This window comes from Paramacrobiotus metropolitanus, unplaced genomic scaffold (assembly GCF_019649055.1).
Source record: "Paramacrobiotus metropolitanus isolate TYO unplaced genomic scaffold, Prichtersi_v1.0 Parri_scaffold0000098, whole genome shotgun sequence".
Taxonomy (NCBI): domain Eukaryota; kingdom Metazoa; phylum Tardigrada; class Eutardigrada; order Parachela; family Macrobiotidae; genus Paramacrobiotus; species Paramacrobiotus metropolitanus.
The window spans coordinates 102,200-236,582 of NW_026570318.1; the positions used below are offsets into that span (position 1 = coordinate 102,200).

Below are 134,383 nucleotides of genomic sequence, written 5' to 3' on the forward strand. Positions count from 1 at the left end.
TAATTCGGGCGAAAATTAATAAGTCGGATGAGGAAATTGCAGATTGGGTAAGTAAAGGCTTAGTTGAACATGATTTCGAATATGAAGGTAGACGAGTCGGTCAACTTTTACTGTTTGACGGTGTTATTGACATAAGTGAAAAAGGCTATTGCCGTATACCTGTTATGAATATGTCAGATGAACGTATAGAATTTGATCAACATTTTAACTTGGGAAATTTATCGCTTGTTGAAGAAGTTTATAATGTTGACTCGAAAGAATTTAAGGAAAATTATCACGATGCAGTATGTAGTGTAGCTACCACTTGTGAGTGTATGGCTATGAATATTCATAAAATGCCCGATAATAATATGACTGATGAGGAAACTGAAGAAACTTTCAGTAAAATTAAATTTGGAAATTTAGCGAATGAGGAAGATAAAGCAGATTTTAAGCGGTCAGTGTATAAGGCTAAAGGTGTGTTACCGACTAAGGATAGGCCAGTTGGCTGTTGTACTATATATGAGCATCAGGTAAATACGGGAGATAGTTCGCCTGTTAGGTCTCTACCGTATCGCACATCATTGGAAGACCGTAAGTGGTTAAGATCTAAGACTGAAGAGATGATTAAGGATGGAACAATTGAACCTACGAATTCTCCGTGGGGAAGTCCGATTTGTATTGTGAAAAAGAAAGATGGGTCACGTAGGTTGACGGTTGATTTTCGTAAATTAAATACTAAATTATTGGGAAGTAGCTATCCGTTACCGAGAGTCGATGATATTTTGAACGCACTTCGAGGAGCGACAGTTTTCAGTAAAATTGATTTAAAAAGCGGCTTTTGGCAAATTAAGCTAAAGGATGAAGATAAGCAAAAAGCTACAATGGTAGGTGAAGATTTTCAGTATCAGTATGCAGTACTACCTTTCGGAATGAAAGATGCTCCAGCGGCTTTTCAGCGCGCTATGGACCTTTCACTTGTTGGTATTAAATGGAAGAATGTGTTAGTTTTTATCGACGATATTATTTGTTATAGTAAAAATAAAGCACAGCATAAGAAAGATATTGAAGAATTACTGTTACGACTAGAAGAGTGCGGCTGGACTATTAATCCTGAAAAATGCGAATTTTTTGTTGATAAAATTAGTTTTCTTGGTCATGTTGTTGATAAGGATGGAATTTCGTGTGATCCGGAGAAAACGGAAGCGGTGCAGAAGTTTGGTCCTTTCAAGGACAGGAAAGATATTATGCGGTTTTTGGGTATGGTCGGTTATTACCGACAGTTTATTGACCACTTTCAGGAGAAGGCAGAACCGTTACAACGGTTGATTCCTAAGAAAGCGCAATTTAAATGGGGTCAGGAACAGGATGGAGCAGTAAAAGCCCTAAAGAAGGCGTTAATGGAAGCCCCGGTGTTAGCACGGTTTGATCCAGAAGCTAGGACGAAAATTCATGTTGATGCGAGTAGAATAGCAGTCGGTGCAGTATTGCAGCAAGAAATTAATGGTGAGTGGAAACCGGTAGCATTCTTAAGCAAGGTAATATCAGGTTCGCAGAAGAAAAATTATTTTCCGACAGAACTTAAAGCTTTTGGTTTGGTTTCGGCTTTTAAGAAATGGAAACACTACATTGGTGATAAGTACGTTGAAGTCCATACGGACCATCAAGCGTTAACGTTTTTGCATAATTTAAAAGATATGGGTAGTCGTATCGGCCGATGGGCACTATATCTTCAGCAGTTTAATATTAAGCCAGAGTATGTAAAAGGCAAAGATAACGTTATAGCAGATGCATTATCGCGTAATCCGGGCGATCAGCCGGAACCGGCATCTAATGAGTCGGATGTAGAAGTTGATTATAGAGAAGGTGAACCGTTTAATGGTGATGAGAATTTGCAAAGGCAGTGCGAGAAAGTTAGGTTACGCGAAGCTAAAATTGAGTCTAGTAGATTGCAGTGTATGACTATGGAAGTCAGAGCATTTACTCCCAATGACCAGAATGGTCCGGCAGGAATTAAGCAGTATATGTTCGTACCACAGGATAAGGCACAGTTTTGGGCGAATGAGCAGTCTAAGGATCCTGCTGTTCAGAGATGGCGTTTAGCAGCTAAAAAGGAAGCTGATGGTGTTAAATTAGCACCGTTCGAAATTAAGCAGTTGAAAAAACTAGTTTTAAGACAGGGAGTATTGTATTACCGATATACCATGGAAGGTAAAGAATATTTTATGTTTTATGTACCTTCTCAGTGGCGATTGAAATTTCTTCAGGAAAATCACGATAAAGTACACAGTGCACATTTAGGTGTCACTCCGACATATTTGAGAATGGGACATTTTTGATTGGCACTGATGTATGAGAATTGATATTGGAAGTACTGTAATGCATGTGTACAGCCGGACATCAGCAAGGCAACGGCCTTGTGGAGAAACGTGTTGGAGAAGCTAAGAAAGCTATCGCTAAGTATATTAATGATAAGCAAACAGATTGGGATTCATTTTTACCCGGTCTGTGTGCAGCTTTTAATAGCAAGGTAGTAAATCGTACTGGATTTTCACCCTTTGAAATAATGTATGGTACTAAGATGCGTCTTCCTATTCATAATTTTATTCCGGAGGTAGATCTCGAAAAGTATCCTATTCCAGCACACGTGTATGTGCAGAAGCTACAGCAGACCTTAGCGGAGTGTTTGGACCTTGTACATACTAATGAATTGCAGCATAAATTCAGGGATAAAATCAGGTATGATGAAAATAAAATTGCTGTTGAATATAAAGTTGGTGATCAGGTAATGATGCATAAGATTGGTCAAACTAAGGGAAAGAATAATTCGTTATTACCGAAATGGACGGCAGGATATACTATTGAAAAGAAAGTGGATGATGCACATTATATTGTGACCTCGAATGCGCGTGGTAATGTAAAACGTGACAGAGCGCATGTGTCGAGATTGAAGCCCTTTACTTTTCGTGAATTTGCGTCAGAAAATGAGCCCGAGGATAGGGTTGCTAAACCGTTAAAATGTAAAGAAGGTATGGAAGTACAAAGTGAGAGAGTTCTGTTACCAGAACCGACGTTTCCTGAACTTAAGGAAAATGACTTAACACCTGAACAAATTCAGATGTTAGTGCCTAATCCAGTCGTAATTAATCGTACTAAGAGCGGTAGAATTATTAAGCCTGTTGAAAAATTTGGTATGCAGCCGAAAGCGGCAAAGCCGGCTAAAATGAAGAAGGAAACGTAAAGTTTTTAAGAAATATACTTCGGTAGATTATTGCGACAAATTGCTTGTTGAAATTATGAATCTGTGGACTCGAATATTGAAATTGTATTTTGTGTTGGAAATTACGATAAAAAAAGAATAATTGGTTAAGTCGGAAATTAACATAATTATTATGGTGAGAGGCAGGCTTCAGTAATGATCAAGGGATCAAAATTTTTAAATTATTATGAAAATAAGTTAAATCGTAGTGTAGTGGATCGGAGCAATAAGTGTTCCTTATCTATTGCTCCAGAATATTAAGCATAATTGAAAGGTAGCAGGGTCCAACGAAAAATTTTTGCAGATGTGCAGTTGTAGTGTGGCAAACTTTAGCACACTTTGAGATTGAAATTATATTTACAGTTATTCAGTACTTGTGTTCTAAGTTAGTGAAACTTCATGAAACCGAATTAAAACTTTTGAAGTGGTCTTCGTTGAGAATTTTCTGGAGAATAGGAGCATATTGTTGAGAAGTACAAAATGCGAGTTATTTTATGAACTCAGTGGACGTATGTATCTTTGCAGTACAAAATTTGAAATTTTGGTTAGTACGATGAATTGTAGTGTAATGGCTACAGCAGTAGAAATCCGTCCATACGGTGTATGCTGTTGTTAGATTTCGCGAAAACGTAAACCGACATTCTGGCGACGGTGAAATAAATTTTTGCTGTTTAACGCGAAATTAGGCTCATATCAAAATAGCCCGTGAAAGTTTTAAGTGTCGGTCAATTATTGTTTTGATTTCGGATATCAGTGTAATGATGAACGTTTTAATTGTTTTTGAATTTCGGAAAGTTCAGTGTCTGACATTAAGCAATGGTAAAATCTATGACATAATACTGCGGGATAACGTTCCGAAAAGTAGTATAGTATCAGTCATCATATGAAGTAATTGTTACCACAGTAAAATTTGTTGATTTTGAGCTTGCAAAGTACATTGAATAATTTGAATTACTTAAACGGCATTTGTGAAATATTCAGTAATATGGATAATGTTAGAAGAGATTAATTTTCCCAGACAATGGTATGTCGGTATCTTATTGTGTGACCGTCAGTATCGATTATGACGACGCGAGAATTTTCAAATATAAGATAGCACGAGTTTTATTTCACGTCATGGCATCTGATCTTTATTTCACGTCATGCGCCCAAACGATGGATTTGAGTATAATACTTGGCTAAGAGAATTGTTGGGTATTAATCTATTTTTATCGAGCTACAACTGTGAGCGGAAAATATCTACTGTGAATTCTGAAATATCTTTGAAGTTGGAGAAATGCAGTAATTTTCAGCGAATAGAAGATAGGTCATTATTATGAAGATAACATATGTACAGCACAACTTGATGCAAAACTCGGAATTCTGTATAAGATGAAGTTTTTCGTAATGTAAGTGAACTATGCGGAATCGATTAATGATTTACGGTTCTAACCTCTTAAGTAAAGGAAATCAGTTTGTTAGTACGAAATGACCTTTCGAATGACAGAAATCTCAGAACCAATAATATAGGCATTATTTTGTTGTATGAACTTGGGAAGTGGACAATTAGTCCCACCCACCCTTGAACCCTTTTAATTTGGAACAGCAGACCCAGCAGTATAATTTTTAATAATTTTCGAAGAAGAATAACCGTTGAACAGAATGAAATATAATTTCCTGAGCGTTTGATCGGTTCAAAGTGCTGACTAATCACGAGTGTTACCTTTATGATTTGGTAACTGTGCGCACAATTCGAAGTTCACTATTTTTATTTCTCCACTTTAAACATGTGTATTTAATTTTTACCTTAAACTGAATTTACGGACGTAATACGAAGAATGCAGGAAGCTTTGGCTTGAAATTTTGAGAAAACAGAATTGTAGTGACTGTGTGAGGAAGTTACTAATTGTGAAAACCTGAGTCTGTGAAAGATAAAATGTAATTAAGGGAAAACGGCAGTTGTTTCGAAAGATATTGCGCAGTAATGGTGTTAGTGACCCCCGCTGTCATCTCTCCACACCATTCACAAGCCACAATTTCAGCTGTCGACATTGCGTGATAATTTATGTTACGGAGAGATTTATATCAAATTACTAACATACGATGAGCAGATTCTCTGAAATATTTAGCCTATGTGAATTGCAAGGTTTTGTTGGTAGTAGAATTCAGAATTTCGAAAATAAGACAAACTCGGTCGGTATAGGATAAAAGGTTCTGAAATAATTATATCACGTCATGGTACTCCACCATGGTTCCTATTATTAATTATTCGGAATTTTTATGAATCTTTTTGCTGAGAAATGAAAACTTGGTTTTGGCACGGTGAATTATTGACTAAGCGGTGTAACAGACTTGTACATAATTATGGCGGAAATTGGAAGTTGTACCGATGTACTTCTATGGTATTTATTGTAATAATTATAACTCGGTGCTTTCTGATTGTAACGAAGTTTTCCTACGCACAGTACGTGTTTATTTCACGTCATGGCATACCACTATGGTTCTAAATTGTACAACTGAATCTCTTGGAAATTTATGAAATTTACCTTCCTTTAGAAATATGAAACCTGATTACTTCACGTCATGGCATACCACCATGGTTCGCAACTGTTTGTTAAAATAGCTGTCATAACTGAATACTGTAATTGGAAAAGGCTAGTATTTTTGTATTTTTGCGTAGAGTGAAAATTACGATTGTACTGTTTATTCGGAATGGTATACGGGTTAAAGGCCATGAATATGGGGTAATTGGAAATTTAACGGATAAATACGTATTTTCAATCTTGAGCAGTCATTATGAGAAATCGTAGTGGCGCTATCAGTGCGAATTTCAGAATACTTTCGCAACATTTACTGGATAAACTGGTATCAACCCTTTAAGTAAATTTTCGGTGTGTAGTACTTTTACTTGCTAGAGTGTGCAGTAGTAAGGATGCAAAACAGGAAAGTGTAAAATTACTTATAATTAAGTATAATTATGGAGTTCGGTATTTAGTTGCAGAATTTGTAAATTCGGATAATAGTATGGTGTGAATCGTAGTGCAGTGGCTCTGGTTAAACTGAGCAGCAGAGCTATAGATTTTGTATAAGTTGAGAAACGGAATTTAGCAGTCCAGACAAATTAGCTTTGTGTGAAATCCAGGGAAGAAAGTGTTTTGAGCAGCGAAACGAATAAAAGCCTGTAAAAAGAGCGGCAGTGCTGATGTTGGCGCCCCCCGGTGTCATCTTTCCACATCAGTCACTTGTCAGCTCAGTTACCTTACAACGAATGTTTTAGGCATTTTCGAATTTCAGTAAGCATGTCACGATTTTTCTCGGCCCTAATATTACTATATCCTAGGAATAATTTGTGTAAGATTCTGGTAAGGAATATGTTATCGGAAGTAGGTACAAACGGTAATGGCGGTAGCGAGCTGAAGTACTGTACTTCTTGTTGAACAGATAATAATTTGATTAGGTGAAACTAACGGGAGTTATCAGCTCCTCTGTACTTAGTAATTGAGGAAAATATGGATCAGTAATTAAATGTAAAATTTTACAAGAAATGTCGCTAACAAATAAAACCTATCGTAGTAAAGTAAGAAAATTTGTGTGTAGAACTTTCAGTGTGTAGCGTGGTGAGCCGAAGGCTCTGAAATCAGCTGTGTGAGTATGACTTGCAAATTTTGTCAATGTTGTGGTTTTTAATTCCTTAAATTTACACTTTCTGCTTGTTACACGGCGATTGGTACCTTCATGGTTATTGGATATTCTTCTCTGAAAATGGCTGACGATTCTTTTGATTCCTTCGTGTCGGTTGAGTTTGTTGGAACTAAATCTCCTCCTAAGACGTCAGAAGTTATTTCTACTGTTATGAAACGCACTGTGGTGAAAGAGAGCGTGGTGATGAAGAAAAGTCCTTGGGTGATTGTGGATGGAAAGTTGTCCCATGTTGATACTGTCAAACCTGTTGTTCGTAAGGCACCAGTGACGCGGAAGAAGAGGACAGTTCGTCGCAAAGCAGGATCGGGTGCGGCAGTCAAGAATGTTGTTACGAAAAGACGCGTGGGGCGCCCAGCGAGAGTTGTCTCTGTTGAACCCGATGAGAAGGAAAATCAGGTATTTAAAACTTCAGTGGCGAAAGTTGATGTGGCTACGCAGGTTGATGGATGGCAAATTGCGAGTGTATCGTCTCGGCTATCCTTACCTCCGAAATCACCCGCGGTATCCTCTGATGAAGAAGAGAGGAACTCTGTTGTCGCAAGCGAATGGATTGTCAATGATCGGAAGTTAACCCGTAAGCGAGGCCGTGTGAGTCCGTTAAACGTGAAGGAAAAACGAGTTGAACAGAAGAGTATTCGCTCAAAAGTTAATGAAGGTGTGGAGCAAATATTTGAGCGTCTTAAGGCCATTTCAGCGGCAGAAGTCGAACGTCAAAAAGTGATTCCACGAAGACAGTCTGTGTTATCAGGAGTTGGCAGTGTGCTCAGTAAGGATGCGTTAAAGAGTCCGTAGAAGCAGCAGAAAGTCATCAAAACGCGACCTGGAATGCGTGAGTTGAGAAGCCTTAATAGTGGCGGTGGTTGGGCTATTCGTACTGGTGGTAGGCCCAAGAAGGAAACTCCCGAAGATATTCCGAAACGTTCGTACGGTTTTGCCCGTCGCGGAGGCACTAAAGACTGACGTAGTCAGTGGTACAGTATTAGCTAAATTATTCGATTTTTACTTATGAGATAACCTGACGGCAATCCTTCTGTCTGGTCATTATTTTCAATATTTTTACTGTTTTAATCTTTTAAATTCCTACAGTATAGCATGAACAGATTTTATTGCCAAATTCGTCTGCATGCTTTTTATCCTATTGGAAATTGACGATGACGAATGCAAGAAGATTTTGTGATTGGATTGTGAAGTCATAAGAGCACCTGTTTACGGAGCAGTAGGCAAAATTGCCGCATATGCAGGAAGCGCTATACGAGATATGGAGATGATTAATTCTACGGCGGAAATACGAGGCAATTTTAACGGAGTAATATGACGTACAGTTGTCCTGTGAGTAGGAAGTGCGGTATAAGGTAAAGTAATTTCTCGACGTTTTATTTCACGTCATGGCAAACCACGATGGTTCTAACGGCAAATATATGAGACATTTAATCATGTTTTTGATAACTCGTAATAGGTACTTGTCTAGCAATTAAACCATAAATGATAGTTTGGCACAATGGGACTAACGGCCGAATTTGAAACTATAAATAACAGGAAAATTATCTAAACTTTAACTTGCTTAAAATTGAACTGACAATGTTGTGAAACTAGTGCTAGCTCATGAACCTGAAGTAATCAATTTAAATTGTTGTAAGCTGGGAATTGCTCGTGAATGATTTTGCCTTGGTTGTTTTCTGTTTTTGAGCGAAGTGGAATAGGTCTCTCGTAGCAGCTCATCATTTTCCATTGGAGAACGTGCGGTATCGTAATTCTAGTTGAGATTACTGGTCACTGTGAATTGTGATTTTATCTTTTGTTGTTTATGTGGATATTCTTTTGTGTACAGAATTTTTCCAGTTTTAGCGAGTCTACATGTGATGATACGTGTTACGGCACAGCGGATACTCGTGCTCTCTTATTTTAAGAAGATTGTAGCAGTGAAAAACTCCAGCAATGGTAGAACTATACAGATGCAGATGTAGCCGTATGATGCTCCTGATGACTGGAATCTAATACGGAATAAGCCAGGAAAATGGACGTATAGTATTGAGCTAAGTTTGAGTTATAAGAAACGTGTATATAATAACCTAAGGTGTGTGATTTAGCATAAATGATGCTTTTAGAGATTGCAGGTAACAATTCAGGAATGCCCGGTATAACCAGTAAAGCTGTAAGAATGTCGAATAATTGTAGTACAGTGGCATGCGTATCGTCCGTATAATGAAGTTATGCGTGGTTTAGCATAGTGTCTTCCAAATTTAAGCTAATCCTAGAAAACAACTTTTTATTTTGGAAAACTATAACAATATTTTAATGAGTAGTACTGTTTATGAAATACAGTAGTAATAACTTCGGTTCTATGAAATTTAATTCTACGCATAAAAGCAATGCGAATTGTGTTCGAATAAATGCGCGATAATAATTATAAATCTGAGTGTAACTAAATACACAATCAGTAGAAGTGTTTTCGATGACTACTATTTAATGCAGTTTCATATGTTCCCACCCGCCCGAACCCGTTTCAGAAACTATTATGAACGAAAGTAAAACACGGATGTTTTGAGCATACTATGTTGGACCCTTGTTGAATTTTGTGGGTATTGTTTGAGCAATCTTGTACAGTGTATTCCAATATGATACATGCAGTTAATTTGTAAATTCAGTATTTGTCAGACTTCGTAATATAAGGTCTTCTAGTCCGTCTACCAATTCCGCAGTTAGATGTTATGGACTTAACTAATAAGCTTTAACTCTATGTTTCGAAGTAGCAGTATTTTTGTTAATTACGGCCAATTACAACCACAGCAGATTTATTATTTATTTTTAAATAGTACAGTATTTGTCAAAACATTTACTATTGCATAAAGTCTGAGTATTGTTAAATCTTGTTTGTTGCAGTTAGCTTTTTAATCCTTTAATTTTTACTAGTTGATCGTAGTACAGTGGCTCCAATCGACTAATACTTTCGTGCTGTTGCCAGTTAGAGAAATACGAAATAACTTCAAATGATTAGTTTAAAGCATTTAATGCTTAAAACAAGAACTTTTTGTCGTTTATACGCTTGGATCTCATGGACGTTCCTGCTCTCCGCCTTTCCACTTCCTTGGACTTCCGGATTGCCAGTTACGCTCCAGGATCCGATGACCTTTTAACTCTAACTCACTAACAACTTACTGGATCGAGCGATGTTACTAACTTTGATGGCACCGGATAGCCGGGATGGAATTTGGCGATAGCGCTAGATGTTGCACGCACTATGCGGATGGAGCAGATGTTACGATTTCCTATGTCCCTATGTTCGCTTCCTCTACGTTCCACGTCGTTACACGATGTTCCACATTTGTTCCACTACGATGCAGCGAAATCTCGTTTGCGGGGGTGACGTGTACGGGCGTACCAGCCTCGTCCACATCGTACTACTCTACTACTTCTACCCCTACTACTAAGGCTTAGGCTTTACTACAACTCCTACGCGAGTCATGACCGCGACTCCGAGTATCGACTTCTCAGAAATCCCCAGCAGAGAACTTTGACCGCGACTTGCCATTTCGACTTGACCGCGCCTCGGTCAACGAGCTCAACCTATTGTTCTAGTGTACTAGCTGACCTCTTGTTCTCATTTGTCCACGTGTAGAGATGCAGCGGTGTGATTAGTCCACGTGTCCTTAGATGTCTTTAATTGGTTAGATTCTAAATCCCTATTGTTCTCAGACCCGTACCTGCGCGTACGAAGAGCCAGCACTTGCGGTGCCCAGGGCTATATAAGGCGCTCGTCGCCCATTGTAATCTCAAGAGTTGTAATCCCAACAAAAGTAGAGTCTTGTTACTCGATCTGATTAACTTCAGGCTTTTGCTCTGGTCTTCTCTTTCCAAGTGAGGCTGTTCAAACTGACCTCTGGGTGACCTTTCACCTATTGTCAGGGGTCATTCCTCTACTTCGTCGACGTGCATTATCATCTTCGGATAGTCTCGTGACGTAACAGGCTACCCACTTGATCCCACTTGCATCCCGTGACCTTTCGGTCTCTTCTTCGGTCTTCATGCCCTGTATCGCCAGGTTGATGGATATTTCTCTTATCGCTTCTGCTACCATCTAGCGTCGGACAGGTAACGTATACTTCTCCGTCGTGTGTGTATTTCTCGTGTTTGCAGGACCCGGACCTCTTCTTCTTTTCCTTTCCTACTTCATACCAGATCAACGTAATCTTCTACCATCTTCCGTAACAGTTTGAGACAGAGTCGCTCTATCCGACTGGACGTGGTCGGACTAGTGGATACAGCACCCACTTCACTGTGTCAGGTATTACATTCACGTCACTTTTCAGGTGGAAAACTGTTTTCAAGCTGCATAGAGCCATGTCGCACCGTCCGTCCAGCGAGAGCGTGATTTTGGTCTGTGCGGCAGGCTATAAACTGGTACGAGTGCGGCCATTATCACCCAGTTAGTCGGATTCACTGATGGCGGTCGGTTTAGTGTAGTCGGCGGTTCCCGACTATTAAATCGCTGAAATGACTTAGCGTAATTAGCTAGTCCAAATTTTTGAACGAATTATCCACTTTCCAGTACGACGCAGAAATAATACGAGTACAGCTACTGTATTTATCTGCATCGATGTACTTCTAAAATCTTGCGTATTTTAAATACAAGCAAAAGGACCAAACTCACCAAAGCCAGAGAAAGAAATGCCGCGTAGGATTATAGGTATAGCTGCAGTTCTTATGGAAATTGTCTGCATGAAAGCAGGTAGAGTTCTCTAGCTACTTACACAATTATTGTTATTATGGAGACCAGTCTGAAATCGATGGAAAAGGGGAAATCGGTATTATGCTAACGTCATTCTTTTGGGCATCGGCTCAATTATCGAATGAAATGTTCGTTAATAAACTTCATGCTTAGGTTTTGTGCTAGTAAACAAACTTGTAAATTATTTCGTTAATGTGGTATTCTCTTCTAGGGCACACCCGAAGCCTACAAAGCAGTCGTGGAGCTGGTGCACGGTGCCACTGACAAGATAGTGCCGGTTGTGCGAAAAGCCGCTGTATTTGCGGCTGCTTTAGCTCTGAAAACGTAAACCAATCTATTGTAATGGATCTGACTTTAATTTCAGCGGTTATGGAGTACTTCGTACAGCATATCCAGTACAAGAATCTAAGCTGTGAGAGGCTGTGAATAACAACTTGCGCAAACTAGTAGCTACCTATTATTTGCCTTACCTCAAACTATTTTCGCCAGATTGTTCGCTATCAGTGTACATTGCGTATACCAACCTACAGGCTACCTCAATAGGAGTGCTGTGTTACCACTCGCACTCGTACATCCAGATCTTTTTAGAATGATGGGAGCGGTGCGTTAAAGCTGCTGAGTGCTTGTACGGATCAGACCTACATGAATGTCCTCAACTTGAGAGTCCTGGCCCTGATCCAACTGAACCGTTTGGAGGAAGTTCTGTCTGTTCTGTCCCGCGTCATTGCTCAAAACAGCGGACCGCAGCGGATTGGCTATGGGCTGTTCCCAGAAGTGGTACGTACTCTACGCGTGTTTATTCAGTCAGATGACATTATAATTTTACATCATTAAGGGAGTGAAAGAAAACACTAGAACAAGGGAAAAAGCATAATCTTTAAGTCCGAATACGAGAGCATATTAGGTTAGAGCATAACAGATTGAAAAGCAAAATAATTCCCGTCCCGGTAATCAACTAACTGGGATGTTACGATTATTTCGGGATAGATTGCGGAAGTGAGGAAAGCCGTGGAAATCAGCGACGACAAGAAGCTGCGCCAAGCATTCGACAAGGCCTTTGCCGCTCTGAATCGCGCTCCGTCCATTGACGCCATGAGTCTGAAAGAGTACCTGGAGCAACCCATTGAACATTACAGTAAAGAACAGCTGGAGAGCCGCAACCTCAGCAAACGACGCCGATGGACGGAGAAGGAAGGAATGTAACGGAGAAATGCAATGTTTTGTCCCTCAAAATATATACCCGTATCGTGCATCGTAACTTTGATATATGTTTACAAGAACTGAGAATAGCTGTAAGGACTGGGAGCAGACTGCGCAACGGTCGAGTACGTCATACAGAAAGCACTACTGCTGTGCTAATGCTTACCCATATAGATAGTCCCACAGATTTTGTTGTCCGTTTTAAAAGATATTCCTAAGTTTCTTTCTCATCAAAAGCTTTCTGAGATTTTATTAGATCATACTGAATTCGTGGCATTGTCGGCGGCTGAATAAAATTCTGGTTTCCTCTTTCGGCTGGTTTTTCATGCACCATTTATTGCGTTGTGGACTGCTTAGACTCATATGATAGATAGTTTACTAGCCGCTAACAAACAAGAAAATTTTGGCTGTCTTGTAAGTTTCTATCTAGCACACCTAATCGCATTAAGAAACCCGTCTGCAATAATGTGTATATTTATTACTTATATGCAAGTATGCTCCTTAATTTACTATAATTAGTATAAGAACAGGCAATACAATGCAGAAAAAAGAGAAGTATGGAAAACAATTATTAATGCTGTACATTTGATTACAGTACATAATTTATTTTTGCATTAATACTGTAGTATCTGTATTTTAACTCTGCCAAAGGATGTGAAAACTCAACAAATTACACCAGTGGGCCGAAATGACCCGGTAGAATACGTGTTTACATGAGTATCGTCATTTGAACGTCTTTCATATTTCTTTTTCAGATACGTTTCACTTTTAATTAGCTTGCAAAAACGTGTACTTCTATAGGTGTAGGATTATCGAATGATGAACAGCCAATAGTGTTAGAAGGACTGGTAGTGGTAACCAACCGTATTACGTCATCACTCTCGCATACACGGGAGGGCGGCTGCCATGGTGACAGATGCGCGTTTTTCACGGTTTTTGTCCGTTTCCGCAGCAGATTCATTCATTCACTGTCCTATTTCTACCCTCCGAAATTGAGGTTTCTATATTTCTGTGGTCGGCGCGGCGATGAGTTCGCGGCAGACCTAAAGCTACGTCGCCCAACCGCCCTAGGGCTGCACGGCGCTGCAAATCACCCACTGTGTCCGCTCCCGCTGGGGGATAGGCTGCGCTCGCTACGCTTCCCTCAAACTTAAACAAATGCAAACAGCTGACTGCGAAATTGGAAGAAGTTTCGTTAGTTTGTTTGTTTATCCCTCCCGCTTTCTGTGCGATTTTCGGATTTCTCCGTTTCGGTAATACTTTACAGTTTGTCTTCGGATTTTACAACGAGAACTTTTAGTCTGATCACGTGGTTTTCGATCGCCGTTGTGCAGCGAACGTTCGGATGCCACGATGAGCCAGCGCTGGATCGGAGCGACATGGAGAACGGTGGCGGGCTGCGCTTGTGGAATACTGATTAAAAACAGCATTGTATTGCCTGCGTCTCGGAGTTTCACTGGTTGGTTGATAATCGCTGACTGTGACTGTAACTGCCGTATCACTGCCCAAGTCTGACTGCAAACTCTCATCCCGACAGTGTCCGCTTACAGCCTCTTCTTCAGCAAAGACACCCTGGGACTTCGTAGTTACGAGTCCGTGCGGAAGAGGACCACCACCCAACTGGACGTGTTCCAAGGTTTGTCTGTCGTTTTCTGGACAGATTTCTGGAAAGTACAGCGTACCAGCTAGTTGTGTAACGAAATGTTCCCAGTGAGGTTTCTGGGTCTAGTTCCTACTTCCTAGGGTTGGTTCTTGTAAAACAGTGTGTTCCTAGTTTCTTAGGTGTTATTCTGAGATTTCTTAGGTTTTCCTCTTTCCCTAGGCCGTTTCCGTCTGCGAATGGAGGAGTGTCTGAGCGGCGCCTCGCTCCTATTCACGGAGGACGATCTGATCAATATGTGCTATCTGGCGAAAGACGATAAGGATCTGCAGCTGCTCAACAGAATGCTGAAGCGGTAGGCAGCATTTTGTATCGGTGTGCATTTACGCAGGCCCTGCACAGTTACTCATACTAGGAACTGCATTGAAGAGTATTTTGGTGTTGCACAGGTATGTGCAACACAGTTCGGAGACGCGCTTTGGCGGCTTCCGTTTCGGACCGATTCTCATGCGGCTGCATCACCATCTCAATAAACCGGATGAAGCGCTCGCCTCCATTCAAGATCCCGTAAGTTACCATCGGGTTGATCCAGCGAAAAGCTGGAGAGAATTTCTCTGGTTAGTCGTTTTTAAGTAGTACGTATTTGGATAATTGTTTTGTGAAGCATTTTATACTGTTGTGGTTAAGCCCAAAGCTTCTCAGGGTGGTCTTAACTCTTAGGTACGTGTTTCACAAATTTTAATATTAGAAAATTATGATGTAAACCGGGAATGAAATCAGGCCAATTCCCTAATTCCCCGATTGTGGAATTTTTTCCGGCAATATTCGTTATTTTTTTTTCAAAAGCTGCATTAATCTTTGAACTGCCGTTTTATTAAAATTATCGTGATAGTTTGACTAAGTAGGAAATCGGTTAATCTGTTGATGCAATGGTGTTGTCTGCTTTAGAACGTAAACATGTAGAATATCCCAGAAAATTGTTTTCGGAAATAATACAACTCGAGCTTCTGGAAATACAAGAAATATACATACAACATTGGTTTGCGAGGAAATAACCGTATACAACACTGTAAATAATAAATTGATACCGTGGGTTCTTGCGTAGGATCTGGCGCAGGTGTACGACCAACTGACATCGTACTGGGTGGCGATGGATCTCTTGTACGAAAACCAGCGCTACGACGACGTACTGGAGCTGTACAGCGCCATGTCGCAGCGTCCGTTTATCGCAGATCGATCAGGAACATTGCATTTGACTTTGGCTTATGCGGCATGCTGTAAACTGGTACAAAAATGAAAGATCTTTGCAACGAGTCAGATATTTTATGAAGCGTTATCGCTTTCGTGGCTACGAAGTATTTTTAGATTGCTTACCAGAGTTCAGTCACTTATTCAGTCATTTATTCAGTCACCCAGTTACGCTCCTTTGTTTTCTATTTTCCAATGATTTTCCCATTAACTAGACCACGTTGTACTTAATTTTGTCAGCTAAGCGGTTCGATCGTTGTAGGGTACCTTCAAAGCATACACAACGGCCAGGGGGTTGGTGAAAAATGCAATGCCGATGCAGCTTCCGGTTAAGCGAAAAGTGGTGACGGTTGCGGCTGCGTTAGCTGTGAAACACGTAAGCGAACTACATAAGCTGGCTTTCGCTTGCTGCAGGAGTGGAGCTTGGACCGGTGGCTGACACATTTATCGATTATTATTTTTTATTACATACCATTTCCTCAAAATATTAATTCTGAGTTAACCTAGGAAATCTGTGCATGGTGTGTAAGTAATATAAATCATTTTTTTGACATTTTATTACTATTTGACATTTTTTTGTACATATTTCCATACAAGTATCTGTACAAGCCTGAACGTTGTTAACTGGCATATTTCTATAAACTATAAACTACAGTATATTTCTATAAATTGTCGGTGCATTGTGTTGGAACTATGGTTGCCATTTGGCAACAATTCACAGTTCACACCGGTCGTGTTGAACCTCGCACGGAGAATTTTGTTCCAAGTGTCGGTTTCCGTAGAATGATCCGATTGATGCGCTGGAGATGCTAAGCTGTCTGCCGCCTGCGAATCAGTACCACATCACCGTCCGCAACTTGCGAATCCTGGCGCTGACCAGATTGCATCGTTGGGAGCATGTGCTCTCTCTCCTGCGCTGGAATACTGCCCAGGATATCGGAGCCAAAGGGCTTCGTTTTTTCCCAGATGTGGTACGTGATGTAATTATGTACTTTCTATTTATTGTGGGTATGTAATCTGCTTTTTTGAATCCGCGTTTAATGAGCGCACATTCGACATCGGTCTGATCCACAATCAACGATGGAACCATTAGTGAAGTTAACTTTTAAGTACATCTGCTTGTAGATAAAGTAAGTGATGGTGAAATAAGAAAGCTGCCAAATAACAAATTAATCCGATAATGATAATACCGTTACAACTTACTTATTGCAGATTGCTGAAGTGAAGAAAGCCGTGGAAACCAAAGAGGACAAGGAGCTGCGCCAGGCATTCGATAAAGCCTTTGAAGCTCTGGAACGCGGTCATGCTATCACAGCCGACACCCTGAAGGAGAGACTGAAAGGATTAAATTTCGATGACCATATGGGGCCGGCCTGCGACGATCAGTATAACTCGCGCGTGGAACCGGAAGACGGTCCCATGCCCCTCCAGCAGCAGTGCCATCGCGATGAAGTGGAGAAAAGCAACGGCAACACGATGCTGCGCCGGGTATTCGACAAGCTCTTCAATGAACCGGAGCAGAGCGATGTCTTTGACGCCAAGGCCTTGAACGACTGCTGGGATCGGCTCATCGCAGACAGCAGTACAACGCCGGACTTTCCGGGGCAGGGCGTCCGTGATCGTCAGGTCGCTGGCACCTTCCAGCAGCAGCGCCACCGCGACGATGAAGGGCCGACAGTCGGTGGTGGACGTCATTACCCGAGCAGCGGACGCGTGGGTGGATCTGCCGGCAGCCGCACAGCGGGAGGCGATGATGGAGTGCAGCTGGTTAAACGTGACCGGGTGCTGTTACCGGAACAAGGTATGCAGCGGGCGCGCGGAGGCCCGGACAGCGGGAAGGACAAGGTGCGAAAGAAGCACGGGGAACGCGCGACGGAGACCTCCAACCCCAATTGGGACGCGGGATACCGGCCGCGTGGGTAGCTGTGGACGCCCGGCGGCGGTGGGGGAATCGGGCAGCGGAAGGGACGGAGCGATTTGCCCGGGTGACGTGTTGGGCAAGGCGTTACGCTGGTTGGGTTGTTGGTTATTCGTTGATCGTTGTGTGGTTGTTGGTTGGGTCGACTGGTAATATTAACAGACCTCTTTTTCTGCTAATTTTTCTCTGTTAAATATTGTTCTCATAACCCGAATATAAATGCGGCTCAGATTAAGCTGAACACATTCTCCGCCCGATTTTATTTTGCTTACCCTTTACGTTCTCGCGCATTGACGACCGGTCGTGTTGTCATACCTCATGGCGTTGTTTTTATTCTTGTTTTTATTTACTTTGATCTCTGTTCGGTAAATTGATGGTTGCAACCGGGATAAGATAGTTGGAAATTAAACTAATCAAATGTCACGGATATACTGGATAATAAAACAAAAGTATTCTCCAGAGGATATATAAACTTATCCGTACTCTAGTGAGCCCCATGGTCCCACACCCGTTGCGGCAGCGACCCGTCTGCAGAAAAACAATAGGTGGTCGGCTTACGAACATGGCACTTGGCAGCCAGGTGTGTTCTTAAAGCATCAAATTAAGAAATAATATTAGTAAAATCATGACCGTGTATATGAGGCCGAGCACATGCTGGTATTTGCTTTTTTTCTGTAATGCCTCTTCAGGTTTCACGCCTAGCAATACTTGTATTTTCAGTAGAGGTGTTTCACATAGGAATCGGTGTACAGTATTTTCAACAGATCTGACAAAAATCGCAGTGATTAGTATTACTCAGTACTGATTAGTTTCGTTGATTACTGTTCAGAGCACCTGAATAAACCGGCTCGATCAAGTTAGCTTAACCGGCATTCTTTAACGTTTTATTCACTGCTGTATATTAAAATCGAGAAAATCGTTTGGAAGGCAAAAGCTTGGTCAACAACTATAAGTATGTGGCTGCATGTAGTGCAAACATTTAATTGCTATCACACATCGGCATAAGTACTACTGTACTAGTACTAGTGTTTAAAAATTTCAAGATATGATTTTGGTACAAGCTCGTAATCAATGCAGAAGCAGTTTGCGGCATAGCACTGCGTTGGCGACGAGGCATGCAATCGGAAAAGCGGTGAAAATTACGGAAGCAATATGTTTTCAGCCAGAGAAGTTTTTCCACTTTCTCACGCTTCACTTTCGTTTGCTCCAGGGAATGTAAGGACCATTGGGAACGGACGTGGCTGGCTCACCCGTGCACGGATCCTCTAAATAAATCAGACCATGATTATATAATTGTTGCGTAGTCAGCATCAACCTATTCAAAGCCCATGCCGGCACCGAGTCATTAGGCATGATTGCTGTAACCTGTACGTATATTCTTAGGTTACGCCGCGTTTCTGACGAGACGAGGCAACCGCTACGTTTTCCGTTATTACATTTGCCGATGCAGCAGAGCAGAATAAGTAGAATTTAAAAACCCGAAGTAAAAGATATGGCAAAATTGAAGTACGGTAAAGTATGGCAAAATTAATAGGAATAAAACTGCTTGCTTACTCTCCCATGTGCCACCGGGTGTGTCGGATTCCAGGTTGTCTGGCTCGATCGTCATGTCGGTCCGTGGCTCCAAATGGAAATGATACGGGATGACATCACGCAGATTGCGTCCTTCCTTCCAGGCCCAGTGGTGGGCAAAGCAGCACTGGGTCATGACCAGGTTATCGCCGGGTCTTCCCGGGCTGCAGTTACGGCAGTCAGGGTTACCGTCCGTAGGGCACAGCGGCAGCTGATCGTTCACCCTGGACTGGTACTGACTGACGAGTTCGGATTCGCTGGGAGATAAATCGGTATACGTTTGCAGCTTCTGGATTCTCTTGTTGCTGGTACCTTCCGTCCAGGGCTCTTCAATCTGGACATACATATTGTCGCTGATAGGCTGACCTCTCGGGATGGTAGTGGAGACGGAGTGGCCGTGGACCGTCCACAACGACGCAAGACCGGTTGCACACAATAATAAGAGAATAGCGAACATTTTTATAAAAAAGTCAAAGCCTTGGATTAAACGAGGTTGTGCGATATGGTCGGCTTCGTTGTTCGTTACAGCGCATTTTATGCGTTCGGATGCGTTCGGCCCACGTTGATGCTTTGTGAACAAGGGTCTCACGTCCGCCGTATTATTTCCAGGCGCGCTGCAGAGTCAGTTTGCGGAAGCCAGGAAGGATTCGGGCAATTTCACTCGGTTTCAAGTGTTTTACTGATGCCGTTTCCATGAAATCGCATAACCCAACGCGAATTTTGCAGCTGCTTGCATGTTTTGGGCGGAATCATGCGAACCGATTTCGAGTGGATGATTCGGAAAAAGTATGAATCGTTAACGGTTGATTTCGCCAACAAGACATGTCTGAAGTGCTCTGTGACAACTGGCATGCAGATAAGCTTAGCTCTTAGCGGGTTTCCGGCGATGTACAGAGTACAGCGGCGAATCGCTGAGCCGCCAGTATGAGTTCAAAAATTTCAACTTCTCTCAGTACCGTACATGTAATTTTCTGAAGTTTCTTGATAGGTTGCCATTTACGCCTGCAAGTTTCCTACTTACACTTGCAGTTTACGCCTCGAAATACGAATTGATAACTGCTCGTTGCTGTGGAAAAAAATCGAGACGTAAGGCAGACCGTCATATGCATTTATAGACTGCAGTTTACTTTGGATTACTAGATAACAAAATTTCACGTACGTATATTGCACTAGATGAAAGTCTTGGCGGCGACTGTGGACCGTCACCAAAATGGTTGTTGAAGTTTTATTGGAAGAAGCATACGAGTTCTTGTCGATGGTACCAGTATGGTACTCGTTTAATTTGACGACAGTTGGACAGCCAAGATTTACGAGTCGCTGCAGCTATTACAGTTAAGACGATTTGTGAGAAAGCACCCGCTGATTGTAAACGCCATAATGTACTTGTATTTGATATAATGTTGTTAACTGTCTATTCTAAATTACTCATCAGAATAATGTGTATTGCAACACTTGTATGTCAAAATAAAAAATATTCAGGCACATCATACAGCACGCACAGCAGCACACATATAAGGAAGAAGCGTTGCGAGTATTTGTATAATTTAACCGAAATACATGCAGTGGCCCTTTACGGAACTAGCGTAATCGCTACAGATCCATGGCGTCATCTTTATCGCTTCAGTGTGGCTTCCGGGTGCTCCATGGAATGTAAGGATCAATCCTGATGGACTCCGCTGATACGCCCGTGCACGGATCCGCTAAAAAGCATCTAATGACACTTTTCGCACGTGTCACTTGCAATACTAAGCACGTCATGTATGTGTGATGAAACGTCACTTGTTCTCGTACAAGGTTACCGGAAAATGGTTTTACAAGGGAGCATGCTTTCCTTACATTTCCATATTGCACTAAATGGCGTGATAATATACGGATACGGGTCCGTGCTGGTGTCCGTCACCGGGTCCAAATGAAAGCGGTACGGGAGAAAGTCGCGGAGGGTGCGGTATTCTTCCAAGCCCAGTGGTGTGCAAAGCAGCACTGCATCATCCCACTGTCGTCCATGTTATTTCCCCGCTTGCAGTCCGGACAATGGGGATAACCGTCCGTGGGGCACAGCGGCAGTTCACTGTTTACCACTTTGTCCTGGTACTCATTAAGTTCTTGTAAGTATGAGCCCAACTCCTGCATATACAGGAGGCCCCCAACGGCCGCGTTGCTGTGAAGTGTGGCCATGGTACTGCGATCTGGACGTATTGACGGCCGGCAGCTTGGTTTTCCAATTTCCAGGATGCTGAAGGGAATGAGATCGCCGTTGGCGGTCCACAGTAATCACAAACCAGTTGCACAAAACAGGTGAACCCTGGACATGGTTAATCAGGAATTGGAACGCTTCGTCTTACATATGTACCGGCTAGTAAAATGCAGCGGATTACTCGTAGACTTACCGTATATACAAGTACTGCAGATGTAATAAATTAATAATACGTATTATAACGCTTGCTTGGTCAGTGTTTAGGCTTCGTCGGCACGCATTTACTGTAAGTGTCTCTATCTGGTCGCACCTTACCAGGTGCGCTTCAGGTATTCGGTGTCGCGCATACCGGTAATCCCAAAACTTTTCGGATGGTGCACTAGACTTCAAGTCTTCAAGTGTTTTCGATGTTGCTGGTTTTCACAAGAAATGTTTATTCCAGTGCGAGTTTTGTAAGATGCAAGTATTTTACGCAAACTGCAGAACGTACCGTACAGATCAGTAAGCACTCCGCTGTCCATCAAACTCTTTTACCAAAAGACCAAAGTGTATTCGCTAGAATTATTGGTGGTGATGGACAATTTGTGAGCATGTGCTGCGAACACTACACCAATGCTGGCTTGATCTTCAAAATGTACAAACATTTTTTATCGGCTGGAAAGTCATCACGGAAGAGCTAGAGTAAGAATGACTCTAGAAGATACTGACGTTTTCAGAGCTCTGGGAAATCTGTGTTAGTGCGTACAAGTACACAATCAGAAGTTTCCGGTTCTGCTAGGAGAAACGAGGCGTACAGTTTCCCTACCGATCTAATTGTAAGGCTGCAGTCACCTACAATGCATGCACCCCAACAAAGAGAAGATCGGCACTATTCAAGCGGGGACTAAATGGCTTGCTAATCAACGTTAACGTATCGTTATGTGGTTGTCAACAGGAACGAATTTTTACCGAATAAAACGATAGCTTGTATCAGTCAATATGTAATTTAACGCAGTTGCTTTCATGGGGAAAACCAGTTCCATCCACCAGAACACGCAGTCCTGTTTCTCCACGCGTTCCTGTAAAATGCACGCGCGCTGTGCCTTCAGTGCTGCTCAAATCCACCAGCGCTCTAACACCGACCAAAAACACTGCTAAAGTTTCAAATGCAGACAAAGCGGACGCTGTAGGGAAATACGTCGTAAGACGCTACCTACAGGCGTCTCGCTGGGCAATGCTGGCGTTGTGCGACTATAGCACACTGGCGACGCGGGGGGGCAGCATCATCAGCCATCATGGGGATAGTATTGTCGTTATCGGTAGACGGTAGGTACAGTCGACAGATAATTGTGACTTCCTGTAGGTACACACACTAATGTTTCGCTACAAGAAAATACGAGAGCTTTCCATAACGTAAGTTCTTATTATCAATTGCATTTTACACGAAGTTCCAGTCAAGACTAATTGCTCTATCTAAAACGGATGACCATTTCTCCTCTTTTTACATGTATCCATTAGTAACACATGAAACAGCGCCGAAGCCATTAAACGGTGTGTACAACAACCAATCAGGACGCTCAAAACGGAAGAAACACACATGTGCTGTACCAGATAAGCACATGAAAAGGCGCGCGTTACACATGGAGCGTTAGTATCCCGGTGTGTGATGTAACAGTCGAATAGGGCGGCAGTGTAACGCTGCGGGCAGCGGGCGCGTCGCAGGTTTTCGCGACAAAAATATCTATATTCCATGCGGGGATAAAGAATCGAATTCCTCCTAGGCAAACGGATACTAGGGGCAGCTTTCGTTCACTGCTTGCAAGCATCGTCCGTAATCTTCATTCACACTATCCTATCCGTTCTTCGTTTACAAATGTCTTGTTCTGCCAGCATTGCAGTATTTGTAACAAAACTCAATACGACACTCGTAAATATTTTCGTTTTTTCTCGGATAATTTATCATACTCTAATTAGCACGACAGACTTAATTATGTACACCGGCATGATATGGTGGCTTCGTGAACTGTCTGGTTAGCTCGCTCCTCCGCTACGGGCCACTTATTCCAGTGCGAGTACAATGTAGGACGCAGTGGTTGCATAACTCCATACCCAACATTCTGTACGCATGCGGTGCAATGCGCTTGTACGAACCGGATATTTTGAGCTAAATCTTACAGTGCACTGCACTGCATGCGTACTGAATGTGGATATGTTTGGGTATGCAACCATTTCGTCCTACATTGCAGCTTCGCTGCTCCCACAGAGAGTCACATCGGACCATTAGTTGGTGGCACGTTTCCGTGCACGCCGACAGAGAACTACTGCTGACTAAGAAAAATGGCATAAACAAAAACCCTTATCATTCGTATTTTTGTGCCTGTCGCGTTAAGCGTTCTTACGCGACACCTCCCGTGTAATTCAACACAAGCTTCAGAATAAGCGCAACCGAGACGAGTAATTATGGCATAGTTCCCACTGGTAATTCTGTTACGACTTCCGTGAACAATACCATGAGCCAACTAAATCAAGCCGGAAATGATATCCTGAGTAGGCGATTGCAACCGTCCTAAACGCAAAACGTCCGCCGTAAATTTTGCCCACCCAGATTTTTTTGCTTTTTCGATCGTGAATGAGAACAATGAGCGTTAATAAGTATCCGGATGATTTTCTCTGACTGTAAGTTCGTAGCCGGTCGTTTCTGCCGGACTGTAAATTCGTAGCCGGACGTTTCTGCCGGAATGTAATTTCGTATCCTGTCGTTTTGTCCTGAATGGCTGCGGACCTAAGTGGTTTTTTGAGTTACTTTTTGCCAACCAAGCATAAGGACCCAGGCGGTGAACTGCCACTTGGCACATGGACCCTGGTTGTAAATCTCCACCCAGGAATATTGACCTAGGGGGTAATTGCCTGAAAATACAGTCATAGTTGAAGTTACATGCATAGACGAAAGGGCCTTACGTGGGTGGATTTTTGGCGCCGCCTTCCCACACGCTGACACGCATACATCTAATGGTAGCACGTCAGTTTACCGACCAACAACTCGCTTCCCGACAATGTGCTGACCGACATATTGCTAACTTACACAACTCGCTGACCGACAACTTGTTGACCGACAATTTGCTTTTCGGCTAGGTTGTTGACCGACGCTTTGTCGAAACATTTTTGTTGACCGACAACTTGCTGTCAAGTTCGGGACGTTGGTTTTGAGTTTTCTTAACTTCTCGTTGCTTATTCTTAGGCTTTTTAGGTTTCTTAGGTTTCTTAGGTTTCTTAGTTTTCTTTGTTTTCTTAAGTTTTTGGGTTTCTTGCGTCAGCAAAATGCCGTCAGCAAGTTGTCGGGGTTCACAAAAAGTCGTTCAGCGAGATGTCGTTCAGTGATTGGTCGTCGAACTGTCGGGTCATCATTTTGTTGGCCTAGACTCCAACTCTGACTCTGATTCTGACCACTCAAACTCTGACTCTGACTACTCAAAGTCTGACTCTGACCGCTCAAAGTCTGACTCTGACTCTGAAGGTTTCTTAGGTTTCTTAATAGGTTTCTTAGGATTCTTAGGTTTCTGAGGTTTCTTAGGTTTCTTAGGTTTCATAAATTTTTTAGGTTTCTTAGGTTTCTTAGTTTTCTTAGGTTTCTTCGGTTTCTTAAGTTATTCTTAGGTTATTCAGTCAGAGTCAAAGTCAGAGTTTGGACAGTCAGAGTCAGACTTTGAGTAGTCAGAGTCAGAGTTCGAGCGGTCAGAGTCTGAGTCAGAGTCAGAGCTTGAGCGCGGGCCCATTTTGTTTGTCAGCAAAAAGTCGTCAGCAAGTTGTCGACCAGCAGGAAAGTCGTCAGCGAATTGTCGGTGTGCCGTATGCATAATCTCACGATTGTCCTATACTGCACAGGGAGTTTCGCTTTCCCAACTGAAATGCCAGCTATATTTTTCTAATCTTCCGAACTCGTTTCATTTTAATTAGTGCTCAGCGCAAGCATTTTTGTACGGTATGTGTAGGCTTTTGCCGAATAAATACATCGTCCCATGGTACAGGAGCGCCAGTACGCTGCGCAATCGACATCCTCATGATCTCATAGACAACACCGTACCAAGGCTTAACACAGAAACCGCGTTGCGTTGAGCATCAGTATTTTGGTGACTTTTGTGACTTGTGAGTATAACTGCTACTAGCAGAAAAGTGACAACCTTCAACAGTCTTACCCAAAAAGCACCCACCATTAGCGAAGTACGAGTTTGCAACTGCAATTTACTGTACTTGCTTCCGTTGGGGGTGAGGCTGCGCTCGTTACGCTGTGCTAAATTCTCTGCGATTCCTGATTCTCGCCACGATTGCAGACTGGCAGCGTGTCATTTTGACGTCACCAACAACAGGGATTTTACGGTGCGCCAACTACGCATTCGCTCTGTTGCTGTTCGTGATATGGGCGGACGGTGGCGCTATACCGTGGCCATAGCACTAGCGCCTAGTTTAAGAATAGTGTAAATATTTTAGCATACATTTGTCGCCCGTTTGTATAGCTTAGTTTATACTTTGTTGTTAATTTTCATTTATCTGCCGCACTAACAAACATCATAGTTTGCGAATGCGTGCTGTTTGAAAGGTGCCGGAATACACTTGTTTCTATGCGCTTACGATGACTTCTGGGCGTAGCTTGGGCGTACGGCTACCAACCGTCACGGGGCGCCATCCGGGCGAGAATCGTCAATCTGCACGGCGTGCAAGCATGAAGCAGCTGATCAGCTGTTTTGTGTGCACGCAGCTGATCAGCTGTTTTGCCAGTCATTCTCATTTGATCTTGACAGACTTCGGTCTTCGGAATTCGCGTTCCTTCAACTTGCAAACTAAGGGCTTTTGAAGCTCCCTGTAGTTTCCGTTTTCGATAGTGTAGCGACGCTCAGTACGATGAGCTGGCGCTGGATCGGATCGACACGGAAAGCGATCGCCAGTTTCGAGATACTTGCCCATAAGAGCATCACTGCGACAGTGCCGCGGAATTTCTCATGTTAGTTGCCCGTTGACGTCAATAATACTCTTACTAACCTTATTGCACCGTGCTGCGGCGCGCATCCGTATGAATGAAAAGTAATTTTCATCCCCACAGTGCCAGCTTGCCGTCTCCTCTACACTAAAGAAGGTCTTGGTCTTACCAGCTATGTACGGGATCGGGAGAGGAATGCGGCCGTAGTGGGCTCGATGAAAGGTTGGCCCCCATTGCGTTCCGTAACGATCACTGTACAGTTAGATCTTGAAAGAAAATAAAACGAATCATATTATGACGTGTCGCCGTATTGGTGGTGTAGAGCGTTCCAAGCAGAAGTTGGAAGAGCGCGTTAGCGCGGACACGACATCTCCCGGTTTCGCCAAAGCTGATCTGAAAAGGATGTACTATCTTGCGGAGAACGATGAAGATTTGCAGCTGCTGAATAAAATGCTGAAGAAGTAAGTAGAAGTACGGAATGTTGCATGTCCGACGAATGAAAGCACGTAGTCGTGCAGTTTAGCTTAAATGCGTAAAGGTACAGCGAATAATACGAATTCATGGGTTACTTTGAATCTTTATTGGTCAAATCAAACTTAAGGCAAAATAAAGAAAGAAACACAAAAATTACAACAAGAAAATTTTATTCAATTTATCCAGCCCTTCCATCGTGCGCAGCACAGACGCCGCATTACCCCGTTGAATTTCTATCGACAAACTCTGACGTAAAAATTGATGCGAGCGTGCTTCGCCGGTTTGCTGCTGAAGTCTTTTCCCCACTTCTTTCACAATTGCGATATATCACAATTCACCTATGTCCTATATCTTTACGCCGCTAATTAGGAATCTGGCTTGTACGCTGTTTGAGAGTCGATTGTCGTTGTGAAGGTATGTCAAGCAGACGGAGAAGAAGCACTTCACTTTCGGGCCGTCTCTCATGCGACTCTATCATCACCTCAATAAACCCGATGAGGCCCTAGCCTCCATTCAAGATCCCGTAAGCCTTCATTGGAGCTCCGAATGGTCTAACACTCTAACTGGATTTATCCAGAATAATTGGAAAACTTTTCTGGTTGCTATTTTTTAAATTGCATTTCGTAGTTCTATTTTATTAGCATTTTCTAGTACATAGTTTTGGTTAGTTAAAAACACAATTTTGGTGGTTAAAGAATAAAGATATTAGTTATCATATTTTAGTAGCAGTTAAATACGAGAAAATAGAGCTGATTGCAGCGGCAATAAAATCTGGATTTCTCGGGTATCCGGATATTTTCATTTTCGTGCATTTTGATATAATAGCGCCTGAACAGTGAACTGGCATCATATGATTTTTCTCTGCAGGATCTGGTCCATGCGTACGACCAGATGACTTCCTACACGGTGGCGATGGACCTGTTGTATGAAAATCAGCGCTATCACGATGTGGTGATGCTGTACAAAGCCATGCTGCAGCGTCGGTTTTGCGATGACACTGACAGCATCCACTCCCACGTGCCGAATTACTGTTTAACCTTGGCCTGTGCGGCATGCTATAAGCTGGTACGATGTTAATACGAATACTCGTTGAATAAACTAAACTAATGAAGTGCGTTCCTCTTGGCCACTAACGTTTCTAACGATTTCTGATAGTATACAGTGATTGGGTACTACTGTAACTTTGTTGGTATACGTACAGTATGCACGTGATAACTTCATTCATATCCGTTAAGGATTGCGATCATTTGTAGGATACTCCCGAAACGTACGCAACGGCCGTGGAGTTGCTGAAAGATGCCATCGACAAGAAAGCACGACCGGTTATGCGACGCGCGGTGGCGTTTACGGCTGCTTTAGCTCTGAAAAATGTAAGCCATTTTAAATTTTTAATACACTTTAAATTTAAGTGATGCAGTAATTAATACGAAAATGTTAACGTGCAGTAGATCTGGAAATTTTTCACTCAAATTTGCTGTAGTGAGTGGGGTTTTTATGCGCGCTGCACTTGTTGTACTACCGCTGTAAACGGTACATACTGATTACAAAACTGAAGAGATTGTATATGAATGCACAGAGCCGAAAGAGTCTCATTTTCCCGTACGCCACACCCGACACGACAACAGATTTGCTTAGTGAATTTATTGTCGTATGCATCGGGACACGGTCCCCTCAAAACATTTAACACTCGAGACAAAAACAAACAGAGCTGGCATTATCGAAAACAAAGAGACATTTAGCATTTACTGAAAATCATCTCATATTGGTATGTTATGGTAATTACGGTAAAGTTTTCCCTTTAAACTACTGAGTACAGTGAGTAGAACGGCTCGTATGCTCATTGTGTATTGAAGGTTTTTGTAGGATAATGCGGCCGGTGCACTGGAGCTGCTGCGTGGTATTCCTTCGCATCGCAATTACAAGGCCCCCCGCAACCTGACAGTCTTATGCCTGACTAGATTAGGCCGCTTGCACGAGGTCTTCTCTATTATGCGGCATTGGCCCAATGTGAAGCATGATAGCGAATCCAAATCGACAGAGTTCCGCTTTTTCCAGGATGTGGTACGTGTTGTATGTAGTTTATGATTTATTTAACCTTTTTGGTGGACGGCATGAACGTGGAATGATAAAAAAAATGGGGCGATGGTTGGCGATAAAAAGTACATGAATAAACGAAACACAGCAAACGAAGAGGAATCGGATACCGAAAAGTGGTTTGTTCTACAAGTAATATTATGATTATTTGGTGATAGATAGCTAAAGTGAAGAGAGCCGTGAGGAAAATCAAAGACGACAAAAAGCTGCGCGATGGTTTCGACAAGACCTTCAAAGATCTGGCACAGGATAGGGCCATTGATCCCAAGACCCTGAAGGAGGACCTGGAGCGGCCCATTCAAAACTATAATAAATTAGCGGAACTCCAGGGTCAGGACTTTCGTGGTCGCCCGCCGACCACTGCGACGTGCACTGCACCGGAAGGCGTCTCGGAACCCCTTCGGCATCAGCGCCACCGCGATCAGATGAACAAAGCCGTGGAAACCGGAGACGACAAGATGCTGCGCCATGCAATCGACCAGGTCTTCCAAGCTGTGGATCCCGACGATGCATTTGGCGCCCAGGCCCTGAACGAGTGCTGGGATCGGCTTATTGAAGCCAGCTATATACCGCCGGTCTCCCAGGGGCTTTAATTATTTCCAGCTGCTCAGCACGTTGCGCATTGCCCCGGAGTCCATCCAGCGACAGAGCCACCGCGATAACCAACGCTCGTCGGGCGGCTTGACTGAGATTGGCGGACGTCACGAGTCGGGCAGCGGTCGCATGGGCGGGTCTGGCGGCAGCCGCACAGCGGGGGGCGGCGATGGAGCGCAGCTGATTAAACGTGACCGGGTGTTGTTGCCCGAACAGGGTATACAGCGGGTGCGAAGAGACCCGGACAGCGGGAAGGATAGGGTGCGAAAGACTCACGTTCACCGCGCGACAGATACCCCCACCCATTTAAACCCCAATTGGGACGCGTGATACCGGCCGCGTGCGGATTTTCGGAAGCCCGGCGGCGGTTGAGGAACCGGGCAGCGGAAGGGACGGAGCGATTTGCCCGGGTGACGTGTAACGCGGGTTAGGTTGTTGGTTATTCGTTGATCGTTTTGTGGTTGTTGGTTGGGTTGACTGGTGATATTAACAGGCCTCTTTTTCTGCAAATTCTTCTTCGTAGAGTAATATAACGAAATCCCGAGTAGAACGTCGGCTCAGAGTAACGCTGAGCATATTCTCCGCCCGATTTTATTTTGTCCGTTCACTAAATTATCACAAGGCGAAGAACCGCTCCTGTGTCATACCTTCATGTCGTTGTTTTTATTCTTGTTTTTATTTTACTGTGATCTCTGTTCGGCAAACTGATGACCGCAACCGGGATAAAACGATTAGAAATTCAGTGTACTGTGTAATATCGTGGAAAAACTAAATAATAAAACGGATAAAGGTCACAGCCTAAAATTTTGCTTGTTTAATTTAATTCAGTGCTAAACAGAGTCGCTGCAGCTATTACAGTTTTTCCAGCAACGGAACCCGGTCTTCGAAAATGCATCTGCTGACTATAAAATCAGTGCGTGTTTTTTTGTTAAGATGTTATTAAAGGTGTTTCCAATTATTCATCTGATTAAGTGCATTGTAATTTTTGCACGCGCCTTCCAAAACTAAAGCCACATGGTATACAGCACGCATACAACGAATCAATGCCACAAAAATGTAACCCTCGTAATATCTGGTCATATAGCAAACCACCGTAATCGTTACAGAACCATGATGTCGGAACCATTAGCGCTTTAGCCTGGCTGGCGGGTGCTCCATGGGATGTAGGGATCACTCGTAATGGACTCCGCTGGTTCGCCCGTGCACGGATCCGCTAGAAAGCACCCGATGACGTTCACTTTTTGCAGCGTGTTACATGCAGTACTATGCACGTCATGTACCGTATCCGTATGTATGATAAATATGTCAGTTATACTTACTAGCACATTATTGTTATCGGTAAAAGGCTTTACAAAGGATGCTTTCCTTACATTTCCATATAACACTGAATGGCATGGTAATATACGGATATGGGTCCGTGCTGGTGTCCGTCACCGGATCCAAATGAAAGCGGTACGGGAGAACGTCGCGGAGGGTGCGGTTATTCTTCCACGCCCAGTGGTGTGAGAAGCAGCACTGCGTCATCACGCTGTCGTCCATGTTATTTCCCGGCTTGCAGTCCCGGCAATGGGGATAACCGTCCGCTGGGCAGAGCGGCAGTGAACACTCTATCCTGGTACTCGTTAAGTTCTCGTAAGTTTGAGGCCACCTCCGGCAAATACATTAGACCCCCAACGGCCGCGTTGCTGCGGAAGTATGGCCATGGTGCTTCGATCAGGACGTATTGGGGTTGGCCGGCTGGTTGATTTTTCGGGATGCTGAAGGGAATGTAATCGCCGCGGGCTGTCCACAGTAACCACAAACCAGTGGTTCCGGAATCAGCGCGGAATTTGCCCGAGGCTTGAAGTCAGCCGGTTTTCCCTCTAGAATGGAACCAAAAGGTCTGTCTGTGAAGGATAGGAAAAGGCCGGACGTGATCACACTAATACCGTGGGCGCGCGGAAAACCGCTGGCCATAGACGTCACCTGCGTAGACACGCTGGCGGTTTCGTATATCGACCGCACTTCCGTGAACGCCATGCAGCAGCCGAACTCGCTGAAAGGAAGAAACTCGCGAAACACGCTTGGTTGCAAGCAAGATACGATTTCGTTGCTGCAGCCATCGAAATTTACGGACCTTATGGAGACGGTACTAAAAAGCTAGTGGAAACGGTTGGAAACGGAATAGCAACTTCAACTGGCCAAAAGCGGGCGAAAGAGTTTTTTAAACAGCGAATATCTATGCAAATACAACGGGGAAACGCGATTTGTGTAATGGGTACGATCCCCGATCACGATTGCATAGAGGAAGTGTTTCTTTTGTAAATGCCGTTTTGTTCTGGTGCATAGTTTGTACCCGTACCATGATACTTATTAAAGGTGAATCTTTCAAACCAGTTGCACACAACAGATGAACACTGGACATGGTTAATCAAGGAATCAATACTCTACATATGCATCGGCTAGTACTAATGCAGCGGATTACTTGTAGATTTATATGCAAGTACTGCACATGTGATAATACGTATTATAATGCTGTGCTTGGTCAGCGTTTAGGCTTCGTCAGCACGTATGTAGTATGTACTATGTGCGTACTGTACTGTATGTACTGTATCTCTATCTGGTCGCACCTTACCAGGTGCTCGATGTCGCGAATACCGGTAATCCAAAACTTTTTCGGATGATACACTAGACTTCAAGTGTTTTTGATGCTGCCGATTTTCATAGAAATGCTTATTGCAATGTGAGTTTTGCACGTTCAGGAAAATTTTTGGAGGCAAGCCTGAGCTTGCTTTCCAGTATATTTGAGCAGACAAAGAAGCAAAAGCATTACGATGGCATGGATATTATATGCTCTGTGATAAAAGGTATTCCGAATTGCCATAATCGCTTTCAAGGAAAAATACAGCGAGCATTGGTTGAGCTTGAACATGGTTGGTAATACTTATCCATGGACCATGGGACCATGACCAGAAGTACAATGGTCAATAAGTAAGTAGAATAGTTGTGCTGCGACCCTCGCAAGTGCCAAGAGTTCAGTACAGTTTTTTGTATGTTTTTTACTGTACAACCAACCGCAACAAAATAAACAATTACACCGATATTTATACGCCCAGTATTGAGCTCGACATTGAGCTTGATCTTGTATAGCATCTTTACGCAGTTGTCGCGCCAAATGTTTTCCTGACGATGCAATGTATAATTGAGCAAACGTACAACGTACAAATGATGTGATGCAGTGAACAGAAATATGTAAGCGGTAGTTAAATATAGGTGCAACACGGAATAACTCACAAGGTTTACATATGATGCTCTTCCACTGCGAAAAGCTGACATTTAAAGACTGAGTTTAGACGGGTTAATGAGCCTCCTTTTCGTATGGACGCGGCTTATACTCGTATAAATTTTAAAAGCACCGGTTCAGAACGACATCAGTAACCGCCGTCTTTTTATTATTCTTTGATATTTGGTGATGTTAGTAATTATACGAATTTTTATCACTCGCAGTAATGCCGCAGTAAATCGAGTGAAATGGTAATATAATAATTATACAGAACAGGGGAACATTTTAAGGATAATCAGACTACAGTATAACAAAGCGCTCCTGCAGTCTTGCGTTGTTAAGGTTAGCCCTACAAAAAAAACCGCATGACGGTAGACGATGATGATTCGAAAAAAGCAGAACTTTCCTTTCTGCATGTACAGCTATTCCGCTAACGAGAAATCCTCAAGTGCTTCGTGACTAGCGGCAGGCAGACTTGCGGAATGGATTTCCAGCAATATGCAGCAAAGAATTGCTGAGCCAATGCAACGTACGCAGGAGTGGGCAGTCAAGTGGGTGGTGGAAGAATGTAAATCCAAGAATTTTCACAATCCTTGTCAATATGCAGCCAATTTCTGCGAACCTCCCGGGCCTCCACTTTGCAAACTCTGCGACTTTTGAACACTCGTAGATTTGCAGCCGGTAATAAAAGCTGCTTCCAAAGTAATGTTTGGAAAATTTACATAAACAGATTTTCTTATCGCTTAAATATACTGAACTGTCCCTGCGCAATGATGACGTCGCTTTTGATTCTTGGTCTCTGCAGCTCGGTGTTAGCCAGCGTTTTCGCCATCCCGACTACAGACGGTAAGCAAAAGGTCACTTCCAAACAGCTCGTGTAGAGCGCAGCTGTTCTTTTGTCGCCTAACACAGCTAGTGTTAATTTTTGCAGATTCTAGAATGGCTCATGTCACACCGGATTTCGACTATCTTGACCCTAATAATCAGCCAACGTGCCCATACGGGAATCGAGTTCGATGTGAGGTATCTACGGGAACCCTGTGCCAGTGCTGCCGAAATCATGACGAATTTGTCAAATGCCTTGGAAATGCTCCCACATCCCAGCTAAGAAAGTAACATCGATGGTCAACATGTTCTGGAATCCACGCTTTGCCCACCAGTCTCACGGTCAATTTTCCATTGGAAAGCTTGAAAGTATGATCAACAGTTGCTCGATGATCAAAGAAAGCAAGAACCATATAAACTCTCATTTATTAATGAATAACTACTATCTACTAAGAATGTTTTAGATTCCAGTAATAACATTCAGGCATAGCTTAATTTTACAGCGCTACCCGAAAATCATTAAAATCCTTAATAAACAACGCAACCGGAAGAAAATGGAAAGCGTAACTATTGTTAGGTTGTTGTGTAACAAATTTAACATTTCGTTAATATTGCGCAATCAAAAAGGGTGCGTACGCAAACCGCAGAGCGTCCCGTACATTAGTTAAAAAGGACTGTACATTAGTTAAATCGGACTCGTTAACGGTTAACCCAAAGTGTACGCTTGATTTCTTGGTGGTGGTTGTCGGTTGATAATACGTACCTTATCTGCAAACATGCAACTGCAAAAATGTTAGGTAATGCCGGCGCGATTTGCGAACTCACTAAATGCCAAGTGTACATACATTTTCAATCAGCCGAAAAGACCACAAGGAAGAATAAGGAAGAGTAAGAAAGGTTTCAGAGGAAGCAGACATTCTCAGAAGCCCAGTTAATCTGTGTGAGAAGTGTGTTACGATGCCAGCATCTTGGACTGTACAGTACTTTGGACCAGCGTGTGGATCGGACATGTGCGGTGCCTGCGTGAATGAACCATTTACGGCGTGTGCGATTGTGCTGTGCATGCTAATGTTACTGAGAAATGATTGAATGATTACCTTATTTGTTTATTTATCTTATTTGTCTTTAGCCGATCGCATCTTGTTATTGTAGCCAATGTCCATTCGGAATATTCCTGTTGCTCTCTTATTCTATATAGACTAGGAAAGTGCACTCGCTTCTGGCGGGCACTGTATGACCGAAGCGTAGCAGTAGATTTATACATATTTTTATCTGCCTATTAGCAAAATTTGTAGAATTAATGTGACGATTTTAAAGTATGTGCGGTGTCTTTAGAGTATACACAACCATGTAACCGGTGAGGCAAATCTTATTCCGCTGTTCTCGGAATACAGCAAAGTTTTGAATCAGACATTCTTGCCGATCATATTGAACAACATTGTGCACAACTAAAGCCTACTTGGAGGGACATGTATTTACGGTCTCAGTTACGGTGGACGTCCTTCCTGGCTGGCGGATGCATAGGTTCACCGACCATAGACGTGTTTTTCGAAAACATTTATTCCAATTTCCAAATTTTTTTGAAGATTTAGGTAACGTCAGGTAACGTCAAGTCTTTGTTTTACTCTATCGCCGCTCGAGTAGATGGCGGTGACTTTTCCGGCGAAATCCAAAAATATTTTCTACATGAGCTGATTGTCAAATGAGGTATTAGGAATAGTTACACGTTAACCTACTTTCGCTTTCCATGAGAGTGCAGATAGTCTGTACTACCTACGGTCAGGTCAAGACGCAGCTTGGGGATGCCGCCAGTGCGCTAGTCACACCAAGCAGCCATGACTTTATCCGGACTTCCAGGCTTTATGTTCTAGTTCCATGTAGCGGTTACAGTATTCAAAAATTATTGGTATTGGCAACAAGTAGTGTACCGGTAGAAGGGCACCGTCATATCGATTACCAACATGGACTTCGTAAGGATATTAGCAAATTGAGGTTACCCCAACCTCTGTTTTTTAACCAAAACCGACTACAGATTCAAAATCAGCGCATTTTTCTGATCTAGAAATCATCCTTCAAAGTCAGAAAAGGTCAAAACCAAATTCTGACTGCCGGCCCCCCAGTGCCCCAGAACTACATGGGGTGGTGGCAGTTGAGTCAAAGACAAAACATTTTGTTTCTGCATTTTGAATACTTATTCTAGGTGAATCGGCAACGCTGAATCCGAATATGATGTCAGAAAAATGTTTTAACGGTCCCCGAGGGCGTCCGGTTGAAAATTTGATTTGCTTATAACTAACGCGTTAAACCAGGAAGAAGAGAAATTTTCGCCGAGCGCTCTTGGGGACCGTTGAAATGTTTTTCTGACATCATATTCGGATTCAGCGTTGCCGATTCACCTAGAATAAGTATTCAGAATGCAGAAACAAAATGTTTTGTCTTTGACTCAACTGCCACCACCCCATGTAGTTCTGGGGCACTGGGGGGCCGGCAGTCAGAATTTGGTTTTGACCTTTTCTGACTTTGAAGGATGATTTCTAGATCAGAAAAATGCGCTGATTTTGAATCTGTAGTCGGTTTTGGTTAAAAAACAGAGGTTGGGGGGTAACCTCAATTTGCTAATATCCTTACGAAGTCCATGATTACCAACAAAATACCTTACTCAGTAGCCAAAAGGAAGGTGTACTCGCAGCGAAGTATATGTGCATTTGACAGTGGAAAGGCCGCGCATATGTGCATTTGATGGCGGTGACCGACAGACACCACAGTTTGCACGCGCCTTGAGCATATACGGCCAGCGCGCATATGATCGTGAACAGGTCGCGCATATGTGCATTTGATGGCGGTGACCGACAGACACCACATTTTTCATGAACGCTGAACATAGAGGACCTTCGCTACCCTTCGGAGCTGTAAGAAAGTTACAGCTGTCACCCGGTTTGATAAACGATTATTCGTTTTCCTTAGCGTGCGTCTGCGCAATGTATGTTAGGGTTTTATCATTGGTTTTATCAAGCGGATGACTTATACAAATACAGAACCAAATTTTTCCGGTTCCACTATCCCATTTTCACTGTAGTTCGCATTTGTACGGCTACAGTAGCCCACAATGAACATCACAGCAACGAGGCGATCCGCACCGTTCAAGCGGGAGCTGTGCTTTTACAATCTGCGCTCATGCACCGGCACGCAGTTCACAACAGGAGTCAAACATCAGATTTTTACCGAACAAATGACCGTTTCGGTCAGCATTCAATTCAAGGCAGTTGCTTTTATGCAGAAAACCAGTTCCTTCTAACAGAATACGCAGTCCGTCTTCTCCACACGATCCGGTAACTGCTGCACGCGCGGTGTCGTTCAGTTGCTGCTCCAAATCCACCAGCGCTCTAACACGGACAGTAAATTAATTTTAAATGCAGACAAAGCGAACGCTGTATTTAACAACATTGTACGACACTGCCAACCTGCAAACGTCTCGCACGGCAATGCTGGCGTTGTGCGAATGCAGCACGCTAGGCAAGGCTGGAGGCAGCTTCAATGGGATAGTGTCCTTGTGGATGATGTAACAGTCAAAGAGCGCGGCAGTGTAACGCTGCAGGGCGACCGGCGCGTCGCAGAGTTTGGCAATGAAGATATTCCATGCGGCCATAAAGAAACTGAATTCAGCCTTGGGGAACGGATATTGCGGGCAGCCTTCGTTCACCGCGTTCAAGCATCGTCCATATTCTTCGTTCACACTGCAAAGATGTCTTTTTCTGTCAGCACTGCAGTGTAATAAAAAGTCACCCGTTGTAAGCAAAGTTAATAAGATACTACTGGTAGTACTTGAAAATATCTTTGTTTTTTTCTGGGCTAGTTAGCACGACAGACTTAATTTCATACCGGCATGACATGGCGGCTTCGCGAGCTGTCTGGTTAACCCGCTCATCCGTTACGGGCCATGCTTCCCGCCACTTATCCCAGGGCGAGTAACGGCTTTGCTCCCACAAAGCGTCACATCGGATCATTAGCTGGTGGCAGATTTCCATGCACGCCGACAGCGAACTGCTGCCGATGAAGATAAAGGTTTTCAATAAAAACCATGGTATTCGCATTTTTGTTACTTGTCGCGTTAAGCGTCGGGATAAGACACCTTCCCGTGTAATATGAAACAAGATGATCGTAGCTAAGACGGCCGGCTAATTGCGGTGAAGTTCCCGTTGGTATGTGTAATTATGCTGCAGCCAAATCGCGTTCTGTATCTAAACAATTCGCGATTGTAAACGTTGATAATGCTATGTGATTGAATCTTGCTGTAAGTTTGCAACTATATAATGTACCGACCGTCGATAAAACATTTGTGATGGGGGAATTAATACAAGCACACCACTAGTTAGTTTGTATAATACGCAAACGGGCTTCAGAAATAGTAAAATACCGTACAGCCTAAGTTGTCCCGCAAAGCGCGCTCCGGTTAAGCATATGTACAATACATACGAGGAGGGGATAAATGAGCTCGATGTACCCGAGCAAGTGGTAACAGAGCTCGTTATCCGTAACCGTGCCTGTTCAATAGGGCCAGCCACCAAGAGACGGCAGCTTGTTCTATAACGCAGAATAACTGAAACAGCCGTTGAGACCGATAGCTGCTTTTTTCTCCATAGACTCCTATGCTAAACAAAATCACTTGTGTCTTACACAGTGCGAAAGAAAACCACTCAACCTACATTCCAGAAGCATAAGAAAAAAATTGCAAGATTTTTGATACCAAGAAAGCTATTATTAAGGATGATAGAGAAAAGTTATCGCCATTTATGTTTCTCGTAAAAAAGCTGATAGAGTTGTGCGTGTACCCGACCGTGGATCGAGATCTCATACTAAGTCTATGAGCAACATAAATGGCGATAACTTTTCTCTATCATCCTTAATAATAGCTTTCTTGGTATAAAAAATCTTGCAATTTTTTTCTTATGCTTCTGGAATGCAGGTTGAGTGGTTTTCTTTCGAACTGTGTAAGACACAAGTGATTTTGTTTAGCATAGGAGTCTATGGAGAAAAAAGCAGCTATCGGTCTCAACGGCTGTTTCAGTTATTCTGCGTTATAGAACAAGCTGCCGTCTCTTGGTGGCTGGCCCTATTGAACAGGCACGGTTACGGATAACGAGCTCTGTTACCACTTGCTCGGGTACATCGAGCTCATTTATCCCCTCCTCGTACAGATACATACGGTACCCGATTACTCTGTACATGGTGGACTAGTGTTACAGAAAGAGGACATGTTTTTGGCGCTCAGAGTTGGGATTTTACTCGTACGGTGTCGTGCTCGATGTTGTTTTTACTAGCAGCTTTGTTGGGATTTTGTTATTTAAATTATTGCACATTGAAGAACCAGTCCTGTACCATAACTCGTCAAACGTTACTTTCATTGTACTGTGTATGTACGTACTTGTACAGTGTACGTACTTTGGTCTCTGGTTGGGCGGCATCCATAAATTACGTCACGCAAGTTGGGGGAGGGGGGAGGTTCTGAAAGCGTTACTGTTGTTACAAAGGGGGAGGGGGGTATTAAAAACTTTACTACGATTCTGACGTCACCATGCTATATCTATGGAGGGGTTCTAAATTTGTTACGTAGCGCTCAGGGGAGGGGATCTGAGTTTGTTAGCACTGGTGACATAGGGGGAGGGGGGTATCAAAATGTCGAATTTTTGCGTTACGTAATTTATGGATGCCGCCTTGCTGGGTATCTTGATTAATATACTCGAGTAAGTTAATCAAGTTTACTCGAGTAAGTTTCTTAATCTTAGTTTTCTAGAAATCACAACAAAACACTACGATCAAAAACCTACTGTAGATGCAGAAGGATTTTTTGAATTAGGTTAAGCAGTAACATGCATTATGCGTTAAGTGTCGTGCTGGCGGGTGTGGATATTGGAGTCAGTAAAACACGATTATGGATACTGGAGTCAGTAAAACGAAAATTGGTTAAGTGCTTCGACATACCTGCGTTTAATTCACTTTCCCAATTGTAAGTACTTCTCGAAATATTTCTAGCTTCGCTTCGGTCTTTTAGTGCTAGCGAGCAGCGGTGCACTTCCCTAGTTATGCTTATGTCCATTTCTGTGTAAAGCTTGGATAAGATCCATCCATAATGAGACTTTTGGTACACCTGAGCCCTGACTGCGTTTAATCTTTCCGGAAGAGTTAAACTTCCTTTACTCACGCGAGGCCTGCTTTGCGCGACAGAGAGAGCGTACACCTAGTAATCTATTGCAAACAAGAATTACTGATTCAGGTAAGACGCCTTCCAAAAAAACGTATCTTTCCAGGTAAAAAAAATCTGCAGTAAAATGAAGAATGCGCTTCCCACGGCATCCATGTGCCATAGGAAGCGCAATATTCGTTTTACCGCCACGGCATCGCACAGCCTGCCGCAAACTTCACGGTTTTAAGGAACCGACATCGAGATCACAAAAATTGGTTCCCGTCGGTGTCTAACCGAATAATAGTACAGCGTGGTGAATAATAAATCGGAGAGTTCATTGATCTGGACGTGGTCGTACGATAGTTGCTGTTGCACAATGAACACTATCATAAACAGGAATACTAGAAATAGCTGCAGTTAGCATGCACTTGCTGTTTGATAAGTTATGGATTATGATATACAGTAATAGTGCGCGCAGCACGCAGAACACAGGTAAGCAGTTGGGCTAGTCCGTGCTGACCATGTAGGCCCAAAGCAGTTTTTCAAGCCTGATGTACCGCAGAATTTGAAACATGCTGTGTTGCGAAATTTCGGCAGTGCAGCATGCGTGATACACTGCGACGACATCCACTCACTTAAAGGTGCCCTTTAAAAGCTTAAAGGATGAAACGAAGGACATGAAATAACCGGCAGCAATGAGCTACGGAACTGGCTGAAAAGTTGAAAATTCCCATTAGCCAGCAGTAGGTAGCTGGGAGAGGATGAATTCCCTCATGGTCAGGATGAATTGCATACGGGGATTAGGTAACACAATCCCAGTTTGCATGGCATGTTACCGTACTGCTCGTACAATTTGTACGAGCAGTACGGTAAACACGCCATACGATAGACCTCGCTTTCAAATTTTCAAAGGCTGTGCTTCCTTATATTGGCCTTAGCTAAGCGCTTTGGCAAATGTTTTACAATGCTTCCATACTCGTATTGCATTCTGGATACGCAAACATAGCTGCGTCCTGGCGCTTATTCTCAAGCGGGGTGCACTGCACAAGACCTGACCGATGCTGTTTTCTGTGTTACTGTGTGCCTGGTTAATTGAACGGAACAGGAACAAACATCGGATAACGCTCTCGATTGCGCAACCTTGTAATACACCCGAGGGCGGCAAGCGTGTCAGAACTTCGATGCTGACTAAAAACTAGAAATAAATGCAAGGACCATAGATCTACTTCGAATTTTGAACTGATGCGAGTACTCGTACACTACTTTGTATTTCAGAAAGGGCACTGCAACTTTATGCTCAACTTAGCTGCTGAATAACTGGTTAAATCAATAACTAAAAAGGTGTAAAGAATACTAAACGGCCATGGTGGCTGACGTGGTCCATTTCACCAACCTGTTCACTAAAGGTCACCGAATATTGAAATCCTTGGCATTCGGTAAAAGCGTTACTGCAGCGGCTCGACCAAGTCGTGCCACAGAGTTTGTGTACGAGTAGGGAAAATTCAGCGAATGCCATTGTCCGCCTACACAATTACTACGCACACTTTGGGCAATGTTTTTCGTACGTAAGCTCTGTGGTACAACTGGGTGGAGCCGCTACAGTATGTGCCGTTCCAGGCTTGCGCATGAAGCCTATAAGCAGATTGCGTCAGTACCACTTTGTCATGTTTTAATGGATAAACAGGGTGGACATTTTATCCAACCAGGGACAAATCAGCTGAACAAAAGCATGAGGAAAAAGCATCCACAGTTTTAGCAGAAGACCTGCAGCGGTCAGTGATCGAACTAACAATTCTGATGGAACGAAACAGTCGATAATCCAGATAAGGCTAATGTATTGCAGATACTCTTACACTTTGTTAATGAAATATAGCAGCATGCTATTTATGTTGCATGCGATTCATATCACAATGACATCACCGTTCTCAATAGTAAAAATTTTGGAAGCCACGGGTAATGCCGACCTGGATGCTACCTCCACTAGCCCCATCCCGTACCGGGGCATACCTTGGTGGGATTCTGCGGATGCGGACTAAAAGCCCAGTGGATACCGGTCCACCAGCACTCCGAGGTGTACCACGCCCAGCTGCAGCACTTGGGCGGGTCGGGTATGGGTGGCGGGCGATTAGGGCGGCGTCTCCACCTCGCAGCGTATTGGTCATTGGTGGGCAGAAATTCTTGGCGTTCCTCAAAATTAACCATGCTAGCCATCGCTTGTACAAGGAACTGCAAGAGCGTAAAACCATGTAATTTTACTGCATTTTAATTTTATTTGGTAAATTTATCCCGCAATGATGTTATACACACCAAACACATCAGACAGCCGGCAATGGTCATTGTCCGCCGTAGAGACATCATCTTTCAATTGCGGTTGCTGTCGTTCTGAAAAAAAATTACTTCCGTTCCCGTAAGACCAAAATGTAAGAGGCGTGAATTTTTTTTGCAACACTGTGCCGATAATCGTATTAGTTCTGTAAGCCGCCGAGTTTGAACTACTTTACACAAACCTACACGTCAATAATGTTTTTATGCTGGAACAAGCATACTGGATGCCAATATGTCTATAGTAAATTTTGATGTAAGGTTTCGCTGATAATCTGTGGTTGGGAATCGTGAAATTAGCCGTCAATTGCGCTGTGCTCCAAGAAAGCTGCTTCCCCCTATGATATCACTTAGGTTACTGAACTCTAACGTGTAATCCGTGTACATAAGTAATTACATAAATAACGCACTAAATCAAAGAATTCGAAACCCGTGCAACAAACTGCATATTACGCGGCTGTCGTTTTGGAGCTTGATATCGCCTTTCATATAAAAAATAAATGAATTAAAAATGCTAATGTCATTTTACTCGCAGTACTCATGCTCTGCACTCATATTCCTGTTCCAGATATACTGTCCAATATTTGTGACTGTTCTGGTGCGGACTTACTTAGTTAATGGCGAATTGAGATTCCGATATATCGCAGTTTTCCGTGTCGTTTTACGAAAAATTCTATGGATTCGGTACAGGATGACAGGATTTTAGTACGTAGATAAATGCAGTTACCAATAATTAGAAATTATGACAAAACTGCTAGTAAATTTGTAGTATGTTCTACGAGCTAGAAACCGTCTGCCTGCTGCCGTGTGCCAACCACATTAAAATAACAGAAATTCAAATTAATGTACGAAACAGTTATAATAATGACTTTATTATTGCTAGGCAGAACGTCACGCATAATAAAACGGTTTCGTTAACGATCGTAAATACTATGTACAGTGCTTGTAAATCTAGAATTCTAGAAAGCCGCGTTCAGATTATCAGTACGTAATTAACGTAAGTACTTTAGTACTGCAAAACGCAGAAAGTATGTACGTATTTGAAGTAAGTACGTATTTATGACGTTACTTGTCTTCTAACGGATGTGCACAATAGATTTGTATTGTGCTTGTACTAATATTATCGTCAAAATTAAGAAGCGTACATTTTATGTCCATTTTCCATATTTGTACGTCACGCTCTTACCATAATAATCTCATGCTAAGAAGTTTGTGTTTGTTAGAAAATTACAGTTACGTTCTTGCCATAATAATTTACATGGTGTTGATGGCAATTAAGAACTAAGAGGTTGGTGTTTGTTAGGGAATTACAGTTACTCAAGTAGGCAATAACTGTTCACGCATGGCATCAGTTCTGAACATATTCACGCATGGCAGCAGTTCTATATAACAGATTCTATCAACGTTTCCTGATTCGTTTCCTAGGTTCAGGAGGTCCGTGAATTTGGTCATGGATTCGTACGCCAGCATACTTCCCTTAAAGTCAAAGTTTTACCAATCTCAAACGCATCTGAACATACAGTACATATACTGGAATGCATAGTTCACCGTTCGTGCGTGCTTGGTGAAGGAGAGCATCTTCGAGGTGTATCCGGCTTGCTGGAAAATTTAAGTGAAGATGATGGCATATGTGGGATGGCTGCGGCGCTGCGCATCATCTTGTGCTGTATTGTACTTGTATACACCATACCGCTCGAAAATTCTGCGAGACAGTGGGGCGGAGCTATATGCCACAAAATATGCATTCTGATAGGCTTCTCATTACTTGGGACCTGGGAGCATATTTTCTATTCAGTAGATCAGAATAAAGAAATGCAAAATTCCCCGGTACAATTCCCGATAAAGTCTGCACTGAATGTACAGAATGATAAGAACATAGCATAAAACCTTCAGTAGGTACGTACCTGTCTGTATCTCACACGGTGCACTGCATGTTCACCGGAAGTACAGTACATATTATGTATATGGAACTGCAAGTAATGCTCAGTGTATACGTCTTTTGAAACAGGCAGTATTATAACGTTCCACTCACCATCACCACTATCGGTAACGTAAGTAGTGCCGCATGCCTGTGTAATATATAAAATGCGCAAAGTTCAAACGCGGATTTACTTACAACGTTTTTTACCCTCGACATACAGACATCGAACGCAAAACCGCGCCCGTTTACACGTCTTGCATGTAGGTATGTACGGGCTAAACTCGACCGCATGCGCACAACTGTCAGGACATACAGACTGACATCATGCGTGCAGAAACATTATGCGTGCAGTATTATGCTTCTAAATTGTATCACCACATTTGAATTTCTAAAAATATAACCTGTTGAAAAGTATCAAAACAAGATGCACTTGAGTATCGCTGCGCAATATTCTTTTCAGTTAAAAATAAATAAAAAGACTGCGGTTAACAATACTTCTGGGTAGCCAGACCAAAGCGGGAACCCGCCACATGGTTAAATGGTTAAGCAAGTACGTATACAATCTTCTTTCGTAAAATACAAACGAAAAATCAGAATTAAATTTATGCGACCAACAAATTATTCAGCGCATACTTTGCTAAATTAACATGGTATCAAAAAATAATTTCTGACTTACGATGGAAGGCTGTCCAGCAGTATTAGTCGAAGTCGGGTATTAAATTAGATTAAGAAATCAAGTACAGAACGGGGTGTATTGTAAACAGCACCAGCAGCTGGGTAGCCAGCGCGCAGGGTTCCCTGCGATACGACGGCAGTTCTACATGACAAGTATACCACAAATTGTTAGAGACAGCCACTAGAATTTGTGGACCTTTTGGCAAGTCGAAATCAATTTGTAATATGCTAGTCAGCTGTAATGGAATCAAAAATAAATTGAGCAGTTATCAGACAACAAGTAATCAGTAAACAGGGGCACCTGGGCCAACACTGATCATGCGCAGTCCAATCTGGATTCCCAAAATGCAGGCATCCCTCCACTATAGATGCATAAGTAATGCCACAAAAATTATCAGTTTTACAATTCTAATTTCGAAAACAAACAAGAAGGCAAGAACCAAAAACAAAAAAAGATATAGAGCCCTATCATTTTATCGTTTAACCGTCTCCGTAAGCTCAAAGTATAGAGAAACGATCACGTGGTTTGGAATTTTGCTATTGGCGGTGGGCAGCCTCGATCTAACTCAAAATGCAGACCCGCCAATCAAGATCACAGAAACACGAAGTTTGTAAGTCGCTGGGCGTCGCTTAGACCCGTTACAAGGTACGCCCATGTTGGTAACGGTTTTCGTCGACGCCCACCGACAGACACCGAGCGAAAAGCGACTTACAACGAAGCCCAGCCAACTGAGACTTGGTACGCCTATTTCTCGCATCGATGTAAGTCGCAGATTCTCGATGTAAGTCCGCGTTTTAACTCTGCGCATCCTTTCTAATGTGTACGATGTTATTATCTGGAGACGCCGTTCACAGGTGACACAGTGCTTTATGGTAAACATTATTCACTTTAGAAGCCATGTGTGAAGCAGATGCAAAATGCTGCACAGCCAATAATCCGCTGCATAACACCACCCGGAAGATCTGTGTTGCATTGAATGAAGTCCGCTCGGATATTTGAGCTGACGAATGATTTGTACAACGGAAAACCGGAAACAAACTGATGGATGGGAATTGATGTTTCTTTTATACCTTTTTTTCTGCATTATTCATCCTACTCGATTTCAGTATTTTTATTCGGTTTAACTGATTTGGTGTTTTTGGTAAATAAATTTCCTATTATTTATATTGCTATCGGGCTTAGTTATATTTCTATTGTTTCAATGATCTGGGTAATTTTAATATTTTTATCGAGTTTTTTGAAAATTATTTTACAATCTACTTTTAAATAATTGTTTTCTCACGATTTATTTTTAATTTATTAGACGTGGAAATTTTAATCAATAACTAAATTAATAAATAAAGACAGTCAACAAATTCGCAGAGATTTTGACAACACCGCGGAAAAGGCAAACACGGAAATGGCACGGTTTTATTTGCGCACAATCGTCATGCAGCGACACTGACCGAGAAACAGCAACAAATCGCGAGCAAAAGAAATGATCAAAGCTTAAAAAAGAAACAACAGCAAGCACACTTCAGGCGACGATCATGCTGCAGCGGCGTTTAAAAAATCAAAAACAATTCCAGCACCACGTTAATTAATAGTTGAGGACGCCGAAGATGCGGCGAAAAGCGAGCGAGATGCCGACGGATGTCGTTGAAAATGTGTTCACTTGAAGCTGAGCAGTTCCACGTCGAAGACGAGGACGGAGTTGGGCGGGATGAGGCCCGGGTAGCCCTTGGCGCCGTACGCGTAGTCCGGTGAGCAGGTCAGCTTGGCGCGCTGCCCGACGCTCATCTGCGCCACTCCCTCATCCCAACCTACACCAACAACATCCGGCTAAATAAATGCGTCATTCACTGGAATATATTCCAGTGAATATATTTTCAACAAATATATTTTCAACAAATATATTGTCAAAAAATATATTTTCAACAAATATAATTCAATAAATATATTTTGTACGTATAGATTTGCAGTATGTAAAAATAGAATAATTTCTCTCGCCAACCGGTACAAATTTTTCAATTGAACGTATTTTTGTGAGCGATGCTCGTCTCTCTAAATACTGCAAATAAAGCCCCACCACTACGAATAATGCAATAACGTAAAACAAATGTTGTACGTCTTTAGTATTTTCCACTCGTATATATGCGATTCCGGATAACGTTTTTTAACAATATTCTGGTCTATTCTACAAACGGTGTGAATAGAAAAATGCTAAAATATTTCAAAGAAAACGCACGAATTTACAGACCACCGTAAGAAGATTCCAAGAACATTATAACTAACTGACAAAAAAAATCAAAAAACAAATAAATAACAGAAATCCTGGCACCAGAAACCTCAGCGCGTATTCAAATAAAATGCCTGGCTAATTAGAAAATCTCAACGAATAAATGGATTAAAACTCATATCACGACTAACTGTTGAGCAAACCCAAGGCAATAAACCAAGCACACATTCTACACCGTTGTTTTAAATTAGAAGATTTATTTCCACATGCAGTAAAACTGGGGTATAACATACAAAGGGGAAACATGTACAAACGTTACCGAAGTACTCTACATTTTTATAAATAATTTCCGAGCTAATAATTTCAACAAATATTAAACCGGCAGCAAATATTAGGCAAGTACAATTTTCCTTATGATATCCTTCATAATCCTCGCCATTTAACAACGGTATTTCCTTTAAGCAATGCAGTTCCAGCTTTTCCTGGTTATTTACACCAAATCCATGTCAGAATTGTTCAGCGTACCTTTGATGACTTCGCCTTGGCCCAGACGGAAGGTGAACGGCTGGCCGCGATCGCGCGACGAATCAAACTTCTTCCCGTCCGTCAACGTGCCTGCAAAGAAACAAGGATTTAATGTCATATTTAAAGAATTCCGGTCAAACGAATTAAACGTGAGCGCACATCGCGAATTTTTCTGACAAATCCTTTCCAGTTAGGATGTACGTAAACAGAAACACTCACGATTCTATGAATGTTGAAGTAGGACGGGAACGTCATTTTAGGCTGGTCGAGTACGATTCTAATCAGGAAATTCTTCGAGCATTAATAACGCAGCTATGTATACATGTACACCATTTGAATACACTGTGACAAGTATACGTACTAAAAAGACGCGGCCAAGTACTTACATTCCTTACAATTTAGCAGTAAAACTGTAAAATTTTAAAAACACAATGGGGAACCACGAGTCAGTAACCCAAAGTTAGCGAAGGATTGAATTCCTGGACTATTAAAATTAATCACAATATTAATTCACAATAACAAATCATAAATCACAATAAATTTGAACGAAGTTTCCCTTAAAAATTCAATTAAAATAATTAAATAATACAAATTCCGTTTTTAAAGGAAAATTTATGTTAGAGGAAACCAGTTCAATTCACTAAAGAGTCAAAAGTAAATTAAATGAAATCTTAATTTTCAGGCTCAAAAAGAAATCCAAATTTTAATTCAAATAAACGTAAATAATTAAAATTACTCATCATAACTCATGGCAAAAATTTTGCCACAATTTTGCCGCAAAATCGTAAATCGCGGAAAATTCAAAGGCAACAATGCCGCAACATTAACACGCGCTACAAAACTCCTACGTTTGCGATATACATATCTCAGGGAAATTTAAATTTCAACGAAATAAAAAAAGCAAATTCGGAAGCGAAAAAATTTTGCAAGTGTCATCTGGAAAATTCAATATTAACGAGCGCAGGGTTCAACGAACCCATTCAAAACTCAGAACTGGCAACTTTTCTTCCAAATTTCCAAATAGGGTCTTCCGACTCTTACCTGTGTAATGCACGCTGACAGTTTGTCCCTTTTGAGGGAAATTAGTGCCTGAAAATAAAGCAATTAGAATAATTAGATTCCATGAAAGAAAAACGCACTGCAGCAGCGTCACAGGATGACGTGGAGATTTCCACATAAAAATCAGGTTTCACATCACAGCATGTTATAACATGCATCAATTTGGAAGACCCACCATCGCCGGGCTTGATCGTTTCCACCTGCACACCCATGAAGACGCCGGGCAGATTACACACGATAAACAACAGACAAAATGTCCAGGGCCAACTGAAGAACCGTGAAGTAACGGCCGATGAAAACTGATGCATTCTGGAAAAGAATTTATTCGTCGCTTGATTCACTCTCGCTCTCGCTGTGGAGTTTATTAGTGCAGTGATGAGCCACAATTTACTTAATTTGGCCAAGGTGTCGGAGTCATCCACCAGGTCAAGGACGACGTAATGGAATTCCAAAACACCGTAGCGGAAATTCCATTGCAGTACTTGGCGGAATTCCATTCCAATGCAGAGTATGACGCCGACAACCGGAAATCCAGCCCCATTTCGAGTTGGAAGCACGGATGGTGACGCGATTCCGACTTCGCCGTGACTTCTTGGTTCTCGCTGGCTCACTCCGGCTGGATGCGCGTGTCTGCAGAATAAATTTCCGATCTTTGTGGAAAATCCTTGCCGTGCGGCTTGTCTGTGTTTGTCCTCCCCATGCTCAGTAATTTCGCAAAAAATTCCACGCTTATCACGCGCACATTTCGCTCCAGTGTGATTAGAATGGGAGTTACGGTGGAGACAATCAAACCTGGCGATGGTAAGTCGAAGAAACTTTGCGACTTGACTGTGCGAAATTAGTTATTAGTGCTTGTTAGAACAGGCCGCGATTTTGTGAACTGCCTGTTAATTCGGCCTAAAATAATGCGACCCGGATTTTTTACTTTTTTGGATGCGGGAAATGTGTGTCTACCTTTCTAAAATTTTTATTTTCACAGAGGCCACTTTCCCGAAGAAGGGACAGACCGTGAGCGTTCATTACACAGGTGAGGAATTTCGCATCCCGTAAAACATGGCGCATCTGGTAGAATGTCTGTGATCCGTACGGTATTGCACACCATAATACGGGAGGCCGTCCGCAGTCGCCGTATTATTTTTCCATATTTTTCCATGTTTATCACTTTTATGTATTTGCTTTCTCGCCTTTCTGCTTCGCTGGAATAATTGGCCTTCCCGGTGTATCGATCGATAAAATAGCGGTGTTATGATTTTCTCTTAATCTGTAGGCACACTGCAGGACGGGACGAAATTTGATTCCTCGCGCGATCGTGGGAAGCCGTTCTCCTTCAAGCTGGGAGCCGGGGAAGTCATCAAAGGTTCGTGCTGCTAATAATTACTTAATCAGCCCGGATGAATAGCGCGGCCTTTCCGCCTGATTACTCTGTTTTATTCAACTGTATAATTATTCCAATTTTCTCCGAAGCCGTAGATCTGCCTCGCGGTATGCCATCATTCCGGCATTATTTTCTAGAATTTTCTGCACAGTAGTTAATCTTTTCTGATTTAAAATTGATTAAGTCATTACACAGGAGCTGCTGAAATATTTAGTTTTTTTTGTTATTTTTCCGAGACTGTTTTCCGTGTCCGACACCGACTGGTACGGTTCACAACGAAGTCATTGTTAAAGGGTTTATGAAAAGTTGATACATGGAGGCATAAATACGAAAAATAATAAATTTGTAAAATTTATTTGTAAAATAGTAATTTGTAAAATAGTAAGTTGCAGCAATATTAAAAAAAATTAATAGTACGAAAAATTATTGCTGCAATACTCCGTTTGCCAGCGTTTATTAACTGTGGCATTAAATAATATAATTATGCATAAGTGTTTTCAAAAATTATCGGATTTTTTGCAAAAACTACTGAAACGGTATTCGTACAGACGGCATACAGTGTATACTATCCGGGAAGTTTGGGAGAGAATGCTGCATCTAGCTGTGTTGTTTTACCATTTCTGACTGAAATTATTAACAGTAAGTAATTTTCGTAATTGTAAAGCGTAGGAATATCATCGGCACATCAGGAATTTTGCGAGCTGTTTAGCCACATATGGAGATTAAAATAAAAAAGGAAAATCATAGAGTAGCCGAAACTGAGTAATAAAATAAACAGACTAAAATGCAATTTAATAAAGTAAAAATAGATAAATGTATTTTGTAAATTGATTGACAATATGAGTATAAATTAAAAATGAAATTAAATGAAAAATATTGAATGGCCGAAAACTTAAAAAAGACGAATGAAATTAAAAAAAAAACGAAATAAAAATTTCGGTAGGAATCGCTGGTCTTTTCATAGCTTGTACAGTGTTGCTAAAAATGGAATACCCGAAACTGAGTGTCAAATAAACTAAAATAAACATTATTAAAGTAGAAATAGATAGATAGATACATGTAAATCTAATTGATTGATTAACAAGATGGAGTATAAATTTAAAAAAAGAAATTAATATGAAAATTATAGAATGATCGAAGCTTAAAAAAGATGAACGAAATTTAAATAAAATGGAATAAAAATTTTGATGGCTTTTCACAACGTGTACAGTGTTGCTGTGTGTGTCCGGTAGGTTGGGATGAAGGTGTGGCGCAGATGAGCATCGGGCAGCGCGCCAAGCTGACCTGCTCGCCAGACTACGCGTACGGGAAGAAGGGCCATCCGGGCGTCATTCCACCCAACTCCACCCTCATCTTCGACGTGGAACTGCTCAGCATGAAGTGAAAACCCTGCCGACAGGCCCCGTTCTCTCTCAGCGACAAGACAAACACCCTCAACTCTAACTTATCCGCTGCAAAATGGCTGTACCAATACACTGCTTTATAAACACGGGCTAATTCCGCTTTTTTTGACCATTTTACCCTGTTAGCTGGTTGCTTTCGGCACCTGCAGTATGTGTGCGTGACACCGGAGAGGCGAAACAAACAGATTAAAATTGTGCGGGATGGTGTTTGTATTGCGGCGATCGATGGTGTTGATTTATGCGACAGTTGCGGCACACACGCCAGGTAATTGTAGCCTGTTCAGAGGTCTAATGACGAGGGAGAGTGCGCGTTTGGCGAACGTGCTGGGGTGAAAAGGTTTAGACAATGCGCGAGTGCGGTCGGTGCAGTGTTTAGGAGAACACTTGGCGGGATTTTCACGGGTTTAGGCAAATGTGCAATTACGGTGCACGGGCAACTTGATGGCTGGAAGATGTTGCGCGGGTGACACTTGTCGTTGCAGTACGATGCTTAGCGATGCAGAATTTCGATTCTGTAGTAACGTTCTCAAACACCAATGCATTTTATTCAAAATCTACGGAATATCGACGTTTCGTCATGTGATTATTATTCTCCTGCCAACTGCATTAAAAACTTTTGAAATTTGTCGAACGCAAGCAGTTCCACTGGATATTTACTTATTTATTCTGGATGAAAATTTCTTTTCTTGATTGTACGAGAATTAATTTTTTGATTGTTAGTTAACCCTCAACAAATGCACAAAGTGTTGGTCCGCTTTTTGGTGCTCCTCGGTCTGCAGATATTTTCTACTTCATGTGCTACGACACGTTTCGTGGCGAAGACGCTGGTAACGCGCTCCACCGCCGTCCAGTTAGCCAGCAGTTCTTCCCGACCCGCGATAATAAACCTGACACGTTCAACCGCCGCTGTAACTACCGATGCCACCCGACCCACCACGATGAACCTGACCCGTGCTGTCAACGCGACGACCACCCCTACCCCGGACCCCGTCACCACGACGGTGTACTCCACGACCTACCCCACGACGTACCCCACCGATCCACCGCGGATCAATCCTAAGGATAAGACGATCCGGTTGTGCGTCATGGTGGAGAAGGATCCATCGTTGTACTATGATTATTCGCGCGCCGCAGCGGCCATCGATATGGGCATCGAGTGGGCCAATCAGAAGATGCTGACCGACGGACGCCAGATTGTCAAGCTGTTCATTGATGTCGGCGGGTCGTGTGTCTTCAAGAATGATGCCGTAATTTTTCAGGTACCTAGAAAAAGAAATGCCGTACATATACTCTGCACTCCAAAATACTCCTCGTACGAATAAAAAAGCCTTCTACGGTGCGTGTGAGTAAACGTACTTACTTGTACAGTGCTGTACATCCAGTCTGTACATAAATATAAACTGCAGTAACAGTTTTCCTGAGTAGCGCTTATTTCAGTTTTGGAGGCTGCTTGCGATCGTTTATACAAGTCGTTTGTCCATGCAGTAAAGTATTAAGTACTATTTTTAAAAGGTAATTTTTAATGTACATTCCGTCGTCCTCGCAACGCAAGCGATATCTACAAAGTAATTAACCGGACATGTGACTTTACAACGTATCCAGCACGGAGTGTCGGTAATTAGCGAAGAAACTGTATCGGTTACCCCGTTACTTGCATAAACTGATCCTACGTCATACGTGGTTTACTGTTTATGATACCGATATACGCATTTGCATTTGACTTATTAATGCTTTTACTGCTTGGGACGTGCACTACGTACTTGCACAGCAAAACGCCTTTTTTTGCCGGTGTTGTTTTTACTTACCGCAAATCAGTAGACGACGTCTGGCGATAGGCATTGCGGTTGCGCGACCAAGGCATCGTGTGCCACGCCTTCCTCGGTCCCGGGTGCGGGTACAACGCCGACGCCCTGTACAACCTGATAGAATACACCCAGACCCCGATCCTCGGATGTCCGGCCGCCGGTTCCACCCTGCTGGCCGACCGTTCCGATTATCCACTGCTGACCCGCGTCAGCTTCTCCCATCGGGACGCGGTGAACTTTATGCTACGTTTCTGCGCCGCTAACGACTACACGCACGTGGTGGTGATTGTCGACGTGACCACGACGTTCTACCAGCAGCTGGGCACGGTGTTCCAGAGTGAACTGAAACGGCGCCGGGAATTGACGGGATTCTCCATGCGGTTTATTAAGAATGATAAAGCCAACCGGACGGATTTCGAGAAGATTCTGAGGGATGTCAATACAACCGCCCGAAGTTGGTATTGTTGATTGATACGTGCCTGTCAAAATAATGTTTGTATTGATTATTTCAATGTGTATTAAATCAGCGTTTATTCGTATTAAATTACTGCATAAGTGCTTATACGAGTGCTGTTTGTATATACAAAGTATATTAACTGCTCGTACATAATAAGTGCTGTTTGTATTTGCAGTTTATATTGTTTGCGCCAATGCGTCGGTATTCCGCTTAATAACGGTACATTTTATTAATTTGCACGGTACAGTCGTCCAATACTATATTACGGAATCTGTGTATTTTTGTGTTGTAGGTTGCTGCTAATAATTTGGCTATGACCGATGGAAATTATGTATAATTGCGAAACATTTCCGAAAAGAACAGTTACTACATGTTAATTGAATTTTTTATGCGGATTTATGTTAATTTTTTTATAGGTTTATGTGGGGATTGAGTTGTTTACCAGTAATCGCTGGGGTGTGTTTACGTGGCGGATGGACGACGGTCTTGACAGGGTGAATAATTACTGATCATACGTATACTAAATAATTTTAATATAGCCAAGTAAATTACTATACGAATCATTTTTCATGCTTTCGAAGTAGCGGTAGTTTTTTGTAACGTGAAATTAATAGGCGGCCAAACGTTCCTTCGACTCAGTGCTGTTTGTCTCGCTGAACCTGCCCCGCACCAGCTACTATGATACGTGGTCGGCGGAAGTGAAGCAGCGCGCCCGTATCGATTATAACTACACCTTCGCAGCTTTTGAAGAAGTAAACGTCATTAACCTAACTTTAAACTCGTTCGGGGCACAATCAACGGGAAATGCCTTAACTGCAGGTGGACCCGGTAGTGGTGACCTTTTTCGACGCTGTCCTGGTATACGCCACGGCCGTCGAGCGCATCCTGACCAATCCCGACGGGAACAACAACATCCTGGACGGCCAGCTGGTCTCCGCGTATCTGCGCAATATGAGCATGGAGAGCCCGGTCTCCGGGACGGTGTATATTGATAACAGCGGCGATCGGGTCAATGATTTCCTCTTGAAGACCATCGACACTACCGGTCGCATCGTGGTACGCAGTTGCGGCGTTTAGTGATCGCGGCTGGTTAGTGACCGTGCTTGGCGGATGTTGTACAGGTGGTGTACACGTTCCGCACGCTTACCGGCACGCTGACGCAGATCGGCTCGGCCATGTGGCCCACGCCGGACGGGAATCTGCCTCCGGATTCGCCGCCGTGTGGATTCACGGGGGATGCTGTCGCTTGTCAACCTCCGGGTAAGGCGAAAGACACCAGTCAGCACGGAATTAACGCTATACACTCTAGGATAGTAGATAGTGTTCCCTTTCCGCTAGTACTATCTCTTAAAGCGCAGCTAATAATTCTGTGTTGCATACGAAACTCACGCATGGGCCAGTGCGACACATGTGATGAAAAACCGTTTTCTGTGTGTTGAATCAAAGAATCGGTTTTATTGCATGATGAAAATGGGCGCCGGTTTTGCCTTGTTTTATGTAGCTGATCTTTTGGCTTGACGGTATAGGCGAAAACGCAGCACTGTTCTAAGTTGTAGTAACGACCAATGAAACAGTGTATGCAACTTGCAAAATGCGTTCGCTTAAACAACCGTTTTGATCCTTAGCTTTACATTGAGGTTACTTACACGGTACAATTCCCGATCAGGATAGCATTGAGGAAGTGTTTCTGTCATAAATGTTTTCTAGTACGAAGTTTGTACTTACACGGTTACACCCACAATCGGCCTCATAGTGTCGGCTCGCTTGTGAGAGGATTCTGAGAAGTGTGAGCACTTTGTCCCGCACTAATTGTTTAAAATGCTGTTGCTTTAACTGTAGCGCGTATGTCCACGGCGACGTTGGCCGTCGCCGTGGTGATTCCCTTGGTGGCCGCGGGAATTACCTGCGTGGTAATCGGTTGCTGTATTTCGCGGTACGTATTCTTGTGCAGTAGCCATGTTGGTGATCGTTACGCAGACCAAATTTTATGGGTCTGTACGTGTAATAGCTGGCTGCGGAACCAAGCACTGGATCCCAATTGGTGGCGCGTGCCGCATGCGGAACTGGAGATCACTGGCGGGAATATGAACAAGAGCAGTCAAGGCAGCCGCTTAGGCAATCGCAAAACAGTGGTATATCTCGGCGATTTTGAAGCGTGGTTAGGACTAATGCGCTTCATAATCGGTATTCGCAGGCGGATGACACCGGTTCGCAAGTAACACGTCAGACGGACGGCACGGCGAACTCCACCGGGATCAGCGGGATGGTGGGTCGCACGGCCACCCTAAAGGGCAACCTCATCAGCGTAACCGATGTCACCGATAAAAAGCGCAAACCGAACAGCATCCTCATCCGCGAGATGAACGCGGTAAGACGTTTACTTTATCTAAAATCTTGGACCATTTATTTCTTTATGGGTTTATTAACTTTATTTAATTACTTCCAGGTGCGCATCACCACTCATCAGAATCTCCAGCGTTTGCTCGGCGTCTCGGTGGATGAGGATGGGTTCATTGTGTTCATCCTGGGTGAAGTGTGCCAGAAAGGTTCCTTGACGGATTTGCTAGAGAAGGACTCGTTGAAACTGGATTGGTCCTTCAAGAACTCCCTCATCAAGGACATCGTTATGGTAATATAATGTGGATAAATCGATCCTTCGGTGCTGTGCGCACTGGAAACACTTTCGTTATAGGATTTTGCGATAAGAAACACTAGGTGCAGTTTTACCATACAATCGTTGTGGATGATATCGTAGTGCAAGGGCCTGCAGTCTGCAGATCAGAAGTGCCGGTAACTGCGAAACAGCATTTCGCAAAATTTGAAAATTAGCATTGTCTGTATTTAAAATCAAACGTTTGAAATTTTTTACTTTTTTTTGCAATCGCAAAACGAAAGTTTCGCACACATTTGCTACAATAATAACACCAAAGCCCCGCTTTCCCGTTCCGTCGTGAAGCGTTTCCTTTGCTAAGGCTTGCTAATTTACGACGATTCAGTTCAGGCCTTTTTACCCTTCTTTCTCGCAGATACGAAATCCATTTTTTTGCTAACCGGCTGTGTTTATTAAGGGGATGACGTATTTGCACAATTCCGTTATTGAATCACATGGAAATCTCTCGTCGCATACGTGTTTGGTGGACAGCCGGTTTATGCTAAAGGTCAGACTCGGTTGACACGTCTGGTGGAATTTAATTAAACAATTTTCTTTGGGAATTCACGTTAGGTATCTGATTATGGATTAACCATGTTCCGCGACCCGAAGGATTTACTACCGCCCACGGAGGATCAGGATGAAGAGCGGCGGAATTTTGCGGATTTATTGTGGCGTGCACCGGAGTACTTGCGGCAGGCCATGCCGGTGAAAGGATCGCAGAAAGGGGACGTGTACAGTTTCGGGATTATACTGCAACAGATTATTCTGCGCTCGTCGCCCTTCGATGTTCCCGGTGATACGAAAGCGTATCAGACCGCCAAAGACCTTGTTATGCAGGTAAAAATAAAAATTTAAAATTCCAAGAAAAATCATTTACGGAAGTGACTTATTAGAATACTAACAAAAATAAAATAAATATATAAATACCAAGAGAATAGCAAATTACTGCGATAAAACTAACTGCCAAAAAATATAATGTTATTATAAAAATATTGATTAGAATCTGCAGTTATCCTAATAAAATGAAAGAATCTGGGATAAAAATAATTCGACAAAACCAGTAATTAAACCACTGATAAAAAACTAGCTAGCCGAATGATATAAAAGAATTTTCGGGAGTAAAGAGCTGTCAAATTTAAAAAAAAGATTTGAAACAAATTATTGTTTAGTATTTTAAAAAAATTCTAAGCAATAATTAATGTTTGAGTTATTTAATTTGAAGAGAGTGTCACTTATTGCAGATTAAGCAAGGTAGTCAGCCACCGTTTCGACCCGCCGTCCCGGTGTCCGCATGCTCCAGTGAACTGTACCACTTGATGGAGTTTTGCTGGGAAGAATATCCCATCGAACGGCCCACATTCGTCAAAATTAAAGAGAGCCTGAAAAAGGTCATCGGCAACTCGGGCGATAATATCATCGATCACCTGCTGAACCGCATGGAACAGTACGCCAGCGATCTCGAACAGCAGGTCGAGGAGAAAACGGCGCAGTTCACGGAAGAAAAACGCCGGGCGGAGGAACTACTTGGCCAACTGTTGCCCAAGTAAGACTAAGAACCAATGAATTATTGAATTAAACCGAACGTTTGAGTTGAAATAACCGCAGAGGTGCACTCGCTTATTGGAGACCATGTATGAAAGAAGTGCAAAACATTTGTTTGTTTTATACGTTTCAGTTTAGGTAGAAAACATTGTCTGTAAGCCTTAATTAGGATTTAGAATGTTTACGGTTCCATGCTATTTTTTTTATTTTATAAAAATATTGCAGCGCTAAATTTTAAGAACAAAGTACCTACCGACTACCGCTATCAGTATGCTAGTAAATAACGGAATTAATAATTTACTGTTTCACTCATTTGGACATGCAATCTTTTATCTCTCTTCTCATTAATATTTTATAATTATCTATTTGATATACATGTAAGTATTAATATTCTTCTTAAATATTATTATTTAAACTTCGCTGGCCGATCATGAAAATTTCCATACACATGAGACAGTCCCATTAAATCAGAAATACAGAATAACGTAGAACACTGGCTCTCTAAACGTAACTGTTGAACTAGGCAATCGTGTTATGGGCGGCTAATTGGCCTTATGACAAACTGCATGAACAAGTACAGAGTCTGTACTGTACATAGATGCGAAGGTTGAACTTGTGTTGATTTTTTCGGTTCCCATCTTATTGTTTTGTAAATTTTTTGTTTCGGATTTTTTATTTTTTCTTGTCCTTATGTAATTTTTTCAGAGTCCACGACCATCAGTTTAGTCATTTAAAATACTCGTACATATAAACTATGTATAATAAACGGCCAAAGGCGCATGCGTGGTTATACACGCTGCTGCACATCAGTGTTCTTTGTAGGTCGTTTTGGGATAGCTATGACTAACGGACGTCGAAAATACGTACATTATTACATTGACAGTTTAAAAATACGTCGACGGAAATAATGTTAGTATTATATGACTTGTACCGGTTTTGTTTTAATTCTTGTCGTTACTGTAAGATAGACTAATAACAATTTCATTGCAGCTACTGACAGCCAGGATATTGGTTGTATGTACGACAGGATGTGTAAATTTTATGTAGAGGACGTGTGACTTGCGGACAGACGCCACATTTTCGTAATTTTTTTAAGATTTGATGGTATTATAAATTAAACTGAGATTTTGAAGAATTTTGTTACTGCATTTAAAAAAATGATGTCGATTGCATTAATTTAAGTCGTTTGAAATAAGTACAGCTTTGACCCCGTTTTAACAATAAAGGCACCCTCTTTCGAATATATTTTAACGCACGCACCCCGTTTTTCGCGGACTAAAGACGCGTCAGTTGGGACTGCTTGACGGCACAGTTTTTTTTGACATAAGTTTTGGACTTAAGAGGCATCTTTTTCGAGTTGGCAAATTAAAAACTGCGCTCTCTGCAAATTTCCCAGGAATTACATATTATCGTTACAAGAAATTGCCGTATTACATTTTTAATGCTTATCAGAGTGCATTAATTCTAAGGTCCAATAATTATATGTGCCGGCATATTCAGAAAAATGCTACCGTAAATGTTCGACTAACGTATCTGTAGCAAATGGCTGCTATTCGCCTTAAAAAATGGTGTCTATAGCTTTTTCTCAATTCGAGGTGACGATGACAAACAAATCCCTAAAGGGTGTTTATAGTGCAACGGGATGCAAAAGGGGTGCTTATAGTAAGCAAGAGTGAGATGGTGCTTGTATTGCCATCTATAAAAAAGCCGGATCTGTTTAAACAATTTTCAAATTTTTATGATAACTTGCCTTAAACCTCAGCTAAACAGAAGCAACGCGCATGCGATTTTCCCTAACCGTAGCCGTTACACTACGATTGCCTGCTGTTTGAGGTGTTGCTATGTATGAGCCTGCAAACTTACCAGGTACTACAGTAGGTAGTCGTTTGTTGAGGTTCCGAGACACTCTTGGTGAACGCTGAATATAGATGATTTTCAGTGCCATTCAGTGTTAACAAACAGCGTCGACGATACGAAACTCCGGAATATGCATAGTGAAAATATGAACATAAATTAAAATTATTCGAGAATTAAAGATTAAATTCTCTGAAATTTTGCCGATGTGCTTGGAAAGGTTATCACTCCTCTCTGTTGTTAAAAGCACTGAATAAGCTACAGTATATTTTTTATTCATAAGATCCATCGCGGAATCGCTGACGCGCGGCCACAATGTCGAGCCGGAATCTTTCGATTGTGTATCCATCTACTTCAGCGATATCGTCACGTTCACCGTGATCTCGGCCGCGGGGACGCCGATGGACGTGGTGTCCATGTTGAACAATCTGTACACCATGTTCGACGCCATTCTGGAAAAGTTCAGCGCATATAAAGTGGAGACCATCGGTGACGCTTATATGGTACCGTTCACTTCCTGAATTTCCTGTTTTATTGTTAATTTTTGTGTATTTTTATAAAGTATCGTGTAGGGCTCGATGTGCAACGTTAAAAAGGTCACGACAATATAATTCCAGGTGGCCAGCGGTCTGCCGGTGCGCAATGGTAACCGTCACGCCTACGAGATCGCCCTGGTGTCGTTGACGATTCGCAAGGAGCTCAACGACTTCCGCATTCCGCATCTGCCGACCGATAAACTGAAACTGCGCATCGGCATGCATTCCGGTAAGTCGGTTTGCTGGATCAGTGTAAGTATGCCGAATTCAGAGTAGTGTCATTGATTTTATTGACAGGTCCGTGCGTTGCGGGAATTGTTGGCCTGAAAATGCCTCGCTACTGTTTGTACGTAACCTAACTCCCAGATTTCTTCGTGTCGTTTAACGAATTTGTGAAAACTTAATTTGCAATTTTTAAAAGCAGAAATACTTTATGAAAAATGGTAAAAAAAATCCAAGAATAAAAATCCGACAAGGAAATTTCATCCTCAGAACTGTTTCAGGTTTGGAGACACCGTAGTTATTGCGCAAAAAATGGAATCTAGTGGGGAAGGTAAATGAGCCTATTAAAAATGTTACGAGAATAATCAGGTACAACTGAGTTGTGTTAAATGGACGTTATCTTGTCTAACATGTACATAAATTGCTCAATATGGGTGTAGCACTGTTTAATTACTGTATAGCGCCGTTGTGGTCTGATGGCAGTTTTTTCACCCACAGCAAATAATGAACATTATCTGTTCTGCACATTAAACGTCTAAGAAAAAAATTCAGGATGTAATGAATTATTTTTTTATTTTTCTCTTCTGCTTCTCCTATTTCGATTTTCATCTTAAACTTCACGGAGATGTGGAATTTTAATGATCAGAGCCATCACACTACGATTGGATACGGGTTATTATGCAATTTAGTTTCAATAATGTTATGTGAATTGATGTAGCGATGAGAATCCAGGTAACCCAAGCCGCCAAGGAGCTCCTGGAAGACATTGGCGGATTCCAGTTAACTGAACGCGAAAAGCCGGTCCTGTTCCGGGTAATTCCGACTCCTTGGCCACCTGCACTTGTCAATAATGCTCGGTGTTTTCAGGGTCAGGATTTACGTACATTTTGGCTGGTGTCCGGGGCGCTGAGAGAACATTTCAATACAATCACACATTTCAATTTTCAGAACGCTTTATACCTGCAAATTAGGCGACATTAGCTTGGTTAAAATGTATGAATGGCGGTCGTTCAATTGCGCCAGTACAGCGACTGTGTGGCAGAGTCGATTAAAATGTTCCGGTGATTGGTGGGCGGAAATGCGGGTCGTTAATCATGATCAGTGGAACAAACTCATCAAAGTCAGGTGTACTTAACCGTTTCAGAATAGACAGGCGCAGCTTTTCTCTCCGTTGAAAGCTTATCGATTATGTGCCCGAGAGGAGAGTAATCGAGGCAAATGGACTACCGGCACGCCAACTAACTGGCGTATGCACTCTCGCGGTGCATTAAAAACCCGGTTCGGTTTTTATACGGTAGTGTTATGCGATTATAGATAGGCCTCCTGTTTTAACAATATTATGCACTCGTTTTCCCGGCGCTGATGCAGCGTGTATACACAGTCAGGCAAAGTCAACATACGACTACTTCTATTTTGTTTGACAACTGCACAGACTCCTTTATTCGGGATCAAGTAAAAAAGTAGGTGCTTTGTTTCAACGCGTATTGCGCAAGCCAACACTTCCCTGTTCGAACCGATTCTGGCGATTTATGCGGATTGGATGTGTCCTTGATTGTGCTGTGTTACTGATTTTGCACCGGAGACCGGTTGGCCGATTTCCAGTTTTTAAATTTTACGTTGTCGTCTCGTTTATTCCGATAGCGAACGCGAGTCTAGTTTATTAAATAAGCGAATGATCTTCAATGTAGCGACTGCACAGAAAGTAGATGCGTCGTTTTTCCCCATGTTGCGCAAATACACGCTTCTCTGTTCGATCCAAATGCAGACCATTTTATGCGCATTGAACCTGTCCCTGTTGGACATAGTTTTTTATGTTTACTATTGAACTTTTGAACCGCGAACAAATTGCCGGTTTTTAGTTCTGCGTTGTGATAATGCAGCGTTATATAGCAATATTCGTTGTCCTGCAAATAGCCGGTATGCGGTGTAAACGCTTGACCACACTGCACCCGGATATCACTGAATTCCGCACCCTCACGACGACATTTGCCACAACCAATCGCACCACGACCCACAGTGTACCCAACACCACGACGATGACAGCGGCACCCACACCCACCACGACCTTCCCGACCCGGGTCACCCCACCGCCGGGTCCCGGCCAGAAAGAGGTGCGGTTGTGCATCGCGATGGAGAATAATCCGGCGTTGTTCTATGATTATCTGCGGGTGGCGGCGGCCATCGATATGGGCCTGGAGTATGCCAACAAGAATATCATGCAGGATGGGTTTGTTATTAAAAAGGAGGTAATGGATATCGGTGGCAAGTGTCTGCGGAAGAACGAGGTGGTCACGCATGCGGCGCTGAAGTTGTTCCTGAAGAATGTCACGTGTCATGCGTATCTTGGTCCAGGTACGAAGGAAAGTAGTGTAGAAATTGAAGGTTGCCTGTAAATGCTACCGCAGTAACTTTTTATCAATTACCCGAACATAATTGGTACTTTTTCGCCAGTATTGGCCTTTTTCAGTTTACGTATATTTTTTTGTCCATTTTAACTGCTCAGTTTACTGGTCAGTTTTTTCGTGCTAATATTCCATTTGCCAGTCAGGCTTACATAAGCTCTTAGTGTTCCAGTTTTAATGTTTAAACTTAAACCATCCGAAGTAGGCTGTAGTGTTGACGGTTAGCTTTTTTGTTGCTTTTGATGGTTTTGCTTAATGACGGGCTACACAGATTGTTGGTTACTGTACATACTGCAGAGTGTAGATTGTTCATTACACTTATCAGCATCGCAAGGATGTACGTAGTGCAGTGGCGACGCTTGAGTGGAATTGAAACCCTGCAGTCGATCATTAATGTCGAATAAATTAGGTAGATCTGCTTGAGACTTTCGCTAATTATTTGATCTAATTTTTTCAGTTAGTTTTATTTTGTTTATCACAGCAAATTTACCAGATAAGTCCGAAATTCAACGAGTATATCAATTACCGTACGTTAGTGTTAGTATAGGTATTTCACAATTCTTCGCTTCATATTAATTTTATTAATCCTTTGATTCCTTGGTCGAGTTCTAAGCTAATTTTGAACATTTGTAAAACTCATCGGCAGCACCACAGTTTGTAACTTTATGTTACAAAAATGTTAGTCACTTTTTTTTATCACTGCCTGAGATTTTCGTGGACAAATCCAGCGGTAATTTTCCATTTAGGTTGCGGTTACAACGCCGACATCCTGTACAACTTCGTCGAGTACACCCAGACCCCCATCATCGCCCTGCCGGCCGCCGGGTCCGCTCTCTCCGCCGAGCGCAACCAGTACCCGCTGCTGATCCGCTCCAGTTTCGCCCACAAGAACACCATCAACTTCCTCTTCCGCTTCCTGGACGACAACGACTACCGTCACGTGATGGTCATCATGGATACCAGCAATAGTTTCTACGAGCAGATGAGCGTCACCTTCAGCGCGGCGCTGCGTAAACGCAAAGACCGCTCTGCCGGGTTCAACACCGTCAATTACCGCAGCGACGCCGCCGATAACGATACCATTGATGCGGTTCTACGTAACGCCAATAGCAGCGCTCGCGGTAAAATAGAATCGCGTAAGCAAAAAGTGGGTGACTATTGATTGCTCGGGTTTTTGCAGTGTTTATTGTGCTGGCCGGTGCCACGGCGTTCCGCGCGTTCATGGTAATTACCGATGGATTTATTATGGTTGTGTGTTAAGTGCAACATTAATACTGTATTTGGGTTGGAAATAGATTGCGGCTGATCAGGCCGGGATGACTGATGGAAACTATGTTAAGTATCGATTTGGCTTTTGATTATTAAGTGTGGTTAATGGCGTTTTTATGTCGAGCGTTTGATTTTGTCGCAGGTGTATATCGGGGTGGAGCTGTTCCAGAGCGATACTTGGGGAGCGTTTACGTGGTCCATGGGAACGGCACAGGATCGGGTATGTTTACAGCATCTGCATTCCCGGAAATATTCGAGTTGAATTAATTAACATAAAAATTTTAAATTTCTATTTTTATTTGAACTAATTCCCAGAAAAACTGCAAACCCGAAATAACGATTTTCTACTGTAGTGTTTAGTTTATTTCGGACGAGTTAACCTTGTCTGTCTTAAAAATCAGTTCAAACAAATCCTGGAACCCTGAATGAAATTAGAGTTTTATTATTAATTACAGTTGTGAAAATGTAGTTCTGCTTATTTTTTCGAAGGAAGCGAAAAGCGCGTACGGGTCGGTTTTGCTGGTCGCCTTACGTTCTCCTCGTCTGGCGTATTACGACGATTTCGCAGCGCAAGTGAAGAAACGCTCCCGGAAAGATTATGGTTACACTTTCGGTGGCTTCGAAGAAGTGAGCACGACGATCGAAACTTGTGCCTCGGTGGCCGGCTAACGGAGTTTTCTCTAGATTGACCCGGTAACGATCAGCGCATATGAATCCGTGCGAATGTACGCCGACGTTATCCGAGAGGTCCAGGATAACCAGGACGACATCTTCGACGGGAGCAATATCGCGTCAGCCTTCCAGAACCGGACGTTTACCAGCCCGCTGTCCGGGGAAGTGGGCATCGACGCCCAGGGCGACCGGCTGAATGATTTCGTCATGCGGACGTTCGATAAGAACGGCCGTTTAGCGGTCAGTTCCCTTTTATAACAACATTGTTTTGCTCTGGTTTGAGACTACGTTTGATTGAAGGAGTTCTATTTGTATCGGGCGCTGGAAGATAAACTGGAGCAGACGGGACCACCGATCTGGGGCACGCCCGATGGGCTATTGCCGCCCGATGAGCCACGGTGTGGATATACCGGCGATAATCCTGCTTGCCAGCCAGCAAGTAAGCCTTAATCAGGAAACCGAAGAAAATAAGAAATCTAACGAACCTAAAAAATTCCGCTAAACTCGGAAGGACTGGATGGACCTAAATAACCTAAGGGCATTCTTGATACACTATATAACCTAAGAGATTGAAAGCCTACCACGTAGTTCTAGAATGTTGAAGAATATAGTAACCGTAAGCTTGGAGAAAGCGTGGTTTCCGTTATGTATTTGTTTATTGTGGAATGCATTGTAGAAACTCTTAGCGGGGGCCTGTTGGCGGCAGCGGTCGTGGTGCCTCTCCTGGTCTGCATTGGCCTAGCTGCGTGCCTGGCAGTTTTCGTTGTCCGGTAAACCTCTTATTTTGACTTACGCGTGTATGCTTTTACGTTGGCTTATAATAATTTTACAGGATGCTGCGCAGCCAATCCGATCCGAACTGGTGGAAAGTGCAGCATTCCGATCTGGAAGTCACCGGTGCTAATATCAATAAAGGCAGCCAAGGAAGCGCCATTGGCAGTAAAAAGTCCTTCGTAAGTTGTTCGGCTTAGACTAGCACTGTAAATCAGAGTCAATCGTTCGCAACGGCATTAAAACAATATCAGAAACATGGCATGAACTGATAAAAATCTCTAGCATTTCTCTCATTTTTTCATATTTAACCGCATCGAATTATTGATGAACAGGGCGACGATGCCGGCTCGGTTGCCCGTAGCGAAGGCACTTCCGCCGGTTTCAGCGTTATGATTGGTCGCACGGCGACCTTAAACGGCAACCTGATCAGTGTGCATGACGTGTCCGATAAACGCAAGCGACCAAATGCAACCATTATCAAGGAAATGAACCAAGTATTTTATTCCCTGTTAAAAAAACAATATTTTATCATAATCGATCGGTTCTTTCGAGGTGCGTACGACAACCCATCAAAATCTGCAGCGATTGCTGGGCGCGTCAATTAATGACGAGGGCCTGATCGTTTTCATTCTGGGCGAACTGTGCCAGAAAGGTTCGCTGACGGATCTCCTAGAGAAAGATTCACTGAAGTTGGACTGGTCTTTCAAGAACTCCCTAATTAAGGACATCGTTATGGTAAAAGAAGCGTACTACTTTCAGGTGTTTTACCGTGTTTACAACCTTAAAAAATGTTGGTTGACAGGGAATGACGTATCTGCATAATTCGTCCATCGAATCACATGGAAACCTGACCGCACACACCTGCTTAGTGGACAGTCGTTTTATGCTAAAGGTTAGCGTTTATTTTTCGTAAATGGGAATTGAACTGCTAATGTTGATAGTTTGAATCTGCAGATTTCGGACTACGGTTTACCGTCATTTCGTGACCTTAACGATCTGAATCCGCCTACCCTGGATCAAGACGAAGAACACCGAAATTTCGGCAACCTTTTGTGGCGTGCCCCGGAATTCCTCCGTCAGCCGATGCCAGTGAAGGGTTCGCCAAAAGCCGACGTATACAGTTTTGGAATTTTACTGCAGCAAATTATTCTGCGGTGTTCGCCGTTCGATGTGCCCACCGAGACACGGGCGATGACCAGTTACCAGTCAGCAAAAGACTTGGTCCTTCTGGTTAGTGTAATTTCTTTTGGCTAACAAGGTACTGTTACTACTGTATATTCTCTCGCGAAAATTGCTGAACGTTTTGGTCAACAAAGCTAGCAAGAAAAGCTAATTAACATTATTCTCAGAAAAAGAAAGCAAAAATTTGCCAGTAAAACTTTGAATTGGTCTCACAGAATAACGGTATAGTAAGCAGTTTCTCTCAGTTTAAAAACAAATGTGAGTATTTAATTTTCGGAATGAAAGCAAAAAAGTTGAAAATTCTAACTGACAAGCGGTATGCAGCTTTTTACAGATTTTTCAGGACAGATTGCTTTGTCTCTCCCAGTGCAATCTGTAACATGCCCATACACTACATCGTTGCGCATTTCTATAACCGCGCAGCAGCAATCTAAATGAGACCGAATTTCTCTTTCATGTTCACTGACTTATCTACGTTAGCATAATTATATGGTCAGAGCATAATTTTTAGATGCAGAAATGTTTGCAGTTGTTTCTTCCAGATTCATGCCCGCGAAAGCCGAACTTGATTTACCTACTCTACATTCGAAAAATCCAGTAAAATTTTACAAATTGCATTAGTTGCAATATCGAGATTAGACCGGTAATTCTTTTTCAGTTGTAACTTTTAGGTAGGTGGACCTTATAGCTGGTAACTACTGTGCGGCTTAACTTACGCCAATCATGTAAAAGGAAAGCTATTGCACTTGAACAACTTGTTTTGCGGCTGCAGAAAAAGACAAAAATTTCTAAACCGAAATGAGTTCACTGTACACTTAGTGCTAAGGCAATCTTTTATCGGTTGGTGAGAAACAAGTTAGCCCTCTCGCTACGTTATCGCCTAAATATAAAAGAACAATAATTTATGTTCACACGCTACGATTCAGCTGGGCCTGTAAATATGATGAACGATTGTGGAAAATGATTTTGCAAACGTTAAGAATTGTGGCGCTGTTGCAGGTAAAGCAAGGCACACAACCGCCTTTTCGCCCGAAAGTGCCAGCTTCCGCGTGTTCCAGCGAACTCTACAATCTGATGGAGCGTTGCTGGGAAGAATACCCCATCGAACGCCCAACATTCGCCAAAATCAAAGACGGTTTGAAGAAGGTCATCGGCAACTCTGGTGATAACATCATCGACCATCTCCTGAAGCGGATGGAACAATACGCCAGCGATCTTGAACAGCAGGTTGAGGAGAAGACGGCACAGTTCATGGAGGAGAAACGCCGGTCGGAAGAACTACTCGGCCAGCTCTTACCGCGGTAATAAAGTGAACCTCTACAATGGCAGAGTTTACATTCAAAGCGTCTGTTGATGAAATATGGTTTTTTAACTGTTAGTTCGGTGGCGGAATCGCTCACACGCGGACAAAACGTGGATCCGGAGCTGTTCGACTGCGTATCGATTTACTTTAGCGACATTGTCGGCTTCACGACGATTTCGGCCGCCGGGACGCCGATGGACGTGGTGTCCATGCTGAATAACTTGTACACCATGTTTGATGGGATTCTGGAGAAATTCAGCGCGTACAAAGTGGAAACCATCGGCGACGCATACATGGTAATGCATCAGGTTTTTGGTTGTTTCTTGATAAAAACGGCCAAATGGTTAGCAAGCTTCATGCCGATTCGCTCTAATCCAGGTGGCGAGTGGCCTCCCGGTCCGCAACGGCAACCGGCACGCCTACGAGATCGCTATGATTTCCTTGACGATCCGCAAAGAGCTTAACAACTTCCGCATTCCGCACCAGCCGGATGACAAGCTGAAGCTGCGCATCGGGATGCACTGTGGACCGTGCGTGGCCGGGATTGTCGGGCTGAAGATGCCGCGATATTGCTTGTACGAAATGAAATATTTTATTTAGTGCGCTGGCCGGCATTATTGCTCCGGCTTTTCACGTGGTTTGCGATACTGGAAGTGTATTAAACAGTTAACTAATACGTCACGTAAAATTGTTGCTCAAATACTAACGTTGTATAAGTAAATACAGCTTAAAATACCGGCAGCTGTTAATGTGCACTAAAGGGTCTAATTACAACTCAAAGGACTGGTGATTTGCATGGAAATGTAGGTTCGGGGACACAGTGGCTGTGGCCCAGAAGATGGAATCCAGCGGTGAAGGTGAAAACCACACATGAACCTAACGCTACTGCGGTTGTATGCAGTAACGTTAATGTCCTTGCAGCACTGAAGATCCAGATTACGTTTGCGGCCAAGGAACTACTAGATGATATTGGCGGCTTCCAAATGATGGAACGTGACCATCACGTGGAGTTCCAGGTACGTGCACTCTTGCTCCATCAAACAGAGATTACTGCAGGGCTGTTTCTTTAGGGTCGGGAGATCCGAACATTTTGGCTGTTATCCGGCAAATAGATCTCCTCTCGGTGCTGGATTTTGTCAGAGTATTCACCATCAGCTGTAGCCCCACACTGCAGTGATGTATGATTTTCCTCCGGTTTCGGTCTTTCGTAAGCGTATTCTTGCCTTGATGTTTTGGTGTTTAGAGAAATTACGAATTCATGTCTATCATGAGCTCTTGTCTTGGTTGTGTTACTGTCCAGTTTTAAAATGCCCGAAAACTGTAATATGTGCAATAAGCGGTGATTTTATAGTGCTGCATTCGTTCGAAGATTTCAGATAATGAAGACCGTACCCACGTAATTAACATAAATAAGACTGCTTCGGGTTTGCAAAAAAAGGGCAACCATTTTGAAAACCGAAGGAAATCAGATTTTAATGGGCTTTGTTTTAACTTGTTATCATTTTTGTTGAAACGCGAGCCAGCCCTTTCACTACGTTATCCTCTGTAAGTATTACCGTCGATGTTTCGATTGCTTTTTGTAATGTGCTGGTACATGCAAAGAGTTCGGCTTAGTACGAACTATGAAATCATTTTCTATTAATTTCAAATAATGACGGAACCCGAGAGATCGCATGAAGTTTGAGGTTTGCCACGCCGTTGTACATTGTACTGTATATGGGCTTATGGCGTGCGTAATGTGCAACCTGGCCGTGGCACTAGCCACCAACAAGAATGGGCATTCATTTTACGATCCCTGAGAGAAATGACATCAGAAAATAACGCATCGAAAGCAATGTTTATGCGTAAGACTACTTACAAAAACGTTTCAGCTTCAAGTCAAACCTTCGAAAATAAAGATATGCTTAAAATACAAAACTTGACTGCTACCGTACCTTAAAATACAAAAAAACCCGTCATACGGTTTTTTTTTTCTACGGGTAATAATCTCCGGAACTTTGAAATTAAACTTCCTGAAAATAACCTTTCAAGGCTTGGCTAGGTATTCTCGGCAGGTTTCATTGAATTGAACGTAAGAGTAACTTAATCGTAAGTATGCTTCTTCCGATTCGGTCTCGACTATGTTGCGGAGTTGCTCGGCTAACCAAGAGGACGTCTTGCGCTCGTTCGGTGCGAGTGCCCAGCATTGCCTTAAAAGTTCATACCTGCCAACCGAGCAATAAACCATTCAGCGGGATTATGTTTTTATGAAAACACGGTAATCATAGTTGATACAAGAGCTAGCAAAAGCCATCTCAAATCTTTTTCGTCGTGTTCCTCAATAATTGTAAGTGCAATCAGACTAACTGTCACTTACATTATCGCGGAACACTGTGCTGGTTTCTCCAAGCGTAATCCATTCTGCAGCGCTGAAAGGAAAGCGGAGACTGTGCGATGCGGAATGGCAGAAACACCGGCATATGGTACGGCGCCCAGACTGCACACTTCCCAGAGAACCACGCCCAATGACCACACGTCTGACGGGGGCGTAAACACTCCGTTCTCGATGGCTTCCGGTGGCATCCAGCGCACGGGTAACGCCTCCTTTAAACGACCCAGTTTCGATTAGGTAAATGGATATTCGAACTGCGTCGAACATCTTCAAAATATGCAGTGATCCCAGTACCTGCATATCGTGTACAACGAATTCACTGCCTGCCCGTGCCATTCCGAAATGCGAGATCTTGACGATGTTGTTGCTGTGTACTAGGATATTCCGCGCCGCCAGATCGCGGTGAAGAATAAACTGGCTGTGGAGATACTCCACACCGCGGCTGATCTGGTAAGCGAACTGCACCAGAATTTCGGTCGAGAATGCCGGTTCTTCCTCTTCGCTACTGATTTCAAAGGCAGCGATTTCAAGCGTGCCGACGCTACCGTCGTAATTTGGCTTGGCTGACTGAATTGAACTTAATTGTGGTTCACTGGCTTCGTGTGACCATTTTCGTAAAAGATCCGTTAATGGTCCGTACTTGCAGTACTCCAGCAACATCCGTATATCGCCTGTGATCGCAGAGACTATCGATTATTCTTGATACAGATGATGCACATGGACGTGCCTTGCTTACCTGTTATAACTACGCCAAGCAGATTGACAATGTTCAGGTGGCGTCCGACTTTCGCCATGATTTCTAGTTCGTGAATTAACCGGCGCAGTTGGCCGGTACTTGTCGATGATCGGGCACTTTTTACCGCTATTTCAATCAAGCTATCAGCATCTGGTTGTTGATGGATCCTGAAGACGCTTCCTTTTCGGATGATGTAAGCTGCGCTGCTGTTTAGCACAATATCCGCTACGAGATAGTTTTATACACTGTGCGTTATTTGGTCCGGTGATTGCTCCGGCACTTACATAGCTGCAGTTGGGCTAAAGGAATTTCCAGCTGACGAACATAGCGTTCTGTCGCTACATCCATGGTAAGCAGTTCCGTGTCGAAACCACAGCTGAATTGAGTGTTCTGCAGGCAACCCAAATGCCGGCTAAAATGCAGCATATCACCATGCTGTAAACGGCGTCGTCGGTGTCGACACATTAGATAGCCACTGACTAACGCAACCGCTAGTACCACGGCTGGAATAACCGTGGAGAGCGTCACCGTTGCCACAACGCCGCGCTGGACGGCTACGAGAAAATCGTTACTAATATCGTGTTAATCGGTTATGAATATACAGCGCCGTGTACCTACTGCTGCTTATTGGTAGGTGTCGCTTGAGAGGCTGCCTGACAACAATGGAGTCAATCAGAAATGGATGTAACGTTTCGTTGATTGCGCTCGTGTTCCCGTCGGTGTGCATTATGCCCAATCCGAGGTACATCTTCGGCCACGTATCCAATCCGGGTACCGTCAAATTCAGAGCCCAATGGTCATCCACATACCAGATAAGCTGCTGACTTGTCCATTCCAGTGTATATACGTGATAATCGACAGATAGATTTCGGTCACTAAAACAGGTACTTCCCGAACTGATTATAGTGAAAGACGGTACTTTGAAGTAGTGCAAAAATACCTGGTAAACTGACTAGCATGACTCGATGTATTTCCACTGCTGTCTAAGTAGTTCACCACTCCCTCAACAATACGCCAGCGTGCGGTGGGTAATCCAATGAATACGCTGGGCACAGCGGGAACTGCGCACCGAAACCCAGCTAGCATTGTACAGGAATACAAAAACACGCAAGGCAGTAAGGTCTTCTCTGGCGGGAGTTGGGCCCGGATGATCAGCACACCGTATTTGAAATGGAACCCGAATTTCGTGTTGACGTAACGTGGAGTGCGCAACACGCCGGCTCCGCTGCGTCTTGTACCAACCTCCAGCCGCAGCGCACCGCCTTCTATGCGGATGTTTTGACGATCGTCCGGTGCCAGTGTGGACGGAGGCAGCGTCTGGTCCGTCACCGTCCATCGCCGATCCAGCAGTGTGCCGTTAAAATCATCGCGGAAGATTTCTTTACTGTCGGTATCGCCAGTTACAAAACCCGGTGATGCAAGAATACCGAAAATTAACAGCAGGCTGCTAACAAACGCTGCACCGAGCGGGTTAAACATGACCGATTTTTGGATCTGAAATTAATACGTTTGGTAGTGGCTGGTATACCCTGCAAAAGTTAATAATGTTTTAAACGGCGTCTTATAATGTTGCTAGAAAATATGCGCTCTCTTATAGACCAAGCTGAGTAATCCTGGGAAAATAACCAATCCATGAAATCTGGTTGTCTGTTTGGCTTTATGGTTAGCAGTTTTAGTATGTTGTAAATCTCGGTTGGTGCACACATGGCTTGTAAGTTTTTTAATAACTGTTATTAGGAGCTTCTTATCGTGACAAGACATGCCAGCGGCAAAATAAAAACACATAGCAAAAAAACAACTGCACAATAAAGCTGCGCATAGCGAAAGCTGGTAGAAACCGAAAATAACTCAAGGCGGTGTACTTCTATCAAATATAGACAGGTGTTTAAAAATGGCTATTACAAATTCACAACTGTAATTGTAAAGACGTATATCCGACAGACTTGTGTATTCCTATGATACCTTAAAAATACGGTTTATACAAACAAAAAAAGTGAATGGCAATGGAAATCAACATTATACGCATATATTGCTTATTGCTATACCTGGGTATGGGAATCCAAAGCATCCTAGGTGCGAATGTGACAGAAATCTTTAGGGACGATTTCAACGGTACAGCTTTGGATACTACAAAGTGGTACATCCAGAAAGACTATCCGGAATTTACGGAGCACTACGATCCCGGCAATGTGCGCCTGGAGAAGGGCATCCTTAAGTTGCGCGCCGGTAACCGCCGCAACGGCAACGTAACTGTCTTAACGGGCGCCCGCATTTTCACGGGAGACAAATTCAGTTTCAGCCAGGGCGAAGTGGTCATGCGGGTGAAATTCCCGGTAGCCAGTAATCAGCAGGCCGGCGCTGGATTAGCGCTGCTTCCTTGTATGAGCACCGCGATACGGGACTGCTCAAAAAACGAGTCGTTGCCCATTCCGACGGTATATGTACAAAGTACTACGCCCAACGTGCTGGACGGGATTCTAACGTACGTGGACGAAGCGGGTCGAACTTTGGAGCGCACTTATTATTTTTACAAGTACGTACGTAGTTCTAGCTGATAATCTGACGCTAAAGCAGGTGTGGTTTGATACCGTTGCAGTGATGAAGATCTGTCGCTGGATTATCACACTATTAGATTGGTTTGGACGCGGGATCTTTTTGCCTGGTTCGTGGATGAGGAGTTGGCTTTGAATCAGACTGTACCAGGACTGTCTAGGTGGCCGAGAATGTATTTACAAATAACTATGATCAGCACGGCAATTTATAGCCAGCCTAACTATCCGTTTGATGCCGCCGATGTACCGCACCAAGAATTCTGCATTGACTACATCTATGTTCATCAATTCACCAATGCCATTTGGAAAGGTATTCAGCGCGCTTGCGATCCAAGGACCATAAGCAATCGATCCGAACAAACGAAATTAATCCAATTAATTCAAAACGTTTGATTATAGATTCTGAATTTTTGACTGATTTTAGACTATACGATACCAGCCGTATTAGCAACCGTTATCCCAGTGACGCTCCTCACAGTCCTTGTAACACTGATTGGGATCAAAATGAGGAGCAGGCGACAGCGGCATGGCAATATGCAGAAATTGTACGGCGCGAACCGTTTCGTTTCCACTATGTATAGTCTGAAAAATCTACTGGCTCGAGATAATGCCACATTTCGCGTATGCTCGGAAATTCAGCAGCGCGTTCAGCAGTTAGAAGTTCCATTGAGCAACATCCGCCTAAGTAAGACATACAGAATAATGTACCAAATTTAACCACGTAATTCATGTCGATTCATTATGGGCGATGACATCAGCAGAAAATTTAGACCTCCTATGTAGTTATTTAATTTGTAGCGGAAGAGGTTTTAAATTCCAACAACACCAGTGTTACTCTAAAAGGCTACGCGACAGGAATCCACGGGGAAGAAGGATTGACAACAATTGCTGTCAAACGATTGCAGCTCGCGACTGAAGCCTCTCAAATTCGATTGCTACGCCAGGAACTGGAAATCTTAGTGAAGGCTGGTCAACATGTCAACATAATTACGCTTTTGGGCGTCGTGCTGAAAGGTGAGTGAGACATGTTTGATTCTGCATCTAGCTTTTATTCAGTTTCATGCAGTTATTACTTTTTCTGTGGCTGCAGAAAACTTATGCTGATGACCTAACTAAAAAACTATTTTCCTCAGCATAAAAGAATTAAAAATTGGTACGCATAAATAAGAAGCTTCGTATTGATTTTAGGCGACTTCTTTCTACTGCTTGAGTTCGCCGAATACGGAGCGTTGCCGGACTATCTCCAAGCGCACCGTGGCGCTTGGTTTTACAACCAGGTTGACGCAACGGGCAACCTTTTGCCGTTTGACGAAGACCAGGCCAACCAGCTTCAGCAAACACTAAACGAACCCCCATCGAAATTCGACAGGGAAAATTTTGACTGGCAGATTCTGTCCACGCGTAGTCTGCTGCGTTTTGCGCACCATGTTAGCCGCGGACTGGAATATCTCCACGCCCGTTCCATCATCCACCGTAACTTATCCGTCACAAATATTCTAATCTGCTCTGGGCAAGTAGCAAAAATTTTTGGATTTGAGATGGCTCAGCAGGCCACCGAGTACATCGAAACAGATTCTGTGGTACGATGTGGCAGCAGTTGCAGCTCAACCGATTAACAAACAAATATAGTTCTTTGTGTTTTGTCCAGGAGGTCTTTTCGCCACGCTACTTGGCTCCGGAATCTCTCAGCGCAAGCAGGTTTTCGACCAAATCCGACATTTGGTCGCTGGGCGTGGTGTTATGGGAAATGTTCAGCTTTGCGGAAAGTCCTTCCGCTGTCGATGCAGATACAAATGCATGCGACGACGTTGAGTTTACTAGGTTCTTGGCCAGTGGTCGGCGCATGCCAAGACCGGAAAAATGCCCCAGCGTGATGTAAGCACCGTATGGTTTGCGGCACTTGTGATTTATTATAAGAAGTTGCCATTTTCAGATTTGACCTGCTGCCTAATTGTTGGAGAACAGTTCCTGATGAGCGACCGAATGCTTTATCCGTAATGAAAGCTTTACAAAACGCCAATGAGGACCTCATGGAGCACACCTACCTTCACCTGGATTACTGGCATTCCCAAGGAGATAATCTCCAAAGCGTTGCTGCGAAAGAAAACCACATCGAAGCGAATTCGATCAAGGGCTGAGCGTGACCGCCGTGCCGTAGAATTTATCGAACCGACAGTTATTTTGGAAACCGTATGTCAATCTTGCCAATAAAAAAACTTGCCAGAGAATGATGCTGAAAAGCAGCCTCTCTGAATACTTTATCGACCTTTGATATAAGATTATGCGTTGAATTCCCGCGATTGGATAATAGTTCTTTTGCTCTGATTCGGTGCACGTCTGTCACCTTTTATGGTATCATTAATAAAGCATTTTTTAATATGGTTGTACAGTTGATTTGTTTCATTTGTTGCCATTATTTTAATGTAATTTTATATTGAGTTCTTAACGTTCATATTGACTTTTTCTAAATTTTTATGGGAAGAAAAACAGTTATCAGACCATAGTATTTATTTCGACGCAATATATTGCACTGTCGTATGCGTGTTAGGGTACAGAGTCGTGAGTTTACGGAAACACTAGGCAGACTTTCGGTTGAATAAGGTCATTCGTTCAGCTTAATCGCCGTTTCCACTGTCACTGCACCGTTTCCGACGCCATTGCTTTTGATGTACCAGTAATCAAGACAAAGATACGTCTCTTCTGTCACATCGTCAATGATGCTGCATAAAGAATTAGTAATGTAAGATGCATTCTTTCGATCATTGGGCGTCCGTTTCCAGCAATCCAGCATCAAATAGCATCTAACAAAATCAGCAACAGCAATTTTGCAGGAAGCAGAGATGATTTTTTTGTCTTTGAAAGTTCCTCTTTATCGAGTGATTAACAAACAACTAGGATTATTAGGATTCTAAGCAGTAGATTCAATAGCGCAATCAGAACACCACTTACTTTATCTGGGGACATTTTTCCGGTCTCTGCAAGCGTAGTTTGTTTTGAATGAATGTAGGCGAAGCGCCGTCTTGGCTCAGATTCGTTTCGGTGACACCAAAAGGAAGTTCTTCAAAGCTAAACATTTCCCACAGGACGACGCCCAGTGACCAATTGTCAGATTTCGTCGAAAATTTGTTTTCGCTTATAGATTCCGGAGCCATATGATGAAGTGACAGCGCTGTCTGTGGTGGAAGAACAATCCAAGTCCGACACTGCACGCCAGCAGTTATGATTGTATAATAAATTTTAATCACTGGCAAAGTTACCGTGAGATCCACTGTGCTGTACTCAGTTGTTTGCTTCGCGAATTCGAGTTGAGAGATTTCGGCTACCTGTCCGGTGCAGATGAAGATACATCTGGCAGATAAATTGCGATGGATAATGGAGCGAGTGTGGAGATATTCCAGTCCGCGGCTGATATGATGGGCGAAACGCAGCAGACTGCGCGTGGACAGGATCTGCCAGTCAAAATTGTCCCTGTCAACTTCCGGCGGTTGTGCGTTCAGCGTTTGCTGAAGCTGGTCAGCCTTGTTCTCGTCGTATGGCAAAATATTGCCCATTGCGGTGACTTGGTTGTAAAAGAGTGCGCCGTCGTGCGCTTCCAGGTAGTTTGGTAGCGTCCCGAACTCTGCGTACTCGAGCAAGAGAACAGTTTCGCCTAAATCGATAAACATCTTATACAGTTTGGTTACGTAGCTGATTCCAAATGTATAACATATTCGGGGAGAAATTTGACTGCAACATGAAACTTTTACAAAATGCGTTCAGCACTAACTTTTCAGCACGACCCCAAGAAGTCTGATAATGTTCATATGATGTCCAGCCTTGAGAAAGTTGTCCAGTTCTTCAGCTAGTAATCATAGTTGGTAAGGATCGTTTGCGCTTTTTGGCCGCTTTGCTGCGATCATTGTCGCTCCTTTACCCTGGATTCCTTCCGCGTAGCCCTCAAGCGTAACACTGGTGTGGGTTGCATCCAGGATTGTATTAGCTGGAAAACAACTTTGACCTTTGTACAATTCAGAGATGCTTGGAACGTCATCATTGGTGGCTGATAACAAGGGCAAAACTCACTTAAACGAACATTTGCTAATGGATTTTCCAGGTCCTTAATGTGGTGCTGAATTTCCGGAGACAGGGAAGGTGTGCCTCGATCCCGTGATAATAAATTTCGCACACTGTAAATCTTGGGAAACAGAACGTCAACAAAATGCTGCTTCTGCATATTGCAGTGTCGTTGCCGCCTGCGTCTGAGGCCGAATCCGATCTTCATGGCAATAGAGATAATTAAAAGAATAGCAATAATGGTTCCCACTGTCGCCTGTAAAGCGTGATCTGTAATAGTGTTCATACTTGTTGAAAAAAATTTTTATTTCATTGATACTAATCTAATCGTTTACCGCGTCGAACGGCATCAGTGAGCTGCTGGACCGATATGTAGTCAATCCAGAACTCTTGCTCTGGTGCGTCGGTGGCATTAAAGGGAAAGTTTGGTTGACTGTAGTATTCCTTGTTATATAATGTGAATAATCGTGGCCACGTTGAGAATCCCGATACTGTCTGGTTCAGCACCATTTCCTCATCCACATACCACGCCACGAAATCGTGTGTCCACACGAGTTGTACCACGTGGTACCCTGACGACCGGTCTTCATTACTGCAAATTTGCAGCTCGTTTCAATTCGTTAAGCTGGCCACCGATATGAGATGATTATTTAATTGTTTAAGCAAGAGTTTCGTAAACACGTAATGATGCCAATTAAAATTTCAATTAATTAATCAATTCGTCTAATTATAAAGCTCTTCCAAAAATTATAATACAGCAAGTTGTTACGTTGCCGAACGAGATACGGCTAGACTGATACCTACCAAAAGTAGTAGTCCATGTACGTCAGTTCGCGACCAGTGCGGCCTTTATACATCACACCGCCATAGACAACGCGTGGCGTCAAACTGCTGACCCACAGTTGCAAGGCCGGTAACATCTCGCTGTCAGTGCAGTCGTGCTCTTTACTGTTCCGACACGGCTTCAACGCTATGAAAGCACTGGCAGATAAATCGCTGGCCAAGGGGAATTTCGCCCGAATAATCATCTCACCGTAGGTGAAATTAAATTTCTCCCATGTGAAAATCGCGCTGCCAGTCAGTATGGTTTGCGAGCCGTTGAGCCGGCTACCCGTTCCCATCACCAAATGACCGGCTTCCAGACGGATATTATCGACATCGTAACACTGCTCAATGAAAGCTGCATCCTTTTGCTTGAACCACTGGGATTCATTGAGGTATGCTCCACTGAAGTCGTCACGGAAAATCTCAATCATTTCGGCACTGACAAAGTCATAACTAAGTAACAGGCAGAGAAGAATGTACAGTACTTTGAACTCCATGTTTGTTGATTCGGACAACTGTTGATTTGTTTTTTTAACAGATGGGCGCCGTAATTTCTTTGGCGGTAGACGCGCAAACGCACTCATGATACAGATGCCTCACGGCAGTCAGGTGGCGCACTCGAGATGGATGCTGGAAAGCAATAATTATAAAAATTTATTACCGTAATAATACGCACCAGGTGTTAGACATATCATCATCATAAATACCTAGTTTCTCGCGATGCAGGATAGATTATAGAACATCATCTCAGTAAACAACGTTTTACTTTTGTTCGCAATATTTTAGAGTAACCGATCTGCCATATTTTGAGCAAAAACCTGAGCTGTCTGTGTGGAAATTTGCGCCGTGCGTAAGAATTTAACAGTCGAAGGAAATTTTTCGGTGTCATAAAAATCGGAAGCACGCGAACTGAACTTCCAAGTCTCAGAATCACCGTTGTACAAGCTTGTCCGGTAATTTCCTACGTAAAGGTACAGCTAGCGCGAAGTTAGCGCATATAACGATGGCCACTTCACTACGTTCATCAAATTTCGTAAATGCGCACAGCAGTCAGGTTGTCGCTTACTGCACCGACCATTTTCTAGCCACCTTCCGCCAGGCGGTTACTATTAATCTCATAAAATTGTATGGCGTGTACGAAGCCACCACCCAGCCAAATGCAAGTTACGTGTTTAAACAGTGTGGCGTGGCGCGCCGTAGTGTGAAGTTTGGCGTAACACGCAAATTTGTGTAAATCGCTGTATGGATTCGTAAGAAATTACCGGACAAGCTTGTACATTTTCGGAAATATTGCCCACATACGCAGTGATGATGGCTTGCCTTAAAGTAATACTCGAGTAATTGTTCTGCATGCATTTTGAATGCTGTCCAACAGTCCCACATCCGCCTCACTCGATGCCGAGGACACGCTTGTCGAGGTCTTCCGGGACGATTTCAACCAAGACCAAGTGAGTCTAAACTGGACGGTCATCGATAATGCACTGCCGTCATTTCTCTCGCCTCCCGCCGATCGTCAGAATATTAATTTGAAGGACCGTATGCTGCGACTTGAAAGGGGACTAGTGTGAAATGGTTCACACATTGTCTACGCTCCACGCTACTTGAACACCGAATTTCTCTTCCAATTCAAATACGGCGAAATGTCCATGCGAGTCAAAGTTCCCGCTGTGCATGACGCTGATGCCATCGTTGCACTGAGCTCCTGCACATTCACAAACTCAACATGCCGGCTGCCACCAGTTCCGAATGTAACGGTCGTGCTTGGCACTGGACTTGGTAATGTTATTGGGAGTATGGTGGACTATGTGGATAGCGAGGGAGTTACTATGCGTCACGTTGCACACTTTACTAGGTGAGCCAAGAGCTTTTCTTTTCAGAACATCAACAAACGCCTGCTGTTGTGCACATTGCAGCGATAAACCTCTGTCCCTTGATTATCACCTGCACAAACTGGTGTAGACCAGCGAAAGCTTGATGTGGTACAAGGACGGACAATGGGCGCTGAATTCAACGGTTCCCGGTATGGAGCGCTGGCCAAAGATGCATATTATTCTGGGTATTATGCCCAGTTCGAACGACAAGGCTGGTCCAAACTATGTAAAAAATACCTCAGTATCCCAGGTGTTTCTAGTCGATTACATCTCTGTGAGCCAGCGTAGAGAGAGCCCACGATCCCTTGCTGGTAAGTTTTGCGGCTGTCGCTGCCTGTGATATTGTACCGGTAAGATAGCTCCTGGATACGCAAAATTGGAATTAAGTTTTTATTTACGGCAAAACGACATTTACCCCGAAAACGCAATACCGCGCCAGCAAGGGATTCCCCTTAATTATGGCGAAGCTGTTTTCCTGAGAACAAGCAGAAATTTTATTGGCGCTATGAGCCATAAGAGCTGATGAACAGGATAACCAATACTGTACTGTAGTCTACCAAAATGGCGTAAATTGTACGTATAGTACGGCTAATCGAACAAATGCAATTTAGGAGCACTACCTAATGCCTACGAGCTCTAACTATGAAACACGTAGCGTCTTAAAGCACTGTATTTATACTGTGAAATATTCTGCTGTAGGCACAAAGCGCCCGGTTCTTTTGTCTGCCATCCTCGGGATGGATATTCCAGCTGCCGTCGTATTGGCTGCATTGGTGGTTGGATACGGGATGCATCGCCGCAGTCGGCACAGTATACAGCGTGGTAATATGCTGCATGGCGATCCGAAGGTGCGCTTCCAGCGAAACGTACCCAACATATCCGATATATGCGGATTTGATGCCGATATCGTGGTGACGTGGTCAGAGACTTGGCGGCCGATCCCTGCGTCCGTCTACTCGAAGTGCCCTTAGCCAGCTTAGAAATCTGTACGTATTTAGGACAGCATTCTGTTACTATAATAAATTACTGATGTTTAAAATATGGAGCTTGGTACGGTTCCTCGCTAGTCGCTACTTCCTCACTGATTTGTTCTGCGTTAATGATGCGTAATTTTTGTTTAAAGCGGGCGAAATAATAGGCGGCAGCGCCTACCATCTTATCCGGAAAGGTAGCGCGTCGGGTTTGTATATGCAATCCCACTGTGACGGTGCTGCATCAGTTGCCGTTAAAACTGCGAGGAAACGAAGGAATCTGTGCAATACTCGTCGACTGCTTCACGAAATAGAAACGCGAGCAAAAGCCGGTCGCCATCTGAATATCGTCAACGTGCTGGGAATTGTCCTTAACGGAGACGTCCTGCTGCTATCGGAGTACTGCGAATTTGGGTCCCTGACAGCCTTTCTTCAAAGCCGTGGGCATGTGAAACATGGAGACGTAGACCGATCGGACAAGAAGACATCACAAAGCGCGATCACAAGAAACGAAAATTCTATAGACAAATCACTGTTTTCTAAGCTTATTCGCTTTGCTTATCAAATTAGCCGTGGAATGGAGTTTCTCCATAGTCGCGGCGTTCTCCACCGCGATCTAGCGGCGAGCAATGTGCTGCTGTTCGACGCCAACGTGGTGAAAATCTCTCATTTCGGAATGGCCCATCAAGGACCGCAGCACACTCTCTGTGATTTGCAGGTAAGAGGCCTCTCTGTGATTTGAAGGTAAGAGGCTCTTCCTAACAGCGGCCGCGAATTAGCTCCAACGAAAATTTTTGGTGTGGATGAAGATGCATAACATATGGTTTACTGTATATACTAAACCAAGGAAGTTCAAATAACTATGAATCTATGATGGCTCTGCAGCCTGCTTATTATATCGACAGGAGCTGTTGCCGGTGCGGTGGATGCCCCCGGAAGCCATCGAAAGCCAGGTTCTCTCGCAGCAGTCGGATGTGTGGACCTTTGGTGTAGTATTATGGGAAATGTTTACCATGGGTGCCACACCTTATGCCGACGCTAACTCCATCCGGAGACACTCCGTTGGCAAGTTCCTGACAAGTCTGAAAAACGGTTTTCGGTTGGAGAAACCAGTGGACTGTCCAGATTTTGTGTACGTGTGAGTTGCGTGTGGTATTTTGAGCAAATCGAAACAATTCTTGTTTTGCCACAGTGCTGTACTTGAATAAGTTCGATCTACCATTTTCAATTTTTACGGCTGCGGTACATACAATGGTCATCGTAGTTGGTTTCTCATCTGCACCGGTTTCGAGCCTCACTGGCTGCTGCCTTGTGTAAAAACTTAAACTGTTATTTTTAAATTTTCCCATGTTTATTTGAGTACTGAAATATCCCAGTTTGATTACTAGGTTCCAACTCATGTGCCAGTGCTGGCGGCCGTCACCGGCAGAGCGTGCAAATTTTGCGGGGCTTTCCGAGCAATTCAGAAGCATCCTCGGCGCCGACTCGGAGGAGATCTATTTGCGATTAAACTATTGCTACTCCCAGTTCAATGAAATCCATCGTGATACTTTAAAATAAAAATGATCAGGCAATTACGGGCATTGCTAGCCTGTTACTATGATTTTATAAGTGGCTCGTAAAATCGAAATGCGATTGGCAGCTTTTATGCGTGGTTCTTACGGTACCGTTAAAAATTGTTTACGTTAACACTGGCACGAAATTTCTCGGTAACGCAAACCCGGCTTGTTGTTAGAGCGGTGCAACGAACAATTTTATGTTACAAGACCTGAGTATTGAAAAAAATGTGGAAACAAATACAGTGCTTGTAATAACAGAAAGTAATTTTATGGGTCGTCATTATAATGATAACCCAAAAAAGCTACGATTCGATTGCTGCAGCCACTATGGAAAGGTTTCTGAGCACTACTTCTCCATCACGTATAACCATTTCCGCGTTAGAGGCTGTGGTCAGATCGATACTGACCACCGACGACGCTTGTCTAGCCGGTTAAACTGAGGTCCGCATTGTGCGCTTCGCTGCCCTTTCCGGGCACGGGGTCGCTATGGTTGTCATCGTCCTGAGAGTACCAGTAATCCAGTGGAAGGAAGGTACGTCTGATCCGTCACATTGTCATTGAGGATTTTCAAAGTCTCGGCTGTATAAGCAGCATTCTTTCGCTCATCTGGCACCCACTTCCAGCAATCCACCACTTCATCGTATCGGCTGAAACACCTTGCGTATTCTACAAATATTCAAGAGGTAATGACAAGAAAATCATTTAACTCAGGCACCATTACTTGCTGGGATGCGTGTTCATGGGCGCATAAACAAACGGTTACAAACATAAAAAATGTTCACTACATTGCGTACATTGTGCTAGGGCATCTATCTCGTCTTTCTAAACGTCGTCGATTCTGCAGAATTGTAAGGAAATTCCCGTTATTACATTCGTTCAAATCCGCGTAGGGAAGTTCAACCAAACTAAATATTTCCCACAAGACCACGCCCAACGACCGAGAACCGGATTTCGTCGAGAATCTGCTCTCGCTGATCGGCTCCGGAGCCATGTATCGTGGCGACAACAATTCCGGAGGGAAAACAGTGAACTTTAACAACAGTCTGGAATCAATGTTGAAAGTTACCGTGTGATCTGTTGCAGTGTATTCCATTGCCTGCTTCGCCATAACTAATCCGGCGAGTTTCGCCTCTTGCCCATAGCAGATCATGACATTCTTGGCGCACAAATCTCGATGAATAATAGAACGGGTGTGGAGATACACCAGTCCGCGCCTGACATGGTAGCCAAAGCGCATAAGAGTGCGTGTGGATAGTATCTGCCAGTCAAAATCCACCTGGTCAACTTTCGGTGGATGAGTGTTGAACTCCTGCTGAAGATGGTTAGCCTGGTCCTCATCGTATGGTAGAAGGTTGCCAGTTGGGTCCACCTGGTTGTAAAACCAGGTGTCACCGTGCGATTTCAGATAGGTAGTTTGGTAGCGTCCCGAACTCTGCGTGCTCCAGAAGTAGAAGAGTTTCGCCTACAGTCAATAGACCGGCTTCAGATTTAGCATTCTGTGTTTAATAGTTTGGAGATAACGGGACATTTTGGACATAAAATGCACCGAATACCCACTTTTTAATACTACTCCGAGAAGTGAGATGACAAAACATTCAAGTGTTGACCCGCTTTCACCAACATTTCCAGCTCTTCAGTCAATAGTCGCATCTGGCGAGGGTTGCTTGGGTTTTTTGGTCCCTTTGCTGCGATGATTGTCACTTCTTTATCTTCATGGATTCCTTCAACGTACCCTATCAGGGTAACGCTAGCATCGCTTGCGCTTAAAATCATCTTGCCTGAAATTCCAAAGGTCAATTAATTTTTCCAGCATCCTTTAAAGTCATTAAGATTGGCTGATTATACGGCAAAACTTGCGAAACACTCACTCAAGCGAATGTTTGCCAGCGGAATTCCTACTGTAGATGTTGAATATGCTGCTGGATTTCCGGAGATATAGAAAGCGCACCACGATTGCGGGACAGCAGATTTAGCAGTCTATACATTTTGGAAAAAATAAACCGGTAATCAATATGCTGCTTCTGCATGATGCCGTGTCGCTGCCGCCGGTGTCTGATTCGGATGCCAAGAACTGCGAACAAGATACTGAACAAAGTAACTGGAATAATGGTTCCCAACGCTGCCGGTAAAACATGTTCTGGCAGATGTGTTGGAGTTGCTGCTGTATTGTGAACAACATAAAATACTGCTGACACCAATAAGATGCAGACTGCACTTAAGTGCGAAGGTGCCATCGTAAAACAATCAACAATGAATGGTGCATTCTTAGAATAAACTATTGTCAAACCGTGCGGTAAAATGTGAGCGCAACCAGTGACACGGATTTAATGTATTTTACTGATTCTGGTACTGTTTCGAAACGTAGCGAATCACAACTTTAACTATATCATCAAGGTGCGGACTAAATACTTTTCGGCTGCAGTTGTAACTTGTAATTTGTAAATGTATAGAACAAATGTAAGTGTATAGTAACTGTATGGTACAAACAACATCTTAGATCAAACTGTAGTCAAACTCGTGAGGTAAAATATAACCATCTCCGTCAACATCGATTTCTTTGTACCATTCCGGAATTTCGGCCATTGCCCCTCTTGGATGCCGAGCAAGAATCTTATCGGACAACTTCAAGAACACTTTACATTCGTCCACATCCAGCTTGTCATCGCCATTGAGGTCTGCAAAAGAATGCGCACCATGTCAACACAACTGTACAAGCGAGTACCGGATCGTATAACTGCACTCAGCTGCAGTGCATGACACCCATAGCGGAGTATCAGACTTTGAAGAATACCAGTGCCAACGATTTTCTTACCGATGATAGCGAATTTGTGCTGCGCGGTACTATTGTACACAACTTCCCGTTTGCCGCGGCCTATTCTGCCGACGCTCACCGTGTTGGGCGGTCCGCCTAGTCCACCTCCATAACTGCACTGGCTCTTCGGCTTGCATCCACCGTTGCAGTTGCAGCAAAAAGTATTGCACTTGCCCTTTCCGCAACAACCAAAATGGCTAGGATCGCAAGTTCGGAACACGCGGCAACGGCTGTAATTCCGGCTAGTGCAAGGACACCGACCACCAGCAAAGTGTTGAGTGAACCGGCCATTGTTAAAACGTTTCTCGTAGGAAAAACTTGTAGACTGATAAAGCTGTGCCAAATGAATACGTCTGCAGCGACTGTTATAGAACTGTGTGTAAATATGCTGTTTTATATGTAATAGCTTTAATACTTATTGCGTGTGCGTATAAATACCACCGTATCAGTGTTGTAATCAGTGCAACTGATAGAACTTCGTGAATTTTGACGCCTCGCCCAAACCGGTATCAGATCGGTTCATACATGTGGTGCACAGGATCGTTCGAGCATTCCAGGCAGAAGTGATCTAATCTCGCTGTTAATCAACTACTAATTCGTAATATGCTTATGAATGTTTCGACAGACGAGTGAATCATACGACTATCGAAGCAGTTATCAATTTGATCGAAATACCTGTTTATAGCGTTTCATTGTACAGGAGTAACAGGACCCACACCGGAGCCACCGAAACAAGCTACCGTGACTAAGAAAGCTCCTGGTTTGGAAATGGTTATGGCTATTGAGGTTGGTGGACCGAATCCGGCGGCAGCGGTGGCGGAAGCCGTTGATAAAATCCAACTGGGCGACGACACGTCGATGGAGTATCAGGATTCAAGACACAGAGGCCGAGGTGATTGTCGAAGAATAATTGTTTAATTATTACTATGAGTACGTATATGCGCTGGTGAATCATTATTTAGTTTAACTAATACTTTTGCTATTCTGACAAGAAAACCTAGGGTAGATTTAGCATTGTAGTGGTACGTATCGTACTTGTAAGTTGTAATCACTGGCACTTACAGTTACGTATAATCGCGTGTACGGAGTCGTGAGTGTACGGTATGAAGTTAACATTGATCTCAACCACCGATGGTAATCTTCCCACGATACCAAATTATTGTCATAATTAGTCTGCTGCGAGTTGAAAATTATGAAATCTATAACAATAGGAGTACATACAGATACGTACGCTACTGGTTGCACTAGTGTATCTAAATAAATACATATAGGGGGTAAAAGTAAACGTGTTCCACCGTTCCCCTGTACTGCTGCCGTCACCCGGCTGGAGTTTGACGTTGTGGCTGAACATGGCGCTTACGTACCGCGCCAGATTTAACCATATGTATTGCCGTAACGTAACACTCCAGGCGGGTGACGGCAGCAGTACAGGTGAACGGTGGAACGCGTTTACTTTCGCCCCTTATATTGTACAGTACACTACACTCAGTACACTGACTAGTGACTACAGTATGCTACGTCGTTAAGACCTTTAATAAGTATCACAGTGCTAGTACAAAACTGAGTACCAAAGCAGAATATAATTTATAATAAAAACACTTCTTCGATGCTATCCTGTTCGGGGATTGTACCCATCACGCAGATCGCGTTTCCCCGTTGCATTTGAATAGATAGCCGCTGCCTAAAAAACTCTTTTGCGCGTTTTTGGCCGGTAGCAGTTGCAATTCCGTTTCCTATCTTCTGGACGAGCGTTTTAGTTCCATTTCCCCAGGGTCCGTAGATTTCAAATGCTGCTGCCATGAAATTGTACCTTGGTTGCAGCCAGCCGTGTTTTGTCAGCTTTCCTCGCTCCGCGTGCTCGGCCGCAGCCCCGACGTTCACCAGGGTCCGATCAATATACGAAGCCGCTAGTGTGTCTACGCAAGTCACGTCGATAGCCAGTGGCTTTCCGCGCTCCCAGGGTACGAGCGTGATCACGTCCGGCCTTTTGCGATCTTTCACAGAGAGACCTTTTGGTTCCATTCTGGCTGGGAAACCTGCGGTTTTCAGGCCGCGGGTGAACTCTCCGCTGAGGCCATCATGTCTTGGCAATCTGCCGGCTGACCGTTTACAACGGAGCCCGTGCCGCCCCAGATCATCCACTAGTCCACCGCAAACGCACACGTGAGGAGTGACGATTGGAGCTCCCAAGCGTAGCGCTATGCTTATGCGAAAAGTGTTGTTTTCCAGCAAATTTCCGAGACATGCTGCGGGTAACGCATGAATCCATACACCAGATTCGGGGACAGATACCGCCTTTAGGTGAGCGATTTTCTCCTTTGTGGCCCGCAATTCGGTTAGCCTTGCATAAGTGTTCAGCGTTGTGGGTGTGTCCCAGGCTTTTTGAACATGTCGTAACACTTCAGACGGAAGTTCATCAGTGTCAGCCAATAGTTTCCAGGCGCGCGTGGCGGCAGACAAATCGGTAGCCGTTAGCGTCGGGCACAGCCTTGAAGTCAGCGGAAACAACGAGGAAGCCGATGCCAAGTAGGCAGAGGGAGCTAGCTTCTCGGTGCGTCTGACTCCCAAGCCGCCGAAGCGAACGGGGAGAGATGCCTGGAGCCACGTAGGATGATCCATCCGTACGTTGGTGATCATTTCCACTGCATCGCGGAACACCTGGTCGAGCTTGTACAGCTCCTGCGGAAACATCCAGGCGAGAGAGGTGCGCAAGATATGCACGATTTTCGGCGCTCCTAAGCAATTTTTCAGCAGAAACAACGCTTGATGTTTAGGAATCAACTGCAAACGGCTGCACATTACCCCGAGCTGACTGATTTTCTCGTTAACAATCGGTACGACTGCTGGTGGTAACAAAGGGGATCCGAGCAGACAAAGCTTATCTGCTGTTAGCACTGTAATTCCAGGAAACAAAGTAGTGAAGTTTTCGATGACCGATAATCGCTGTACTTCAGTACCACCACAGAGAAAAAGTTCACATTTCGCAATGTTGACGGAAAGGCCAATCCGTAGGGCTTCCGTGATAAGCAGCTGGAAATTGCGTAGTACACTTGACGGGTGGCCTCCTAGCGTCCCGTCATCCATGTACCAGGCATTCAAGTCCGTGTTGATTTTATCGATGATTAGTTGCAATACCGAACAAAACAATGCAGGGCCAAGAGGATCTCCTTGTTGCACACCAGACTGGGAGGAGATGACAGTTTCCCCCAAAAACAGCATCGAATACGTACCGTAGCACAGCTTTATAAAAGGGTAGTATTCCGGAATGACTTCAGAGGCTATTTTCAACACTTCTTCCCGTGATACGCAGTTAAAGGCGTTCGTGAAGTCAATTTTCAGAAGGGCCTTGACATCTTTGCTATACTGTAGGAGGAAATCTCTAGCAGTATGTATAACAGCTTCGACACCTCTCTTAACACCCGAACCGAGCTGATGTGGCTGTAGCAATTCCGATGTGACTGGCCGGATGCGGATATCCACTGCTTTTGCGGCGAGACGTCGATACACGATGCCAACAGCGATTGGACGCAGGCCTCCGTCTTTTTTGCGTAGAGCGACGAGTCGGGCACCACAAAGCAGAGGGACAATTTCCGTCGGTATATTGCCTGTCAGAATAAGATTTAACAGATCTGTCAGTGAGTCACACAGAGCAGACGAAGCGTCATCCAGTCTTGCACCGATCAGATCCAGCAGGTGTTGGGGTCGCAAATAATCTAACCCACCTGCGCTACCACGAGGCATCGCCTCTAAAACTGACAACACCTCCGTTGGAGAAAGCGGGACAAACGGCGTGGCTGGTAGATCAGCGGGGAGAGTAGGTAGCGGGGCTGCAGGGTGTTTGCGCTGCATGCTCTCTATCACCTCTGGAGTGATGTCAGCTACGGAGTCCGACGAAAGGAGAGTGCGAACGGCTCCGCTCACATTAAAGTCGTCAATTTGAATGCCAACACGACGGGAAATCTCATCCTCGGGTGTAGCGTGCCGAGGCTTGCCAGGAGCGGAGGGTTCTTCGCCATCGAGTTCTCCGCTTTCAAATTTCGCGATGCGATCACGTATATGTGAGGTGATTGAAGTTTTCCGTGACTTTTTAGTATCCCCTGGGAGAGACAGGATCGCTGAGGGAGCAGACAGCAGCTTATGCCACGACGGGGTATCATTGGTAGAAACGACGCCCTGCATAAGCTTCGTCAAAGCTATGGCTACCGATGCGCGGGCGGCTTTTGGTATCCGGCGCATAATTTTTCTCCTAGCCGTGATAAAGGAGGGGGTCGTTCCGACCGCGGGCGATAGACGGCTGCGCGCGGGCGATAGATGGCGATAGACGCGCTGAGCCTGTGGGGGTCCTTGAACGCGGCCTAGACCATTTCTTTGGCGCTCGAGGCATTTCCCGCTTCCACGATGGCTGCCAGCTCGTAAGCAGGTGAACTGACAGTCTGGGCAAGTCCACGTCATTTTCACTGTAGGGGAAAATTCACGGCAGAGAGCGAATCGAGAACACTGTGGTAGGAAGCAACTTACAGGATGCAGAACGGTGGGGACCCGATAACTACGGGACAAGCTGCCACGACAGCCTCTGATGGAATTCCGAAGAACTTCCACAGACTAGGTCCCGTAGCCACCCATTATACACGGATGAGGGAAATTAATCATCCGGGGGCGAAGTCATTCGGGAATACTACCCTTTTATAAAGCTGTGCTACGGTACGTATTCGATGCTGTTTTTGGGGGAAAGTGTCATGCTACGTTCAATGTTTTAGTAAATACTACAGTGCTTAGCAGCACGTAATCATAGTGAATGATCGGTACTTAACGCTTGGTACAGATTATTATTATTATTATTATTACGGCACAAGAGCAGACAACCCCAAAGGGACTTCAAGTCTGGTCGAAGATATAGTGCTTGACCGACGGACTAAACCCCCGTTTTCTTGAACATGGAGGACCTTCGCTTCGCTTCGGTCGAAAAAGTGGCGTCGGGAATAGTGGTGTCGTAATGGTAAAAAACCGTCTCTGGAGATTATCGAGCTGAAAGGCGGTATCCCTAACCTTTGCCCGTATTATTTTAGAAAATATGTACAGTACCTAATAGCAAAAAGGGTGCCTGTAAAAGCCGTTTTTTTCAGAAATTTATTTGCAAATTGAAATTATCTGAAATTATTTGATATTAGTATTATTGAAATGATTAGAAAATTAACTGCGCTGAATCAGGCCGCTACGCGAAATTTTAAGGCATTTACTTGGAATTTATTTACTTGGAAATGCTGTTCACCAGATTTCAGTTCTTGATTCGATTTGTGTGGACTTTTTCTGCCTTTTTTAATTTTGTGATTGTCCTCAACGATTGTACCCCCTGCAGTTGCTACGTTTATGCAAAAGCTACGTTTCACTGCACTAAAATGGTTGTTAACAAATACAATTTTTAATGCATTGTAAGCTATTTAAAATGCCGCAATTTATATAGATAAAAATTATCAAATGCTGTGTTTCTCAGAATATTCAGGTACTTCAAATCCTTTAAGGGAACCACATTAGCATGCACCTTTTTAAGCTTAAAAAACCGCCAGTTAATCATCAAGTACCCTAATAATACCACAAGTTAATATTACACTTGTACAAATAATTAATAAGTAAATATAAATTGTTGATGTACGTACTTTTCTGTAATCTTTTGTGCTCACTTCTGTTTCTTCCACCGGCTTCTGTTGATGCTACTATGGTTATTCTATAAACTGACCCCATTGCATTTTGCTTTTTCTGCTGTTGTGCAGCGCTAGTGCAATCGATCTTCTATACCGTTTGCTGTCAGTCGGGTATATATTGTGACCTGTGAGTACAACTTACAAGAAGAAAGCCGCGGTTTTGTGGCAGCGGCTGTATGGATCGTTCTCTATGGTCTGCATCACGCATCTGCAAGTATTCAGTCGCAGTTGCACCAGTGCGTACCGCAAGATTACCATGTACCACCAAGTGGAGGGCACTGCAAGCTCCACGCACACTGCAAGCAAGATGATTATTGATTATTCACCGGGATTATAGGCTGCGGCCGCAGGCACCATATTTGACGTAAGGAAGATCTTTCATTAGTAGCAGCGGCACTAATTTAAAGGCTGTTCTATAATCCATTTTACGGTTTAAGGACATTTTCAGGGCGGAGAATTTTATTGAATTTTCGTTAAACAGAATTCTCGTTAAATAGATGGTCTATTTAACATTCATTTTCGTGTTCTTATAAAAACTTAAAAGTGGAAGTAGACTACAATAGTTATTGTGCTTGTTGTGATCGGTTGCGAATATTTCTGTGCAATGGGAAAACCGGCCAAGACGTTCACGGTCGTGCTTAACCGCGACCAGAACTGGGCCTATCACGAGATTATCACGGAGGCCCTGTTCGTGCTGTGGGCCGGATGCCATTTGTCCTTGAAATTCGGTACGCGCTTCTTCCCAGAATGGGAAATAACGCGCAGCGACCCGGACAGCTATACAAATCTGGATTTTCTTCTGTGGTTGCTGCTTCGTCGGGTGAGCTCATTATTTTCTCCGAAAAATGCTTCGAATAATGAAAGGTGTAATCTTCCTTTCCTCGATATTATCGGTTCTGTAGGCAACAAACCAGGGCACAATTACCGTGCCTAAATTCGAAATATTCTCATTTTTTGTGGAGTACTTTACGGTAATCCGTAATCACATGCATAAAAATAGAATTTTACTTGCAAAGATCACTAGGAACTGGCCTTAAGAAAAGGCAGATATATGATTACTTAATATTTACTATTTAGGTATTCAGTTTACTCTGCACTGTAGATATTGCTGCACAGTCATATTAATGCTTAATTAGTCCGGCAATGCGCGAGGTATCAAGTAATTTTCTGCCGAAAATGAATTTATGCCATAGAATCGGAATCATATAACGAACGTCAATCTTTTTTTGAAAATTTTGCAGTAGTTGTTAAAAATTTTAAAGGGTGGATAAAAAGTCCACCTTGTGGGCACTGTATGTAGGGCGGTTGCCGGTGTGACATGGCGTAAAATCCCTTGTACACAACTTTGTATTGATCTGATGTATTCGAATTTATCTGCGTAACGCGTTTGATAGCTGTTGATATCAAGGTGTGTACAGAGTAGTTGGTTTGTCCACATTAGTTCGTCATCAGTACATTCATCGTTCAGTTTATACTGTTTAACGTTCAGTTTAACGCTCAGTTCAGTTTAACGATGAATGATTCATCGTTCAGTTTATACAAAGGACGTTCCAAAAGTAACTTTCCCTAATTTGTATCTTCTGCCAGAAGCGCATCCAGCTACAAATGTCCATATCGTTACATCCGTCCTTCATTAAGGAATCGAAGCAGCACATACGAGATTAGAACAATTTTTAATTCGACAGTTTTTCTCAGTGTGATTAGAGTCTGCCTACTCATTAATTTGATTACAATTAGACTGTGAAAGTTGCCGTAAAGAACCAATGACGGTGTCGGACATTTTTTCTCGCGGCTTGCCGGTGTAGTATTTATTATTTTTTTTGTTCCCGCTTATTTTTCGTGAAGCACAAAACGTACCTGAGCTAAGACTCTTTTACCTTGCAAGAGAATTACTGAATAAAAGAGCTTGTTCTAAAGTCTTTTTTAGGAAAATAAGAACGATAAGGGTCTATGTGACGTACGAATACGTACTACATCGTTACACGACATTTCATAACTCGACATTTCATAACGTAACGTTTCACAACGTACATTTCATGGCCGTAACGTTTCATGACCGCAACGTTTCACAACTGCAACATTTCATGACCGCAACTTTTCACAACCGTAACTTTTCATGTCCGCAACTTTTCACAACCATAACATTTCATGACCACTGCATTCTATCAATAATTTTAGCCGTTTTACTGTATTCTCATTTTAACGTAGTAGTCAACGGTGACAAAAATTCTGCCATCATCCAGCGTTATTTCTAGCTACGCCTGGGCGGTGCGGTTATGCCACAAAGTTGCCAAATTACTCAAGCAATCTTGCAATTACAAATATTTTTTTTAACTGGTAGTGTGAGTCATGATCTACAGTATATTCCTTCAATTAGAGTAAAAAAAAAATTCTTAAATTTTTAATTCTTAAATTATCCCTTTGGCACATACGTTGCAGAGCTGTATCTGATGGCATCTTGCAGACTGCTTGTAAGGGCAAATCCTTGTTGACGATTAACGCCGACTGTTGTGGCTTTGATAAGGTTTCGCCCGCGCGTTTCTTCATATCCATTTTTGACAAGTGAGCCAGTACTCCCGCTTTATCGGCTAGGGGTTGTGCTGGGTGACCTCTGGAATATCTCCGTCAATAAAGGTCATACGTCCATGGCAGGTTGTCTTACGACATCGCCACAACTTAGAACTGTTTTTCTTATCCTGTTTTTCTTAGAACTGTTTTTCTTATATAATACTGCCAAATTTTGAGAGGAGTTATCTGTTCGTCACTGAATCGGTTATGGTTGAATCGTGCATTACGAAAAAACTAGATAATCGAAGGTACCACGAGAAACAATATAGGTACTTAATGAAAATAAAAATTATATGCGGCATCAACCGCAAACCATGCCAACTAATTACATGGTTCAGGTCGATCCACTTTTTATAAAAATATTCGGCTTTACATCCGTGATTTGGAAAGCGGATCCAAATGTCACGGTTGTGAAATGTCCTGGTTTTGAAATGTTACGGTTGCGAAAAGTCTGGGTTGTGAATTGTTATGGTTGTGAAACATCCAGGTTGTGAATTGTTACGCCATGAAACGTTACGTCATAAAATATCGGGTTGTGAAATGTTATACAATCCTCGTATGTACTACATACGAGTACGAGCCATTTCACGAGATTACTTGACCTGGCAATGCTGGCAGTGAGTATCTGTGTTGTTGATATTTAGTTGTCATTCGATTAATGACCAGTGCATGTCAATACGTGAAAAAAGCGAAAGCTTAATCCTCAGCAGCCGGACGGCAGCATGCATGATGTGATGTGGTAGTAACCGTAACCTTCTGTAGTGATTATGACCTTGTATAGCGGTATATGCTGTACCTATATCTGGTAATAATTAAAATTAATCAATAAATATGCGAGCGAGAGTTCACGACCATGATAAAAATTTGTTTTTGTGAGTCCCCGGTGCTGCAGTAAAAAAATTAATATAAATATAAATACGAATAACTTGTACTTACTCATTGCACAGTATGTGATAAATGCAACCTTTAAATTGTTGTCTGGTCACGCCCTCCTTGACCATGGAAGATGAAAATATTTTTTAAGCGTACTGCGACAGTACACTACCATTTTACGGAAAACGAAAATTTTCTGAATTTGGAGAGGGCCAATGGGCCCTTGTAATTGCAACTATTGCGCCTCGTAGTGTAGTGTTACAAGTGGCAGAAGCGTACAACGGTCCCGCAAAGGAAAGGTCAGACTGAAAAAGGCAAGCGGAAATAAAACGCAGTTTTATTCATAAGTGAAAAATAACATCGGAAGACAAAATCTGCGCGATGGTAGTGCGCAGGGAAAAATCGAATATCAAGGAAAATTCATAAAATGCGATAATCACAATCATCGAAAAACACACGTGACTCGATCGGATATACCGATGAGGAAAGATCCGAAAAAGAGAAATACACGCGATGCGTCATCTACTGTGAAAGTAGTCTAGATTGCGATCTCGCTTTCCAAATTCGATATAAATTTGCTGTAAATTTACATATGTGTCCGGCAGCCAACGTTCTACATTTTGTGCTGTCTCACTTTTGGTAGAATATAACCGGCTGCGTATGGGATAACATCGCCTCCCCTTGGAAGTCATACATGCCGCAAACGGTCACTAATCCGGTTATCACAAGTCGAGAGCACTCTAATGCCGGTTACATCGGAACCTTCGCCACCGTCCTCATAACCGTACTGCTGGGCGTCTCTGCTGCCTGCTCCGCTTGGGTCAACCGTCACTGGAGAGTTCCCCGCTGGACACAGCATCTCCGCAACTGTCGCCGCATCACGACCTGGCTCGGCTACGGTACAACCTCCGGCGGCGCGGGTGATTTGGATTTTGATGAGGATCCGAAGACACCCGAGTGGCGAATGGTGGTGTTTAACATCCTTCTACTCTATGCCAGTATGTCTGTGTTTGTCGGGTTGTGGCTGGTGTTCTGCGCTTTGCCGGTGGTCATTCTGGTCGGTCTAACCATTGCCTTTGTGGGTCGACACTGCGGCGAAGAAGCTCTGTTCCCGACTACTGCCGTGTGCTTCTGTTTGCTTGCTGTGTATTGCATCGGCAGGATTTGGGGGTTATGGATGAACAAGACGTATTTTATGCAGCTGCATGAGATTATCAGGTACGATGTGTTCGTGAAATTAAAGAACAAGATTTCTATCTAATATTACTCTCACTCCACGGAAAACCAGTCACTTTCGATGGGGTTCACTGCGTCTGCATCGCTGCCAAAATTTAATTTTCAACGTCGACTCACTGTACTGACAGTTAATCGAAAACGAGGTAAACGCAGCCGCTGGTCCGTGGGGTGAGCGTTACCCTGTGGACAGAGAATAGGGTCGCTCAGTTTCCTAAAATAATTACGTACGTAGGTTTCATTACGGAGATAAACAGCTTTCTTTCAGAAGAGTCAAAATTATCACTTTTATGAAAATTTTAGTCATGAATTCTTATTTTCTCCCCAAGGAGTGCCACGGGAATGCGCCTTTTCGTGCAACCATTCGCGGCTTATCAGGAAGTGGCACACGAGACGGAAGCAGCGACCGATAGTTCGTTGCCCGCTAAGCTCGAGACGGCAACCGATCCTTCGTTGTCCGCTAAGCTGGAGGCGGTGTGGTCCTTATGGTTCACGATCATTCTGATGGTGATGCCGGCGCTTTACGCTGTGGCTAACCACTGCGTAGCGACCCTTGAAGGACTGCCGGGCGATAGCGGCTGGATGGATCCGTTCTCTCTGCTTTTATTTTCATTGGCCAGTGGCCGTGGCGGATCGACATCTGCCTCTGGACATTCTGCAAGCGGCTGGACATTCACCAATTGCACCGAGTGCTGTGACAATTACGCAACGGTATGAAGGCAGTAAAATGGCTGATTGGCATCGTTTCTTGGTTTCTGTGTCCTCAAGTTAACAAAATATCACTTATGGTGCTAGAAAGAGGCAGTTGGGTGAATGTAGGGTAACTGCATAATGCACATAGCCATTGCATCAGTTCCAGCAGATTATCCTCAACTTATGCAGTAGAAATCTCTGTAGTCTTAAAAGCGTGGGTGTAGCCACCGCGTGTCCACACACTGCGACATAAACTGTCAATGCTTCCCAACGCCCCACTCACGCAGTACGTTTTAACACACCCTGCCTTAGTCCGTTGAGTAGATCAGGTCCATTTTCTTGCTGCTCTCTCTCAAAGCGGTGGTCTTCTTTTGGAACTACAGTAGTACTTACATGCTTTCTTAGGGAATGAGCCAAACCAACGCGATGCTGTCGTACTATATCGATTTACACCAACCCCGTTGGACAACCAGGCATCCGGTTATTTTGGCGCTATTTAACACGGTCATCTCGCCCGTGACGGAACGTTTCTACATGGCGTGGATGGGGATCCTTGCGTGGGGTGTCGGGTTGCCAATGATTCTTTTGGGATTAACTGGAGCAGCATGTGGTGTTTGGCAATGCTTCCGCGGTCTAATCAGCGGCCTGTACCAGTGGATCTGGTAAGCGATTTCAATATACCTATCACTATGAACTGCCTCTATTGCAAACGGTGCATACTGCATAGACCTAATGGTAACAAACACTAACGCCGTTAAATTCGGCCCGTCTTTCGACAATACGCATTCCCGTACAGGAAACCGAAAACGAACCAGGATGATCCGGAAGACCGCAAAGCGGAAACGACTAGCCCTGATAAACCGGCTGTCCAGACAAAGAAGAGACCGTTCTGCGTGTGCGCTTTGTGGATGGGTATTGAACGCTACATCCTGGTGGTATTTTCTCGTTGTTTGTTCTGGACATTCATCCCGTTTCCGGTGCTGGTACTGATGGTCCCGGAACAGTTTTTGTTGCCAGTTTGGCTGCTGTTGTTGACAATCATCGAAGTGGGTCTCTACGGCTGGGTGTGGAAAAACATCTGTTGGGGCTATCGAGAACTGCATACAGATTGCGGCGATCGCGCACACCCTGTGAAAGCTGAAGCGGAAGAAGACGACGCATCGCTTTTGACAGCGTGAAAGCTGTCAAAGGTAACCAAATAGGCGTAAAGCTTTTAGCCCTGCGCTTGTTGATTCAGTCATGATCATTTATCATTCGCTTAACGTTCGTATTGAAGTATCGCCATACCACCAATACGTGGCGTACAGCTGCTTGCTTAAGATACAACAGTTACAGGTGATGTACTTGTACTGTACTTGTGCACTTTCGCATAGATTAGCCTATTTCAGATTGCACGGTTTATGTTTCTTTCGGCTCCGGCTCCATGTGGAACCTTCGGTTCCGGGTTGTTTTACGTCCGTTCGCGACGTTAGCAGCTGTAACCTAGCGTCGTGCGGTGACGCGTAAAAACTATCTGCCTTACGCGGATGCTTGCAACGGCTCAGACACATCAGTGAATGGCAGGCCAGCTTATGCTGCCCGTGGATCTTTTTTTAGCGCTCAGACCGCCGACCGTTAGCAGGGTGGTCACGTCCTCGCGCGTACTCGACTCGATAATTTTTTCGTTGCTGTACGTGACCAAAATGTAACCGCACAAAGATCTGAAGCAGTTTTCATCCTGCTAACGTACTGCTTATCTGACGCCGTGCACTTCTATGTACGGAGCTTCTACCGTATGCAATCTGAAATAGGCTATTGATTAGTGTTGTTCGTACGCCTGCATGCGTTCTTAATCGCAGTTATGTTATTAAAATACTTTATTGACAAGTTGTACAAGCTAAAAGCCATTTACACTTGAACTTGATAAACCAATTTAGAACAAAAAGAACAATTCTTCAAGCTGTTTAGAACACCCAACCGTTCCCAGAACAGAAGCAGCGTTCCCACGCTGAATTATTTTATTACCTCTTCATCAGTGCTAGTACATGTTATTCGTACAATACAATAAAACACCATGAAAGAAGTATTAAGGATAGATTTTTGAACGGGCAAAACCTTACGGTGGACTGTTCATCCGTCCGGACTGCTTTGCCTGTTACAAATGTGGAACGTATAGGACTTCTTTGAGAAACTATGGATTGATATGAAAAGTTAAAGTATTTAGGAATAAAGAACGGAATGATGACAGGCATCTCCTGTACTAACGCAATAGACTCTTGAAAATAAAAGCGTAAGTATTTATATCGAATTTTTGGACCCCATACACACGCAACAAAAGCAAAGAGTCTCATTAAGCCGTTATTGCTACTGCACTGTATGCGACAAACGCCGGCAATGACATTAATTTATTATTATACAATAGCCGCAACTTGAAAATTTGTACATTGTATCGCGCATGAAAGGTATTTTAGTGATTTTACTGTTTCGAAACGTAGCGAATCACAACTCTAACGACATCATCAAGGTGCGGACTAAAAACGTTTCGGCTGCAGTTGTAAAATAATGTATTGTACAAATGTATAGATACAGATACAAAAGTAAATGCATCGTAAATGTATGGTACAAACAACAGTCTTAGTTTAAGCTATAGTCAAACTCATGAGGCAAAATGAAACCGTCCCCGTCAACATCGATTTCTTTGTACCATTCCGGAATTTTTGCCAATGCTCCCCGCGGATGCCGAGTAAGAACCTTATCGGACAACTTCAGGAACGCTTTACATTCGTCCACATCCAGTCTTTCATCGCCATTGAGGTCTGTAAAAGAACGCACACCGTATAAGGAAAACTGTACAAGCCCACACCTGATGGGGGTTCAGCAGTAGTGCATGAAGCTCCTTACGGGATACAAAAACATTTGAATGCAACAGCCAACGATTTTCTTACCGATGGTAGCGAACTTCTGCAGCGCGGTACTATTGTACACAACATCCCGTTTGCCGCGGCCAATTCTCCCGACGCTCATCGTATTGGGCGGTCCACCGAGGCCACCTCGTCGACTGCACTGACTCTTCGGCTTGCATCCACCGTTGCAGTTGCAGCAGAAGATGTTGCACTTTCCCTTACCGCAACAGCCAAAATGACTATGGTCGCAGCATGCGGCGACCACTGTTATTCCCACCATTGTAAGGACAAGGACCACCAAAACAGACCTGAGCGAGCCGGCCATGATTGAGAATCAGTAAGACACCCTTTCGGTTAGGCAAAGTTGTTCCAGAAAGTTAATACGACTGCAGCAACTGTTACTGAGTTATGTAGTTAAAAACTGATGTTTTATATACTTCTATACAAAATAGCCGCTGCTTCTGACGTTTACTCATTGGAACGAGGACGTAAAGATTAAAAGATGCATACCGTACCATCGTTGTAATCGGTGCAACCGATGGAGATGCCTTGATAATGCCGAACCGCCAGAACCGGTATCAGATCGACTCATACATGTAGTGCGCAGGAACTCGGAGCATTCCAAGTAGAAACGATCTAATCACCCTGCTAATCATCAACTCAATTGCAAGCCATGTAACATGTTTATCGATTAACTTCTGAAGTCGGATGAATCAACCAGGCACTTATTCTATACTCAAACAGCCAAATTTGGGACTATCGATCGGCCTGCTGACATTAGCACTTGCATCTTGCGCATTTCCCAACAAAAACCATCGACCGATATCTCAAACGAACGAGGAAGAAATTTTAGGAATTTTGATACCAAAGAAGTTGTTTTTTATGTGGTCTAAGAGAAAATCGGCGCATCGTAGACATAGCACAGGATTCGAATCCACGGTAAATCGTATGGTTTGTTTACGACAGACTAAAACAGCTCGATTATCTCTTAGATCTCATACAGAATGATCTTTCTAGTATCGAAATTCTTGAAATGGTTTTCTCTTTCTTTTGAAATGTTGCTTGATGGTTTTCGTTGTGAAAATGCGCAAGGTACATGTGTTCAAATTTTTGCGCTTTTCCTTTTTATTGTTCATTATTCATTCATTTTTTTTGTCATTCGGTCTTGGACCGAATGTAAGGCAATTTTGGCGTCCATTGTATTTATAAGAAATCCCGTTGTTGTGCTTCACTACAGTAAAATCTATGAGACTGAACATCTGCGAACATTGAACACGGCTTTAGTCTTTACATTGACCTCTCGCCTAGGAACCGGCGCGTCTCGTAGACTATAACATAGGGGGGCCACCGCGAATATTGAACATCTGTGTAAAGTGAACATTGAACGCTTTACTCGGAACCGTACTAATGAAATGACTCTGTTCAGTCTGAACAAAGCCATAAAATTCGGCGGTGGTATGTGAGTACGATGGCACAGAGAGAATAGCAAGCGCTAAAACCTGGCATATGCCACATTTTGGCACCACGTACAGAGTACAAGCGGATCATTGAGTTTTGTCACCTGGATATTCTTAAAACTATTGCCAGTACATGTCCAATTTCTCCTTTAAAGTGTCAGCACATGTAAGGAAGCTCCGGAATATAAAATTTCAAAAGGTCACATTGCATTTTACCGTTTGCGCAAAATACCACGAATACAATACAAAAGCGCATTTAAAATGCAAGCGCATTTAAAAGAATGGAGAAAGCGCATTCAAATTGCGATCGCGGCACTTCTAACTCTAGTAGAAGGCACACCGTTGAAGTCTGCCTTACGGTGCTTTATTTGATTAATTAAGTGCAGCTTATCGAGACGTTTTGCTATCAAGCGTCAACATTAGCAATTTAGCATCGTAGCAAAGTTTGCCCAGAGTCGGTACACCGCATTAATGGCTTAGTTTGTGAGAATTGTTACCATAGGGTAACACAAGCCAAGAAGTAAGTAAAGCTTCTGTTCAACACGAAGCAAAGCCGACACAATTGTTTTAAAAAATCGTTAATATAAAAGTTCACGATAGGTACTGATTTTGAAGTTATTTAGTGTTTTTGGAGTAGCCGTACTTCAGCACAATAGCGCACCACAATATGTACTGTAAATATGTGCGCACGTACATGCATGGCTCAAAGACATTTCGTCGACTAACACTTCGTCGACCGACACCAAGGGTGGAGGATAGTGCAGATTTCGGAGAAACGGATCCCGATCTTGGTCGGCAGAACACGTGGCGAATTCCTTCTTTTGCGGCATTTCCAACGTCATTGTTCAGCAGCAGCAAAAACACCTGACACAACGTCAAACATCAGCAAGGGCTACAAGTATATACATTATTACATAATGTATACAGTCCAAAAAATTAATAATGTAGTTTTGGATATAATCATTGCCGCTTTCCTGTAGTATAGCGTCATACAGCATGAACTGCTTATTTATTTCTGAATTATTAGTTTACGGCAGAGTGGCAATGGTGCAGATTTAAATTTGACATTATTAAGTGTGTGGGTGAACCGTCATTTCGTTGATGAAATTCGTCGACCGTCACCTCGTCGAACACGACGTCGAGCTGATGTTTCGCTAGACCGTCCTGGTATCCTTAAATTTTCTTATGTTGTTATGTTTCTTTTGTTTTCTTACGCTTTCTTATATTTTCTTATGTTTTCTGATCTTTTCTTATGTTTTTTGATGGTAGTCGCCCTCGTGACGGTTGACGGCCCTCGAGTGGGCCATAGCGAGTTCCAGATTCGGTTTTTTCCAGTTTCCTTTCTATTTCCGATAAATATTTCGCAACCATTCGCGTTAAAAGTGAAAGGGTATACCTAATCCGATGACAGTACCGGGTTTGACTGTTATAGCCAAATGATATAGTACTTTGTTATTGAATTTGACGAGATAAACCTTTTCGAATTGGTTCTGGCGTGCGGAAAATAATATTCTTGCACTGTATGCATTACGACTTACGTTACCTGTTTCGGCTAACTTAGATCAAATGTTCTCTGTGATGCCACTGATTAGGCCACTCGTTTCTGCTGTTTGATCACAATAATTTACAGCGATATCAATACTGCATGGTTACAAATATAAAATAGAAGCACTAATATTAAAACAAAATTAATGGTAATGGTGGTCATACTTTTACAATCCTTTAATTATAAAACTTTTATTTCTCAATATGTATAAGGCGAGCATCCCTCAACAAAACTGATCAAATGAAGAATTTGTCCCAATTAACATGGGAAGGGACAGTGCACAAAACACTCATCGCATTGCCACGCATAATCTCTAAACTTAAACGTTGAAACAAAAAAGTAGAACGGCTCTCGCCCGTCCTTAAAAACAACTTTTTACCAATCTCTTTTAACGTAATAATGCCGGTCTCACACCAAGTGCCAAAAGTCTCGCATGCAAAGGGGACAAAATTACAGCGATCCATAAGCGACTTGTATTTTCCAATCTTCTCCCGGCAGGCCAGTTCAGCGGTAGCGCCAGCACACTTTGAAGTCGCGTCGATGTATGAATCCGCCATCGTGTCTCTGCAAGTGACGTCCCAAACTAACGGCTGTCCGCGGTACCACTTCCAACGCGTGGCTCCATCCGGGCGCTTTCCGTTTTCACGCAAAAAGCCAATGGGCTCCGGATATGCTTCAATGCCGGCATTACATAGCGCTCGCAGTATGATATCGTTGATACCATTATGGCGTTCCCTTCTCCCGATGCACTTCTTGCAAGCTAGCCCATGGTATCCGTTTTCCGCAACCTCTTTGCCACATCTCGCACACGAGTGCTGCTCTACGATCTTGGCGCCAAGCCATAGGCCAACAGAAATGCGGAAAGTCTGATCATCCAGGAGGTTGCCGAATACTTTCGCGGGAAGGGCGTTAAGCCAGGCCCCGGCGTACTTCGTGCTGACTGCTCTCAGGCGAGCTTCGGTTCTTTTATCTACACCAATAATATTCCACAACGTGTCCACATCCTTTTGGATTACCGCGTTATCCCAAACGCATTGGTGAACACGTGCCAGATCTAACGGCAGTTCTTCACACGCAGATTCCAGCTTCCAGTTTTGGCACGCATCGCTGACCAACTGTTCGCTGTTGCTGTTGAAGATCTGTGATGATAACTGACGAGTTGCAAACATGGAAGCCAAAAAGGCCGAAGGAGCCAATGCTTTTGCTCGTCGTACACCCAAACCTCCTTTGGCAACAGGAAGCGTTGCCTGCGTGTATACATGGCCATCCAGTTTGGTGTTGGTGATTTCTTCAAGGGCAACTTTGACGTGCAGGTCGAACTCATCAAGCAGTTCCGGCACTTTCCAACACGGGCTGCATCGCAACGTGTACATAAGCTTCGGGATGGAAAGGCAATTCCGCAGGAGGTAAAATCCATGATGGGCGTTAAGTAATTGCAAGCGGTCTGTAAAAATTTTTAACGAAGCAATTTTCTGTTGCAGTAAGAGGGTTATGGCCTCATCAGTTAATGGTGCCCCAAGAAACGTTACCGTTTCAGGCTGCAAAACAATCGCACCAGGGGCAATTGAATGCAGCCTGTTCTTGGCCACCTCGCGTTCTTCAGAAGTACCACCGATCAGCAGCATTTCACACTTCGCGGGGTTCAATTCCAGTCCAGCGGCGTTGCTGGCGGCGATGATCGATGTCAGATCATCAGCCACTTCATCCACTGTTCCTCCTAAAGCACCGTTATCCAAGAAAAACACTCTCAGCTTCGAGGACAGGCCTATACAAAACAGTAGTGCAACGAGGCAGTAAAGCAACGGTCCCATAGGATCGCCCTACTGGATCCCCGTGGCGGATGACAAGTCCTCATCACTGCCACTGCAAGACGAGACAGACGGTGCTCCATACACACTCTGGACGAACGGATAATATTCCGGGAAATGTTCGAGGACAGACTGTAACATAACATCACGCCGAACGGTGTTAAACGCATTTCTGTAATCGATTTTAAAAAGAACCCGTAGGCCGTCGTGCTCGTCGTGAATGAAGCTCCTGACTGCGTTTACAGCTGCTTCTGCACCTCCGCGAGTACCGCATCCAACTTGGAACGGAGTAAATAGTTCATTTGCTTTCTTTCCACAACGTTTTGCAACAATTTTAGCTGCAAGCCTTCGTAAAACATTCCCCACAGCAATCGGTCGAACTCCACCATCTTTCTTCGACAAGGCAATGAGGTTCGCGCCGAATAAAACAGGCCGTAACTCCTCTAGTAGTTTACCAGCCACGATAAAATTCATCAGCTTACACAGTGCAGAACATAGCGGCGATTCGACGGCATCTTTACCATTCAGCATGTCCTTAATGTGCTGTGGACGTAGACCATCCAAACCAACAGACGATCCACTTGGAAAACTAAAAACAGCACCGATAACTTCTGCAGCCGTGATGGCGGCGAATGTGGGTAAGTCGTTGGCTAGTGGGGTAGGAAAACACGTATCCTTGGGGGCGTCGGGATGCTTCGTGCGAAGAACCGCTAAGACTTCAGCGTCTATATTAAGCACGCTCTCTTCCGACGCTAACCGTGCAACCGCTTTATGTACGGAACATTCATTGATGTATGATTCTACCATACGACGCAAGCGTTCTGCATCGTCTGTCGCACGCGGTCCGCCACGGGCGTTTAATGCGGGGGTGTTGCTTGGGGAAGGCCGAACTCCGCTTTCGAAGTCCCGTAGCTGCCGTCGGAAACGCCCAGTGAGAGTTTCTTTCTTCTTTGATGCGGTATCTCCTTCATTTTGGAATGCACGACGATGGATTGGGAATGCACGACATTTTGATTATTTTTGACAGCGAAGATTATGTAATTATGGATGAATAATCTATAATCCTTGGATTATCTTCCTTGGATTATTCTTCTGTGATGTTCCTCGGGCTTTCAACGAAGTTACTTGGGGGGAATTCTAAATGAACCCCAAGTAATGTGGGTACGTCGTTTCCTCGTTCATGGGCTGTTGTCATTTGTTGCGTAGAACTCTGTTTTCTGCCTTTGTACCCTTACTTACAGCATATTTATGCCCACCCAATCGTTCTCCTGTTCGGGATGTGGCAAAGAGCTGCGTGGATGGGGCTCCTACAAGAATGCCTGCCCGAGAACCCTCTCGTCCACGCTGGTGCCAGTCACGGCCAGTTCCTCTGCCCCCTCTCAAGATACTGCCAGTGAACCATCACAATCCACCGCAGAAAACCTCATACATGTACTGAAGAACGCTAGGAAATCAGGGAAGATTAATAAAGGAATTCCCCGCGCAGCGCGTCCCCAAGCAGCGGAAACCTTCGCAAGAGCTGTTGAGCAGTGTGTGAAGGAACCTACCGTCTCTAATTGGACCTCGTTACTTTTGTTCGCCTCTGCGGTGCGGTTGATGCGGTATCTCCTTCAGTTGCAAAGCACTGAGCATTATGAATATTTAATTCTTTGATGCGGTATCTCCTTCAGTTGCAAAGCACTGAGCATTATGAATATTCATAATGCTTAGCATTATGAATATTTAATTATAATATTCATAATGCTATGCAATATAATGCTAATTAAGCATAGCCCACGGCAGACCATCAGTATTATGGACGACAAACAATTTCGGACCGGAAAGGAAACTCTAAGGTTATAATCGCTTGTAAATATTGCGAGAATATGTCTGCAGAGAAAAAGGCAGTTGAGCGAAACCGCGTTTTTGTAAGTCTTTCGACTACAGAAGTACAGAGTACAGACTACGGGCATGGTCAAGTATTGCCCTCATGTAATTACACTGCTACGGGCAAGAGTCACCAAGGTGGTAAACACTAAACTTTGCTCTCATTATAAAAAAAAACCGGCGCCATGTATATGCGCTCTTTTACATTCACAGGGTAGTTCCACAAACAACTAACCCTTATCTTCTTGTTTTGCTAACTGATTTTTTTGCCCGTTGCATACAGCGGCGAAAACAACCCGCGTTGTTAGCAACCCATGTGATTCTGATTCTGGCGCTGTTTTTAGATTGTCCAACAATACCGGTGACGCTACATGCATCAAAGATCGAAAGATGCATCGAAGAGTCAGACATCTTTCTCTGTTGGCTGGTATACGGCCAGTGCAGCGCACCATGGTGCATAAGTTATGATTCATAGAGATAAGAACGGGTATTGTATGTTAAAAAACGGAGCTGTGCAGCGCGGTATCTTGAATACGGTATAGTTGTTGCGGTATAGTTGTTTTGACCATTCAGAGCGTAGATAAGCTCCGGATCGTGATGACACACGTTACCAGTCGTTTCTACTGCGCATAATGCACAAAAAACCTACATAGGCGTTGGAAGATACCCGAATGTCTGAATCTGAGCATTGTCACATTCATAAAATGCGGCATCTTTTAAATTGGCCAGGAATAATAGGATCAAAGTGACTTGCGACGTAAAAATAAATTCGTATTAGTCTGAATCTGCATTCTCGGTATTCGTGTTTTCGATTATGATGCCAATTAGGGTAAGTGGTAAATAGCTTAATTTGTTGTTCTACCTTGTTTTGATATAATTATTATTGACATTTGGCAGATTTTTACCTTGAAGCTTTTAATATTTTAAGTCCGAACACACTACAATACTCTGTGTACTTTTACGAGTATTATAACTTTTATTCGCGTTATTAGCAACAAAATTTTTCATTTTCTATATAAATCGTGAAAAACAAGAAACTGTTCTTTTGTTCATAACAAACTGCCAACGGGTTCTCGGCGTCGGGCATCATTCTACCTTTACTTGCCATAATTCTGTACCCTCTGTTTCTTCGTTGTTGTGAAAAACCAAACTAGACAAATCAGGTACTTATTGGAATTGCAAAATTATCCTAATTTCCAAAACTGAAAACTCGTACTGTACGAGTACTGCGTCACGATTCACGACGGTACCAGGTGCTACCGCCACCCGGGCGGCCACTACATTGGCTAGGCGCGGACAAGCAGCACAATTTGCAAATTGCAATGGTGCCGACTGCCGACGGGCGACGGCCATTGGCAAAATGCGTTTGAACACGTTTTGAGTCCGCCCACAGAGTCACAGACAGATGCGCTCTCCAGAGTCCAGGCCACAGCTGATTGTGAAATTCGCAGTTTTCAGTTTTTCGAATTTCTTACGTGTTCTTCGTTTCTCGTACAGCTTGTTATGGTTGACAGTTGAACGGTGATTGAAGATTTGAAGTCTGCAAACGAATGCCACAGCAGTGAAAGCACTTAACCCACAGTCTATCAGCATGTGCAGCATCTACAGCCGTGAGATATCTGCGCGTGGAACGCCGTGGACGTGCGGGGCAGCGACGGCGCTTGGGAGCATGGCCGCGTCATCAACGCCCTGCACAACGGCTTGGTCGTCGATTTCGACTGTCCCGGCCGACGCGCCGAGCTGATCGACCCTACGACGTCCGTCGTGCGGCGCAGTCGTCGCCCGCCCGGGCATACCTCCTCTGGCAGTGCCATTTCGGCGGACTGCCTGAATGAAGCCATCTTCCCCCAGGAGGTGGGGCAGCGGGTGGAGGTGTTGGGGCGGCGGAGCGCCGACCGCCCCTGGACGTGGCAGCCGGCGACACCGTTCCTTCGCCAGATATACTGGGAGCGCTATGTCTTCGTGGCGATGGATGGTCCCCAGGGAATGCAGCGGCTGATGATGCGGACACACCCCGTGCGTTTATTCAGTGCGGAAGCAGCGGCACCCGTGGGTGCTGTCGGGAAGGGGGATTTTGTCACGCGCGCCTGTATCCTCCCGGCGGACTACTGGGGCCGTGGTCCCGTGAGCGCGACGCTGTGGGATGCCTGGAAGCAGGCCGTGCAGGCGTCCGAGCTGGCTTTCTGGCCGGTCAGCCTCCTGGGCGACACGCTGGTCTGTCTGCAGGAGCGGCTGGAGGAGCCGCTGCTCGACGAGCATTTGGAGTACTAAGTACCTGGTACATTCATCGTCGATTATATTTTACAATTATTCTTTATTGTGTTTTCCCATTTTTTTATGCAAATTTCTTTACATCCAGTAAAAGGTTCGCTATTTTTAATAATTTTCTCTAATATCGGTAGTCATTTTCTTTTAACGTTTTATATTTAAGCTTTTTTCTGGTGTAGGTTTTCCTCGAATTTATTTTATAGTTTTGTTGTTTTATTTTATTGCATGAATTATTCGTCCAACAGGAAGAATGGCTGACGCAAGCCAAAAGCAGACTCGATGGCGGCATGCGCTGCGGTCGTGGATGACGACAACCACGGAAGTATGCTGCCCGTTCTCCCGGAGAAAATCCTCCGGGAAGTCCTGGACATGCTGGACAGCGTGCAGCGCGCGAACTGCCGGCGGGTGAGCTCGGTGTGGGACGCCGTCGTTGGCGTGGAATGGCGGGTCGTCTGGGTGTCCTTCGCCCACCAGCGCCTCGTCGACGCCGTCGGCAACACCACGACACCCGACGAAGCGGAATGGCAGCGGTCGGCCTACCTCGTGGGCATGTGCTTATGGAAATGCCTGTCCGCGGCCACCCAGACGATCATCATCAGCAACGCCGTGCAGCAGCGGGCGGCGAACAACGGCATGGTCGATTGCTTCCATCTGATCGATGCTGTCCGGCAGGAGCAGCCGTTAGACTGGGGTAAGGATGTGACGGTGATTATGCAGCGATTTCACTGGGATTTGGAGGGTCTGCTGGACGACGAGGTGCACAGGGCAACGGCGGCGGTGGAGCGGGTGGTCTGGAAGGACGGGACGTTCAGCGGGCCGGTGGAGCACTTCCGCCGGCAGCCAGTCAAGTGCGGGGTCAGTGTTCGGAGCGAAGAGATGCTGGAGGAGAACGGCGATTCCGTTCCCATCCACTTGGCGCTCAGCGAGGTGCTGGAGGATTGCCTGGCGGAGCCGGAGGACGATGGGCGGGCGCTGCTGGTGCAGTGGCTGAGGGAGGCGGTCATGCAGCCGCCGGGCTCCCGCGACCGTCAGCGTATCGACAAGGTCACAGGCAATTTTAATGTTTATTTTTTATTAAATATACAAGGATAAATGTGGAGATGATTTCTTATTACAATTTCTGTTCTGCAGATTTTGCAGTCCTGCCAGGAGGAAGACCCGCGTGTGCTGGCCGAGTATGGCGTAACGGCGTGGACTGTGGACACCATGCGGGATCGTAAGGCGCGGAGATTGACGAAACTGACCTGCTGCGCTCTACAGCGCGAAATGGCGATTCCGCCGGCTGATTGCCCTTCCAGTCCTCCCCAACCTGTCAGCATCTACAACCGTCCCGACGCCATCTTCACGTGGAACGCCGTGGACGTGCAAGGAAGCGACGGATCTGGCGAGTACGGCCGCGTCATTAACGCCCTGAACGGCGGCTTGGTCGTCGATTTCGACTGTCCCGGGCGCCGCGCCGAGCTGGTCGACCCTTCGACGTTCCACGTGTGGCGCAGTCGTCGGCCTCCCGGGCACACCTTCTCCGGCAGCCTGCAGTCGGCCGACGCGTTCGAGGGCGCGGTCTTCCTGCAGAGGTATCCCGAGGAAGTGGAGGTGTTGGCGCGGGAGACTGCCGACCGCCCCTGGACGTGGCACGCGGCCACGCCCTTGTATCTGCAGATGTTCTGGAAGCGCTACATCTTCCTTGAAATGCAACTGTCGGAAACCGAGGGCGGGGTCAAGGTGAAACGGCTGCTACGGGCGCATCCCGTGCGGCTACTCGGGCCGGGACTTCCGGAAGCCGCAGAAGTGGTCGGGAAGGGGGATTTTGTCACGCGTTCCCGCGCCCTCCCTGCGAACTACTGGGGCGGCGGTCCAGTGAGCGCGGCGCTGTGGGAGGCTTGGAAGGAAGCCGTGCAGGCGTCCGAGCTGGCGTTCTGGCCGGTTAGCCTCGTGGGCGACACGCTGGTCTACCTGCAGGAACTCCTGGAGACGCCGTTACTGGACGGGCACTTGGTAAGCCTTCGCTATTATTTGGCAAATCATATTCAGCATATTTATCCATTTCCAGTTTTTATTATTCTTGTGTTGGGTATTTTTTAATATTTCATGTAATATATTTTTCATCCCGCTGGTTCAGGTGGTTCTTAACTTGTACAGGTTTTTTTCTTTTACTATTATTTACCAGAATTATGTTTTAGTTATTTTCTGTGATGATTTTATTTAATTATTTCCCATTTATTGCTTATTACAGTATACTACTCGTAGTATTATTACAGTTTATTGCGGTATTATTATTGCTTATTACAGTAAGTAAGCGTTTAGTTGCAGTATTGGTTTCTCTGTATGTTTTTGTTTTGAAGGTTTCCGCTTTAGTGGTTTGTTGTGGTTATTAATCAAAACCCCAAGAGAACTTATCTTTTTTTTGTTAATTTCGTTATTTTTTATATGCGTATTCCTTTTACATTTACCTTACGTTTTGTAATTTTGTTGTATTTTTGTTTTATGATTAATTGTAAATGTTTCTGTATTTCGATAATACATTATTATCTTATTACGTACTTTATTATATGGTACTCTTGCATTAAGGTTTGTAATGAGCTGGGAAACTGTTATTATAATCATATGAATCAATCAGAAAAAGGATAAGGTTCCACCATTACGGAAGCAGTAAAACTTAGCGGTATCCGAATTTGAAGGAGCTGGCTATTGTGGTTGGCTGTCAGCCTGTTATTAACTGATGACCATAATACCTATATTGGAATAAATCAGTATCCGTCCGCAGGAAGAGCTGTTGGTGCAGGCCACAAAGAAGCTGCAGCCGCCGCCGCCGACGCTGCCCGCGGTCATGGAGACGGCCAGTGAGGAAACCCGGATGTCGGTCCTCCCGGTGGAAGTCCTCCGGGATGTCCTGGACATGCTGGACACGGTGCAGCGCGTCAAATGTCGCCGGGTGTGGGCGTTGTGGGACGCCGTCGTCGGGACGGAATGGCGGGTGATCTGGGTGTCGTTCGCGCATCAACGCCTCGTCGACGCCGCCGGGAAGGCCACCACGGCCGAGGAAGCCGCGTGGCAGCGGTCGGCCTACCTCGTGGGGATGTGTCTGTGGAAGTGCCTGACCGAGGACACCGAGACCATCATCGTCACCAACGCCGTGCAGCAGCGCCATAACACCGGTCTGGAGGACTGCTTCAGTTTGGTCAGCAATCTCCTGCACGATCTACAGGTGTGACGGAGAGATCAATACGATAGGGTCGAGTAATGATGACCGCAATAACCTGTCTAGCTATGCCTACCCTAGGTCGCGAAGCGAGAAACTGCATACCCGACGATAATTTAATTCTGAATTTCGAAGACTGCCAGAGTCAGAATGAGACAGCTTATGACCACAGATAATGCAACTAGCGGATTTACAGATATGTACTTGCTGTAGGTAGAAGGACTGGGAACCGGCTGTGCAACGGTCGACTACGTCATCACTGTCGCATACAGAATGCACTGTGCTATTGCTTACCATAGGTCCACAGATTTTCTTGTCCCTTTTAAAAAATGTTCTCAGTTCCTTTCTCCTCTAAAGCCTTCTGGTATTTTAACAGATCATACTGAATTTAGAAACCCGAACACGAAGGGTTAGAAATAGAAAAGAAATATGCTAAGAAAACTGACAGAAACCGCGAAAAACGCGCATCTGTCACCATGGCAGCCGCCCTCCCGTGTATGCGAGAGTGATGACGTCAAACGGTAGGTTACCAGTCCTTCTCACACTATAGTAAGTACTTGGCACTGTATAATCACTATAATGTATATAGCCATAATATAGGCCCGAAGCGCATGCAGCCATGCACCATCCGGTAATTCAAAACACAGGCCCATATAACAGAGACGGTTCTTAGAGAATAAAATGAATGTAAGTACAAGTACAATGTAGGACGAAATGGTCGCATAACCCCAGACCCAGCATTCTGTACGAATGCGGCGCAGTGACTTGTACGAACTGGATATTATTTTTAAATCTAGTCGTACAGTGCACTGCACTGCATGCGTACTGAATGTGGATATGTTGGGTATGCGTCTATGCGACCATTTCGTCCTACATTTTAAAGCCGTAATAAAATTAAAAACGCACTAGACTGCTGTCGTACTTGTATAATAATAATTGCTATACTAATAATTATTATTATCACGTCAGGTGGACGACGATCCGGATCCGACCATGATTATCCACAACTTCCACTGGGAGTTGTACGACGTCATGATGGAGGATGTGCACGGGGCGGCGGCGGCACTGGAGCACTTCCACGGGGACATGGACGACGTCCTGGACGAGGATCAGCTGCATGCTGCCGCGGCGGCGGTGGAGCGCGTGGTGTGGGTGGACGGGACGTTCGGCGGACCGGTGGAGCACTTCCGCCGGGAACCGGTCCGGTACGCGGTCAGTTATCGGTGCGCGGAGGCGGTGGATGTGTACGGGAGTGGCGAACCCGACTACTGGCACTTGCACCTGAGGGCGGTGCTGGAGACCGACCTGCCGTCGGCGGAGACACCGGACGGGGAGCGGATGCTGGCCGACTGGCTGTCGCAGGCCGCCGCTTCCCCGGATTGTCGGCGGGTGGATAGGATTGTGCGGCTGTGCCAGGAGGAGGATCCCCGGGTGCTGGTCCAGTACGGCAACGTGCCCTGGCAGGTGGAGGACGTGCAGGGGACGGCTGGAGTGCGCAAGCTGACACGGTTGGCCCGCTGCGCTCTGCAGCGCGAGATGACGGCCACACCGCCCAGGCATGCCGCTCAAGCTCCGCTTCCGGCCAGCCCCACTTAGGACCTACACAGCTCCCGATTCGCCGGAAATCCATTCGAGTCCTCATTGTTCGTCCTGGCCGTTGGTCGATGCAGTCCCACCGCGGCGTCCATTTCTGCATCTTGTTCAAGAACAATTCTACTTTGGTTTGTGTCTAACCGTTAACAGGTCTCGGCGTTGGATAGTCACACGCTGATGTTGTTGGACGATCATTTCGTTTATTTCATAATTACTCACGTACAGGGCAATTATGAAATAAAGGGCCAATGCACAATATGAAAAAGGGCAATACAGCGGCGGCTCGTATTCTGTTGTTATTTCTGAACTCTGCATTTCCGATATAAATAATGTGTGTTGTGATTACGAAACTACAGCTGTGTGGAGAAATCCGTTAATGAAAAGTTTGTTGTTATTTTTGCTGTGCAAAGGCATTGCCCAGCTGAGGGCCAGACAGCCATCTGCAGCAGCTGTTCCCGCGGCACCAACTCCGGCTTGCGCTTCCACATGCCGCACAGCAGCCGCGACACCGCCTCCACCACCTCCCGAACAAGCCATCTTCTTTACTGCATAATTCAAAAACCATCACATTTTATGTGCCAGGACTACTTACACTTGTCCAGAAAATTTGCCGTGGACAAACAAACTGAAATAAACAGGGAAAATGCAGAGATATCGCTGTAGACAATGCGTGGATCCATCCTGCTCGCGAACATTTGCAGGAGCGGTAGCATTTCGCTATCGGTACAATCGCGCCCCTTAATGCCCGGCGCCAGACCGATGCTGTCCATCGCACCGAAATTGCCAGCCAGCGGAAATTTTGCGAGTAGAATCATTTCGCCATAGGTGGAATTAAACTTCTCCCCATTGAAGATTCGGCTGCCGGTTAGTACGGTTCGCGAGCCATTGTGCCGGCTGCCCGTTTTCAGCACCAAATGACCGGCTTCCAAGCGGATATTATCGCCGTCGAAATGTTCATCCAAAGACGCAACATCGTGCTGCTTGAACCACTTCGATTCATTGGGCGGTACATCACTAGAATCGTCGCTAAAGACTTTCGCCATTTTACCTTCGCCATAGTCCACAGTCCAAACTGATTAAGATGGAGGAGAACAGATAGCAGCTAAAACAACAAAGCTAAAGAATTTTTGGGTTAAAATTATGGGGAAGAATTAAAACAGTTAGTATCTGCTCCTTGCGATTGTCAACTTAGAATAAAGCACATGTGGAATCTGTAGTAACAATAATAATAAAAATAATTACTGATAATTACGTATCTGTTTCAAGTCATACAGATACCGTTCAACCGGGAACGCTTGTCGCTTTTATGGCAACTGAATAATATACTCAAAATGGCTGAAGAGTAATAATCATTAAAAATTTATGACCAGTATAATGTGCGCCAGGTGTCTAACCTATCATCACCATTAAGGATTTTTTCACGCCGCAGGACATCCGCAAAACATCATATCGTAAACATCACTTTTCAGAGCAGACACTTTACAGTTGTTCGCGATAAGTATTTCATACAACTGAAGCAGGCTCTTTGAGTTGTAAGAACTAAGAAGTAGAAATACGAAGTTAATTGCACGCTATAAAACTTCCAGGTCGCGCAAACACCGGCATTCGATTCCAGTTTCTGTTGAGCAGACTCTTGAATTTATTTTCTGCATTTTTTATGCTAACACAAAAATGGCTTGTTGTACCTCAATAATTATTTTCCTGACTGCACTGTGGAGATTAGGCTCCTTTGCTACTGCTGCGCTCGACGCCGACAGCGCGCACTTCGAAGTCTTCAGGGACGATTTCGACCAAGATCAATTGAGCCTGAACTGGACGGTCATGGATGATGTACTGTCGCCATTGTTAACCCCTCCGGCTGATCGTCAGAATTTTCATTTGAGGGACGGAATGCTTCGGCTGGAGCGAGGACTCAAGTGGAACGGTTCCCACATTGTATACGCTTCACGCAACCTGAAAACACAGTTTGCGTTCCATTTCAAATACGGGGAAATGACCATACGGGCCAAAGTCCCAGCGATACCTGATGCTGTTGCCATCGTGGCGCTGATGTCCTGCACAATCTCCGAAAGCTTCACGTGCCGGGTGCCAACGTTACCGAGCGTAATAGCCGATTTATCGGGTGGACCTGGGAACCTAATGCAGGGTATGGTGGATTACGCCGACAGCGACGGATTGGCCATGCGACACTTTAGTCATTTCAATAGGTAAACAATTTCCTTAACAGATCATTTTTTTAACACTTCAGACTGTATGCTTTGCAGTGATAAGGCTTTTTCCCGTGATTATCACGTGCACAAGCTGGTGTGGACCCCCGAGAGCCTGGTTTGGTACATGGACGGACAGTGGGCGCTGAATTTGACGGTCCCTGGTTTGGAGCAGTGGCCGAAGATGTATATTGGACTGGGCATAATGCCGGGGTTCGAAGAAATGGCCAGTCAGAACAACGCAACAAACAAATCGTTATCTGAAGTATTTCTCGTCGACTATGTCTATGTAAGGCAGTCCAGAGGAGGCCAAGGATTATCAGCTGGTAGGTCGACTAGGCTTAGGTTCAAATTAAAGCATCTTTCGGCCGTGTTTGAGCAGAGCTCAAGAGTGAAAACTGAATTTGATGGAATTTCAATCAAAGCAAATGAACAGTTTAGAGTTTTTCCTCTAAAATGTTCTAGTTTTAGGTGCTAAAATTATTGGAAAATATGATTAGTCATCCAGTTGACATTTGCAATCTTGGAGGTTTTTTCAATCATATTCTTACGCAGAGTATGGCGGTTTAAAATATCCTGCTCAAGTGCAGTTAATTCTATTCGTACACGTGTGTTCGAAAGGTGATCACAGCAGAAAGTGTAGGATGCGTAACATGCACATTCGTTGCAGCCGCGAAACGTGCCGTTCGATTGCCAGTCGTCTTTGGAACGGTTATTCCGACTATTATCATATTAGCTGCATTGGCTGTCGGATGCTGGATGCATCGTCGCAGCCGGCATAGCCTCCAGCACGGTAATATGCTACATTATGGGCGGCGGCTGCGCTTCCAGCGGAGGACCTCCAGCCTTTGCGACATATCCGGATTCGATGCCGATATCGTCATCAGAGATCTGGTGGCCAATCCCTGTGTCCGTCTGTTGGAAGTGCCGTTAGCAAGTTTGCAAATCGGTGCGTATTGCGTAGCAGAGGTTACGTTTTTGTTACGATAAATTGATACGCCCAAAAGGTTACGCTGCTTTATCCTGCTTTGGTTAAGCAGTAGTTTTGGTTGTAGCGGATAATGTTTTGGGCGGAAGTGCCCGCCATCTTTTCCGGAAAGGCTGCGCCTTTGGTTTATACATGCAGACCCATTGTGACGCGGCAACAGCGATTGCAATTAAAACTGGAAGGTCACGAAATAACCCGTCAGTTATCCGTCGATTGCTCCACGAGATAGAAACGCGAGCCAAAGCCGGTCGCCATCTGAATATCGTCAACCTGTTGGGAGTAGTCATTAACGGTGACGTTATGTTGCTGCTGGAGTACTGCGAATTTGGATCATTGACGACTTTTTTGCGAGGACGCGCCCGCCTGGCCTTCTATGAAAAAAACAGATCGGACGAGGAAACACGGAAAATCGCGATGAGCGAAAACGGGAACCCATCAGAAACACCAACATCGCCAACACTTGCCGAGCCAAAGCTTAGCGGCCTGGATCCGACTGCATTAATTGCGACGCTGATTCGGTTTGCTTATCAAACCAGCCGTGGAATGGAGTTTCTCCATAGCCGAGACATTCTCCACCGCGATCTGGCGGCGCGCAATATACTGTTGTTCGACACGAACGTGGTAAAAATATCACATTTCGGAATGGCCCAGCGGGGACCGCAGTACACTTTAAGCGATCTGCAGGTAAACTGGCTTTTGGTATCCTAGCATGCCAGTTGGAACACTTTGTGTTGGTAGTTTGAATTGCAAAAATTATTAACCGCTCTTTTCTTCACTGACAGGAGCCGCTACCGGTACGATGGATGCCTCCCGAAGCTATCGAGAAAAGGCTGTTCTCGCAACAGTCAGATGTGTGGTCTTTCAGTATTGTATTGTGGGAAATGTTTAGCTTGGGCGCCATGCCGTATGCCGACGCTCACTGCATTCTGAAGCAAACGGTTGGCGACTTTCTAACGGGGCTAAAGAGCGGCTGGAGACTAGAGAAACCAGCCATATGTCCAGATTTTGTGTAAGTGATGTTTGCCTTTGGAGTGGCTCTGGAGCTATTCGCTGTATTTCGCTGAATTATTTATAATTTCCTTCAAAACACCAGATTATGCAACACTGATTTATTGCCGCCTACATAAAATACAAAACTTACAGTTTCCAGCAGTTTAATTGTTTACGCCAGCTGCAAAATCATGTTCTGATCGGTAGATTCCAACTGATGGAGCAGTGTTGGCGGCTGTCACCAGCAGAACGTTCAAATTTCGCTGAACTCGCGGGACAATTGAGAAGCATTCTCGAAGCCGAATCTGAGGAATCCTATTTGCGTTTAAACTATAACTACGCCCAGTTCAATGAAATTCACCGTGATATTTTGAAAAATACTCAATGTGAACTGGAAAGCATGAATGGCGGGTAAAGCGCTAGATTTCCGATGTCGATATGTCAAAATTATGTGCACGAATTTGCCCTGTATCAGCGGTCTCCGGTGAAATTATGTCATTTTATTCTGACGGTGGTGTAATTTGTTTCGTGTCAGTACTGTCAGAATTTTGCGCAAAAATTGTCTTTAGATTAATTTTTAATTTATTGTTCTTAAAAATATGGTTTATCACTGATCGCGGGAAGCAAAATGCAGTGAACTACTTGTACAAGGGCAGGTTGGAGACGTGAGCATGATGAAAATTCGAGCTACCCCGCCTTGAATTGTATTAACATAAGATACTGTGGTGCACTGTCATCTGTAATTTTTCCTTCATGTCCGTTGAAATATCACTGAATTCATGTGATAGCTGGTGCTCACGCTAGGCATGCAACAAGACCACAGCGGAAGAAAATGAGATTCTGAAGGTGCAGCTACAGCTGACTGAGCTGAGTATTCTACATGCCGACACGCCGACATGTATTCTTTTACTGGTCAAATATCGATCACATTTAACATTCCATATACTCTGTACGCTTTAATTATGGAGGATCAGAGGCAAATGTGCTTAGTATATTCAAGCAAATACATAGCTAAATACTCCGCAAAAATTTACGAATAAATTTTGGCGCAGGGTTGCAGGGCATCTGGAAACTGCACAGCACCGGCAACTTTTTGTAAAACAGTCTCTGAACTCATTAGCCTAATTGTTTTAGTCGCATAACCACATTTATTGGAAAGAAAGCGAAGCAGCATAAACAGTAACAGAAACTGACGAGCATTGCATGTCTACGTTATTTTATTAGTATTGCGCTCAATTGTTGTTTATTACGATGTTTCTGATCATAAAAAATAATTATAAACCGTCAGTGTCTACATCTCTTTATTACTGCTGCCAGTACCAGCGCGATCTTTAAAGGCACAGAGAAACCGGTTTTAGACTTCCATGCAAGACACATGTATGCGATCACGCTCAGCCTTTTAGACAATGTGCAGTGTTTCTACGGTTTCTTCCATAAGTCGCACTGACACAATCAACGACACTGCAACCGTTGAAATACATTGCGGTCTGAACATTAGACATGTTTGTGTTTTTTAAGCAGCATAGTGTAAACATGTTGTAGTTTGCGGTAAACCGGCTTGTTGAGCTACAAACAACATAAAAATGCCCAGAAAAGGTCGCTTATCACCGATGACCTCCGTGCTTGTCAGCGGAATGGTTTTTCTTTGTTACATTGAAGAAGTATTTTGCGATGCAGATGCGACAGAGATTTTCCGCGACGATTTTCAAATGCTGAATCTGGAAAACTGGGAGGTTGCCAATGAGAGCAACGCAACTAACGCACTTTGGGATCCTGAGAACGTGTTTGCCCAAAACGGTGTATTGACCTTGAGATCTGCCATGCATAGTCAAGGCACAAATCGGTCGCGTATCAATGCTGGACTAACGACAAAGGATTTCGCCTTTAAGTACGGACAACTCTTAATTCGTTTAAAATATTCCCATGGTTACGATGACGACTCCGCTGCGTGTTCTATGATCATGTTGATGCCGTTTGGGAACGCCTCCTTTCCCAATACGTCAATCGTTTTCTGCTCTGATGCGCCTACTCTGATAATCGCATATCAGACATACGCCGCAATCTCCGGTGAAGCCACCAAATACGAGCAAACTTTTATTAGGTGAGCCAGGTGGCGACAAAACGTCGGTGACGACGTCATGATAAGCGGAATTATTTTTTTCTGATATTAAAAATCTTCTTTTTCTGGATATCAAAAATTTAAAATTTGACAAAGTTATGCTGTACCAATCACCTGTGTTCATAAAAGCATGAAGTAATTCGAAAGAGTTATTAGTACGAAAGAGCTATTCGAAAGAGTTATTAATACGAGTACGTAATACGCGCAAACACTCGCAAGGTCGGTGAGCTAAGATCTTTTTCTGTAAGTCTCTTATACTGGTGTGATATGAATTTCGTCCTACAAAAAGAAAACATTTTTTCTGTTTTTGCGCTTAAGCGATGGAGATTTGAACCTCGATTACCACATCTATCGACTGGTCAGGACGGATGAGCTGATGGAATTATATATGGACGACATTCGTCTCTTTAACCTCACCGTTCCCGGGCTGGAGAACTGGCCAGAAATGCGCATACGACTCTTAAATGGTTTGAAAGATGGCCAGCACCCTGGAAATTTGCGTTTCATGGCAAAAGGACTTCCACCAGTACCGTCATACGAATTTCTTATAGATTATGTCATTGTGCTGCAACAAAATAGGCTGCATAGCGGATTAACAACAGGCATGGCTGTTTTCTTGTCAAATTTTTACGGAATTCGGTCTACAGTCTATTTACAGACAGACAATGTCACAGTTACAGATAATATCCATCTCAGGATAGTGCTGGGGGCAGCTCTACCGGTTACCCTCTTGGTGTCAACGGGATTGATTTGTCTGCTGGTTCGACGTGCAAGATACCGTCGTGCCATGCGGCGGAAACTCATTTACAAAACCAAAGGACCGCAAAGAACATCCAGTTGTCATGATACAACTCCGTTAGAACGCAGTGCCGACGTCCAGCAGCTGCTTAACAGCGAAAGCGTCAAGGCTCGCGAAACCGCACTGCAAAATTTACAAATTTGTAAGCAGCGTTTCATTATCTGCGAAGTTATTGTACATGTAGGTTTCTTCGTTTTGTAATATTCATTGGTACCTTGCCTAGATTCATGGTTATATGTAATACATACTGCTGTTATTTTCAGCGAATATGATTTTGGGCCGAGGAACAACAAGCATAGTTAAGAAAGGCGTGGCCACTGGCCTCTGCGGCTGCTCTGAATCTATCGACGTGGCAGTGAAAACAGCCCGGGACAAGAGCGATCCAGTAGAAAACCGACAACTGCTACAGGAATTGAAAATTATGGCCGCGATGCGGCACGATGAGCACATTTTGCAGCTATTGGGAGTAGTATTACAAGGTACCCGTTTATTATGCAGTAAGAGGCGCTATTTTATTACGCAAGTGCTGTATGTCTCTTGCAGGGGACCTTCTCCTGGTTCTCGAATACTCCAAGTTTGGTTGCCTGAAGAATATTTTGAAAACTCGTGGAATCGAACGCTTCTACAACCATGTAGGCGCGGAGGGTGAGATCCTTCCGTACGATGATGATGAAGCGGAGCGGATTAAACTGGCCGCCGACAGAATGGTAGTGCGACGTGACGAAGCGGATGACTTCGACGGGGAGATCATGTCCACACAAACGCTCCTGAATTTCGCTTACCAAATCAGTCAGGGCATGCAGTTTCTCAATACCCTGTACATCGTGCATCGCGATCTCGCGGCACGGAATATCCTGATTTGCGACGGATATGTGGCAAAGATATCGGATTTCGGAATGGCTCGGATGGGCACCGACTGCGTTGTCGAGGATCCCAAGGTAAGAGAGTGGGTAGATAACTGAACTGTGGATTGCTATGCCGAAATTATGCAGGAAGCGCTACCGGTTCGCTGGATGCCACCGGAAGCCATCATGGAGAAACTCTATTCGGAGATGTCGGATGTGTGGGCGTTCGGCGTTCTCCTCTGGGAAATGTTTAGCTTAGGTGCTCTTCCATATGCGGAAATCAATGTAACCACCGGCAATAAAATTTCGGATTTCCTTACATCCTTAAGGACGGGATTTCGCTTGGACAGGCCAGCAGCATGTCCAAATGCCATGTGCGTAAGAATTCATCCGCACGAGCGGTTTGCGAAAAGGATCTGGGTTTTTAATTTTTGTCAAATTTGACGGGGTACAGATCGATAATTACTGCTGAAAGTTAGGCCGATAGCCACTCTGGTTATTTCCTTTTAAAGCCTTCGCTCAGTGACGCAGCCCGACGCTAGAGATTTTGATTTATACAGATTGTTTTCAAATTGAGTAGGCAAGAAACGGAAAATTTAATAAACCACGGCAGCAGTTGACAAAAACGTAAACCGCTGCGCTTTGAAATTCGGAAGCCACATGCTTCACCTATTTTTTTATATGCGGGCTGTCGGGCACGATTACCGATCATAGGATACGAAGCACTGTCGAAATTATTGACATTATTTTTGTTCGATGATTTCAGATACAATTTAATGGGGCAATGCTGGCAACTCACACCTGATGATCGCCCGCAGTTCGGCTGTCTCACCGAAAGTTTGCGAGGCGTATTGGAAGATGCTTGCACACAGATCTATCACCGCCTGGACTATCGATGCCTCCACTCCGTTGCGGCCGTAAAAGGTGGATGACGAACATTTGTGTACATTTATGTATTACTCTGCCCATAAGAAATGCCTGCAAAGTATTCACTTCTTTCAGAATCATTCTATCAAATCAAATCTCACTCTTCCCCTTTGTTGTATTTAAAGAAAAGTAAGAACAAGGTGACGAAAAATTTTTTTATACAAATCGGGTCGATATACACCAGGTTGGGACCAATCCATCCATTGACACTTTCTGCGAGACCAACAAGACCTTCATAGTCGTGATGAGTTTTCGAAAACGGAAGCCAACATTAACACTCGTACTCATCTATAGGTCATGTGGGTCAGCCAAACAATGTCCAACCGTCGAAGATCTATCGTGTGCCAACGGTGTGGATCGTCGGTTAGGCGAAACTGTTAAACCTGGTTAAAAAACACCTAATTACGATTTGCAAGCGGTAAAGCAGTTATTAGTGGTTGTTACTGTATTTAGGCAATAATAAGGCAGGCCGCACGGAACAGCTGTCAGGCTCTTTAAACATTAATGAAGCCAACACCTAGTGAAGGCTTTACAGAAAACCCGATGTGACGGGGTTGGAACTTATCTACACCAACCACTACTTACGGCTGCAGGAAAAGGCGAATGTCTGTCCATTGATCCGGATAGGCTAATGTCTGCACCCAGTGCGCATGTGTCGCAGTGGTCTTTTCAAATAATAGCGGGCTGACGGCCGAACACTTGTCGCTGGTTGCTGCCAAAAATATACGAAGCTGTTCTGCAGCAGCTTCCGTGGAGTAAAAGTGTAAAAGCGGAATGATAACGTCACACGGAGCGGCACTCCTGCCGCGGCGCCGGTAAACGTCGCCTCGGAAAGCGGCAAAGTCAGTGCAATAAGTGAACCTCCGCACAATATTGCCATCGCTGATTGGATGATTGCTTGCAGCGCGTTGTAGTTGATCAGCACGAGCTGCTCACAAACAGACAGTATCGGGGAAAGCGAGTCCTACTCGAAATAACCGTTGCCAGGATTGCGATGCATCGCTAATACAAACACACCAGTGCATTCATGGCCGCTCTTCGCAATAATCACAGGTGGACCAATGCCCTTAACTTCACGAGTACGGATTTCACCTTTAAGCCTTCCACAGATGCGCTAAAACGCATATACTGCTTGAGGCATGACGGTGTTTCACGTCTTTCGTCAGCATCAGCGTATGAAAGCGTCTAGAAAGAAGGCTAACCAGCGCGGTTTTTGTTGTAAGCACTAAGGTAATTGTCGTATTCCCTTAACATTAATACACCATCTTCACGAGCTCACTTTTCGCATATCAGGCTCAGATTGATGAGAATATGCCGCTTGTCCACGTACTGTCGGAAAAGCAACCTCCTAGAAGACACACTCTGGTGAAAGCAATTTGAACACGATAAGAAAGCTTTTACTGGGTTATTTAAGCGAGCGTTGGTTAAACACAAAATTACGCGTTACATCAGTTCAGCACAAAATGCACTTCAACCAACCTGTTACCGACACAGAACGTTTCCTCACCACAAGCGCATTACCACGCATTAAAGCAATACTGATTCTCTGATTCAGATTCGGGAAATGAGTGGACCGTTTCTCATGCGTCCTCTCAATAAGCATCTTACCGAGTGTAGCGATCTTACATTTCTCTTCCTTGCCCCCCATACCCATTGTTTCAAAAACCAAAACAGAGAAAACAAATTAGCCGGTAGATATCCGTGCCTTTGGTTTTGTAGCATAGTGTGTTTTTAGTCTACAGTAGTGATTAATAATGCTTTGTATCAGTGGAAAGAATGCCTATCGTATCAGTTATTTCTGATTCCTGAACCGAGTCAGAAAATGAAGACCTATCATCCTCAGAATACATTAAATTCAACCAAAACACTTATTCTTCGTCAGAATGACGTAAACAAACAGATTCTGAGGTCAATTTTGTGTCGACATTTTATCCGCGTAATTCCCCGCATACAACGGTGTATACGTACGTATGTCCGGACATGACCATGTTGTGCGCAAGCAGCGCATTTTAAAATAAAGCTGACGCTAGTTACAGTAAACTAATGCAAGTTAATTAATTAATGTTAGTTAATTTCGGTAAATGTGATGGGCAGTGAAATGACTGCTCAATATAACGTCGTTAAACCGTTGAATTTCGGGATCACACTATACATAACACATCCGAGTACATTATTAACATTTCCGTATGAAATACAATTCCTTTTAGGGATTTTCATCGCAACTTCGTCGGACATAAAAGCTAGGAAATTATAGGGATTCTTTTCTGTGTGCCTTTCTTGTTGATTTTTGTCGCTGAATGTGGAAGCTGCAATCATGTTTTCTTTACGGAAGTGCGTGTGATCTTAACGCATATATTGTAGTTACGTAAAATTCATAAAATGCAATACTGACACCTCTTTATTGCTGCCGGGCGGGCCCGCCCGTTACAATACAATGCGATCGGATCATCTTTTTCCAGCTTTCTTAATACGACACATGCATAGAAGTACGAGTATGTTCACTTACGGCCTTTCTGATAACAACTGGAACAGTTTCACGGGTTCGGGTCTACGTTTTCAGAGTAAAGGCATTTCGCATAAAAGAAGAATTTTTCAACCGTACATAAGAAAGTAATGCTTCCACGGCTACAAAAAAAGATAAACTTGACAAGACGTCCAAAAAAGGTAAACTCAGCCGACCAGCGAATAGGTGATCTAAGACTGGCATGTGATCAATGGGCGTGGTTTTGTGGGAAATGCATTTACCACAAGCAGAAAATATTCGCAGCGATGGTAGACGAAAGTTGTTCGTTTGGCTACATTCTGCTGTCGTTTTGGGTTAAGGAATCGCTGCTGACAACATTATTCTGCGTGTACCAATAATCAAGACGGAGGTATGGTTCTTCTGCCACATTGTCAGTGATGCTGCGCAGGGCGCTCGTTATGTAAGATGCATCCTTCCTTTCATCGGGCTTCCATTCCCAGCATTCAAGCAACAAGTCATACCTATCATGTTAACAGCAGCAAGATTACAAGAAGCGAAATGAGTTATTTTTCTCCCATAAGGAGAAAAATGTGCGCTTTGTGGCACTGGTACGAATAATTGCCAACGAAAGAATAATTAGGGCATTAGAGCAACTACTGTATAAGTGCTTACAATACTTTGGGACATTTTTCCGGTCTTTTCAAGCGTTCCCCGGTCTGCAAGAACGTAAGGATCTCGGCGTCTTTGCATAAATTGGCATCAACGTATGGGACTTCCCCAAAACTAAACATTTCCCACAAAACCACGCACAGTGACCACATATCAGACTTTGCCGAGAATCTGTAGTCACCAACAGACTCCGGAGCTAGATGGTAAAGCGACAGTACTTCCTGTAATGTGAAAGAAGCATAGCAAAGTCAGGGAGGTGTAAACAACAAACCTGGAACAAAATAAAACCGGTACTTCGCTTACTGCCTTATATGGGCTCCCCTTATATTACTCTCCCTTATCTGGGCTCCCGAGCAATATGAGCAACCCTCTACATTGGCGGTTACGTTATTACTCACAGTTTTGCAGCTGTTATCAGTGTATGACTGAATGAAAATTTAGATGTATGTACTTGAAATACTTATTTCGCCAGTACTTTTGTAGCATTGAGTTTGTATCAACGTTTGTGGCATTTTTTAGTTTGTTCATTGGCAAATCCGGTTGAAATTAATGAAAAATATATGTAGATAATATAATTATATAAATATAATTCGGATGTGAAATTTCGGAATTCTTTGATGTGCTCACTTGTAAATCCGGTTGAAAGAAGTAGAAAAGGGTTCTGCTATAAATCCGATAAATAATTTGACGGGTATTGCTCACTAGCCGGGAGCCCAGATAAGGTAGAGTAATATAAGGGGAGCCCATATAAGGCAGTAAGCGAAGTATCGCTAATTTACCGTACGATCTGCTGCAACATACTCCGTGACCTGCTTGGCCAATTCCAGTCCACCGATTTTTGCCACCTGTCCAGTGCAGATGAAAATAGTTCCGGCAGATAAATTGCGGTGGATAATAGAGCGAGAGTGGAGATATTCCACTCCACGGCTGACATGGTAGGCGAAACGCAGTAAACTGCGCGTGGACAGCACCTGCCAGTCGAAATCCATCTGGATATTTTCCGAGGGTTGTGTGTCACATGCCTGTTGAAGCTGATTAGCCAGGTCTTCGTCGTAGGGTAGGAGGTTTCCGTTTGGGTCAACCTGATTGTAGAACCAATTACCGCCGTGCGCGTGCAGATAGTGCGGCAACGTTCCGAATTCGGCGTACTCAAACAGCAGAAGGGTTTTGCCTACAATTTAGCTTCCGATGCAACTCGCTCGAATTTTTTTGATCTGATTGTATTGCCATGAACTCTTATATACCGTACCAATCATAAAAGCGTGCACGAATTGCATTTGATAAAATAAAATGAGGACGAACTTTTCTGTACGACTCCGAGCAGTGAGAGTATGTTCATGTGCTGCCCAGCTTTGACAAATGTTTCCATCTCCTCGGTCAATAACCTCAGTTGGCAAGGATCACTGGCACTTTTCGGTCCTTTTGCGGCGAGGATTGTCGTTTTTTCTTGATCCGGAATTCCTTCGGAGTAACCTTTTAGCGTGACGCTGGTTTCGCTGGAAGCCAGAATGATCTTTGCTGAAACGGAAAATAATTACCTATATGAGAAGTTTGTGCTGAGCTCGATCGATCGATCGCCAGCGTCAGTCTTTACTTAAGCGGATGCTCGCCAATGGAATTTCCATGCGCTGAATGCAGTCTTGGAATTCCGAGGACATTGCGAGTGTCTCATCATTGTGAGACAGTAAATTTGGGAATCTAAACATCTTGGAAACGAAACTGTTCCCCGTATCCATCTTCTGCATGTTGCCCTGCCGCTGTCGTCTGTGCCTTATCCGAATTCCAATAATCATGGCAAAAATGCTTAATACGCCAACCGGAACAATGGTTCCCAGGGCCGTCGTTATAACGTGATCTGGAATGAAATAATCAAAAATTAGTTTAATTTCAACCTTGCAGACCAATAAGATTTGCAATAGGTATATACCATTTCGAGTGGCATCAGTGATCTGCTGAACGGATATGTAGTCAATCCAAAACTCTTGTCTCGGTGCCATAGTGGCATTAAACGGAAAATTCGGCTCACTGTAGAATTCCATGTTTATTAATGTGAGAGCGATAAAAAGTCGTGGCCATGTTGACAGTCCAGGCACCGTCTGGTTAAGCACCATCTCCTCGTCCACAAACCAGACCAGTACATCACGGGTCCATAGCAATCTTACGATGTGGTAGTCAGAGGACAGTTCCGCATCACTGCCAGTAACAGGTACCTTGCATGGCTAATTTGTAAGATCTGTCACTAAATTATATATGCAGATACTGCTTATTTGTTTTACGTAATCCTAATTTTCAAAATAAAGTACTAAAGTTTTAGACACGATCAGGAGCATCGATCTAGCGTTTCATGAGTGCCAGCATTGAAATTCGTTGTAATCTTGTAATTGTTTATTGAAATCTATTCGTTAATTAGGCACTGCTCACTATTAACTGCTATAAGTAAAGAATCAAGATTCTACATAATTATTATATTGTATAGCCCACCTATAACGCAAAGCAGAGTCAGCGAGAGCGCATGCTGCGATCCGGCCAAACAGTGAGGCACACTACCTAGGCATTTAAACCCAGTCCAACTCTACAACTATTCATAGACACAAAATCCATTTTGTTGAACTGCATATGCATATATTGATTGTTTTGTCATTAACGTCAATATTAACATCGGACGAAATCATTCTTAGATGTAAAATTTGCCATTTGATCACCAGATGTATTATGCTCTTCATTTACTGCCGTGAGCCAACTTGCCCGGCAAAATGGCTCACGATTGCATGCGGAGTTTGTGTTATCTGTACTTGAACATTAACCTGAGACAACAAAACTGGGTTTCAGTACTATTGTAATCATTTTTATCTTGCAGAAACGTATCAGTTCACCGTGCCTATTTGGCTATTACAGTCTTTGAAACACCGCAAAATTAATAAGACTATCGTGACACATAAGTTTTTAACCATTGTGCGGTGCATAATTACACACATACTTAAGGTAAGTTGGTGACGTTACTTCTAAGGTAAGTTGGTAACGTTACTATTATTACATCAAGAGCTTATTTCGCTTCATCATGCAGCAAAATGATTGATATAGCTAAAAAAAAGAGCAGAAGAAAAACTTTTAAGTTTTCTAGTGCAAATGCTCGTGAGCATGCGTGACGAACTGGCTTGCTGTAGAGTATAAAGATTTGGTACCTGTACGGTAAAAATGAGGTATGCGACAATTGCCTTGACGTGATCTTTGCAACAACTAGCATAACATGTGAGACTCAAAACTATTGCAAACTGCAAAGTGCGCATATGTGTACTTAACCGTGAGCCATTCTGCCGGGCAGGATGGCTCACGGGTCCCAAATTTCACAACTTGTTGGGCAGCATTGTGCATAAGTCTAACGCATTGTTGATAAATGCTGATGTTGATTGAAATCTTCAATATTTTGATACCAGAACAACAAATTAGAACACCATGGTAAACCCATTTTTGGTATGCAGGTAGTACTTATTCAAATCAATAGGAATAGTTTTCTGCAAATTTTGATAACGATTCTGTAAGAAATTTAAGAACGCTGTCTATGCCCTTCACTAGAAGACACTTAATACAGCAAAGCAGTCAGCCATTCTTCATAACGATAGTGGTACCATACTCACAACGTATCTACCTATTCACGTATAGTATTTTCAGTATTGTACAATTACAGAGACATAACAATTTTATTGATAAACGACGGCAGAGTACAAATCAATAAACATTTACAAGTTAACCAAACAATGAAAAAAGCTTAATTATCACAACAGAAAGAGTTCAATAAACTTTTCAACTCCATTATAGTATAGCATTATTGTATACTTATCACAAGCAGTCCAAAGAGCTGTTACAAAATAATAAGCTTTACCCCAGAAATTTGTTGGCGAAGTTTTTACCAGTTGGCTAAAGTGCGTATGTTACGGTACGTAGTCACTAGCTTCTGTACATATTATACTGCATTAGCACGTATGTATGCATAACAAAACCCGGTTTATTTATATGCGTTATGTCATTAGCATATAGTCTTCAAATGGCGATCATACTGCGCCTGCGGTGATTCATGATCGTGAGCCATTTCGCCCGCTAAAAAAGTTAACAAACCTTTTTGCGGCAAAAAAATTTGTTCCATGAGCCAATTAACCTTTCTATACATTCTGCCGGCTACATACGCAAGCATACAAGAAATCATACGTACCAAAAGTAATAGTCATCGGCTTTTTTTTCACGATCACTGCGGTCTTTGTAAGAGACAGTGCCGAGGACTACGTGTGGATTCGTACTTCTGGAGAAGAGCTGCAAGCGCGGTAGCATCTCGAAGTCAGTACACCTGTGCTCTTTTGTGTTCCCACACGCCAGCAACCCTATAATCGCGCTGGCAAGTAAGTTGCTGGCCCGCGGGAATCTCGCGCGTACGAACACTTCGCCATAGGTGAAATTGAATTTATCATCGGTGAAAATTCTGCTACCGGTCATTACAGTTCCCGAGCCGTTCTGTCGACTTCCAGTTCCCAGCACCAAATGACCGTCTTCCAAGCGGACATTAGCAATATCGTATTTCTGCTCAAAAGACGGAAAGTCCTTCTGTATATACCACTTGGATTCATTCACGTAGGCACCATTAAAATCGTCGCGGAAGGTTTCGGTCAGCTCGCTGCAAGCACGGTGATAACTTTGCAGGCAAAGGAAAAATGCCAACAACGTCGTAAATGGCATGATGGTCACTTCAGATCGAACGTAACTTAATTGCGGAAACATCTTCACTGTTCAAAAAATTGGTCTACTGTGTGCAGGTGGCATATGATCCAATGAAAGACTCATACGGTTGTTGCTTTTCAACTGAACACAATTTTGTTATTTGTACGACGGCTCACGTTCAGCACACGGTAATATCAAATATGGCCACCGTAGTAATAATTATTATAGATTTATTACCGACACAATGCACACAAGGTGTCAAACCTTACCATGGAAAGCTTTTCCTTGCCCCAGGACATCCACAAAACATTATATCCAGCAACCTGCCTTTTTTTCCGAGCCTGTATTTCACAGCGGTCCGCGGTGTTTTATATGTATAGAATATAGATAAACGAAAGCACTAGCGTTGCAACACCATTTGTACAACTGGAAAGCGCTTGGTAATTATCTATCTGCGATCGATCATAAAGACTTCCAACAAATATGAAATGTTTCTGCTGTCATAAAATCAACAGCAAAAAGATAATTACACGCTATAAAAACTTTCATGCAACGCCGGCATTAACTGCGACAATGCCGGTTTCCAGACGTCGTACACCTTCAACAGGCTTTCAAAAACTTTCTGGTTACTTAGTCTACTTTTGCAGGCTTTCGCCAGGACGTTCCGTGAACTATCAATAATCTTTAAGATACTGTGGATGTTATTGAGCTATCCAACTTCCCTTAAGGGAAGTGGGCCGGTACATAGCACCAAATTCGTGCACAGGCACGAAAACTTTCACTTTCGCGCACTCCCAAACACATTTTTGTTTCGGTTTCTGACATTCTATAGCCAAAAGATTTGTATACACTGGCGTGAAAACCGTTTGTGCGCGCAACATCCGGTTCGGGAGTTATGGCTGTTAGAAAATTCCAAAAAGTTTAAATGGGTTCAGGTGTGCCAAAAGTCTCATTATGGACCGATCTCCTCAAATTTTGCGTAAATGCACATAACCACGAAGATCGTTTTACACCGATCCACTGTTCTAGCATGTTTTTCAAATTTTAAAGTGAATTTCAAAAATTTTAAAATTCATTTTAAAATTTGAAAAAAATCATGGAAGTCTGGATCGGTTTAAAAACGATCTTCAAAGACATGCGCATTTATATGCAAAATTTGAGGGAGATCGGTCCATAATCAGACTTTTGGTACACCTGAATGCATTTAAACTTTTTGGAATTTTGTTACCCTCATAACTCCGCAACCGGATGTTGCGCGCGCAAACGGATTTCACAACTACGTATACAATTCTTTTGGCTACAAAATACCATAAAGCAATGCAAAAAAGTATTTGGGAGTGCGCGACAGCGAAGGTTCCCGTGGATGTACACGAATTTGGTGCTACATATGTACCGGGCCAAATCCCTTAATGCCGACAACATGCTTTTCGAAGTATTCCGAGACGACTTCAACCAAGACAAACTTAGCCTGAACTGGACGGTCTTGGACGATGCACTGCCGGCTCCGCTTGCGCCTCCGGGCGATCGTCAGAATATTCGCCTGCAAGGCGGTATGCTTCACCTGGAACGGGGTCCGATCTGGAAAGAGTCACATATTGACTACGCTTCGCGTATCCTGAAAACACAGTTTAACTTTCATTTTAAATACGGCGACATGACCATTCGGACCAAAGTTCCTGCGATGCATTATGCCGCTGCCATCGTATCACTGGCGTCCTGCGCAGAAACAGAAAGCTACACATGCCGGTTACCAGCAGTTTCGAGTGTAATAATTGTAAATCTTTCGGGTGGACGTGATAATGTTATTATGGGCACTGTGAATTACGCCGATAGTGAAGGAGTTGCCATGCGCCACGTTAGTTTCTCCAAGAGGTGAGCAACACTTTTATGGAGTTTCCTTCCAGAAATACAGAGTACATCACTATCAGCATACGCTTACGGTGACGTATATTGTAGCGATAATGATCTGTCCCTTGATTTTCACATACACAAGTTGGAGTGGACCAGGCAGAGCCTGGTTTGGTATATGGACGAACAGTGGAAACTGAATCTTACGGTTACTGGTTTGGAGAAGTGGCCTAAAATGTACATTAGCATGGGCGTTATGCCGAGTTCTCAAGATACGGCTGGCCAAAACAACGTAACCAACAAGTCATTGCCTCAAGTATTTCTGGTGGATTATGTCTCTGTAAGGCAGCGTAAAAGAAGCCAAGCACCAATGACTGGTACGTCGCGCTATGTCACGGCATTGCTACACTTGCGCGCCCGGTAAAGTGCAGTTACTCTTTATCACGCTCATTTCTTCAACAGGCCTTAAAAATAAAACTGTAAGGTTACGTAACACTGATTTGTGTTACAGCCACTCAGCGCGCTGTACTGCTGCCATCGGTCCTCGGAACTGTTGTTCCAACTATCGTCGTTCTGGCTTTTTTGGCGGTTGGATGTCGGATATATCGCCGAAGCTGGCACAGCGTTCATCAAGGTACCATGCTACACTTGGACCGAATACGGCGCTTCCAGCGGAAAATGTCGAGCCTTTGCGATGCATGTGGCCTTGATACCGATGTCGTGGTTAAGGCCATGGCTGCCGATCCCAGCATTCTCCTGCTGGAGGTGCCTTTAGCCAGCTTGCACATCAGTACGTGAAAATTGTTATTGTGATCATTTCATAATAAATAAGTTAGAAATAAATTTGCCGCTGCATATACGCTATGGTAGGTTATTCATGGTGATCGATCAGGTAATTTTACTTTTTAGCGGATCTTGTTTTGGGCAGTAGCTCCTACCACCTTATCCGGAAAGGCAGCGCGTTTGGACTGTATATGCAATCCCATTGCGATGGCGCAGCATCGATTGCGGTTAAAACTCGGAGATCACGATTGAAGTCCTCCCTTAACCGTCGACTACTCCACGAGATGTATATGCAATCCCATTGCGTCGACTGTATATGCAATCCCATTGCGATGGCGCAGCATCGATTGCGGTTAAAACTCGGAGATCACGATTGAACTCCTCCCTTAACCGTCGACTACTCCACGAGATGGAAACACGGGCTAGAGCCGGTCGCCATCTCAATATTGTCAACTTGCTGGGTGTTGTGCTTAATGGTGACGTCCTGTTGCTACTGGAATACTGCGAATTCGGGTCGCTGACAGCTTTTCTTAGAGGACACCTTCATTCAATGTCATGTGAAGAGGACGAAATATTGCGGAAAAGCACGATGGAGAAGAACGGGGATACACGAGACGAACTTATCGAACGGAAGTGTAGCGGTCAGAATCCGAGTTCACTAACGTCGACTCTGATTCGCTTTGCTTACCAAATCAGCCGTGGAATGGAATTTCTGCATAGTAGAGCCATTCTGCATCGTGATCTGGCGGCTCGCAATGTATTGCTTTTTGATACTAATGTCGTGAAAATATCTCATTTTGGAATGGCCCAGCGAGGACCTATGTATACTTGCCATTTGCAGGTAAAATATTTGTTAACACACAAGCTATCGGCGACTTTGCGGCTCTTTAATACGAATTCACGCCGTCGAACTGGTTCTCTGAGATTCTAGCGAACCTAGAGTCTCAAAAATTAGCGATTTAATTTGGTTGGACAAGGCAGAACGCAATAAATAATCTACGCTTCCATTGGCAGGGGCCGCTGCCGGTGCGATGGATGCCTCCGGAAGCCATCGAAAACAGGTTATTCACTCAGCCATCGGACGTATGGTCATTTGGCGTAGTATTGTGGGAAATGTTTACCATGGGTGCTACACCCTACGCCGCCACCCACTGCATCCAAAAGCAGTCTGTTGGCGACTTCCTGGCCGGGCTAAAGAACGGTCTCCGCCTGGACAAACCAATGACATGTCCAGAGTTTATGTAAGTGGTTATTGTAGTAGGTTGCCAAATCTGATTCTTGGCAGATGTACATGAAATGATTTAATTAGCATGTGTCTAAACTTTTGCCATGTCGACCTTAAGCAAGGTGATCTGATTGGTAGATACCACCTCATGCAGCAGTGTTGGCAGCTGTCACCTGAAGATCGTCCAAATTTTGCCGTGCTCTCCGAACAGTTTAAAATCATCTTAGACAGCGAGACGGAGGATACTTATCTGCGGTTAAACAATAGCTACGCCCAGTTTAACGATATTCATCGTGATATTTTGAAGAACGCTTTTGAAGTACACGTTAATCGTTAATATGTATATCCCGTGAATCTAAGTGTGGTCGGCAGCTTCCCTACGTAGTGCCAGTAAATTGTTACGATAGCTGTTCAAAATAGTTTCGCTGTCACTTGGTTAGTTTTGTTTG

At 43.9% G+C, this 134,383-nt stretch overlaps 23 protein-coding genes and 1 long non-coding RNA gene across 27 annotated transcripts; 14 read left to right on the forward strand and 10 right to left on the reverse strand.

Annotated features, from left to right (window-relative positions):
- The first annotated feature begins 13,851 nt into the window (after positions 1–13,851).
- Positions 13,852–17,980, forward strand: LOC129596921 (pentatricopeptide repeat-containing protein 2, mitochondrial-like). Its single transcript, XM_055494329.1, has 9 exons — positions 13,852–14,098; positions 14,180–14,304; positions 14,383–14,481; positions 14,668–14,800; positions 14,895–15,012; positions 15,551–15,730; positions 15,956–16,069; positions 16,476–16,664; positions 16,906–17,980. Exons 1-9 carry the CDS (start codon positions 14,004–14,006, stop codon positions 17,614–17,616), a joined length of 1,764 nt encoding a protein of 587 aa, XP_055350304.1. The 5' UTR covers positions 13,852–14,003; the 3' UTR covers positions 17,617–17,980.
- An 822-nt stretch (positions 17,981–18,802) lies between these two features.
- On the reverse strand, positions 18,803–19,586 carry LOC129596925 (uncharacterized). Its single transcript, XM_055494332.1, has 2 exons — positions 19,166–19,586; positions 18,803–18,876 (listed from the first exon to the last, which is right to left on the reverse strand). Exons 1-2 carry the CDS (start codon positions 19,527–19,529, stop codon positions 18,803–18,805), a joined length of 438 nt encoding a protein of 145 aa, XP_055350307.1. The 5' UTR covers positions 19,530–19,586.
- Positions 19,587–26,287: 6,701 nt separating this feature from the next.
- Positions 26,288–30,175, forward strand: LOC129596963 (pentatricopeptide repeat-containing protein 2, mitochondrial-like). Its single transcript, XM_055494367.1, has 8 exons — positions 26,288–26,352; positions 26,452–26,550; positions 26,651–26,789; positions 27,217–27,325; positions 27,670–27,867; positions 28,056–28,172; positions 28,666–28,863; positions 29,055–30,175. Exons 2-8 carry the CDS (start codon positions 26,544–26,546, stop codon positions 29,487–29,489), a joined length of 1,203 nt encoding a protein of 400 aa, XP_055350342.1. The 5' UTR covers positions 26,288–26,352; positions 26,452–26,543; the 3' UTR covers positions 29,490–30,175.
- Positions 30,176–36,573: 6,398 nt separating this feature from the next.
- Positions 36,574–37,858, reverse strand: LOC129596920 (uncharacterized). Of its 2 annotated transcripts, none has more exons than XM_055494327.1 (3): positions 37,457–37,858; positions 37,039–37,338; positions 36,574–36,960 (listed from the first exon to the last, which is right to left on the reverse strand). In XM_055494327.1, exons 1-3 carry the CDS (start codon positions 37,666–37,668, stop codon positions 36,750–36,752), a joined length of 723 nt encoding a protein of 240 aa, XP_055350302.1. In that variant the 5' UTR covers positions 37,669–37,858; the 3' UTR covers positions 36,574–36,749. The 2 variants fall into 2 exon arrangements, with proteins under 2 accessions (XP_055350302.1, XP_055350303.1); XM_055494328.1 differs by having other exon boundaries at positions 37,039–37,311; positions 37,457–37,842.
- Positions 37,859–41,418: 3,560 nt separating this feature from the next.
- LOC129596923 (uncharacterized) lies at positions 41,419–42,918 on the reverse strand. Its single transcript, XR_008691498.1, has 3 exons — positions 42,691–42,918; positions 42,066–42,140; positions 41,419–41,984 (listed from the first exon to the last, which is right to left on the reverse strand). It is a non-coding gene; the product is annotated as an uncharacterized LOC129596923 (long non-coding RNA).
- Positions 42,919–46,073: 3,155 nt separating this feature from the next.
- Positions 46,074–48,855, reverse strand: LOC129596906 (peptidyl-prolyl cis-trans isomerase FKBP1A-like). Its single transcript, XM_055494308.1, has 4 exons — positions 48,655–48,855; positions 48,462–48,509; positions 47,421–47,510; positions 46,074–46,479 (listed from the first exon to the last, which is right to left on the reverse strand). The coding sequence occupies exons 1-4, from the start codon at positions 48,785–48,787 to the stop codon at positions 46,328–46,330; spliced, it is 423 nt and encodes a 140-aa protein (XP_055350283.1). The 5' UTR covers positions 48,788–48,855; the 3' UTR covers positions 46,074–46,327.
- A 254-nt stretch (positions 48,856–49,109) lies between these two features.
- Positions 49,110–51,462, forward strand: LOC129596979 (peptidyl-prolyl cis-trans isomerase Fkbp12-like). The gene is made up of 4 exons (XM_055494383.1): positions 49,110–49,280; positions 49,459–49,506; positions 49,747–49,836; positions 51,087–51,462. Exons 1-4 carry the CDS (start codon positions 49,178–49,180, stop codon positions 51,236–51,238), a joined length of 393 nt encoding a protein of 130 aa, XP_055350358.1. The 5' UTR covers positions 49,110–49,177; the 3' UTR covers positions 51,239–51,462.
- Positions 51,463–51,789: 327 nt separating this feature from the next.
- Positions 51,790–61,307, forward strand: LOC129596926 (atrial natriuretic peptide receptor 1-like). The gene is made up of 20 exons (XM_055494333.1): positions 51,790–52,516; positions 53,093–53,516; positions 53,695–53,807; positions 53,936–54,013; positions 54,134–54,271; positions 54,339–54,575; positions 54,641–54,779; positions 55,359–55,452; positions 55,528–55,651; positions 55,714–55,887; positions 55,966–56,148; positions 56,588–56,677; positions 56,743–57,009; positions 57,414–57,715; positions 59,852–60,071; positions 60,186–60,333; positions 60,402–60,450; positions 60,608–60,657; positions 61,045–61,139; positions 61,194–61,307. Exons 1-20 carry the CDS (start codon positions 51,992–51,994, stop codon positions 61,305–61,307), a joined length of 3,564 nt encoding a protein of 1,187 aa, XP_055350308.1. The 5' UTR covers positions 51,790–51,991.
- A 75-nt stretch (positions 61,308–61,382) lies between these two features.
- On the forward strand, positions 61,383–69,274 carry LOC129596970 (atrial natriuretic peptide receptor 1-like). Its single transcript, XM_055494371.1, has 20 exons — positions 61,383–62,678; positions 63,475–63,849; positions 63,909–63,952; positions 64,024–64,062; positions 64,140–64,217; positions 64,487–64,624; positions 64,682–64,909; positions 64,970–65,108; positions 65,346–65,439; positions 65,502–65,622; positions 65,776–65,937; positions 65,996–66,178; positions 66,246–66,335; positions 66,398–66,673; positions 67,625–67,926; positions 68,005–68,224; positions 68,307–68,503; positions 68,736–68,785; positions 68,850–68,944; positions 68,999–69,274. Exons 1-20 carry the CDS (start codon positions 62,201–62,203, stop codon positions 69,038–69,040), a joined length of 3,351 nt encoding a protein of 1,116 aa, XP_055350346.1. The 5' UTR covers positions 61,383–62,200; the 3' UTR covers positions 69,041–69,274.
- Positions 69,275–69,831: 557 nt separating this feature from the next.
- Positions 69,832–72,696, reverse strand: LOC129596973 (vascular endothelial growth factor receptor 1-like). Its single transcript, XM_055494378.1, has 7 exons — positions 71,976–72,696; positions 71,654–71,910; positions 71,320–71,589; positions 71,036–71,260; positions 70,594–70,970; positions 70,285–70,511; positions 69,832–70,132 (listed from the first exon to the last, which is right to left on the reverse strand). Exons 1-7 carry the CDS (start codon positions 72,512–72,514, stop codon positions 69,955–69,957), a joined length of 2,073 nt encoding a protein of 690 aa, XP_055350353.1. The 5' UTR covers positions 72,515–72,696; the 3' UTR covers positions 69,832–69,954.
- A 272-nt stretch (positions 72,697–72,968) lies between these two features.
- LOC129596972 (vascular endothelial growth factor receptor 1-like) lies at positions 72,969–75,931 on the forward strand. The gene is made up of 7 exons (XM_055494377.1): positions 72,969–73,568; positions 73,632–73,897; positions 74,012–74,272; positions 74,386–74,601; positions 74,776–75,167; positions 75,236–75,462; positions 75,521–75,931. The coding sequence occupies exons 1-7, from the start codon at positions 73,033–73,035 to the stop codon at positions 75,723–75,725; spliced, it is 2,103 nt and encodes a 700-aa protein (XP_055350352.1). The 5' UTR covers positions 72,969–73,032; the 3' UTR covers positions 75,726–75,931.
- A 1,718-nt stretch (positions 75,932–77,649) lies between these two features.
- Positions 77,650–78,896, reverse strand: LOC129596927 (uncharacterized). The gene is made up of 4 exons (XM_055494334.1): positions 78,445–78,896; positions 77,976–78,232; positions 77,753–77,910; positions 77,650–77,664 (listed from the first exon to the last, which is right to left on the reverse strand). The coding sequence occupies exons 1-4, from the start codon at positions 78,894–78,896 to the stop codon at positions 77,650–77,652; spliced, it is 882 nt and encodes a 293-aa protein (XP_055350309.1).
- Positions 78,897–79,826: 930 nt separating this feature from the next.
- On the forward strand, positions 79,827–82,449 carry LOC129596928 (fibroblast growth factor receptor 4-like). Its single transcript, XM_055494335.1, has 4 exons — positions 79,827–80,001; positions 81,036–81,184; positions 81,852–82,025; positions 82,213–82,449. The coding sequence occupies exons 1-4, from the start codon at positions 79,827–79,829 to the stop codon at positions 82,447–82,449; spliced, it is 735 nt and encodes a 244-aa protein (XP_055350310.1).
- A 2,910-nt stretch (positions 82,450–85,359) lies between these two features.
- On the reverse strand, positions 85,360–86,371 carry LOC129596929 (uncharacterized). Its single transcript, XM_055494336.1, has 3 exons — positions 86,354–86,371; positions 85,679–86,051; positions 85,360–85,541 (listed from the first exon to the last, which is right to left on the reverse strand). The coding sequence occupies exons 1-3, from the start codon at positions 86,369–86,371 to the stop codon at positions 85,360–85,362; spliced, it is 573 nt and encodes a 190-aa protein (XP_055350311.1).
- An 891-nt stretch (positions 86,372–87,262) lies between these two features.
- Positions 87,263–90,206, reverse strand: LOC129596930 (uncharacterized). Its single transcript, XM_055494337.1, has 2 exons — positions 90,197–90,206; positions 87,263–90,135 (listed from the first exon to the last, which is right to left on the reverse strand). Exon 2 carries the CDS (start codon positions 90,128–90,130, stop codon positions 87,263–87,265), a length of 2,868 nt encoding a protein of 955 aa, XP_055350312.1. The 5' UTR covers positions 90,131–90,135; positions 90,197–90,206.
- Positions 90,207–91,640: 1,434 nt separating this feature from the next.
- Positions 91,641–98,670, forward strand: LOC129596975 (uncharacterized). The gene is made up of 5 exons (XM_055494380.1): positions 91,641–92,197; positions 95,462–96,036; positions 96,381–96,762; positions 97,150–97,406; positions 97,541–98,670. The coding sequence occupies exons 1-5, from the start codon at positions 91,982–91,984 to the stop codon at positions 97,920–97,922; spliced, it is 1,812 nt and encodes a 603-aa protein (XP_055350355.1). The 5' UTR covers positions 91,641–91,981; the 3' UTR covers positions 97,923–98,670.
- A 483-nt stretch (positions 98,671–99,153) lies between these two features.
- On the reverse strand, positions 99,154–100,001 carry LOC129596978 (uncharacterized). The gene is made up of 2 exons (XM_055494382.1): positions 99,669–100,001; positions 99,154–99,539 (listed from the first exon to the last, which is right to left on the reverse strand). Exons 1-2 carry the CDS (start codon positions 99,949–99,951, stop codon positions 99,358–99,360), a joined length of 465 nt encoding a protein of 154 aa, XP_055350357.1. The 5' UTR covers positions 99,952–100,001; the 3' UTR covers positions 99,154–99,357.
- Positions 100,002–108,449: 8,448 nt separating this feature from the next.
- LOC129596931 (uncharacterized) lies at positions 108,450–113,846 on the forward strand. Its single transcript, XM_055494338.1, has 5 exons — positions 108,450–108,581; positions 108,817–109,615; positions 109,703–110,566; positions 111,336–111,776; positions 112,740–113,846. Exons 2-5 carry the CDS (start codon positions 108,851–108,853, stop codon positions 113,364–113,366), a joined length of 2,697 nt encoding a protein of 898 aa, XP_055350313.1. The 5' UTR covers positions 108,450–108,581; positions 108,817–108,850; the 3' UTR covers positions 113,367–113,846.
- Positions 113,847–115,355: 1,509 nt separating this feature from the next.
- LOC129596934 (platelet-derived growth factor receptor beta-like) lies at positions 115,356–117,266 on the forward strand. Its single transcript, XM_055494339.1, has 4 exons — positions 115,356–115,570; positions 115,628–115,859; positions 116,402–116,519; positions 116,626–117,266. The coding sequence occupies exons 1-4, from the start codon at positions 115,356–115,358 to the stop codon at positions 117,264–117,266; spliced, it is 1,206 nt and encodes a 401-aa protein (XP_055350314.1).
- Positions 117,267–119,074: 1,808 nt separating this feature from the next.
- On the forward strand, positions 119,075–120,368 carry LOC129596935 (uncharacterized). Its single transcript, XM_055494340.1, has 3 exons — positions 119,075–119,649; positions 119,986–120,269; positions 120,364–120,368. The coding sequence occupies exons 1-3, from the start codon at positions 119,132–119,134 to the stop codon at positions 120,366–120,368; spliced, it is 807 nt and encodes a 268-aa protein (XP_055350315.1). The 5' UTR covers positions 119,075–119,131.
- On the forward strand, positions 120,363–122,284 carry LOC129596976 (receptor-type tyrosine-protein kinase FLT3-like). Its single transcript, XM_055494381.1, has 5 exons — positions 120,363–120,608; positions 120,730–120,945; positions 121,010–121,404; positions 121,459–121,685; positions 122,078–122,284. The coding sequence occupies exons 1-5, from the start codon at positions 120,455–120,457 to the stop codon at positions 122,241–122,243; spliced, it is 1,158 nt and encodes a 385-aa protein (XP_055350356.1). The 5' UTR covers positions 120,363–120,454; the 3' UTR covers positions 122,244–122,284.
- A 2,381-nt stretch (positions 122,285–124,665) lies between these two features.
- Positions 124,666–130,234, reverse strand: LOC129596971 (fibroblast growth factor receptor homolog 1-like). 3 transcript variants are annotated; one of them, XM_055494374.1, is made up of 7 exons: positions 129,579–130,234; positions 127,299–127,564; positions 126,966–127,226; positions 126,674–126,889; positions 126,151–126,542; positions 125,375–125,592; positions 124,666–125,223 (listed from the first exon to the last, which is right to left on the reverse strand). In XM_055494374.1, the coding sequence occupies exons 1-7, from the start codon at positions 130,136–130,138 to the stop codon at positions 125,034–125,036; spliced, it is 2,103 nt and encodes a 700-aa protein (XP_055350349.1). In that variant the 5' UTR covers positions 130,139–130,234; the 3' UTR covers positions 124,666–125,033. The 3 variants fall into 3 exon arrangements, with proteins under 3 accessions (XP_055350349.1, XP_055350351.1, XP_055350350.1); XM_055494376.1 differs by lacking the exon at positions 129,579–130,234 and adding an exon at positions 127,853–128,077; XM_055494375.1 differs by lacking the exon at positions 129,579–130,234 and adding an exon at positions 127,853–128,077 and having other exon boundaries at positions 127,299–127,590.
- Positions 130,235–131,248: 1,014 nt separating this feature from the next.
- Positions 131,249–132,724, forward strand: LOC129596936 (uncharacterized). Its single transcript, XM_055494341.1, has 3 exons — positions 131,249–131,843; positions 132,072–132,303; positions 132,438–132,724. The coding sequence occupies exons 1-3, from the start codon at positions 131,277–131,279 to the stop codon at positions 132,722–132,724; spliced, it is 1,086 nt and encodes a 361-aa protein (XP_055350316.1). The 5' UTR covers positions 131,249–131,276.
- A 574-nt stretch (positions 132,725–133,298) lies between these two features.
- On the forward strand, positions 133,299–134,336 carry LOC129596937 (tyrosine-protein kinase receptor Tie-1-like). The gene is made up of 3 exons (XM_055494343.1): positions 133,299–133,550; positions 133,724–133,950; positions 134,073–134,336. Exons 1-3 carry the CDS (start codon positions 133,299–133,301, stop codon positions 134,269–134,271), a joined length of 678 nt encoding a protein of 225 aa, XP_055350318.1. The 3' UTR covers positions 134,272–134,336.
- Positions 134,337–134,383: the final 47 nt, after the last annotated feature.

Excerpts from the sequence above, each read along its gene's own strand:
- LOC129596921 (XM_055494329.1), top strand. The coding sequence starts at position 14,004 with ATGCAAACAGCTGACTGCGAAATTGGAAGAAGTTTCGTTAGTTTGTTT. Across the intron at positions 15,013-15,550 it reads TCGCCTCCATTCAAGATCCC|GATCTGGCGCAGGTGTACGA; the intron begins GTAAGTTACCAT and ends GTTCTTGCGTAG. Across the intron at positions 15,731-15,955 it reads ATGCGGCATGCTGTAAACTG|GGTACCTTCAAAGCATACAC; the intron begins GTACAAAAATGA and ends CGATCGTTGTAG.
- LOC129596925 (XM_055494332.1), bottom strand. The coding sequence starts at position 19,529 with ATGTATGTCCAGATTGAAGAGCCCTGGACGGAAGGTACCAGCAACAAG. Across the intron at positions 18,877-19,165 it reads ACCCGGTGGCACATGGGAGA|AGGATCCGTGCACGGGTGAG; the intron begins GTAAGCAAGCAG and ends TGATTTATTTAG.
- LOC129596963 (XM_055494367.1), top strand. Across the intron at positions 27,326-27,669 it reads TAGCCTCCATTCAAGATCCC|GATCTGGTCCATGCGTACGA; the intron begins GTAAGCCTTCAT and ends TTTTCTCTGCAG. Across the intron at positions 28,864-29,054 it reads TCCGCTTTTTCCAGGATGTG|ATAGCTAAAGTGAAGAGAGC; the intron begins GTACGTGTTGTA and ends ATTTGGTGATAG.
- LOC129596920 (XM_055494327.1), bottom strand. The coding sequence starts at position 37,668 with ATGCGAATACCATGGTTTTTATTGAAAACCTTTATCTTCATCGGCAGC. Across the intron at positions 37,339-37,456 it reads GAAGCCGCCATGTCATGCCG|TGCTGACAGAAAAAGACATC; the intron begins GTATGAAATTAA and ends ATTACACTGCAG. Across the intron at positions 36,961-37,038 it reads GCCGTGCGAGACGTTTGCAG|AGCGCTGGTGGATTTGGAGC; the intron begins GTTGGCAGTGTC and ends TGTCCGTGTTAG.
- LOC129596906 (XM_055494308.1), bottom strand. The coding sequence starts at position 48,787 with ATGCATCAGTTTTCATCGGCCGTTACTTCACGGTTCTTCAGTTGGCCC. Across the intron at positions 48,510-48,654 it reads AACGATCAAGCCCGGCGATG|GCACTAATTTCCCTCAAAAG; the intron begins GTGGGTCTTCCA and ends CTTTATTTTCAG. Across the intron at positions 46,480-47,420 it reads CCAAGGCGAAGTCATCAAAG|GTTGGGATGAGGGAGTGGCG; the intron begins GTACGCTGAACA and ends TTGTTGGTGTAG.
- LOC129596979 (XM_055494383.1), top strand. The coding sequence starts at position 49,178 with ATGCTCAGTAATTTCGCAAAAAATTCCACGCTTATCACGCGCACATTT. Across the intron at positions 49,281-49,458 it reads GACAATCAAACCTGGCGATG|AGGCCACTTTCCCGAAGAAG; the intron begins GTAAGTCGAAGA and ends TTATTTTCACAG. Across the intron at positions 49,507-49,746 it reads CGTGAGCGTTCATTACACAG|GCACACTGCAGGACGGGACG; the intron begins GTGAGGAATTTC and ends CTTAATCTGTAG.
- LOC129596926 (XM_055494333.1), top strand. The coding sequence starts at position 51,992 with ATGCACAAAGTGTTGGTCCGCTTTTTGGTGCTCCTCGGTCTGCAGATA. Across the intron at positions 54,272-54,338 it reads CCTTCGCAGCTTTTGAAGAA|GTGGACCCGGTAGTGGTGAC; the intron begins GTAAACGTCATT and ends CCTTAACTGCAG. Across the intron at positions 60,658-61,044 it reads AATGGAATCTAGTGGGGAAG|CGATGAGAATCCAGGTAACC; the intron begins GTAAATGAGCCT and ends GAATTGATGTAG.
- LOC129596970 (XM_055494371.1), top strand. The coding sequence starts at position 62,201 with ATGCAGCGTTATATAGCAATATTCGTTGTCCTGCAAATAGCCGGTATG. Across the intron at positions 66,336-66,397 it reads ACAGTCGTTTTATGCTAAAG|ATTTCGGACTACGGTTTACC; the intron begins GTTAGCGTTTAT and ends TTGAATCTGCAG. Across the intron at positions 68,225-68,306 it reads CCATCGGCGACGCATACATG|GTGGCGAGTGGCCTCCCGGT; the intron begins GTAATGCATCAG and ends GCTCTAATCCAG.
- LOC129596973 (XM_055494378.1), bottom strand. The coding sequence starts at position 72,514 with ATGTTTAACCCGCTCGGTGCAGCGTTTGTTAGCAGCCTGCTGTTAATT. Across the intron at positions 70,971-71,035 it reads GCTTGGCGTAGTTATAACAG|GCGATATACGGATGTTGCTG; the intron begins GTAAGCAAGGCA and ends CTGCGATCACAG. Across the intron at positions 70,133-70,284 it reads GCACAGTGTTCCGCGATAAT|GTATGAACTTTTAAGGCAAT; the intron begins GTAAGTGACAGT and ends CTCGGTTGGCAG.
- LOC129596972 (XM_055494377.1), top strand. The coding sequence starts at position 73,033 with ATGGCAATGGAAATCAACATTATACGCATATATTGCTTATTGCTATAC. Across the intron at positions 73,569-73,631 it reads CGCACTTATTATTTTTACAA|TGATGAAGATCTGTCGCTGG; the intron begins GTACGTACGTAG and ends ATACCGTTGCAG. Across the intron at positions 73,898-74,011 it reads CACCAATGCCATTTGGAAAG|ACTATACGATACCAGCCGTA; the intron begins GTATTCAGCGCG and ends GACTGATTTTAG.
- LOC129596927 (XM_055494334.1), bottom strand. The coding sequence starts at position 78,896 with ATGATTGAGATTTTCCGTGACGACTTCAGTGGAGCATACCTCAATGAA. Across the intron at positions 78,233-78,444 it reads TACATGGACTACTACTTTTG|TAATGAAGACCGGTCGTCAG; the intron begins GTAGGTATCAGT and ends GCAAATTTGCAG. Across the intron at positions 77,911-77,975 it reads CACTGATGCCGTTCGACGCG|ATCACGCTTTACAGGCGACA; the intron begins GTAAACGATTAG and ends ACACTATTACAG.
- LOC129596928 (XM_055494335.1), top strand. The coding sequence starts at position 79,827 with ATGCTGTCCAACAGTCCCACATCCGCCTCACTCGATGCCGAGGACACG. Across the intron at positions 80,002-81,035 it reads GAATATTAATTTGAAGGACC|GCACAAAGCGCCCGGTTCTT; the intron begins GTATGCTGCGAC and ends ATTCTGCTGTAG. Across the intron at positions 82,026-82,212 it reads ACACTCTCTGTGATTTGCAG|GAGCTGTTGCCGGTGCGGTG; the intron begins GTAAGAGGCCTC and ends TTATATCGACAG.
- LOC129596929 (XM_055494336.1), bottom strand. Across the intron at positions 85,542-85,678 it reads GCACAAATTCGCTATCATCG|ACCTCAATGGCGATGACAAG; the intron begins GTAAGAAAATCG and ends ATTCTTTTGCAG.
- LOC129596930 (XM_055494337.1), bottom strand. The coding sequence starts at position 90,130 with ATGACGTGGACTTGCCCAGACTGTCAGTTCACCTGCTTACGAGCTGGC.
- LOC129596975 (XM_055494380.1), top strand. The coding sequence starts at position 91,982 with ATGGGAAAACCGGCCAAGACGTTCACGGTCGTGCTTAACCGCGACCAG. Across the intron at positions 96,763-97,149 it reads GCTGTGACAATTACGCAACG|GGAATGAGCCAAACCAACGC; the intron begins GTATGAAGGCAG and ends ATGCTTTCTTAG. Across the intron at positions 97,407-97,540 it reads GGCCTGTACCAGTGGATCTG|GAAACCGAAAACGAACCAGG; the intron begins GTAAGCGATTTC and ends ATTCCCGTACAG.
- LOC129596978 (XM_055494382.1), bottom strand. The coding sequence starts at position 99,951 with ATGGCCGGCTCGCTCAGGTCTGTTTTGGTGGTCCTTGTCCTTACAATG. Across the intron at positions 99,540-99,668 it reads GCAGAAGTTCGCTACCATCG|ACCTCAATGGCGATGAAAGA; the intron begins GTAAGAAAATCG and ends GTTCTTTTACAG.
- LOC129596931 (XM_055494338.1), top strand. The coding sequence starts at position 108,851 with ATGGCGGCATGCGCTGCGGTCGTGGATGACGACAACCACGGAAGTATG. Across the intron at positions 109,616-109,702 it reads ACCGTCAGCGTATCGACAAG|ATTTTGCAGTCCTGCCAGGA; the intron begins GTCACAGGCAAT and ends TCTGTTCTGCAG. Across the intron at positions 110,567-111,335 it reads CGTTACTGGACGGGCACTTG|GAAGAGCTGTTGGTGCAGGC; the intron begins GTAAGCCTTCGC and ends ATCCGTCCGCAG.
- LOC129596934 (XM_055494339.1), top strand. The coding sequence starts at position 115,356 with ATGACCATACGGGCCAAAGTCCCAGCGATACCTGATGCTGTTGCCATC. Across the intron at positions 115,860-116,401 it reads TTCTCGTCGACTATGTCTAT|CGGAGGACCTCCAGCCTTTG; the intron begins GTAAGGCAGTCC and ends CTGCGCTTCCAG. Across the intron at positions 116,520-116,625 it reads GTTAGCAAGTTTGCAAATCG|CGGATAATGTTTTGGGCGGA; the intron begins GTGCGTATTGCG and ends TTTTGGTTGTAG.
- LOC129596935 (XM_055494340.1), top strand. The coding sequence starts at position 119,132 with ATGCCCAGAAAAGGTCGCTTATCACCGATGACCTCCGTGCTTGTCAGC. Across the intron at positions 119,650-119,985 it reads TACGAGCAAACTTTTATTAG|CGATGGAGATTTGAACCTCG; the intron begins GTGAGCCAGGTG and ends TTTGCGCTTAAG.
- LOC129596976 (XM_055494381.1), top strand. The coding sequence starts at position 120,455 with ATGCGGCGGAAACTCATTTACAAAACCAAAGGACCGCAAAGAACATCC. Across the intron at positions 120,946-121,009 it reads ATTGGGAGTAGTATTACAAG|GGGACCTTCTCCTGGTTCTC; the intron begins GTACCCGTTTAT and ends TGTCTCTTGCAG. Across the intron at positions 121,686-122,077 it reads GCAGCATGTCCAAATGCCAT|ATACAATTTAATGGGGCAAT; the intron begins GTGCGTAAGAAT and ends CGATGATTTCAG.
- LOC129596971 (XM_055494374.1), bottom strand. The coding sequence starts at position 130,138 with ATGTTTCCGCAATTAAGTTACGTTCGATCTGAAGTGACCATCATGCCA. Across the intron at positions 125,593-126,150 it reads ATGTTGCAGCAGATCGTACG|GAAGTACTGTCGCTTTACCA; the intron begins GTAAATTAGCGA and ends TTCACATTACAG. Across the intron at positions 125,224-125,374 it reads GAAAAATGTCCCAAAGTATT|GTATGACTTGTTGCTTGAAT; the intron begins GTAAGCACTTAT and ends TTAACATGATAG.
- LOC129596936 (XM_055494341.1), top strand. The coding sequence starts at position 131,277 with ATGCATTTAAACTTTTTGGAATTTTGTTACCCTCATAACTCCGCAACC. Across the intron at positions 131,844-132,071 it reads GGTTACCAGCAGTTTCGAGT|TTGGAGTGGACCAGGCAGAG; the intron begins GTAATAATTGTA and ends CACATACACAAG. Across the intron at positions 132,304-132,437 it reads AAGCCAAGCACCAATGACTG|CCACTCAGCGCGCTGTACTG; the intron begins GTACGTCGCGCT and ends TTTGTGTTACAG.
- LOC129596937 (XM_055494343.1), top strand. The coding sequence starts at position 133,299 with ATGGAGAAGAACGGGGATACACGAGACGAACTTATCGAACGGAAGTGT. Across the intron at positions 133,551-133,723 it reads TGTATACTTGCCATTTGCAG|GGGCCGCTGCCGGTGCGATG; the intron begins GTAAAATATTTG and ends TTCCATTGGCAG. Across the intron at positions 133,951-134,072 it reads ATGACATGTCCAGAGTTTAT|ATACCACCTCATGCAGCAGT; the intron begins GTAAGTGGTTAT and ends TCTGATTGGTAG.